Source organism: Lutjanus erythropterus, chromosome 12 (genome assembly GCF_056507025.1).
Source record: "Lutjanus erythropterus isolate fLutEry1 chromosome 12, fLutEry1.hap2, whole genome shotgun sequence".
Classification (NCBI taxonomy): domain Eukaryota; kingdom Metazoa; phylum Chordata; class Actinopteri; order Lutjaniformes; family Lutjanidae; genus Lutjanus; species Lutjanus erythropterus.
The window spans coordinates 27,590,929-27,734,810 of NC_139328.1; the positions used below are offsets into that span (position 1 = coordinate 27,590,929).

General features: G+C 39.5%; 6 protein-coding genes across 7 annotated transcripts; 4 read left to right on the forward strand and 2 right to left on the reverse strand.

Moving 5' to 3' along the window:
* Nucleotides 1–8,512: 8,512 nt before the first annotated feature.
* Nucleotides 8,513–77,565, forward strand: LOC146318117 (3',5'-cyclic-AMP phosphodiesterase 4B-like). The gene is made up of 17 exons (XM_084731640.1): nt 8,513–8,552; nt 24,123–24,274; nt 32,183–32,430; nt 43,598–43,792; nt 43,898–43,934; nt 45,689–45,759; nt 46,456–46,505; nt 60,333–60,445; nt 70,647–70,740; nt 73,455–73,675; nt 73,766–73,864; nt 74,293–74,457; nt 75,171–75,270; nt 75,492–75,646; nt 75,779–75,901; nt 76,004–76,186; nt 76,557–77,565. The coding sequence occupies exons 2-17, from the start codon at nt 24,233–24,235 to the stop codon at nt 76,914–76,916; spliced, it is 2,256 nt and encodes a 751-aa protein (XP_084587766.1). The 5' UTR covers nt 8,513–8,552; nt 24,123–24,232; the 3' UTR covers nt 76,917–77,565.
* Nucleotides 77,566–90,308: 12,743 nt separating this feature from the next.
* Nucleotides 90,309–97,633, forward strand: fzr1b (fizzy/cell division cycle 20 related 1b). Its single transcript, XM_084731641.1, has 14 exons — nt 90,309–90,520; nt 90,866–91,060; nt 92,206–92,307; nt 92,391–92,454; nt 92,548–92,675; nt 92,884–92,966; nt 93,056–93,239; nt 93,354–93,419; nt 94,292–94,394; nt 94,614–94,795; nt 94,889–95,122; nt 95,451–95,555; nt 95,755–95,847; nt 96,869–97,633. The coding sequence occupies exons 2-14, from the start codon at nt 90,983–90,985 to the stop codon at nt 96,908–96,910; spliced, it is 1,464 nt and encodes a 487-aa protein (XP_084587767.1). The 5' UTR covers nt 90,309–90,520; nt 90,866–90,982; the 3' UTR covers nt 96,911–97,633.
* LOC146318119 (importin-13-like) lies at nt 97,451–108,871 on the reverse strand. Its single transcript, XM_084731642.1, has 21 exons — nt 108,686–108,871; nt 107,283–107,408; nt 106,314–106,954; nt 106,089–106,229; nt 104,667–104,808; nt 104,405–104,571; nt 104,024–104,144; nt 103,682–103,829; nt 103,223–103,404; nt 103,119–103,145; nt 102,860–102,994; nt 101,521–101,667; nt 100,768–100,848; nt 100,512–100,649; nt 100,322–100,418; nt 100,190–100,242; nt 100,039–100,105; nt 99,751–99,809; nt 99,576–99,665; nt 98,763–98,944; nt 97,451–97,886 (listed from the first exon to the last, which is right to left on the reverse strand). Exons 1-21 carry the CDS (start codon nt 108,755–108,757, stop codon nt 97,802–97,804), a joined length of 2,901 nt encoding a protein of 966 aa, XP_084587768.1. The 5' UTR covers nt 108,758–108,871; the 3' UTR covers nt 97,451–97,801.
* A 1,705-nt stretch (nt 108,872–110,576) lies between these two features.
* On the forward strand, nt 110,577–117,132 carry LOC146318120 (uncharacterized). 2 transcript variants are annotated; one of them, XM_084731955.1, is made up of 5 exons: nt 110,577–111,025; nt 112,342–112,625; nt 114,652–115,000; nt 115,082–115,248; nt 115,838–117,132. In XM_084731955.1, the coding sequence occupies exons 1-5, from the start codon at nt 110,695–110,697 to the stop codon at nt 115,880–115,882; spliced, it is 1,176 nt and encodes a 391-aa protein (XP_084588081.1). In that variant the 5' UTR covers nt 110,577–110,694; the 3' UTR covers nt 115,883–117,132. The 2 variants fall into 2 exon arrangements, with proteins under 2 accessions (XP_084588081.1, XP_084588080.1); XM_084731954.1 differs by having other exon boundaries at nt 110,590–111,025; nt 112,342–112,659; nt 114,680–115,000.
* Nucleotides 117,133–117,397: 265 nt separating this feature from the next.
* On the reverse strand, nt 117,398–121,170 carry mgst3a (microsomal glutathione S-transferase 3a). The gene is made up of 6 exons (XM_084731956.1): nt 120,996–121,170; nt 120,418–120,543; nt 120,125–120,198; nt 119,925–119,982; nt 118,223–118,295; nt 117,398–118,120 (listed from the first exon to the last, which is right to left on the reverse strand). The coding sequence occupies exons 2-6, from the start codon at nt 120,532–120,534 to the stop codon at nt 117,984–117,986; spliced, it is 459 nt and encodes a 152-aa protein (XP_084588082.1). The 5' UTR covers nt 120,535–120,543; nt 120,996–121,170; the 3' UTR covers nt 117,398–117,983.
* A 5,975-nt stretch (nt 121,171–127,145) lies between these two features.
* LOC146318122 (leucine-rich repeat-containing protein 52-like) lies at nt 127,146–142,069 on the forward strand. The gene is made up of 2 exons (XM_084732595.1): nt 127,146–128,166; nt 141,312–142,069. Exons 1-2 carry the CDS (start codon nt 127,518–127,520, stop codon nt 141,638–141,640), a joined length of 978 nt encoding a protein of 325 aa, XP_084588721.1. The 5' UTR covers nt 127,146–127,517; the 3' UTR covers nt 141,641–142,069.
* The last annotated feature ends 1,813 nt before the right edge of the window (nt 142,070–143,882 follow it).

A 143,882-nucleotide genomic window follows, 5' to 3' on the forward strand; every position in this document is an offset into this window, starting at 1 on the left:
CACAAAAGCCACACAGGTTTCTTCCAGAAAACTTAAGGTACCATAAGTACTTAGGGTAAGGAAACGGCAGTTTTTGAAATGTCAACCCTGTGCTGCCTTTTGCTATTAAAAAGAAGTATACTGATTCTTAACAGTCTATTTTTAAAATCAATGAAAAGCACTTTGTGATTTTGCATCTGTGAAAGGTGCTATATAAGTAACAAGTAATACAAGTAATTTCTTCCTTACTAACTTCTTATAGATGAAAAATTCTAAGTTAACTAGTGTTAGCTAACTTGTTGAATCTGTATGGCTGATTTTTTATTACTTATTGCAGGGTTGCCAGGTCTGTGCAACAAAAACCAGCCCAACAGCCAGTCTGTTTGGCTGTGTGTGTGATGTGCACCAGGCAACTCTGTCGGATACGACTGCGACTGTGTCTGCTGTCTTATAGCCCACTGTCTTTCTTTTATTTCCCAAGCTAGTGTTGTTGTGAAGTTCCAAAAATGAACATCTTAGGATTTCTCTACAGATGTTACCAAAATATCTGTTAAAATCTCACCTGTCTTGGCTCAGTGAGATGAGAAAAGTAGTGTTAGGTAACATACATAAAAGTTAATAAGCAATGTTGGATTCTTTCCTAAGAAAAGACAGGAAGAGTTAAATAAGACAGTTTTCCTAAAGTTAGGATTTGCCTCTGCAATATCAAATAAGGAAAAATCCAGACTCTAGCTGTATTAACTTAAAGCTTAAGATAAGAAGTTTCTGTGATGCTGCTCCTGATAAACAAAGCCAAATACATGTGTGTAAAGCAGTGCCACAGGAAGGGGTGACACCCTTCCTCAGTGAGATACTCTGCAGAGGCTTTCCAAGTTTGCACTCCCGGGCCAGTGTGTGCAAACTGAGGTTCATCAGAACCAACAAGGTGCCTGATCAGGACTTGCCATCTGTTAACTACATATTTCGTTAAGAAAAGCTGGTGAGTCCGTCTCGGCTCAGTTACTTAAGTACAACTGAGGGTGAAGGCAAAACCTGCTGCTCCTAGCTTACAACAACGACACTGAGGCCATGTGAAGTTGTACTATGCCCTAAAACCCACAACACGACACCTCAATGGGCTCTCAATGTCTGCTGTGTGAGAGGAAGTGCTGCAAACCGCAGGAGCAGTGAACATTTAAGTGTCTGTGTGAGTGAGAGACACAGAGAAGAAAAAAAGATGAAGGTAAAGATGGAGATGAAGAAAGAGAAAGAGCCCAGGGACATCCATTCATCTCTGTTCCAGGACAGCTGTTGCCTGGCAACAGCCAAGGCATCAAAATTATTCTGAAAGACTGCTGAGTCTGGCCTTGAATGCTACACAATGCAACCCAGTGTAGATCAACATAACACAGTACGCCACAGATATGTTGATGTTGTTGTTGTGGTTGTGTGATACACTGCAGCTGTGGTAGACTGACGATTCAATGCAACACTACAACACAGTTGAACTCAGCACAAGGGAAGGAAAACCTAAATAATACACCATGGCTTTGCAATGTAATGCAAACTGATACCATGTAATGCAATGCAATAAGGTAACACACTTCAAACCAGCACAACACAGTGAAAGTTTACAGTTACTATGATATTAATTTATTTGTCTCTGCGCAATTATCCATTTCTCATTAAATATTTTTCACATGTAACAATACACAGGCAACTGTCCATCATGGTCATATTTGTATAAGTAAAATATGTATATAGCTTTTATATATTTATTTGTCACTCAGTCACTCTCAATAACTTTATTTTTGACTCTTGAGCTGCTGTAACAGGTAAATTTCCCATGTGTCTGATTTTATTTTCAGAATATAATATACAGGATATAGAATATATACATTTCTTTTCGTACATATATATAAAAGTGGTGAACACTTGTGACAAAGATATGTAATGAAGAAAAGACATGTTACAGTTTAACAATAAACTTTATCATCCAAGATGATGTCAGGGCACTTAAACACCAAACCTTCACAAGTATTTTTAATAATTATAAATAACCATAAATAACAGAACACAAACAGAATAAAATATATGTATATATTAACCTCAAATTAAGAAAACGGGTCAAATATACACAGAATGATTATGTTTTGTGATACTGTATTGATTCTCAAAAACACTGTCTTGTGATATTGTGTAGATAGTAGTGTTGTTGTCTATTTACACTGTTCTAATTGCATAAAAACAGTAAACTTTTTTAACTCAGATTTTATGCATATGATGGTGTGTTCTTTATACTGTGACAGTTTTCCTAAAATTAGATGAAAAAATAACAATATATCACACAGCTCACAGTATTACAGTACATTGCATTGTATTGAATCATAACCCCTGTATTGTGATACGTATTGTGTCACCAGAGTCTTGGCAATAAACAGCCCTATAGCTGTGTGCGACATAGACTGATATACCTGTCATAGGCCAATATTGGGCAAATACAAATCGATACATCAGCCGGACTCTACTTATCTTATCCTTGTTATTTTAGCTTTAATGATAACACTTTATTACCAGTTTCTACTGGAATAACAGACCATAGCAGTAGGTATGCATGATATTGGATTCTTGCTGATATACCAATATTTTTCAACTAATTTTGGCAATTGCAGATATATGCACATATGTTCATTATCAGGTCTCTTCTGGAATTAACATTTTATTGTCTACTCTTATCATGATGGCCCACTGGCAGATAGAAACATAAAATACAATGCTTTTCAAAATAAAATATGACGCTTTTCAAAATAAAATGACGTTTTTCCAAATGTACACATTTAGTGGGTAAAATTTAACAAAAAGCTACTAAATACAGTTTTTTCCCTCCTTGTTCTTCACTAATTCATCGTGATGATAGCTGTTACAATGCTATCAAATTTTAAGTGTTGAAGAATAGAAACTTTGATATCTGTTAAGACACTTCAGAATATCTCCACACTGCAGACATACTCCCGTCACCAGCACATAATTAAAGCATAATCTTATTGGCAGAAATATCTGCATTTCAAGCCAATACGATATTTAATTTTAAGGCCTTAATCTGCCGATACAAATACCGTGCAGATAATATCGTACATTCCTACCAGCAGTAACCTATACAGAGCAGTATAAAACTTAGCTCTTTCCTTTCCCTCCCAAATGATTAGCAGACAGTCAGTGTGGAGAAGTTTAATTACAGTAGTAGCCTATATATAAGTGCTATTTAAAAAGACAATCAACTAAAACCCATCAGGGAGTCAATGAGAGGCACAGAGCCGTAGGGTTGTAGCCTCATTAAACCGGTGAGAGACAGCGGGACAGACGCATCCATACTCCCCTCTGACTGGCTGGAAGTCAAATGGATGCACGCAGCAGGCACTGGCGGGGAGGGAGGGCTGGCAGCCAGTCATTGGTAAACGGAAGGATTTGCGTCGCCGGTGCCAAAGCCAATCGATGGGCTCTCGTGGTGAGGAAGGGGAACGAGCGCGAACCGGATAAATGAGACCTCATAAAAAGGGGCGCGTGCTTCCGACGCGCGGCAGAGAAACACGAGACCGCACGGCGACCGCAGCGGCGCGTGGGACAACGGAGACACCGCCGGTAAGACTTTGCACCGCATTTAACCGTCCTGTGAGTTAAATATTCCTCCCTGCAACAGTTTTTAATGTTTGTATCTTTAAATAGCTTTTTACAGACCGCATGCCATAATAATGGGGTTTAACAGGTTATAACCCGCACAAGGTTTTTAAAGTTTTGCCGTATTTGCCCGGTATCCATCTAAAGTTTATGTCACTGACGGATAGTGAATTACCTTGATCCAAAGGTATGCAAAAAACATGATGTTTCACGCTGCTCAGGTGGCAGATTTCCGTCATTTGAGCTGCACAGACTGAGGCTATTTTCGAGGAAACAAAATCCAGAACTGCACTGAGAGGTCTTTTGATTCAGTCTCATCACGTAGGCTTCTTGTCTGTACGTAGGCTGCGCTCTTCACTCTCTCCCAGGACTTTGCACTGTGGGCATCTCACATCTCTCTGTTGACTTCAGTTCAGTTTTGTCACCATGAAGTGTCTGGTTTGAAACACATGATGTGCTGCTCTGCATGCAGCCTACGCGAATGTTTGGGGCACTTTCCATGTGGTGAGGAGGTCAAACAAGGTAAAAGCCATTCCCTCTTAGTATTTTCTCCAGGGATTAAAGGTATATTGATATAACATCGATATCAACATATCAGAGTAGATATTGTCTCAGCTTTTAGATATTGTTATAGGGTGATACGGCCTAAGTGTTGTCTTTTGCTGGTTTAAAAGGCTGGATTACACTAAAGTGATGTATAACCCTGATTCCCCCAAAAATGTGATGCTGTAAACATAAATAAAAACAGTATGCATTAATTTGCAAATGCCTCTTGACCTATATACAATTGTATAAAATACAAAGACAAGATATTTAAAGTTCAGACTGATTAACTTTGTTTTCTGCAAAGAAACTTATTCTGAAACTGATGCATTATGTTGTTACTAGTTAGACAACTTTTTTGGAATCTCTCCTGCTCTGTTATTTGACTTTACCCACTTAGTCATTATATCCACATTGCAAATTATTATTTATCATAAATCTCATCATATTAATTTGTGAGAGTAGCAATAGTCATCCCACAATTTTGTGAAATATCAATCATAGGTCTTTGGTCAAAAATATTGCGATATTTGATTTGGTCCTTCTTGTTTGTGAGAAATGGTCTTGTCTCGTCTCAGCTCGAGGCTAATTTGAGGCGAGGTGGGGGTGGGTTGGGGTTGGGTTGTAAGGAGAAACAGATTAGACTTCAGTAACCTCAAAATAAGATTCTCGTTTATTTCTCATAAGACAATGAAAAGAGAGAGAGCGAAACAAAATTTTCCTCTCGGTATACATACATACACATATATATAATAGCCTAAAAATATACAGAGGAAGACATATTAGAGAAGTGAATGACGCGAATGACAATTGAGTTTGGGATAAGTATGACGTGGGTGGTGAAAAATGGAATATTTGTGTAAATGCTGTGGTGGAAAGTCTGGGTAAACCCACATTAACACAATAATGGAGGGACTGGTTTGGTCTATAAACCAACGTGTAATCAATTACTCTCCATTTAGCAGTGACGTCTGAATTAAATGAGGTCACTTCCGGACGATGAATAGCATCAGATTATTGTAGGATTTCCCCCAAGTAAAGACTTTTCCTGTTAATCAGTAGTCATCAGTTCCAGCCATTAGTCAACTAGTTGTTGCATGTTGATGATATTGATTTAATCATTTGAATATATACGTTTGGGGCACAAAATGAGCTGCCTGTTAAATGCTAAAGGCAACAGGGCTAATGACTCTGAATATGTCTGAACAACCAGCAAGCAGACTGATAATTTTGTTTTCATTTATTTCAGCACAGTATAACCTCACACAAGTCTCGTTGTTCAAAACACAGACATAAATAACTTCCATCTTCATGAAAACAGATGCTAGCAGACACTATATAACAGACACACTATAGACGACATATATGCACTTACAAATTAAGTTGCTAAGTTACAAGCTTGTTCCTGTCCTGCTTCACGCCTGCTGTCCCTGTCTGAGCCCACCTTGTCTACATCATCCCTGTAGTCAGAGTCCAGTTGGAGATGCTCTAACGTTAAGACACAGTAAACTTTCACTGGTGTTTTTAATAATAATAAATTACATAAAAATAAAACACAAATAGAACAACTTGAAATAACAAAGAGGATCAGGTTCACATAAAAAAAACAAAGAAAAATCCCCCAAACAATAAAAACTATCTGCATAATATTCTGTAAAAAAAAGTATCTGACAAGATGTCCTCTGACACCCTCGTAGACCTACAGTATATACAGAAGCTATGCCAGGACAATATTGTGCCAATTTTGCAACATTGCATTGTATTTGCATACTTAAATATCAACCGAGCTGAAATAGCTTTGATGGAGATCTGATCAGTGTGCGTGGCTTTCATTTCTAAATACAGTATTCACAGTTCTGTTTGTGCTCGACAGTGTGAGCACAGTTGAAACAACTGGGAGCAGAACACATTAGACATTCATAATATATTCCTTAAAAATGTTTGATTGCACATAATCATCCTTTGTACAGTGTCACACATTTTTACTACTCAGAGATCAAACTTCACTTCCATCTGAAAAATGCAAACTTTTTTTGGTGTAACATGAAGCCTCTGCACTGAGATTAGGAAGGAAGTGTGTGCGTGTGTGTGTGTGCGTATGTGTGTGTAGAGGTCACACCACAGCAGTTAGTTGACAGTGTTAGTTACCACCCGTAGGTCTCCTCTACTCCTTTAATATTCCAACTCTACTGGGATGTAATGACTGTGGATCACTGCTATAGGGTCTTCTTCCTCCTATAGCTGCTTTATCTTTGCTGCTGACTTGAACACCTGCTTAAACATCTGCTGCATTTTGCACACATCTGAAATATCTCTACAATCTTGAGATATGGTAAAAAAAAAAATCTGTTTTGAATTATTTTGACATATATTAAGATTACCATATGATTCATGATTGGTGGGCGTGATCACTTTTGCATCACAATTTTCACAGAAGAAAAACATGATTGTGTAACATGTGTTGGTGTCTGTACCAAACAAAAATGTTTCTTATGTGTTGAGAACTAGATTTGTAAGCCATGATGTCTCTGCAGCACTACAGTACTTTATTATAATGCTGTTTATGTCATACACTTTTACACTTGTCACACACTTTTGTCATACACAAAAATTGCAGCTTCTGTGATTTGGATTTTGCTTTTGGTCATTTGCGATTTCAGTAATATTTTGATTAGTTTGTGGACACTTGCAGTATTTATTTCAAAGTTTTCCCTTTTGAAATAAGCTTTATTTCAACTCCACAGCATATGAATGAAAAAACACTACAGAGATTCATCCCTAGAGCTTTCTCCCTCCTTTACAAATCACCAATCTTTCTCCTTTACAAATCAATTAATAGAGCTGTGTATTGGCTTGGCATCATACACAAACTTCTTCTATGCCACATTAGTGATATTTCACTGGCATGACATGCTATCATGTTACAGCCTGAATTTCAGAAGTGCACTTCCCTTTAAGCCCGGTTCATAGCATTTTAATGCGCCCAGTCATGTGGCGTGAACTCCGGCCACTGTCCCTTTATTCTCAGCCAGGGCTGAAACAACAGGGCACATACATCCAGGACCCTGGCTGCCTGTCTGATGACTCACTTGGTGGCTTTACTGGTGGTGAGGTTACTATACTGGCTTTTCTGAGGCTGAACAGTTCCAGTTCCATGCAGGTCTGCAGACTGGATGAGTGTTTGTCATACTGAGAAATGTGATAAAAAAAAATTGTGAATACAGAAAGCATTGTGTGCATGTGTGTGAATGTTGCATGTGTGTTTTTATGTGTTGGATGGTAATCTCAGCTGTGATTGTAATAACAGTCATGCGCTTAGAGAACCTTAGAAATTGTGCAAGATTCATGCAAAAAGGAGGAACGCAGCAACTTTTTCACTTCACTTTTATTTAGGAGAGACGACCTGTCTGTGGACACTTTTATCTGATACTGAAACCGAAAGTAAGACTGAGTGTGTCCTTCCCAATTAAGACGAGCGCCTTGTAGATGTAAGATGTGCAGAAAAAATAGAAAAGACACCTGAAAACTCACTGTACCACAGTGTCTGTCAAGGTCAACACCAGTTAGACACATTGATTAAGTCAATAACATGTATGTTTAGTCCCTTTTGGAGCTGAAAGTATTATACTAAAGTATATTTTTGACCAAATGCCTCGATATTGATATTTACTCATATAACAACAATATTGTAGAGATGCTTTCACAAAATAGTACCACAGTGAGATTTTTGATACCAAATTTACGGTATGGTTTTAGGGCACTGATTCAGTACCATAGACAAGACTTTGGAAAAAATGTGATGTCATTTGATGCCAGAGTTCGATACCTAAGCAGTAAATGTCATCAGCCTCAGTGAGCCATTAAGTAGACAGCATGCCTGTACCGAAATCTAATAATCTTGGTGGTTGACTTCCTCACATTACACATCATAGGGACATGCTGGAAAACCAACCTTATGCCCAATGATGGCAGTGATTTTTTTTTTTTAATTACCACCAGGCCTATTGAAAAAAGTATCATTCAAGAACCAATATCGAAGCAAAGGTATCGGTACCAGTATCAAAAGTTTTTGAGAGATACCCAGCTCTAACTCTGACCTATCAGAAATACTTCATACAGCTGTCAACTATTGTGAAATCATCTGCTGTGGTCAGAGGGAAGTACGTTGTTTCCTCTCAGAGATTCTAATATTGTCAGGCATCCTTGTTGTTGATCAATCACATGACTTCAAGTGGCTAAAATATAATCTCTTTCTTTGCTGTGATATGTGATCTGTGAAATTGTAATCCATACGGTGCATTGTTTGTCTTTCAGGCTGACATTCTGCTGACGTGAATTCTCTCGTCACCACTGGCTCAAGGAGAAGAGCTCCAGCTGTGAGTCCACTTTTTCAGTCTGAATTACTGTAGTTAGTCATTTTTCTACTGCAAGCCTTATCGCTGACTAAATAGTGTATAAGGTTTCATTGGTTTTCAGACAGACGAGACATTAGTTTTCTCTGTATTATGGAGCTATTGGATGACAAAATTACTGTAAGTTAGTCTACCATACAGTACACCGGTTAGTGTTTGCATAGTCTCACATAGCCAGACCTATGTCCACAGCACTGTGTCAGCAGTGGAGGACGGTCTGTCTGCACACATTATCGTTCTGCTATACGGGAAAAGAAAACGCTCTGGCTTGTTTGTATTCCTTTAAGCCAATTACAATCATTTTGGCCAGCGCAAAAGCTTTGGCTAAATCCCTGCAAAAAAAAGGTACCATTTTTTCCTTCTTTGTTCCACTACCATCAAAAAATATTTAGATATATATATTTATTTTTTATAGCCGTATACTGCTAACCACTGTATGCATATGATATGTTTGCTATAATCATTGCCTGGCCTGGCTAAAGTTAAACCCTTTTGTAAAATGAGAAAATGAATGGCATGAACTTACCTCACCATCCTGGAAAAGAAAAGCGCTGGATACATATAGATGTGTGCTTGTCGATACTGATACCTTTCAGACACCTCAAAAAAGATACCTGTTTTCTTGGAGGCATTAAAAAGTCAAGGTTTGAGAGAAATAGAAGAACATGTTTATGGATAAATTTCACAAATATATTATTTTGATTTATGATATTTAGTCATCTAGAACGCAAAGTAAACTAAAGCAATTCAGATGACTTAATGAGATTGTAATCAAACTAAAATTGATCAAAAGTTGCTGTCAAAAATAATATTAAAATGTCTGAAAAGACAGAAATGTAACTAGCCTTTTTCATTAGTTTGACATTTCACACATTTTATAGACTCAACATTTAATTCAGTAATCATAGAAATAATGAACAGAGTATTAGTAATCGTTAGTGGCAGTCCTAGCATGGCTATTGATATAAATGAACAGGATATAGTAGGTCTGAGATGTGTTGGGTGTATCGGGGTTCAACCAGTCCCACCACAGCAGGATACACTGTAGTCACTGTGTGTGTAAAGTAGGTGTCGGATCATATGGATTTGTGTACTTCAAACTTAATTCACAATATCTGCAAAGAGCTCATGTCAAAGCTGGACACTGATTCATTTCTGTCTCAGTTGTCATGTGGAGGATTCACAGCCATGTTGACATGGAAGTTGCCAACTGGTGACACTCACCAGAGGCCCTCTCTGTGCCCCAGAACCTGCAGACTCTGCCAAGCCTTCTGTTACCTCCTGACTCTCCAAGTCATTTGTTATGATTCACCCTAAGAGCTCTAATCCATGCAGAGGGCATTGGAAAGTTTGGTCTAGTGAATGGGTAACTGATGAAGTGCTGACACAGACAGTGCTCCAATCACAATACCTCAATGTACGTTAAATAGGGTGACTTGAATACGATGGGGTAATTAGCGTATGTGTGTGGGGGTGTTTGGATTCAACAGAATGGCACTCCCTCTTAATTATGGGCCTTTTCAGCAGCTCCAATCAAACAGTGACTCATCCAGAGTCACAGTTGCCATGTGTCTTGGCCCATCATTATTTCCCATTTCTTTCTTTTTCTCTTAAGTGGTTTGATAGGTCTCATTGCAGTAGCACCACACTAAAAGCTCCTGATGAATTAAGCATTTATTCACTTCTTTCATCTAATTACGAAAAAGAAGAAAGAATAGCATCTGTGATGAATGCTGAACACGACCAAAGGACACTATTTACCAAGGGTGGGAGAAACTGAATTCTCTTAAAGCTATAATAAGGAGTTTAGAAAGTTTAGATGAAATATTCTCAGTTTATTAGTGATGCCTGTATATGATCTACATAAGTTAACAAAACCATCCACTGGTGAGTCTCCTTGAAATCAGATGAAACAACAGCCAGTTAAAAAGAAGCAGGAGAAGATTTTTATTTAATTTTTATTTTTGACGTTATGATTTGTGTTTACAGTACAGACACTACCGGTTTTGCCCACAGGGGCCTTCAAAATCAACAAAATATGAAATTTCTGTGATTCTTCTTTTTTGTAAAATTCCTGAATCTTTCTTTTTTATTGCTGTATTGACCATCATATAATAGGAATAACCATTAACACCAATAACCATCATCTTAACAAACATATCCATTTCACTTCCACATTAGGGATGTTAATGATTAATAATTTATTGATCTAATCACTGTTAAGAATTCAAGGAACTGAACATTCATTATCCATGAATGGCACCTTATGGCACCAGCTTGATGAGCAGCAACAGCCAATCAGTTTACTTCAAAAAGTATTTTATTTACTACATTTGTATGCAGTATAGTAATTATGATACTGAGATAAAACACAGAAAGACTGAGTGACGTGTGCATTTTCTTTTGGAAATATCACTCATGAGAGCCAGTCTCTAGGAGAATTGTGTGATTCAACGGAAAGATTGAATTGCAGTACTCGCAGAAGTATCATGATCTTCCCAGGCATATTCCTGTAAAAAATCATAAAATGACCATGATATGTCATCAGTGAGTAAGGAAACATACTAAAATACTCACTAAAGCTGTGGTGTTTTCTATTCTGATCTGTAACTTGTGTTCATTTCACCTTAACTAGAGTTAAAAAATTAATGCTGAACGACCATCGAATGAGTCTGTATCTGTTTATGAGTCATAAAAATCTTTTAGGAGTTAAACTGAGCAGTGTATTAATGGAGGCTGGCAGGCAGTCACTGAACTCCAACTCCAGTGTGTGTATTTTCAGTGCATTGGCCTTTTGTTTTCAGGAGGACAGGCTTAGCTTTACATCGGGAGACAACAGACAGTCAGTAACAGCTGATCAACTACAGTGTAGGACTCATCATCAATGTTGCACTTGTGTCGCGCTCCTGCAGCGTTCCTGTCTGAGGAGGAAGAGTTGGGGTGAACAACTCACTTCAACCATAGATCATAAGCAGACTTGATGACTCAAACTCTGTATTTGGACGGCCATACTCATTTTTGGGTGCATAACTGCTCCTTTAAGGCAGATATACTAACACAAAATGGAACTGTTATATTTGCTTTTTAATTTTTAAACCAGTTATGGCAGTTTTGGGGGCAGCAGAACTGGAAATCGGTCTGCTTGTACTTGTTTTTGTATCCTCAGATTGAAAGAGCAGCTTTCTCATGACATGACTAAGGATGATATTTACATCCCAACATGACAAACACATGGTGTGACAGCAGAACAGTCCTAAGATGATCTTGTGACATGTGGCCCAGTGGCAGCAGGCTCACAGAGTCTGGCCTGTTCACTCTCTCCCTCTGTCTTTATGCCCGTACAGTAGGTCAGTGGGTCCCCTGCATGTGGCCTCCACAGTGACGTCACCTTTCAGCTGCCACAAATTGGTGTGTTGTTTCTCTCCCTCCTCAACAAACTCCTCTCAGCCCTCGTCCGTCTCTGAAGTTCATTTCTGCTGGAATCTGCCTCACGGCACTGAATGCGGAAACAAACAGCAACGTTTCCACTGTGGCTTAGTTTAGATTTTTCACTGACAAGTAATGTAAGATGACAAGTGTTGATTGGCTTTTTTTCAAGTCAAAACAGTGAGTATTAAAAGCAGTGTGAAGCTCTGTTGGATGATATTTGATGGACGTCTTCTTAAATTATATCATGGAAGAAACTGTGTGACATTTACACCTTAAGAGTTAAATGAACACTGACAACTTTGCTTTACAGTAACACTTGAATAACCACTATAATACACACTTAATGCATGGCTTATAACACACTATAATGTTGTAAGCAGATAAGTTAGATAAGTTTTAATTAATGTAAAGTCTTTGTCAACAGTTACAACTTTTTAAGAGACACATACAGTATTATTAAACTGTGGTTTACTGCAGTATATTGTCATTCATTATCTGTTTACGTCAGCCTCCACATGTGCAGGCCCACAGTCAAGGCGAGTTTATTTATGTATCACTGTTCATAAACAAGGTAATTCAAAAGCATAGAAATACATTAAAATATGACATAAAGAAAGTGTTGAAATTGCATTTAAAATACAAAAAAATGAAAAGTGATAACAAACAGATAAATAGTTGAAGATGCGATGCCGAAAATGCATTTAAAGGACAAAACAAACAAAAAGCAATAATAAATAGTTACAGATTACTTTATCAAGAAGCTAACTACTACTACTGCTACCTTCTTTATACACAAGAGGAGTTAAAGTTGTTAACGAATGCATTAATAAACACTTAAAACTACATTATAGTGTTTCTTAAACAATTTCTAAATGTTTATATACTGCTTATACTAGAAATGGTTGTTAAATCTTGTAGATATAGTAGCTTAATTTCACCACCACCTAATAATAAATGCTTTGCAGTCCTACGTCCTTCCTTCCTGACAAGTCATCCTCAATATCAATAAAACCTGCATTATATTTTCTGCATCTGCACAAGGGTCTGCTGGGGTCCGTGTGACATAAATTTCGACATTAGAGGGTGGATGCTAATGCTCTGTGTGGACATCTGTGTATCTCCCATTTGATGTGACCACACAGACTCATCTGCAGACCTTTCCATGCGGCCACTGCAGATGCCGATCTACTACGCTCGTGTGGAACGCACCCTCCAAGCAGACTCCAGAGACTAGTATAAACAGAACTAATAGGCGTCCGTGTACGCGTCAGTTCAGGACCAGAATAGAGCCCTAAGAAGAGCTGCAACTTCAATGAAAGTGTCTTAAGTGCAAGCATAAGACATCGATTTTGTGCCCTACAACTAAAAGCCCCGGTCTTAAAAGCAAGAATGCAACTAATTAATTTCTCAATTAATAGATTAATTAATTACTTGGTGTATCGAAGATCAGAAAATGGTGAAAAACATTCATCACAATTTCTTATGCAAAGCCCAAATTACTTGGTCCATCCCACTAACAGTCCAAAACCTCAAAATATACAGTTTATTATAATTGAAATGCAGCATTTCCTCTGGAAGAAATACTTAAGAAATCATATGCAACTGTCTCGATAAAAGATCAATATTTTATTGGTCAACTATTCAATTAATGACTAAAGATTTGAGCTCTTCCTAAATAGTGAAAAGCTCTAGCGTACCCATATTTTATGTTTTTAATTTATAACTTTCTGTCCATCTCTGTAGAAGGGTGATACATATTTGTAGACATACTAACTTCAATCAGCTGTAATGTCTATATTTTTAATCTATGGTTATTATCACTGTCTGACTTAGTCAGTGAGCGTAAGGACACCTGCATGAAGTGCAACAACTGCTTTGTGTGCTGGACATGCCCACACAAACAGTGTGGGCTGGAGGGATAAGATTAGAAAAGTGTTTGCCTTTAAACTTATTGCAGCCTTCCAGCTATTTTTTTTCTTTGACATACAGTTCATAACCTTATATATTCAAACAGAATTAACCACTTAACAAGTCTGGCCAAATATTGATTGGTGTCATATTCTTTGCTGTGTGAATTACATTAAGATGGACGCGTCTAAGAGGGTAGCTGCCTAGATATTAGATTTAGAGACTTTTAGCACAAAATGTCTGAAGGTGTTAAACTGATTAACAAATGGCATCCAGTGAAAACAGTAGAATGTTTTGTTGTAGTATATGAGAGTCTGTGACCCAGTAAAATTAAAGTTTTATTCATCTTACATTTATATTTATTTTATGTCCTCACTCTCTGATGTATCCTGTGTTTTCTGGAAGTTACTGTAGAGCAACTAAAGCCACACAGACACTGACATACAGATTTTTGGGGCTGATGCTGATACTGATATTGAAGAGTTAAAAAAATCCTGATTCTTTATACAGAATATAGTGTACAGTATATAGAGCATAGACATAAACATATTTTTTGTGAACACTGACAAAGACATAAAATGCAGGCAGGATATTTTACAGTTTAACAATAAACTTCATTGTCCAAAATGATATCAGAGCACAGAAACGGTAAACTTTCACCAGTATTTTTAAACTAAAAAAACACAAGTAAGAAAAAATACATGTATATATTAAACTTGAATTGAGAAAAAAACCCATCAAATATACAGTACATTGACTATAAATCTAATAAATAAAAGCAACCTGCATTATGTTCTGCAAAAAAAACAAAGTTTTCATATTAGACCGATATAGCTGTGATAGGCTATTAAAGGGCTTGTGATATCGGCCAATCGACATATCAGTCGGGCTCCAATAGCAACTAGCAACCAGCTAGCAGGATTACCTCACACGGTTACCTTAAATAAAGTACTGATTTCTCTGCATTTGAACAATTTTGGAATAATTTGGGTTAATGTAAGTTCACAACTTAAAATCTTTAACATGTTTTTAGACATTAAAATGCTCTCAATGTTATATATTATAGCTGTAAATCAAATGCAGTTGGTTATCCATATTGGTAACCTTTGACGTATTTTCAGCCATAGTCACAAAATAGTCCCAGGAGGGATGTAGTGCTTTTGCAGGTGTGATTTGAGCATTAAAGCATTAACATATTAGTGTGTGTTCTCCTGGCCATTCATCTGTTATTTGTTTTCTGTTGTCTGCAGCTGTTCCATCTAAAGTAACTTTGTTTTCATAGAACACATTGCAAAACAAATGAAACATAAGGCTGCACACGACAGTGTGATGATAAATGGATTAATGACAATAATACAAAGTGCTGTTTTTCATCCAACTTGTGCTGTTATACTGGAAGTGCTCTGTGGCTGTGTAATTAAAAGAGGACCGTGAGTATGAAGAGTTTGTGCTGCAGGCAGCTCATTCTGTGCCCCTTGGGGGCCAAACGAGATGAGGCCTGGCTTATTAATATTTTTCTCTGTCTCCTTTTGCTTCTGTTTGCTTCTAGGGATAGTCAACAGTGATTTTTGAAATATCAGATACGGCAAATAAACAATAAAATGTGTAAACGCTTTTGAAAGCTATCAGTAAAAGATTCCGGTGGAGATGCAACATGATGAAATACTGCAGTCGTGTGTTTGAACTAAATATAAAGTGTGGTGGTGACTTTGGCCTATTCCTCAGTGAGATGCATTTCAGTTCCCAGCAGTCCTTTCAGTGAGAAGTGTGGCTATTATTTTCAAGGTCGAAAGGCGAAACTCTTCTATTATAGATGTATTTCTGAGGTGATAAAATGAGATTGCACACTTTTCTCTTTTATTCGGTCATTAAAGTGAAGCCTGGTGTCAGAAATCCTTAGAGCTCGTTTGAGACAATTTTGGAGAAGAGACGAACAATGTTTCAAAGTGTATCCATGGACACTGAACATCAGTGTCACCGGTGGACAAACTAAAGCTCTCGAGGTGTGAATAAAGTGGGTGTGGTGTTGTTAAGATTGAATAAACGTGGGAAGGACCTGCTGCTGCTCTGTCAACAGCTGTTGAGTCTTGTGACTGGTGCAGCTTACTTCTCCTTTTCCACTCACAAGTTGATGAGTGAGTATTTGAAGGCTTACATAAAATACAGAATAATTTCCAACTGAGTGGATCAAAACTGGGTAAGTGGAGTCAATTCGATTAAAAAGTGCACCGTATGATCTTTGATTTTAGTTCTTAATGGTTCTTTCAGTCAGTAAATCTGACGTCTCTGGCTGTTAATGAGTGATCACTGTAAAGTTAATCCTAAAAACCATCATTGTTGTGGCACACAGATGGCTCTGAAAGCTCTCTTTGTTGAACTACAGAGCAACTGAATGTAATATTAACGCAGTTCCACACATGGTTTCTTGAGCCTCCTTTGTTTGCCACAAAAGCTACCTTTGTGTGGGCGATTTTAAATGTATGACGGCTACTGACTCACCCTCCACAGCTCTCCATTGTGCCCGGACGCTGTGAGACATGGATTGCCTGGTCAGTTGGGAACATTTTCTCTCTGCTGCCAGCAATACAGCCTGTCTGACCTCTTATGCAAAACATGTGACAAAAAGTGCAAACATTGGTTGTCATGATAGCGTTGACTGAGTTGCTTGTTTACATTACACGCTGTCAGAGCATTAAGATTGTGTTGGGTGATAGTAGATGAGTGCCGTATATAGCCGATAGCCTCAATAACTGTATGAATCCATTCTCTGTGCCTATTAAGAGCCACTGGGGATGGTGGTGGGGGGCTGGTGTGTCCTCCAGGGTAAAAGGCAGAGAAAGTGTTCGTCTGTCACATACACAAGGCCATTCACAGTCTTAATTCACACAGAGCTTTCAGTTCACTTAATGTATGTGCCTTTGGACTGTGGCAGAAAACCAGAGCACCAGTGAGAGACCACGTTACACACAAAACCAATGAACATGCTAACCGCTTGGAATTTAATTATTCATAAACTGGCTGATTACGTTTTTAATTATCAGATTTAATTACCAGATTCTCACTGGTCGGACAGTTGCTGGTGTTACTTTAATAAGATGAAAAGTGTTTATTAATTTGTTATTGTTAGGAAGCAGGATATATGCGGAGCTGGTGTATTTTATTTATGAGTAACAGGCTATTTACTGAACTTTTGCTTGACTCCAAACTAAATGACATCAAGTCAAAGTACCAGAACAGATCACTACATCGCCTCCAGCCTCAGGAGGACAGATGAACTGAGTGGATAAAAAGTTTATCTTTGACAGTGTGTGTGTGTGTGTGTGTGTGTGTGTGTGTGTGTGTGTGTGTGTGTGTGTGTGTGTGTGTGTGTGTGTGTGGATTTCACTCCACCTGACTTCTGACAAGGGCTGCTAGCTGTTGAAACTCAATGATGGATCAATATGGGCTGCAGTGACCTGACTTTAAATTCGAAAGCTGTACATTTTGCCATGTTTTGCATTGTTTTAGTATTTATTTTGTAGGTTATCCTGTTGAATATGGTGTTAGCATGTGGCTAATGTGGCTGTAATCCCCCAGGCTGGGGCGATGTTGGACAAATGTTGTAATACTGGGGGACAGTTAAGAGAAACTGTGGTAACGTTAAGCCACATTCAAAGCTAACTAAATAACAAGAGTAGTAGGTTGGATGCTGTGTTTTCATGATTTTTGTGGAATTCTATACTGCAGCACAAGCTTTGTTAGCAACATAGTTTGTTTGCTGTATGTAAATTTACTTAATGGACATGCCCTGAAGTTAACAATATAGCTACGTGTGAAAAATAAATAATCAGCCCGCAGGATTTCATTTGCCAGATCACACTGTGTAACTGTGATTAGCACCCATTTAGGCTGCAGGTAGCGTGATCTCAGTGCCCTGTGGCTGATTTAGTTAGGAATAACAGGCAGTTTTTTTTCCCATCAACCAATCGATTGGTTGAGAAATTCTGTATCTGGCCTCTGAGTCAGCTAATTTGGTGGCTACCAAGCTCACCTGCTAACCTACTGCCTACTGTAGCAAAACGTAAACTAGCTTATCTCTATCTGTCCATCAGCTAACTCTTTTTTTCAGAGAACTAATACTCTAAATTGTATTATATTGTACTGTAATTATATTGTAAGAAATCATCTAACCTGGTGCGTTATTAAAAGATATTCATGTTAAGAAAATGTTAAGAAGTGATGTTAAGAATTGACCCCAAAGCAGTTACATTGACAGTATTTCCCCTACTATTGTTTTGGGGGTCGGCTCGAAGACTAGAAGACTAGAGGGCACAGACGATGTGCTCATGAAGCCCAATAACTGGATTCTCTCTCTATTGTTTATGATGCTGCTCTATCTAGTCGTTTAATAATGTCAAGTTGCCATGACAGATGATGACAGGTAATGTTGTCTTGGTTAATGTCAAGAAAACTGACACTAGTCAGTACAGACAAAGTCGGACGTTTTAGGGAACATAATCATAAGACAAACACATTTTAAATTATTTGGTCTATAAAATTTTAGAGATAAGTGTAATTAAACCTTTAATAAGTTCCCAGAGTCCAAGGTTGTGTCTTTAAATAGCTTCTTTTGTCCAAAAGCAGGACCAAAACAAATAGTCCAAATCCCCAAATATAGAATTCACATTGATATACAGTGTAAAATCCTCTCAATTTAGAGACTGGTTCTTGTAGCTGTTCCATATTTATGCTTGATAAACAACTTAGATGATGAATCAATTATGGCCAATTACTCATCTGTCAATCCACTGATAGATAAACCATTAAATCAGCACTACCCAAACCCCTCCATACACTGCTGCATCTTGTGGTCTTTGGAAGAATGGATACAGATGATTAATCTGCTGCAGAGGCTTTTCTCTCCACTGTGCCCAGAGACAACATACTGCACTCATACATACTTAATTCACTCTTTTTTAACATTGCATTGTCTTTGAGTTGTAAATTAAGCAGAAGCAGTCTGCTTCGGTTTGTTTTTTTTTTTCCCTGTTGCAGCGATGATTATTCCCGGCACAGTGATCCCTGGTGTTCTCTTCAAAATCCAAGCCAAATCCTTACAATCAGCATTTCGAGTGCTTCCTCATGACCGTGCATTCTGTTACCCGCTTCACATCAGCAACCAATTATTTGTAGAGGTACAGGCAGCCACGAAGTGGATGACCTGTTGCTGGGGTTACAGAGATGAGAGGTTACTTGAAGCTTGTTTCTCTAAAAAGTGGAGGGAGGAATACATTTTCAGCTCAGTGTCTTTTGTCCAGTGATCTTCTTTGTTTAGAGTGAGTGCTCTCTGGAGTCTTGGGTTTAAATGCTCTTCACAGTCTCAGTATCTTCACAGTTCTGAATAATAGTGAAGGTTTCTTGGGGATAATGAGCTTCAAATGCGACCACTGATGTGTCCTTTCAAATAAAATAATTAAAATTGAGGCAAAACCCTGACGAAAATCATAACAAAAATCCAGCAATTAGTAAGCCCAGCACAGTAGAAGGATGCAACCAATGATTATTTTCATTATCAATCAATCCTCTGATTATTTTCTTGATTAACCAGGGTGATGTCTTCAGATAGTGTCTTTTGTCCAACCAACAGTCCAAAACCCAAAGACTCTTCATTTACTGTTACAAATTACAAAGACAGTCAGCAAACCCTGACATTTAAGAAGCTGCAGTCAGCAGATTTTTTTTAAACTAATATTATTTTGATCAATTACTTGATTAATTGATTGATTGATCACTGCTGCTCTAGTCAATATACAATATACTGATCGGAGATACAACAACCTTTGAAAGCAAACTTTTGAAGCACAGAAACAAACTATTAAATACTGTACTGAATAAATAATAAGTGGTCTGACAACTCCCCTAACTGCTCATTACAAAATATAACACAGCTACACTGTCGAGGTTTATTGATCCTTCTGGGTGTTGTGTACACAGGGCAAGTACTCCTCAGTGTCTCAGATAGAACGAGGACACACTGACCCTTCTGGACCTTTCCTCTTACTCCGGTTACTTCGGTCTTTAAAGCTTTAAAACACCATCGTTGATGCATTTATGTGACATGACAAAACCTTTTACTGGTAACCCTCCTCCCTGTTTGTTTGGCAGAGTATTTCTCAGCTCCTGGCTCCATTCATCCAATGATAATTTTGAACAGCTTGACCTTTATGAAAGGACAGAGGGCAAAGGGGTATTTGGAGTATTAGGGCAATCAGTCAAGGACAGTAATACGTTAATGTTACGTACTTTGGAATGATGACATTTCCTGATGGCAACAAATTTCTGAAAAGTGCTATTTGAGAGGATTAGAGTTAAAGCACTAATTTAGCAAAATAGTAGCCTTGGTTTTGAGAGGTTAAATGGTTTTAGTTTTTATTGAGTCTGGACAAGCTGTCATTATGTTCTCTCAACCAGTGTGCTTGACCAATGTAAAAGTTAATATTTTTAGCCACAGTAGTGGCGTGGGTTTAGGGATGGTAATACCAGCTGGTCAGTCCACTGCTTTGGTTAAGACTGAATTATCTCCACAAGTATTGGATGGATAACCATGTAGTGGAGGGTACCAACATTCATGGTCTCCAGAGGATGAATCCTACTGAAGTTGTGTGCCCCTAATTTGGATCTTTTGCCCTATTAGGTTTGCATTTTGGGTTTCGAGTAAAACTAAAATTCTAATGACTTTGGTGATCCCCTGACTTTTTACATTATCAATGTATCAGACCAAACAGATTTCAAGAGCTCTAGTCAACCAAAGAAAATCTTGAAATTCAGCCTCTCTTCAACCAGTCAATTGGTCTTGCCTAAATGGGTGCTAATCAAAATTGCACAACATTGCCAACCACATAAATTCCTGCAGAGTGACCATTGTTGTTCACAAAAAACAACATGAAAAAACACTTACTGGCATGCAATTCACTACTCTTGTTATTTATTTTGGCTTCAAATGAGGCTTAAGGTTGACGCTGTTTCTCTATACTGTCCTTCAATATTAGAACATTTGTCCAACGTCACCCCAGCCTGTGGGCATAGCCACATTAGCAACACACTAACACCAAATTCAACAGGATAACCTACAAAACAAACACTAAAATAGCATAAAACACGGCAAAACTTACAGCAAGTTTGAAGTGTGGCCAGAGAAAGCTCTTATTTATTCATCAACAGTGACCTACTGGCCCTCATTAATAAAACAGTCCGGCAGAGTAAAATCCACACACATAGTCATCAAAAATTAACTTTATCCACCCAGCTCTTCTGTTCTCTGAGGCTGGGAGCTGATGTAGTAATTTGGGTGGTGCTTTAACATGGTGTCACTGAAATTTGGAGCTGAGTAAATGTTCAGTAAATAGCCTGTCACTCAAATACATCAGGTCTGCATATGTCCCAGCTCTGACAATAATTAATTGAGCAGCTTCTCTCCCTAACAAAGTAACATCAGCAACTCTCCTACCAATGTGAATGTGGTCGGATAAAAGCATAAGGTCCAAGCATTTGACCAACCAACCAGAAGGTGTCACCTGTATTTCAGTGTGTCCAATATTTTGATTCGTGACCAAATACCTGCTAAACTAATGACATTTGAATCAGCCTCAGCAGTACTTTGTGCTTAGGGCTTATAAGCAAATGTAAAGATGCTAATATGCTTAACTAAGATGCTGAAATTGTAGGAGATAAACATGAGCATGTTAACACTGTCATTGTGAGCATATCTGCTTACTAACATTAGCATTTGGCTCACAGCAAAGTGCAGCCTCACACGCTCTCAGTGGGAATTTGGGGATTTTATGTTAGAAGATAAATTGATGCAATTACTGTAATGCTGAAAACTGGAAGGGTTTAGAATAGTTCATTACTTGGGCCAATAAATAACATCTAAAAGTACTTGGACTGATATTTATTGGCCAGGATACAGTCTACTCTGTTGACAGAAAAATGGTATTTGCACAGCTAAAGGCTGTTTTGAATTAAAGGAGCAGAAAAATATCTGTGTTGGTGAAAAATGTCTTGTCATGGTGACAGTAAGCATCACAGTTTAGCCATCTACTTTTAACCTCTGTATCATGAAGTATGCAGACTGTAAAAGGTGTCCATGTGAAACCTATAATGGCCACATCTATGCAGCCTCATACATTATTGAGAACTTTCCCCTCCTGCTGAGGTTTGAACTGAAGACTTTTCTTAAAGACGCTCAAAACACTCGCTGTGAGACCTGTTGTCATTTCACTTCTCATGTCATTTTTTTTTTCCCTCCACAATAACTGTCGGCAGCGGGGAGCCGCGCAGATAGATGTTTGTTTGGAAAGCAACAAACAAGACTGGGATGTCTGTGCAGCTGAGACATTCTCTTTCACGCCGCTTGACTTGGTAGCAGCTGGAAAGCACCAGTTCTGACTTTAACACAAGGACACAGTGGCTGCCAAATGAGGGGTAACATGGGGAGAGCACAGGGGGGGATCAATAGTGACATGGAAAATATTGATTGATTTCTGTCGCATAGATTAGTCACTCATGTCTGCCTGTTGGTGGTTTTCCACCCGCTGTGGTCATTCTATAATTGATAAGTGTACAGTTGCAGCATTCAGAGGAGGCTGACAGACAACACTAGACTAAAAGAGCTCCAGGCACATTCATCATGCACTGTATCATAACGCTTTTTATCACAGAGGCATTTTCACAGAATATATTTTTACAGTCAGGCAATACACACCAGGGTCAAAGGAGCATTGCTTTTGTTGTTTTAGCACATTCAGTACAGATCACATTGATTTAACATCACTGTTATCCACAAAGCTGAACCTCCATTTTTTTTTTTTACCAACCAAACTGTCTCTGGCAAATAGTATTAAGCTGAAACTAAAAGCTGACATCAAATGTCTCATCAGCTTTGTAAAATTTATTCATGTCTGTTCAACTGAAATCAAAACATTTCTAATTTTTTTATATTGTTGCTTTTTTTAAAACTAGGAGTCTTAAGCATTTTTCAGCCAGTGGACCCCTTAGCAAATAGAGAAAATAGAGCAGGGACCTCCTACGAGGACTGCACAATTAAAATCAGTAGAAATCACAATATGGCCAAGTGCAATATCCAAAATCACAATTTTTAGAAAAAGAAAAAATGTGTGAGAAAACAGCATGATAATGAGGTACTGTAGTGCTGCATTGAAGACCTGGTCTACAAGTCTTTTTCTCCAGATGAAAGAAAACAAGTTTTTTGGGTACAGAACTCAATAAATATCACATCATCACAATTGTAATAGTTTTTTTTTTATTATTAAACATGAAAATTGTAATGCACAATTGATAATTTCCACTAATTGTAGCACATAGTGTAATGCAGCTAATTGGCCAATATGTTTCAATAATATGTAGCTAACTAGTCTGCTATTATGGGTAGGTGGTGCGCAGTGATTTAGTAGGTTGGCTAGCTCACACGAGTGCACGAGGATTCATGGGTTGCCTTTTGTCAGTGTTGTTTAAATTAAATGTTTTGTTTGACTTTTTTATGAATAGTCAGATTTATCTTTACTTATAAACTCATATGTCAAGATATTTCACCAGAAATTTCAGCCTCATGGTGGCACACAAGGAAATATCATAAGTCATTAGACTTCGTTTCCTGGGAACCTTGAATTTGACCAAATTTCATGCCAATTCATGAAACAGTTTGCAGTCAGAGAAAAGGTGGGGAAGCAACAGACTGGCCATCCCTAAGGCCATGTCACTATAGTAGCATTCCTAAAATGTTTCTTAAAGTGATGAATAAAAAAGGTTCTGTTTTGATATTTATAGTATAGTAATGTTGAAAAGATTCCAAGTCTCTTTTACACCTTTTTGTTGTGGTTTTTTTTTTCTACCTTCAAACTGTGTTACTGTTCATTTCACTACAGTATGAATGTCTACTTGTACAAACTTGTACCTGCTGAGGCAGGTAATCCCATCAGTCCATGTAATGTCTGCGTTTTTGTCCAACTTATGTAATGCAACGCAGTGTAGACTTGTCAAATTACTGCACACACAACTGCATCACCAAGTCAGAACAATATAACTCAAGTCTGACAAGAACTGCAGACATGATGCTCACTGTGAGGGAGGCAGAATAACTTTTGGAACTGGATACCTTATCATTGCCTCCACCCTCCTCTTTCTGCTTCCCATGTGCAGGCGGACTGGTGAGGCTGCCCAGAGCAGGAGAAGCAGGAAAGAACTGCGTTTTCTGAGAGAGGATCAGAGACTGAGAGGCTGGGAGAGAGTCTGGCTGAGCGTCCCTCAGGATGAAGAAAAGCAGTAGTGCACAGGGGGTTACACCAGGCGATGTGAGTATTGATTTTTCCAGCCATCCATCTGTGCAGCCATGAAACCATCCATGCATTCATTACACAGCCACTCATGATTCCTCCTTATCTGAAATTCTGCATCTCGCCTCCAAAGTTTACAGCCTGATTCTGCAGTTTGAACACTTACTGTAAATTTTCTATCGTTTGCCTCCCGGACAACGATACAGTGAGCTCTAGTGGGAATACAGTGAGGCAGCAAGGTGCAGTGTGTCTGTGCGGTGGTCGGTGACTCATAAACAGATGACTGTACTGTACACAACAGACTGCGATCCGGCAGGACACGCTGCAGAGAGCGAGATGGTGTGTGTGCTGGAACAGAAACAGGGTGTGTGTGTAAAAGAGCGAGTTGGGAAGGCGATATATGCAAAGAGTTGAAGAGAGATGCAGAGTTTGGAAGAAGGAGGCTCAGAGCGGGACGAGGAGGAGAGGTGTTAAAAGAGCGTTCACACCAGGAGACGTTAAGGGCTTTGACTGGATGGAAACATGGATGAGAGGAGGAAGGACAGATCTGACAGAGAGGCCCATCTGTTTCTCCTCAACGCCACCAGTGTTTATGACCGGGCAGCCATGCCAGATCATTTACTTTGACATTGTCCAACAGGAGCTCAGAGGCCAAGCTGTATCCTGGATGATGAAGGTTTTCCTGCTGTGACTGGGCTCCATCACCCTCTAAACCCTTCCTAGAATTCATAACAGGGTAGTGACTGAAAAATTATGGCAATGCAGTATTATAATACTTATTTAATGGTGTTAATTTCTCAAATTTTCATGGGTGAAATACTGAATTTAATCCAGTAAAATGGGCAGTAATTTCAGGGATGATTAATGGTAATTTTTGCTTTAATGCTAGCAGTGATTTTGGTAATTCAGCAGACACATTTTGAGATCGGCATCTCATTTTGGAATGAAAACCTTGAATTATAGCCCCTAAAATACTTATTAAACTCTATTGGCAGGATTCTTTGTGCAGATTTCTTTGATGTTTAAAAGCTTTCTGGATTTCAGTCTACTGAAATATAAGACTACTTTCAACAGCTGTCACAGTCCTAACACACTAGTTCCTGTAGCAGGTAAAGCCATAATATATAACATTTCTGCATTAAAATTACTATAAACACTTGAAATATGTTATGTATTTGTTAAGTTGTGTACTTACATTACATCATGCATCAGAATGAGGAAGGAATCCCTGCATGTGACTTGAACACATTTATTAAATGAATAAATATTGATACTAACTTGTCCATGAATGTGATTTCTGCCTGATTCAAGGCAGATAGATTTTTATCAGCTATGGTGGCTGTTTAAAAGTGAAGATAACAACTCCCATATCCCACACTACTTCACGTCATCAAACTGTCTCTTTATTGTTTTAAGTGACTCCGCGTGACAGAACTTGGACATTTTGAGTTTAAGCTACATGTGAGGCATTGTAATAACACCAAGATTTTTATTATTATGACTTATTGACAACATTCGCATACATTTTATTTAAAAATATAACAGTTCAGAACAATTAACAATTATTTCTATCATGACCCTTGTAGTTCACACAATCCATCAAGCTTTGTCAAGGTGAAAACAGGCATTCAATATCTAACATTTATAAACACTATACCTAACTACAGTTTTGAGTGTGGCTCTACCAATACTGGATTTTTGGGGCACAGATACAGATTCTCAGCTGAGTAGGATTCCTTCTAACATTAGCTGGAGGAGATTTCGCTGTTGCCGACGTTGTTGCAGCCTCTTGGTGCATCCTTTGGCTTTTATTGTATTCCAGCTTATGGTGACGTTTCAGGTGATGAAACAAATTTGTGGTGCTGCTGTCTTTTGTTGTCACGTTTTTACAGACCTTGCAAATAGTGCACGCCTGCTCAGCGTCAGACCTGGCAAAGCCAAACCAATTCCATGGTTGCTCCTCCGCTTTGACTGTTTCTACACCACCTTCCGCCATTCTTGTTGTTTCTGTGTTCATACGCGCGCACTCAAGGCTTGCGGGTGCGAGTGCGTCGCAAACAAAAATGCATCATCAAGTTTATCGCTGTTATCGCAAAGTGGCAAATTTTCACTGGTAACAGTTTTTCTGACGATAAATCACACATGATACGATTTTGCCCAAGCCTGATAAACAATCTACATTATGTTGTGTTGGAAAAAAAAATTGTTGGCACATATTGGACAACATATATGTAGACATCGATAAAGACTGATGTAACTGTGATATCGCCCTGATGATATTGGTCAGCCGATATAATTTTGAGATACTTGTTCTTAATTGTTATAATTTTCTTCAACTTTAAGTATTATGGATTAAACTACCAAGCAGTGTCTAAAGTAGATCAAATTATTATATATTCAATATATTTTATATTCAAGTTCATATTGTATGTTACTTTGAAACAGGCCATTCTCCATAATTAGTTTTACTTTAAGTGCTTAAGGCATTTTGCTTAATGAGAACTTTTACTTTACTTTTACTTTTCTACTTTAAGTATATTTTGATGCTACTGTGTGTTCTTTTCTGAGGCCTAGTGCAATATTCAGATCACAGAAGCTGCAATTTTTGGATAAATAAAATATGTATGACAACATCATCACAAATCTTGATGTCATATCATCATGATTTTAATTATTCAATCATTTATTTTTTTCAGTAAAAATGATAGATGATAGAATGATAGAAGATAGATCATTCCCACTAATCATGAATCATACTGCAGTATCTGTCAAAAGAATCACAATATGACTTTTTTCTACCTTATCATACATATTGTACTAGCTTTTATTTGAGCAAGGTTTGAATGTAAGACGTTTACCTGTAATATAGAATTTTTGCACAGTGGTATTGCCATTTTTATTTAAATAAAAGATCCACTGCAAATAATTACAAACATTTTTCAAAAAGCTGACAATGTAAATGTATGTTTGATGTATTTTATTGAGGTTATAGACGTACTTTTTTCTTCACTTGACAGAAAAGTAAAATGTGATTCAGTAAAGACATCTGCTATTCTTCCCCTCTCAACATCTCCCACCTTTCATCCAGATTCTATAGCTTCTCAATAATTAAAACAGTCTCCGATTTTTTTTTTCTTTTGGCTCCTAGATTCAATAATTCAGGCACTACATCAAGCCGTGCTGTTCGAGGTTCAGTCCTAAAGCTGCCTCATTTATATCACCTTCTTTAGAAAGGCTTTTTGGAAGTATCCCAGCGAACACTGGAGTTGTTTAGGCTCTACGGCCAAGAGAGGCCTTTCATCTTCATCTAGAAAACACCCACTCCACCTCTGTTTGACATTGGAGCTCCACTACCTCCGTTTCAGACTCATTGTTTTACCTTTCATCTCAGTTCCTGTCCTTTTATGACCGTGTTCTTGCACATATGATACATAAAGGTTTCTAAATTTACTGTTGTTTTGAATTCTAAAATTATCAGCATCTTTATCCTGCTCCTGGCTTATATACAGGCGTACACTCAGAATAAATCACCAGTGTTTCCTCTTCCAAATGCCATTTGGACCACAGACGTGGGATCAATGAAGAACTAGAATTACATGTCCAGATGTCAGAGATGCAATCAATACACAATTAATGAATTTGAATGAATTTGGCAGTGAAACAGCGGTGGCACTGTGAAATATTGACAGGAGACTATTTAGATCTCTGCTTATGACGTTTGATTCGCAGCTGTCGAAGAGAGCCCACGGAGCAGAGTTATGTTTTGCCAGATTTAATTTTCGCCCCCTTTTCACCGGGACAGAAAGATTGTGTCTTTAAAGAGACAAACCCAATAAATCAAAGAAATTGCATTTCCTAGAAGGAGCAGAGGAGTCAGCAGAGCGTCAGCAGATCTGTGTTTACTGACAATCAGAAAGGAAGGCGGACTCCCGTCTCTGCCTGTGGTTTCTAACTGTCTCCTCCGTTCACTCCATCTTCTCCTCCCTCATTCACAAACTTTTCTTTCAGTTGTGCAGTTTACTCTCTCATTCATGATTCTTCTTTGCTTCCTGTTTGGCGTGTTCATGACATTATCGTTTGTATCTGTCGCTGGAAAGTGGAGATGGGATCATGACTTCCTCTTTCTGTCTCCCTTAATTTCTCCATCATTGTTCGCTCTCTACCTCCTCATTATATGACCCCGCTCTGCCTCACTTCCCGCACCCACTCATTAATGTGAATTTTAGCATTTCCTTCTGACCTTTCATCTCCAGCTGTCATTTTAAAATTTCAGAGGGGATCTCTGTCCATGACGAAGAGCCAATTTGGACTTGAAATGTACTTTTCTTGGTGCAGTAAAGAAGACATTTTAATGGGATCAGTAGATGAAAGTGTTGTCAGCCCCCTTGGAGATATTACATGGAGTTTTCTGGATGCATGACCTCAACATGACAGATGTGTGTGTTTTAACAGTGGTCCTTTTGACCTTTTCATTATCAAGCTTAGCTAAATCCTGCAAGTCGTCATGGTTTTTATTTTTAGCAGATACTTTTCTTTTGTAGATGTAAAAATTGAGCGGATTTTTAGTTAATTAGATCCTATAGGACAGGGGTTTTCAAAGACCGAGACAGTGGACCTCCTCTCAGACAAAGCTTGGAAAAGGGCGTACCCTCATTTCCTCTTAGTTGACTTGCTTAGTTTTTTTCAATTCCTGGATGGCTACAGTTTCAGTTTGATCCCACAGACACCCAACAACTGAGCCAGGATAGCCTAAATACTGCTGTTCGGCAGAACTTATCTATAAAAAAGGGCGATCCCAAGGCATGTATGAGTTTCTGACTCTAGTAAAATTCCACAGAACTACTGAATCTTCAACTTATCTCTTTGATCCAGTACCACACATTTGGGCTGCTCTATGTGAGCCCCCTCTGGGAAGGCCTGCCTCCCACTTTGGAAACCTCTGCTATAGGATAATATGCTATAGGATAATATGAATCAATCGCCAATAACTTTGGCAATTGTTTCAAATTCACATGTTCAGGATTTGTTGTTTTTTTAAGTCTTCTGTTATAATAAATTAAATACCTGGGTTTTGGACTGAAAGTTGGACAAAACAAGACATTTGAAGATGTCACCATGGATTATAGGAAACACTGATGGGCATTTTTCTTTTCTTACATTCATATTAATCGATAAACTGATCAATTTATTAGTATATTAATTTGTAATTAATTACAATCTTTAGTACCTACAACACTTGAGCTAGACCACGAAATCATCCAGGACCAATATATCGGCCAGTATTAACTTACTGCGGACATATCAGTTAGTGCTGCAGTTATTATCGATTAGTTACAGCAAATTAATTGCCATCATTTTTGATAATCGATTAATCATTTTGAGCAATTAAGGCAGAATTCTCTGCTTCTTAAATGTGAATAATTTCTGTTTTCCTTTTAACCGCTATGACAGCAAACTGAATATCTTTTGGATGTGGACAGACCAAGACATTTGAGGATGTCATCTTGGGCTTTGGGAAACACTGATCTACATTTTCCACCTTTTTCTGGACAGAAAACAATTGATCAATTGAGAAAATAACTTGCAGATTAATTGTTAGTTGTAGCCCTAATATCAATATATAATATATCAGTAACTAACAAGAAATTTCAGTTCAGAAATGCCAAACTCTCTGTCAAATAAGTCAAAAACATTGTCATTATTACATAGTTTTCCACTAGAGTGCACTGATGAGTTAACATGTAACATGTCTCCTTGGTCACAATTCTTAAAAAACAATCTGTATCGACATTGCTATTTATGTTATGTGTACTATTGTATCAACTGGTATGTTCAATTTTAACTAATTTTTTTTTAAATAGTTGAACACATTAAAAGTCAATAACCTATTAATCATTAATAATTAGTAAGATACTAAACACACATTTTTCTTGGTTTAAGTTTGATTTAAACAATTCTGGTGGCACAATCATTATGCAAAACAATTTAATGAACAGAATAATAAAACTCTTGTCCTGTCCATAACAACGCTGCCAAACAAAACAATGTCAAATGAGGTGCAGTTACTACAATTTCCAAACTAACAAGGTAGATCAAACCAAACTGTGAGAAAACCCGTGAGCTCCAGAGAAATTGTACACAAGAAATATACAGTTGCATTATAAATATTTAATCGATTAATCATTAACATCCATAGTAACTGCATGTAGTGAAATCCTGTCAATCAGGAGAGAGCTAGTAGTCGGTGGTGTTCGGTCTCTGTCTTGTCAGATTGTGGAGAGCTGTCAGTCCTGATGACAGTGAGGTCAGACTGACACACTGTCTGTCACACTCATCTTCTCTGTCAAATCTCCTGCTCCACACACGCACACAAAATAAACAAATGTTTTCTTATTATTCAAAGCCATGTTCTAGGAATTCCTCGATCCCCCCCATTTCCCCCCCTCGGTAACATTGTGCCTTTCATTTGAAGCCTGTCGGAGTGTTTAATTTACATGTGCATGTGTTGAACATAAAGTGGACGGTGATGTATGCAGAATGAGCTCTGGCAGCCCGCCTCGGTCTCCTCTGTGCCCTGGCTTGTTTACAACCCGTCATTCCAGTGCAGCACCCTGTGCTCCTTACTGGAATCTTCACACTCAACCAGACGCATTAAATACAAAATTTATATTCAGCACAGCTTCATTAAAATGTCAACTGGCAGCTCAGGTGTCTAGGGCCTGAAATAGGCTTTGATCAAATGGCTAATTTTTCTCTGTGTAGTGAAGAGCGTAAAAACAGAGGTGTAGCCAATATACTGTACATCACTTTGTTAAATCAGGGGTATGTGCAGGGCAGGCAGCTTGTTTAGTTTGGTTTTAAACATTTAGACTTCATAGTCGCTGCAGAACAGTCATGTTTATCTGTGCTCAATCGATCGCTTAAATCTTCTCTGCTATGCATTACTTTAGTTCTTGTTTTTACTTTTTGTTAATTTCCTTTTTTTTTTTAATTTCTATGAGGGGCTGCACAAGCCATAATTCATTCCACCCCCCTTACATACATGCGTTCTCCATTCACATACATACATTGTCGGTTTGTCAACTTTGTCGGTTTTCATACTCACCCGATGGTAGAGCTGCAACATTTGATGCAGTGATTAATTGATTAGGATATTAAATTAATCATCACTATTATGACAATCAGTTAATTGATCTGAGGGGTTTTTTTACTCAAAAAAAGTCATATTTCTCAGAATCCAGCTTCTTAAATATGAATATTTTCTGGATTTTTTTACTCCTTTATAACAGACTTGGTATCTTAATCAAGGAAATCAACAGATTAATCAGCAATGGAAATAGTTATTAGTTGCAGCCCTACCTGACATCTAAAGCCTTTCCACCAGCAAGCCCTTCCCAGACCTTCTGCCAGAAAGTGCTTCCTGGCAGAAATTCCTGAAGGCTAACATCTCCCGTGTGCTGGTATCCATTATTTTTACTGAAACAGGAAGTTTCTCCTTAAGCAGGAGCAGTTAAAGAGGAAGTTACAGTAATTTTACATTGTTAAGCGACCAATCCTCCATTTTTTGCACCAAATTTCACAACTTTTTTCCCACATCTAGACCACTTTGGACCTGGTCCAAATTAAATTTCACCAGTTTGATGGTGGAGTTGGAGAGTGACTATGTATGTATGTGAGAGGGCGAGAATGAATTATGGCTTTTACAGCTCCTCATAGTTTTCACGTTTTTATGCTGCTTTGCACAATAACATTTAATTCAGCTTTTATATTTCAAGATGACTCTGAACTGATATTAACATTTCACCCACATTTTCTTCATGTCTACCCATCACAAAGCCTGTCCGTAGGGAATATTATGGGCCAGCTTCCTGGAAATATGACCCAGTGACCTGTTGTAATTTTTGTCATTTTTTTTTCCGCCCTCAGGAGAATAAAGATCCTCCTGTGGGACAGTTTTCCACAGGCAACACCCTCGGGGTAGAGCTGTGCAAAGTCCACCGACGGTTTTCTGGCAACCTGCAGCTGCCTCCGTTGTCATGGCGACAGGCAGAAAAGGACAGGGACCGGGGCAGGTCGCTAACCCCCGAAGAAGATCCAGTGACCCGGACTAGACCCACGAGTCTGCCCATCGTCTCGCTGCCCCGCATCGACATCACACATGCTGACCCTGACAGGTAAGGCTCCGAGCAGCGGAGGACGACCGTCACAGTGGCACAATATTTTTGGTTCAGGTTTCATATAGAAGTAAAGCTGTCTGAGGTGGATTACAACTGGATTTTCCCTGGTTTTGTTTAAGATAAAGGTCACAAAAACTGGATAATATGTGGGGCATACTTGGTGTGTACAGTTTGGGCGTGCACCTTTAGAGTGCACAAAAGAATCACTATTTGACTTTTTTGCTTAGCAACTTTAGAGCAGACAAAGAAACTAGAGAGAAAAAGGACAGATGGGCACAAAGCCTGATAAAGAAGTCATGAATTTTCCATAAATATATTAATATTAAAAAGAAATGAAAATGAAATCCAATGAAAAGAGGTTTGTCCTATTTGTTCAGTGTAGCAGTAAAATTCAGGATTGACTTTCTGGGTCACATGACTCAGAAAGTCACAAAAAATATAAAGTAAATGTACAGTACCTGATGGATACTATCAGAAAACTGCAATTATTCAAATACTTATGTCAAATATATTAATGACACATTAGCAATCAAAATAGGTGTGCTACATGAGACCAACTGAGTATGTTTTTCAATCATACTTTTCACTAGTATGGGCAAATAAACATGAAGGTATTGAAAATAAGATTGGTTTGTGTCATTCACATTTATTGACAGTCACTAAGTGAACTGACAGAAGTTTCTGCAGCACTTTCTGCAAAGATGAAGAGGAGGCATCTTGTGCAGTAGTGATTCAGTGGATGCTGTGGGATACAAACACAGCATTTTGAACAGCTTTTGACCTATTAATCGGAGAAAATATCCATGGTGACATTCATATTTGTTTTCTAAATCATCTGTCAAGTACCAGTGATCAAACTGTAGATTACTGAGATTCGATATCCAGTCCTGTTTACATCTGTAACTTAGGCTAAGTTAGCTTTCATTATAAAAACACAAAAGTATGCTTCTTGATTAGATCATTCCACTGTTGCTTCCACACAGGAGTTCCATGTGTAACGTCCATATGCAGTCACTGATTTAAAAAAAAAAAAAAAAAAACAGCTCTTAGGCCTAAATTTTGATGGAATTTTGGCAGTGGCCAAAAATCCAAAAGATAGCCCACTTTTGAGAGTTAGACATGCAGGGAAAACCCTGTCATAATACTTGGGTAATTTGTTTTTATTTTTCTGTAGTTTTTAGCTTTTTGTTCTTGCTTTTTGAGAATGATTTGTAGTTTTTATTTTGTATTAGCTGAAAGTTTTGTGTTTTTGTAGGAGCAGGATTTTCAGAACACGTTGTGAGCTGGGAACAGTGGGCGGCTGGTGTTTTCTCTCATCTCACCATTAGATTTGCAAATTAGCAGCAAAGTTGGCAGTGGCATTTATATTTTTACTTTGGTGTGTGTTTTCAACACCTTGTTTTGTTCTTAGTTTCAGTTATTTCAGCAGCAGTAGCTGTCAGCCTGTGCCCTAGAGAAGAACACAGTTTTTCTAAAGCATCAGATGGTACAAAATAATTTGGCAGTAATTTACTTGAATACTCTGTTATTGTTGTGTCTGTCTCGGACGGAGAGCACAGTAGGCTGCTGTTCATGGTAGCATCAATGCAGGCAATACAGATAAAAGAGACTTTGTATGATGGGTACCAATTTACATTAATGAATGGCAATTTGCCACATATGTCCATTTTTCTTTGAACTACTGCGACTTACCAACTAAACTCCAGATGATGATTGACTCTCTCGTCAGCTGCTTTCATCTCTACAACACTCAGACTCTGCTCTGCTGTGTTTTAAAGGCCTGGGTTGCATTTATCTGGATTAAAGGTCAGGAGCTGCGAAACTTTTGCTCTGTTTATTGCATGTTGCTGTGGACGCACCGCAACTTTTAGTGGTATTTTCCAGCTGTCATTGATTAGCCAATCAGCTTGCTGATGATGTTTTGGATTTTGATTTGCACCATAAATACTGCAGAGAGGGGTGTCCAAAAGACGTCTACCAATCAGATTAATGATAAACTCAAAGCCACATTCTTCTGAGTATATATGAGTGAATGATTGTTCGTGGAATATCATTCATTTAATGTCAGGGAAGAAGAAAAGAACTTGTCTTCAATGTGTCTTTTTGGGACCTGAGTACAATAAAAGACTTCTTCGCTCTATGTCGACATAAAACCAGTCAGGAGAGTCTTTGATAGTTTTCCAAATAGTGTGATTTCAGCTGTTTCTTGGGAGGAGCACAGCCTTTAAAGACAAAAAAACAGTCACATCAGTCTTCTTGCATTCTACTTGTTGGTGAAGCAGTAATGGAAGCCAGCAGAGAGGACATGGAGCTCAGGTCGGACTCGGCTGACTCGTGCAGTGTTGTCGCTGTTAATCCCGGTCAGAAACTCTCACCGAGATGCTTTCGCAAGCAGGTTGTAAACAAGCACCTCCGTCGATACAGGCGCTTCACTGTAGCAAATACCTGGTAAGCAGGGTTGGGAGGGTTACTTTGAAAATGTATTCTGATACAGTTACTGAAAAAAATGGAGTCAGTAATATAATCCAAGTATCTCAATATTAAAGGAATGTATTTTGATTGCTTTCTATCCCTTTTGGATTACCTTAATACCAAATGTAGGGAAATTGTTAAACCTAATATAATGTTGTTTTCACATTATCACATTTATTAATTGTTTGTCCTGTTATTTCCTCCTTTATTATGTGCAAATGCAAGTATAGTAGTGGCAATTATGAGCATTTAAATGTATGTTTGTTAAGTTGATATTCATACTCAAATTCAAATTTCAAGTAAACTACCATAAGCTTTTTATGCTATAAGCTTTTTTTTCAGTAGTATCTAGTTAGCTAGCTAGCTAACAGGATTCCTGTGTAGCTAATGTTAGCGATTGTCTTTTGTTGCGTTCAAATGGGGTCGTGTTTACTGTGTTTTTGAGTTTTCAATTTTAACATGCCCCTCGTGTCTTGTTCACGGCAACATGAACTGGAAATTTTCCTTTAGCTATGAGGTTATGACGCTCTATTTACGACCTCATGTCAGGATTGTGAGTTAATCTTGAAGGTAATATATGAGCAGTTAGTCTGTGTAGCTCACATCAGTGATTGGTCTGTGTAGCTAACATTAGTGGTTGATTTTACTCGTAATTTATGTTGTGAATTATGTTCCCCATTTCTGATTTAAAGACAAGATCATGGTGATATTCTGACCCACTGGAAACATTTGTTGGTAACTGTAAGATTGGATGTGTTTGCACTTGAGACCAGACTGGTGTTGTGAGACTCGTGAAGGTCTGTAATGTGTGCACACTGCACATGGTAGTATATCATTCTTTATTTAATTTTATTTGTTTATGTATTTATTTGTCATGTAAGCTGTAATTCCTCCCGCCTGCTAGTAAAAATTTGGTTGGTATATTTGCCTGAGAAGAAGACAGTGAGAGAGCTGTTGATTCACTCTGTTTATCTTCATTTGTCAGCTTTATTTATTTATTTATTGAGCTGCATGGGTGTTTGGGATTTATTTATTAACTCACACAGACTCTCAGCTGTAGTTTATTTCAAGTTGCCAAAAATGCCCTCGGCACAGGGTGAGTTAGAGTCCAGGGGAGTGATTTATCAAAGAGAATCTTTGGTATGGAAAAACGCCGGAAAAACAAACTGGCATTAACATATGAAGAGTGTTAGTTAGTGTGAGCGTTAGAGAGGTAGTGTGAATTGTTCGCAGCGCCCTGCACGTCTTGGCAGTCAATTTGTCAAGTTTTGTGTAGTCGACTTTATTTATAGAGCACAAAATCATGTTTTTCTCAGAATGTGTAGAATGAACGGCATGTTTATCTTTCAAGCCCTGACTTGGATACTGAACGTAAAAATGAAAGAGAAGGTTGAGAAGCGAGTGTGAGGAACTTCAGGAGAAGGAGAACCCTTTTTGGTGTCTGGTAGAACCTTTTATGAAGGTTTCACTTTGAACTCTGTTGATATTTCCACCAACATACCCGAGGGTTGTGCCTAGAACCATCTGTGAAAGTTTTCACCCAGCACCCCCCTGTGAGAGGTTCCACAGAGAACCCTTCTATGGTGTAATACTTCCCACCAGAACCCTGACTGGGGGTTCTATACATAACCTTTCCACCCACTAATGGTGCGAACAAGAACCCACCCAGGGGGGTTCAACTGAAAACCCTTTTACATTCCAATGGTTATATCTAGAACACACCCAGCGGACTCTTATATTCCAAGGCCTTTTATTTAGAACTAATCCAGGGAGTTCTACTGAGAACCCTTCTATATTATAGTACAAAGAACCCTTGACAAAATAGTTGTTCAGAGATCTCAGCAATCATTGAAGAACTATTTCTTCTAAAAATGGTTCTTTGAATTACAAACAACCCTTGATGAACCTCAGACCATTAGGAGGAACCTTTTTGGAACATTAATTTCATATCTTCTTAAATCTTCCTCAGATCCTGTTTCTTTCCAGTCGCGTGTTGTTACAGCACTGCTTTACTTTATTTGTTGAAATGTGCAGAGATGATGACATTATTTTATAATGAAATGTTTCTATTGTTTAAACATTGAAAAGCACAAGCTGAACAAAGCAGAGTGCCAAGTGTTTTTTCCTCTGAGATGTGTTGTGCTTCAGAGAAATGTCTTCCTTGACCCTCGCATGACTAAATGCTCATTGCTCATGATTATTTATATTAGAAGCAGTTCTTGCTTTATTCTGGGATCCGGTGTGTGGAGATGGAGTCACTGTTTTTAAAAATATGTATTTATACAGAAGTGGACTCGGTTAAGAAAGCCTGTTTCTTTTTTTTAACTCTTTTTCCACTCAGATGATAATGGGAGGATCTGTTTCTTCTCAATCTTCCAAATCTCACTGTTGCATTCAGCCTGTTCAGATACCTCTAATGCTAAATGAAGTGTTCTGATGGCGACATACAATATCTAAACACTGACACAGTGTTAGATGAACACTGAGTTTTGCTTATATTACACTGTCTCCTGCCAGAACTAGAACATTAATGCTATTTTACATTACACTGTCTCCTGCCAGAACTAGAACATTAATGCTATTTTACATCACATTAGGTCTTTTTGTAACTATAGTAGTCATACAAAGAAGTAAAGTCTTATTTGTCCTAAATAGGGTTGAACAGTTAATCAGAATCATGCTTATTTGGCAGAAACCCCTATAATAATCATATCATTATTTAGTGCATCACAGTCACTCTTTTCCCATTTTAATTGAATAATTATTTGTGTACTAAATTTAAAATATTTTGATTTTTATTTCTTGCTTTAAAATAGTCTTATAAAGAAGCAGTATATCAACGCACATTGTTGTTTACATGTTTCATAGCATCCACCATCTTCAGCAGCTAGCTAAGTCGGTTTCTTCAGAGCTGTAGCTGGATAATGCATACTGGGGCAAATTATCACATGTGACAATTTACCCCGAAAGCACGGAGACAACTTGCCCCAGCCTGGCATATGTGCTATTGCTAACTATAGCGTAAGCTAGCTTTAGAACAGGACTTTGGTTCTGGTATCAAAATGTAGCTTTACTCTCCTTTTCTCTTTCATGCAAAACAATGAATAATTGATTATACTTAATTATCAAAGTTTTATTACTGAGTGAATTAGTTTGCACCTTCTGCAGGGTTAATGTTTTTTCATCTCACCCAGTCATGCAAGTGGGTCAGAAATCTGCTTGCCCAAATTCAATTTTCACTTGCCCTTGTACAAATTGTTTTATTTCTTAGCTCATATCAAATACATCAAATAGTACCAAAGACTAAAGTAGTCATCTTGTTAATTCAGGGCTGCAATGTCTATAAAATGTAAGAAAATAGTGAAAAATGTCAACCCAGCTTTTAATAGTCCAATGTGAAATCTTATACAACTTGTTTTGTCAGTCAGAACCAAAAGATACTCAGTTTAATATAATAATAAACAAGGAAACACAGGAAATCTTCATATTTGAGAGGCTGAAAACAGGATTTTCTGCCATTTTTGCATGAAAATTTGCTAAAATTAACCATTAATCGATTATCAAAATAGTTTAACTGTTAAATTCTTTTTTGCCACTGAGTAATCTCCCTTGCCAGAAATGGCATTATGCTTGCTAGGGGCAAGTGGGCAATCTTTATTGTTGAGCCCGGCCGGGTGTTTGAGATATAAGCAGTGTGACAACTTACAGCGAGTTTTTTGCATTTTGTTCAGCCTAAGTCCTAAAGGAATGATTATTGCATCTCTTCACATGTTTTTAGGACATCTTAGGAACCTTGTCCCACACACCTCTACTCTACTAACACTCCCTGTCTGAGCGTCTCACCCCTGCTCTCCTATGTAAAAAAAAAAAACAAATGCAGTCTACATGGATTATTCCTCCCACTGGTAAATATCAACATTACACCATATGGACATTACTGAGAGTTGGCAAATAAATGAAGATCTGGATTCTGCAGTTTAATACCTCCCATTTCACTGTAAACTCTCATGCATATGTTTTTCACGGGACATCATAGGTGGCCGAACGATGGGCGGGGTGAGATGATGAAGGCACGGACTAATCTGCAGTGGTTTAATATAGAGGGAAAAAGGACAGGCGGTCAGATAAACAGAGCCACTGCGAGTGCTCCGGCACAGATCTGCCTGTTATCGACTGCCAAGCCTACGTTAGTCCAGCACGTGGCCTGTTCCTGCACAGAAAGGGGGTCTGGCAGTGCGCGTGTATGAGTGAGCAGACACAGTTTCAGTGCTTTTTGTTGCCTGATGAGGAGGGAGGAGGTGGAAGGGAGAGAAAAATGCCTCGGAGGTCCCCCAGATGCAGAGTCGGGCACTTTGACTTCAGCGAGGAAGTGGTCAGTAAAGCGCACCTCTCAGCTCCCAGGTGATTCTTTAGCATTTGTCTTTGAAATATTTATTTTTTTGTTTTTGTTTTTTAGTTTCCAAGTTGTTGATTTAGACTGTCTTCTTGAGTATTGAGGCTCTCTGTGTTTCTTTTCTCTCTAGACCTTTTAGAATGATTGATCACTGGTTAATTGTAGCATGAGGTTCAAATTTATGTTCAAGAAGGCAAAAAAAATTGAGTTTTATTAAGATTCTCTGTACCAAACATTTACTGTGAGCTTTACAGCATATCAGGATTCTCCAGAAAATATGTGTCATTAACATGCTGCGTTTTCCTGCCCGTGCCAGATTAAGAGATTAGGTCGCTGTTGGTAAAGCACGTTGTTAATGTTGTGAAGTTGGGATTTGGATGACGCAAAGCACAACGCGGGTGACGTTTATCGTTCTGTTGTGTGTAATCAAAGTCTGCACTTTTCATGTTAATCTCAGTTTCTCTGGCAGAGGTGTGGGGCTGAGAGTGTCTCAGTGGGATATGTGCCTGCCTGGTTAATCCCACATGTTGCAGAAATTACACAGGCGGGGGATAAATGTAGGGCAAATAGTGAAGTAACCTTTGAGACAGACAGTCCATTACAACATAGATTTTTTTTTAGAGGAGCTGGCTAAGTACTGTGTTTGTGAAAGCTATAAAATGTGGTGTGGATGCTTTTCTACTGCATTTGGACTAAAAATTAAAAAACAAATTGGCGTATGTCAGTGTCCACAGTGAAACGTCACAGCGATATTATTGCTTTGTCTAAAAGGGTCTTCATCTCTGCACTAAATGTCCATAACTTAATTATGTGTAAAAGTAAAATAATAAACAGCACATGGAGACGTAATGCAATGAAGCAACAGTCTCTTTTTATTTTCTCTCAAACATGTCAAAAGCTGCACTCTGAGAGGACACACTACCTCAGATATAGAGGGCTTTTAGATCAAGATATTATGATTGTAAAGGACTCAGGCATCACGATGGCCGATGGCACCATCCATCAGCCCAACCCTAACTTGTACTGTATTGAAGTTTAAAATTCTCTGTCTGTCTAAAATTAATGTATTTCTGAAATCTCAAATGTTTGCAGGCAGGCTTTTCTACCTGTAACAGGATGATTGTTGTATCTCTTCACATTTTTTTGACAATCATGTTGGACTTTAATATCGTCCTGTTGGAATTATAAGGTTCAGTTTGTGTTCTGATTGTTGTTTTGAGATATTGAGCTTCAAGGTATTTGATGCAAAGTGGAACAAGTCTTTTTAGTACATGAAACCCTAAATGTATTCTAAATGTACAATATCAAAATCCTATCAAATGTTTTTTAAACTTGGAATTTAAGAGTCTATATCCAAAACAGGAAAAGAAGCAATGAAGGAACAAAAACAATTTACCCTTAATTTATTTTAAACCATACAATTAGTGTTGTAACAGAGTGCATAACTGTATGAGAAAAAAAGTTTCTCTTATATCACAAATGTGGATTCTGATATACCAAATATGTCTTATTTTGGAGTAAGTAAAATCATTATTTTTTTGTTAAATGTACCAGCTACTTTTATATTTTACTAATATTTGGTTAGCACTAACATTAATTTCCTGGCAGCTAATGCTAACATTAAGTAGCAAGCACTTTTTTTCAGGTTTTTGAAGTCTATGCTTTTATTTCAGTCACAGGCAAAAACCTGAACCTAGCTTTTCTCTTAATGTTAGCAACAACTGTCCACCAACATTAGAAAGCTAGCTAACAATCAAAGTCCCCTCAGCAAGATCTAAAGCGATTTTAAAAAGACAGAACTTTTCTGGTATTTGTGCTGCTGTCCTTCACAAGACAATAAAGTCCTCGATCTTCAGGTTTCTCATACACATCATGTTATGTGACATTTTCTCATCTCTTCTCTTTTTCACACTGTCACTGAGCAGTGCTGCAACATGATTCATCCTCCTGTTGTCCGTCAAAGTGCTGATTGACTCCACAGTTAGAACCATATAGAACCAAGTTATACTTTGACTCTGCAGATTGAAACTTTTTTTTCTAAATAAAACACCCAAATTGCATTTAACCTTTAAAAACATCTTACAAAATGATAATAAGTGGCCACAATTAAAATATGTGAATAACTGAATTGTAACACAAATTACGATGTCTCTCGAAAACATTTTGGAAACCTTGTCCCACACTCCTTCATCCTGCTAACAAATTCATTCATACTTCACATTTTCTCCAAGCAAAACTCATGATTTGCCGAGAGTTGTTCATGATTTGTGGCATCTGTTGTTCCTGTGAGGCATCGATAGTTTGCCCTTTCACCTCTAAACCCCGTCAGTCCATCTGACCTGATCATCTGGTTACACAATAGCCTGTCCTCTCCTCCTGCACCCACTCCATGGAAACAAACAGATTAGATCCGTCTGTGCATCTGCGGTGGTTTCACTGTGGCATCAGCAAACATGCTGGGTAGATGGACTGTAGTTTTTTGAATTTTGTTCGCTTGTTGCTTTTGCTCTTAGCATTTCTTTATAAATTCACTGACAGGACTTCCTCCACTATCTGTTTTTTTATCATTACTCATCTTTTTATTGAATTGTAGATGTATTTTTTTTCTATAAATAGCCAGGGACAAGCATTGAAATGAGCCTGGGCTTTAAATTATTTGATTATATGTTGCATTAGACCCTTCATGTTTTCAATTTTATTCTTATTGGATTCATTTGTCAGAGAGGATGTACAAAAACATCCATCTCAAGCAATCAGAGGAGAAGCTTGTTCCAGATTTAACCACAGACGCTGAAACTTGTGTACAGGATCTATTGTATGTTTTAAAGACCATTAGATATGGTCGAGTGTCTGTCATAATAATAAATGACGCTAAGTAGATGAGCACTAGAATCTGCCTGACAGAAACACCATAAAGAGCTAATCTCTCTGTTTGCTACTGAGTAGGGATGATTGAGCGGAGCTGTCATGGACTCTATTAGAGTGAGACACAGAGCAGAGCAGCAGTTTACAATAAAACAACCCCCCCTCCTCTCACTGACCAGCAAAGCATACTTATTTAATGAGCACAATAGTTTGGGTTTTAGGCCATGGGTGGATGGGTGAGTAATCATTTTTGGGTTTATGCAACCATCTCTTTCCTGGATGGGATATGTGGACATGTTGCGCAAGCCAGTGCTTAGTGGCAGCTTATTGAAAGTGCAGTGGAAACCTGCTATTATGATCATGTCTGCCCAGGTCCAATTTATCACTATAAGCCCCTGATTATTGTTTGATTGTTATTGATTATTAAAACTGTTTTTTCTTTCTTTTAATTGTTACTCATGCAGATAGTCCATCCAAGATTTTGCAGATTTTTTGGGGCTGTTTTGAGCTTGTTGCAATCAGATTTCACAGCACTGTTCTAAAAAAAAAATGGCGATGCATGTTGCAGTGCTGTTGCTTTGCAAGTGCATCTTCCACAGACAAGCAAAACCTTTTTTGGAGCTCAAACTCAGTCCAAACAGGAAACACAAATTTAGTAAATACAACAAAAGAATTTATAAACGTCAATAACAGTGACTGTTTGTTCTTTTCAGTACCATGACTAAAAAATAAAAAATACAAATAAATAAATAAAACACTGAGACGGTTCACTGAGACGTACATGTTTGACATTTGCGTGGGAGACTGCTATGATTGGTGGGAAGCAGGAAGCAACAATGACTGGCCAAATTTTTCAGGTCGTGCAGGATTCTCAGGGATTGGTTAAATTTGCGTTAATTGTTGTGATTGCAACATTGCAGCTTCCTGGTGGGACTGAGCAGTTTACTATCTCTTTGACATTTGTATATGAATTTAAAGTACTGAAACAGACAGCTGCTATTTACTTAATTGCATTGACTGTAATACAGTACAACACATTTCAAATTACCATACAAATTGAATTACTGTTGGTTCAAATGAACTATAATACAGTGCAGTGCTGTATATAAAATTTAGCTTAATGTAGTTTTGCTGCTGCATCTTATTGGCTCAGTTTTGGCAGTTTGTCATGTGTTTCATTGAGAGAAAATTACTCTTTTTGTCATGATTTCAGTGTGTGTGCAGCAGCAGGCACAGGTAGTGAACTGGAAGCAGTTTCTAAAACTCTAAATCTGTAACATTAGTGGCGGTCTGATAAATTTCTCGTGTTGTTCTTTAACATAATCAAGTAGAGGTGTAAATAAAATAGTCAAGGGCCCCTTACAGTTCCAGGGACCCTCTCATGAATGGTCCTTAGCCTGAGAAAACCTCTGTTTTATTGCTCTCTCCTCTTAGCTTTGAAGTGGAGAATGGTCCATCGTTATGCTGCAGTCCCTCAGACCCACAGGCATCTCCAGGTTCAGGTCTGGTTCTACATCCCAACGTGGCGGGCCACGGCCAACGCCGGGAGTCCTTCCTGTACCGCTCCGACAGCGACTACGACCTGTCACCCAAGTCCTTGTCTCGAAACTCCTCCATAGTTGGAGAACTGTGAGTTGAAATGATCAGAGTGCTGTTTTATCAGTGTCACTTTGTTCAGTTTTGTTTGTTTGTGTAACTCAGTGTGTGCTCAGTAGTTTTCACATCCTCTTTCAGGCATGGAGAGGACTTGATTGTGACTCCATTTGCGCAGGTAAGAGCTGATTACATGTCAATTACTCTGCTCCAAAGGACATCAAACCATCTTAATGATGTTTTGACAAGAAACATTTTTCCACAAACACAATTTCCCCATGGAGATCTTAAATATGAAGCGCCACATGGATCCAGAAATATCTCACTCCCTCAGTCATGATTAACCTCTCTGCCCCCTGGTGGCCATTACTAGGCACAGCAAGGTCATTTTAGGCTCTCTGTCCCCAACTTAAACTGTGGCTGCATTTGTCCTGTCAGTTCTGCTGTCTAATGGTTGCATTTAGCAATCATAATGTCAGGCAATGATTGTGTCTTTGAACCTTAAGGTTGGTAAGGCAAAGTCAAAAGTATTGATATCAATACTTTTCCAATAACAAATTTTAAACAATACAATACTGACATTTGATAGTTTTGAAAGTACTGAATCTGTACAAGAGAAAAGATCTACGTGCTCATTCAATACCTCAGTTCAGTTCAGTCTTTATTGTACTGCCTGAAATTTGGCTTGCAGCTTGAACTGCAACAATTAGTCATTTAGATTAGCAGTCAACTATCAAAAATCAAATTCTCAGATTTCGGAAGTGTTGAGACTGGTTCATTTATACTGGTAGTGCACTGAAGTTTAAAATTCTGCACAACTATAGTCTCCTACCCCATTACAACATATTTAAAGTGACAGTTTACTCCAAAATCAAAAACATATATATTTTCTCTGGTCTATGGCAATTTTTATCCATCTATATCGTTTTGGTGTGAGTTGCCTAGTTTTGGAGATATTGGTTGCAGAGATGTCTGCCTTCTCTCCAGTATAATGGAACTAAATAGCACTCATCCTGTGGTGCTTAAAGCACCACAAAAAAACAGTGAAATATTCAAAACTAGTGTCTCTTTCCAACAATCATGACTAAAGATAATCCACAGACCTTGTTGTGAGCAGTTTCATGTACTATTTTCTTTTTAGTACAAAAGAAAGTAGCTCTGGTAGATTCTACTGCAGAAAAAAAGTAGTTCCTATATGAAACTGCTCACTACAAGGTCTGTGGGTTATCTTGAATCACTGGTTCTGCATTTTTGGAAAGAAATGCTGGTTTTGAATTTTTCGGTTTCTTTTTTTCTTTCTTTGAATGTTTTTTGTTGCTTTGCGCACCACAAGCACAGTCAGTTTATACTGTAGAGAAAGCAGACATCTCTATGGTCAATATCTCTAAAACTCACACCAAAGTTACCTAACTGGATAAACAGCACTACAGGCAAGGATAATATGTATTTTTGATTTTGAAACAGAGGCTTATGAATGTGCTTAATTTAACTTACTGTACATCAGTAATACCTAAAGGTTAAGAACTGATTTGTGTCAATTTGGGCGGGAGTCGAAACAACAAGCACTATTCAGCACTGACAGGCAGCTGCAAAGACTGGATTGAATTCACAGCTAATTAACAACTGTAAATGATGTAGGCACAACCAGTCTGCATAATCAGCTGCAAACTCAGAGTAAATAATAACTGAAAATACAAAAACCCCTTTAGTATTTTTTGGAGTAGTCATCGCACAATCACAATACTATGAATATTATTATTCTTTAAGAGACATTGTCATGTTATCTCTGTATATTCTTACAAACTGTCAAATATTTCTGTCAACCTTTCTCTTTTTTACTTCACATGCAAATGTTCCTCATATTCTAACCACACCATTGGCTTTTGGTGCTTCTCCTTCTCATCCTCTTTCTTATTTTGTGTTTGTTTTCAGGTTCTGGCGAGCCTTCGGACTGTCAGGAACAATTTCACCACCTTGACAAATGTTCAGTGTGCATCTTATAAGTAAGTGATCTCATAATGTTGTTATGACATCTGCTCGTTTATGCTAAGAGTGACTTCATGCTGCAGAATGACCTGACATATGCAATGAAAGCTTCTATACTAGGTGCCTATTGGGAGCTGACAGAAAGCTACATAGTGGAATATGTTTAAATGCCACAGTTCAAGGTGCCGTCATGCCTCACTTGGGGGCGCCAGTGCACCAGAAACATTGATGGTCTCATGATGGAACCACTGACATTAAACCAAGCATATTGAGCCTCGTAATTTTAATGCTGGAGCTGGTTTGCAGCAGCACTATTAAAATTGTGGACTGGACACAGTGACATTTTATTTTATTGGTTTAAGGGGGGTTACCTCATGTCATCTGAGTGCATGAAAGCTCCCTGTGATCACTGAACTGGGTCAGTGGCTGCAGTGGCATCAGGTTTGTCAGAGGTGGACACAGAGTCAATACAACCTCAGAGAGAGGGGTCACCGTGAGCCAGACCTGAATCAGATGACGTCACATGGTAGAAAATTTGACCCGCCACCAATTCAGAGAACTGAGGGAGCACCTGTTTTATGTTTGTGCTGTGGCAACACTGACTCCTGCTGAAACCAAAACACACTGTGGAAAAAAAATAATGCAACCATTTGTTACACATCAGGGCTCCTGAGTTTAATAGTTACTGACTTGTTGTTTCTTTCTGGTTGCAGAAAGTCTCCTGCTGCGAATCAACCTCCTGTCACCAAAGTCTGCCTGTCAGGTGAGTCCCATCATATGCCCAAAAGTGGAGTTTAAAAAGTTCTGATTATTTGAAGTTGGTTTATATGAAGTACTTATCAATAGTGAGTGTATTAGCTACATTAGAAGCTAGCTGGCATGTCCCCAGTTTGGAGAAGCAGAGAGGAGCACCTTCAAATGTTGTTGAAGTCTGTGCAGATTCTTGTAAGTGCAAGTCAGATTTCTTTGTCTGGCTTTTATGCATGAAACTGCACGTATGGGATTAACCCAAATACTGGGCGTATTTATTTTCGGATCATTATCTTTCATTCTTTTGTATCTTTTAAATCTTTAGCAGGGCATTATCTTCCACAAACAGGAAGTACATTACATTGCTGCTACAGCTCTACACATCTGCAAACATTATTGATTCTAATGAGGGTGTCATTAAAAAAATAGTACAGACTATTTTAATGTGGAGCTGTCGGAGGAACTTCCTCATAGTCAGTGTATTAGCTACAGTAGATGCTGGTCATCACGCCCCCATTTTGGAGAAGCAGAGAGGAGAAGCTAAGCAATAAACTGACATTGTATGAGCCATACATAGTTCTCCCTAAACCACCCAACTCTGTAGGCAAAATCAGTAATTTTACCTCGCAGAAGACAGGAGCTGCTGGTCTACTGCTGCCTTGATCTGTTAGTTTGTTGGCGTTATTGTGTGACTAAAGTGTTTTTAAAGGTTTGTTTGAATTCACTGAAGTCACAGTAACAACACTCCAATTAAGTTTGGTTGGTTTGGTGAGTACGATTGCCTTATAGAACAGTGGTTTCTGATGGCAAGATAATAGCTTTTTTTTTTAAAGTGGCTGAAATACTTCTTGTTTCTGATCCTGTCCACAGCAGTTCATTGCTTAACTTCTGTGCCGGTTCTCCTCTCTGCTTCTCCAAACTGGGGAATGTCGACTGGCATCCACTGTAGCTAATAATAGCAATACTGTACCTCATACAACTCCACATCAAATAATCCAAACTATCCCCTTAATTACACCCTTACCAGAATCAATAATGTTTGGAAATGTGGAAGACTGCAGCATGCATTGTAATACACTTTTTGTTTGTGGAGGATAATGCTCTGCCAAAGATTTGAACGATATACAAGGAGGAAAGATAATGATCCAAAAATAAATACGCCCAGTATTTGGGGTAATCCCATACGTGCAGTTTCATGCATAAAAGCCAGACAAAGAAATCTGACTTGCACATGACAAGAATCTGCATAGTTATCTGTCAGCACCCTTTATAATTGGAGAAAAGTTTATTAAACAATGCATGTCAGTGGCATACAGGGGATTACTGCAGCCTCATACCTGTGCAGTGGGTCGAGTAGGCTGTGCCTGTGCAAACACAGCACAATACAACATTTTCATTCAGTGTTGTGCATGCAAATGCTTCATTAGTGTAGAAAATGTTCCTGCAGAAACTGTATCTTTGGGTATTTTTGCATATGCAAATAGAAACCGTAATCTTTTCTGTTAAGAATAAAGGAAACTATGACTTGATAACAACAGAAAAATTCCTTTGCATTGACGTTATGACCAGACAAACGGGAAAGAAAGATGGTGAGAACCACCAAAAGATATTCAGTGGTTCAGATTCACATCGGGTCGATGAGAAGGAGAAAAAGGACGGGTGAAAGAAGGGGAGGAGGGAGGTGGGGATATTAGTTCCTGCTGCACTGGTTCTTCAAGCCCGATTGACGTCAGCACAGCCTGCACACGGGTGCTCTCAACTTCCTATCAGCACAGATGGGCTGCTAGGAGCGTCCCGCAGCAGGAAAAAATACAAGACAACTGTGAGGCTCTTATTGTCCTTCCTCCTCCACACTTCTCACAAACCTTGACCTTCTCAGAGTAATCTCTGACGAGTGAAACCGGCTCGTCATTGGCTTCCATGAAGATAGAATGAGAAAAACAAATGCGATTATCTTCGTGTGAATGTGCTTGAAACCTCTGAGAATCAGTATGTTCCTCACACAATATCTTTCTGCCATAGAATATCTCTGTCTCCAACCTTTCCTGAACATACAAAGAACATACAGCGCACCTGCCGCTAAATAATAGTAATTGTTCAAATTGTTCAGGAGGAGACTACAACAATTAACAATATCACAAGGCGAGATGCCCTCATATCCTCCTCTGTGCTGCTTTCTTTCTCGTTTTCGTCAACTCTTTGCCCGGAAAAGGAGAACAGATTTTTCCTGTTTTGTGTCTGTGTGTTTCAGTGAGGCAATAATCCCAGTTTGGAAAAGATACAGCGTCTGCATCTTTCTGAGTATGAGCTCAGCGTAGATGGCTGATTACAGGGTGCTGGAAATCCCTGAAAACACTTTTAATGTAGTATTTCAAGGTTTGAAAAGTGCTTGAAACTGCTTGAAATTGCAAATGCATTACTTTGATAATAAATCCCTACCTGACTGAATAGATTGCTTGTTAGATAAAGAAATAAAATAAGTTGTATGTTATCTACTTACAGACAGGTGGCACATTTTAAAACTGATGAACAAGTGAAATACGCATTTTGAGTATACGCTGTTAGTATACACTCTTAGAAATAAAGGTCATAACTTTTGTATTCCAAGGGTTTTCATCTAGAACCCACCCAGGGTGTCTACCAAGAACCCTTTTATATTATGGTAAAACAAACAAACAAAAAAAAAGAACCCGTTACAGAAGAGTTCTTCAAGAGTTTCTACAATCCTTAAAGAGCTGTTTCTTCCAAAAGGGGTTCCTTGGATGAAAAGGAACCCTGAGTCCCTGACTCTTTATGAACCCTTTCTTTGAAAAGGGGTTCTTTAGAAGAAATTGTTTCTGGGTAGAACCTCAGCCCTTCTTGAAGAACCCTTTATGAACCCTCATTTCTTAGAGTGTATGTCTATATAAATATGTATTTTACCACAGATGTAAGCTGTTGGAAAAGCATGAAAAGGAATTTGGTGTCAGAAAAGATGCAGGAAACTTATCTATGAAACTTTGAACACCTCAGGAAAGGGGTTTGAGATGAACTCAGCAAAATATAACTAGAGTAGAGTGAATTTCTGCAGGAAGACGGTGAGGTTAGACAGAGATAAGAGTGGGTTCAAGAACAAGTAAGAGATTTGCCAGATTGTTGCATGGAATGAGAGGGGAAAGAACAAAAACACAGCAAAGGTCAGAAGAGACGTCACTGTTTTTGAGCCTTTTAATCAGATGCAATATGAGAGAGGCAGAAAAAAAGGTCAGATTTGATGAAACAAACAAAAAGAGCAGGAACGTGACCACAGTCACTGGGTGAGAGTGCACATGAAGCAGAAAACTGGGAGGTATATTAAAGATCAGCTCAGCTGCAAATGCGTCACTCTGGCCTGTTTATGCTTTGAACCATCTTACTGTAGTAACGTGAGGGGATTGTAGTTTTCCTCATGTGAGTTTGCAGTTAACGCTTCACAAACCGTCACATGCAGTCTCATGAACCCTGCAGCCAACAAAGGGCTCACTCTTCCCTGACTGATTCAGATTATAGGCTTTGCTCTATATTATGCCGCATAAATGGCACTTTTGAGGGGAAATGCTTGATCATGACGTCTTTGATCGTCAGGGATTGATGATTAATCTGTGACGGTTATCAGTGACTGAATGTTGTTACAGATAGCTGGGACTCCAGGGTCCATGGTTAGTCATTTGACCAAGAAGAGGATGTGAGATCTCATCATGTTCTTAGAGTCAATGTTCTCTTCGCAGAATTAATGTTTACACAGTGCCTTCATAAATGAATGTTTAAGGCAGCACTGCCCAAAGGGAGGCCTGTTGGCCCAAATAGGATGCTTAACTTAACCTCGGTGAAACCCACCAAATGAGAAAAACAAAACATGTGCCGCCCTTATGCTTTTTGTGCAAGTAGAAATCAGACCTTTATCAAATCAAATTAGTGCTACACAATATGCAAAACAAAATCATATTGCAATTATTTTTGACAGATATTGAGATATGGTTCATTTTTGCATCACAAGCCGTAAATGTAACATGTAACATAACATGTTGGCCTATTTCTGGCCACAGTTACTTTCTGGAGTCTTGTCATCACTTTGAGGTTGAGGTAGTGAAGACTCAAGGAAGCGAGCGCATTTTTACGCTTTGTTTTTTGTCAATATTAAACAAACAGAAAGGTTCTCTAGAAGCAGAGGCGTGTTTTGTAATCTTTGGATAGAGCCAGGATAGCTGTTTCCCCATTTCCAGGGCTGCTCAGTGTAGAGTTACGGTTAACAGATATTTCTGAGTTTGGCTCAATCTTCCCTTTTATCTGTCAGCAAGAACAAGAATATGGAAGTGTACTTCTCAAAAAATTGAACTATTCCTTTAAACAAGTTCTAGATCTATTATAGGATTTATTGTAGGAACTAGTTCTGTAGATCCCCATCAGCTTCAGATGATGTACTGTTACTTACTTCTACAATATTCCAGAGTTGAGTTTTAATCATTTTGTGTTACAGTAAATCAGGGTAGCTGGGACACACTTTTGGATCTTCACACAGTATCACTCAGTATAATGACACATTGTATTGCAACGTGTTTACACTGCAGTTTCATTTTTGGCCTTTGTGATTGTGGAAGTTTTCCTGTGACAGTCTTTGAAGCCAAAGCCATTTTACGTATGCAATGACGTTTTCTTATCAGTTTAAAGTATTTCTGCATTTGTAATCATTGTTGACCAAAAAGCATGCATTTATATATAAATGCATGTTAGCTGCTCAGAAAGCCTGTTTCCCAAGACTTCAATGCAGGCTTAAATGCAAACATTGCACAATTAATTCAGTATGGCAGAAACCTGCATTGAAATGTACACATTCTCTACCTTGAAACTGAACAGACACGTGACTTTGTGCGTAAACTGCCCAGGGCGTGGGCCCCCGCATAATAAGCATTACTCATTCATCTTTTGTCTCCTCTTGTAAACATGTCTTGAAAGACTAATCTGAAACAGGTTAGTCTGACAGAATAAAGAAGAAGAATAGCTGCTCTTAATTACCAGTAATCTGCCCTTTGATTGCAAGTAACAAAGAATAATCACATTCAAATCGGGCCAGGAGTGTGTGTAGGTGTTTGCGTGTAAGTCTGTGTGTGCAGGCATATTAAGTGCAGCATGAAATATAGAAGCTTATCGTAAGGGCAAAGCAAAGCAGTGGTGTTTGCAGTGTAATAGCTGAGTAAACTGTGTCTAATTATTATAAATCAAATATTTATGCATCAGTGATCTGATAACATCGTAGTATCATTCTGATCAAAGGCGACATCATATCATATCACATAACATCGTGTTTGGATGGTGTCTTGATTTCTTGTTTAAACTTGTATTCTTTGTGTGTGAAAGTTGAAATGATGAATAAACACATGGGTGGATCAGGGTTTTTATGGGTGCTGGAAATCCTTGAAAACACTTGACTTTAAATGTCACGTTTTCAAGGTTTGACCTGCATGACACTGTAAGTGAAAATACATTCATAATAAATCGCTCTCTGACTGAATCGTTTGCTTTTAGATTTAAAAAAAAAGGTCAGAAAGAACACATTTGGTTTGCCTTTTCGCAAAATGAAGACACCTTTGCTTGAGCCTCGCTTGCCACTCTGCACGTGTGGCTACACTGTTGGTCTTGTCAATGTGCGTCTGTTGATGGAAAATGATTGGGAGGCTGGTGGAGTGCAACATGCTAGGAGGGAGCGCTGGCTGGAAAACAAAAAGTAAAAAAAAAAAAAAAAGAAAAGGATTTTATTAAGGGTGATTTGTCAAGTACATGTTTACATGATGATATCAGCCATCTTTTCCCACAGTAAGTCTCTGTTTACTGTGCTGCTGTCTGGAAAGAGATACAGCAGTAACCGCTGCCGTAACATTGGACTGAAGAGCAGCTTCTTCTCTCAGGCTGTGAGAGAAGAAGAATGAATTCATCCTCAGCACTCCTCTATGTAAATTAGTTCTATAGTTCTATGTTTTTATTAATCTCAACCTATTTCAATCACTCAGAGGGAACTCCAACTAAATCGTGTTTCACAACCTTGTTGTAAATGATACATAAATTGCCTTGTATCCTTGTATATAAGATGCTAAGTCTACTTAGACAAGTGACACATTTTGAAACATGAAACTTTGATGTGTTTTCCTTTAATTTATCACCATTCTGTAGAATTCAAATCATCAAAATCTAGTTTTAGTTGTTCCTAGAACAATAACATCTGATTTAAAGTGATGAAAAAATGAAATAGGGCCTAGTCATTTCAAGCACATATAAAGTGTGTTACCACAGCTGTAAGGTGCTGGAAAAACTTGAAAATGCACCTAGAAAATACTTGAAAAGCGCTTAAATTAACTTGAAAGTTGTAGGAACCGTGGTGGATGGACACTCAGGCACACAAACTGACAGTCAGACCAAATCTGACCCGTCATTTTCAGTCTGGCCAGTCCGCTCCGCTCCTGTCTGCAGCAGTGACTCTGCTCCGCAGCAGGAGTCCATGTCAGGTTTTCCAGGCTCGCAGCCAGAGGAGAGGATCCGGAGGGCTGGAAGCGTGCAGCCTGGTTAAGTATTTGAATTATGTCATTGACGTCAGCACAGTCATAAACCTCACTGCGGCCCATCCCTCAAGCTGGCCCGTGCCAACACAGCTCCATGGTGCATTGTGAAGGAGCTGTCAAACAGGCCCTGATGAGGTGTGTGTGTGTGTCTCTCTCTGTGTGTGTCTGTTTGAATAACTGTTGAAGCCCTTTGTTTTGATAGCGGAGGAGATTATGCCACTGTTGTAAACTATGAGGAGATATAATCAGTAGTGATGGTTGTTTGTGAGAGGAGGCAAAGGGTGATAGTTTGGTTTCGGGGTTGGACTTGCTGTAAATGTCCTCCACACTCCACAGGTTCCCTTGAAATTACCACCGATAAACATCACGCCACTGTCTTAATATTATGTCACATTATGCCTCATGAAGTAGTCACGTATTTTATTGAGGTATCAAAATAACAAACCTGTGTACAATCCATTTATTGTTCTGACAACAAGTAAACAAGATATTTGTTACTATGAGACAGTTTTGATCTTAATCAACCTGATAAGATTAGATTGGACTAATTCTTAGGTTGGGTCCTGCAATGAGGAAAACTGAACAGAATATATGCACACAAATACACACTATATAAAACATCTATATTGGAACAGAAGAAATGACTGGAGCTGCAATGATTAATAGATTTTTTTCAACTATTAAATTAATTTCAAACTATTTTCAAAATTATCTGAATCTAGCTCCATAAATATGACTATTTTCTGGTTTAATTACTCCTTAAATTAAACCTTTGGGTCATTGACAAAACAAGACATTATAGGATGTCAGCTTGAGCTTTGGGGAACATTTTTCACCATTTAACCAATCATTAGTTGCAACTAATGAATAGAAAGTTATAAAGACAACAATCTACAATACAAACAATGTGACTGTATCTATTTGTCTGTATAAGAATTGATGTATTTTTGTTACCTTTCGGTCCCTGTATGAAGCTGTTTTTATCCACATAGACGGTAGGTCCTCTTACACAGAATCCACCACGTTGCACCGCCATGTTTTGTATGGTATCCCAGGACATTCAAAGCACACACAGGTTTTAGATGGGGCCTTTCACATTTTGCGCGAGCTTCTTGTACATGTTCGGTAGGCGAGTTGGTTTAAATCTGCTATTTCACACTAGATATCACTAATTCCTACACACTGGTTCATTACAGTTGAACGCTTATTTTTTCATATCTGTCAGAAATAGAAATTATATTATAAAATGTAATGCAATAAAAATGAATAGATACATCTTTGAAATGATACATAACAGTATGTGAAAAACAACATGTTAAAATGAGGAAGCGGTGTTATGAATATGAAGCAGTACACACAATGCAAATGACTTACTCAAAGAGCAAATAGTGGAATTTTCTGGAAGCAAGTTACTGTTCAAATTCAAGGTGTTTAAAGTTTTTGTGTATTTTCCCAGCAGGAGTGTACTTAGATTGACTGTTCATGTGCATAGATAACCCCTTTGTGTTGCTTTCTGATCAGACAAACATCTGGTAGACTTAAGCTGCTTTCTTTTCTTTCTCTTTCTGTCTGTCCTTATGTCAGACTCATTTTTTTTCTCCCCGTCATGACTGGTGAATAAATTGACGCACATTGGGGGGGTGATACAGAGGTGATTCATTGCTCAGCCTCTGTCTCAGTCTGTCTCAGCTCCACGTGTAGTGCAAAGTCAAACACAAACAGCGGCGGGTATGTGCACGTATCAGAGTCGCAGCATTTTTCTCCTTCAAGATGAGGTCAAGATGAGGAATGTGTGTGTTTGCGTACATGCAGATAGCTCGGAGCTGTTTACACTTTAAGTGATGGTGATGACGGTGTATTTTCATTGACCCGCCATTGTAACAGGGCCCTTTGTCTCCTGCCAAGTCAATTTAGTATGAATAAACATGACTTAAGACATATTAGTCACTGTGTTAAAGTCAACTTTAGCATGAAAAGTCAAACACTACATGAAAACCTTGACCTTACAACCAGCCTGTGAAACTGCATACACAGAAACTCTTTCTGTTGCCACAGGTGCAAAGTATTTTTATTCAAGTACTTGTTGTTATATGTAACATTTCTGCATTAAAATGTCTAAAATGTAGACATGAGTTACATTATCCCAAATGTTTCCAGCAGTTGAGTATTTTGTTTCTTATACTTAATTTCAGAGGGAAATATTGTTATTTTGTATCGTTTTTTCATGTATTTTACAGCTATTGTTACTTTACAGGTTAAGAATTTTCATACAAACAATCATGAAATTTAATGCATTTTTATAGATAATGTTACAGATTTAACTATTCAGCACTGTATAATATAGGTGAAAAATTAAAATCCTTCTTATCTACTATTGTTATAATAATTCAATCATTCTGTACAATGAGTACTTTTCATTTTGATTAGATTAGATATTAGATAATATAATATTCATACGTATGTTTTTGTTAGTATATAATCTGAAAATAAGAGACATTGTGTTTTAGTTAGCTTAGAATGAGCTGTCTATGTCTACAGACAGTGCAGGTTCTCTTCCACATGTTCTACCGTCATGTTTCTACAGTAACCAAGAACGGACAAACCAAACACTGGCTCTAGATACGGCCTTTCACATGCATTTTGTGGTCATGGTAGGTTCTACACACTTGGAATGGGAGGGTGAGGTGGGGTGTTTGCAGTCTGCAAGCTCACCAATCGATGCCACTAGATCCTACACACTAGTCCTTAAATTTAATGAAGTACTATATCCTTTGGTATTACTTCTTTTATTAGTAGCAGATAAAGCAGCAAACCATCAGAATACTTCGTCCTCCACTGACTGTAGCTTATCAGTAGGTGGTGTGATAGATGAGGCAGTTCAGCTTCAGTCAGACAGCGAGGGACGCAGGTTTTTTGGGGGGTAGGTTGAGAGCACAGAGAGGGGCAGTGTGAGGTGGATGTGAGCGGAAGGTGTCTCAGGCGGGAATGGAGGTGGTGGAGGGGTGGGGATGTTTGAGCCCAGCCCTGGTCGTTGGTGCAGTTGATGGCTCTCACAGAGGCCGGTTTGTGGCCCTATAGGGGAGAGAGTTGGAGGGAAAAGGGGGAGAGAGGGGAGGCAGACGGGGTCTGTCTGCACACTGAGGTCTGTTGTCCTCTCAGCAGCCTCCAGCATATGGCCAAAGCATTAGGACTCACCAAAGAAGAAAAAAAATAGCCTTCCAGTGAAAAAACAGGCTGGAAAAGTACCTCGCAGTCTGTCTGGGAGCAGGTTTTTCAGACTCAAAGTGCGTCACGCCACCTTTGACTGGTGACATTGTGAAATGTCCATCAGCCCATTTAGCACACACTGTATTTATGATAAAACAGAGGTGATGATGGATTCAGCAGTTCCCATCTACTTCTACTCTGTATAAGTGTGTGTCTGTGTGCGTGCAGAACTTTCTTATAATTACAACTTCAATTCAAACTTGATTACAACATGAGTCATATTAGAGAAGCGTGGCCTCGGGTCCAGCTGTTGTCATCTTGCTGTAAGCAAATGGTTTGAATCCAGACACCAAAACCAGTCAACTTTTATCTCTTTATAATATAATATAATATAATTGGAGGAACTAGGGCTGTAATGGTTTTTGCCACAGTGAAAAGGCTTCATATTCCCGCTGGATGGACCTTTCCCATTAAGTTGTCAGTCTGGCAGTAAATGTACAGTACAAGTTTTAGCATGTCAGTTTATAAATGCTCCAGTTTCTGAGTTTGTGGCGCAGTCTATCAGAAGTGGCAGTCATCTTCAGAAATTATTTCAGAGAGAGATGTACTGGATTTTTAAATTTGATGCTTAGGTGTATTTAGGTCTTTATGAGGAAATAGATTTTAGATCTTATTTGTAAACTGGTTTAGCCCTTTCAGTGTTGTTGGTATTTTTGAGGCCACTTTAATTTTCCAGTGTATGTCTTTATTTTTGCAGGTGTTATTAAGTCACCTGGCCACTTATTGTCCATATAAGGAATCACAACATTTCACTCTGGATGACTCGTCTTTCCAGCCACACCCTGAAGAACAATCATTGCGGTCAAAACTGGTTGCTGTCCTTTTGTGATTTTTATGCCTCCACACAATAACTCAATATCTCAGGGGCGCCATGATGCAATTTCTTCAAATTTGGTATAAGCATCCATTTGGACTCAAGGTTGAACTGATTGTATTTTGCTGGTCAAAGGTCAAGACCACTGTGACCTCCTGTCCACCCCATTCTTGTGAACACAATATCTCATGTACAACTTGAGGGAATTTCCTCAAATTTGGCACAAATGTCCACTTGGACTCAAGGATGAATGGAGTAGATTTCGGTGGTGAAAGGTTAAGGTCACCATGACCTCATGAAATATGTTTTTTGCCTTAACTCAATAATATATATGCTAATTATGACAAAATGTCATGCTGATGTCTAGCAGGATAAAATTATGATTATGTGAAGACATTTTATATCCAAAACGTCAACTTCACTGTGACATCAGAATGTCCAGGTCTCAATCAGTCCTCTGCACTCATCTGTAAAAATAGTCAAAATAGTGTGAAGACAGCATGTTTCTCACTGGAAGTTATTCACTGGAATCATAGATGTATGCTCATGACTTAAACTAGTTAATTTTGACATGCCCTAACTAGTAAAGGCTCTTTAACTATATTCTTAGCTCTGTGTAAGTTTTTCTAAGTTGACCAGTACACCTTTGTTCTACATCTGAAGGTTTTTTGCCGTTAGATTCTGGACTGCATGTATGAATCAGCTGCCAGCTTCAAAATGACCTGAGTCCCGGTCATACAGGCGGTGTCAATGAGCCAAGCCTTTGATGTTTCCCAACTTCCCCGTTAAAATGTCTAATGTCTCTATGTGCCCTTGTTGGAGGGAACGGGGGCAGGATGTGGTTGCACCTTCTTGGCAGCGACTACTGCGCCTATGGCTCAAGACGGCCGCACACTGGTATATACCTTGTTTCAACAGTTCGCTGCCTTGTGCATGAGCCGCTTTGATTTCTGCTCCGTGTCACTGACTTTTACATGACTTGGATGCCAGTGGTTCCTGTGAATAGTTTGGACCACGAAGCTTGGCGTCCAGCGGTATATTGTAGCCAGTGGTTCTTTGAATGATCCAACCTGGAGCTGAAGTAAAGGAAAATTGGTCTGACCTGAGGAATAAGGCTAGCACTAGCAGTCGCGCTCATGTAATCTGAGGAGCCAGTGGCCTGATTTCTAAAGACCGCAGACAGGCTTCGACGGTTGAAACTTGACTCTCCTTTTTGATTCAGAAGAGTCGCTGTCATCAGGTTGTGCTGATATCTTTAAATGGTGGGAGGTTACCTCAAATGCGCATTAATTGTCTGAGATTTCATTGAAGTTCTTTGTTAAAGACCAGCGGTTCAGAGTCTGTGCGCCATCGCTGTGCTTTGAAGTGCTTTGATCCAGTATATTGACGTAAATTGGGGAGCAGCACGCTGGCTGTCCTGTTGTGCTAAGCATATGGGGTAAATTTCTTCCATGTGTGAAGCCCTATGAAGTAGAGATCAGTCTTTTCCATAGAGAAAGGAAGGTGGGGAGATCCAGATGCGCTCAGCGTTCCCTCCCTCTGGGCAGAAATTTGTTGAATCAACATTCACCCTGGTGTATCAGAGAATGATCCCTCTTAATTTGTTTCCTCATGTTTTATCATCTCAGTGCATTTCTCATAAAACACTTCTTTCCTTTAAAAACTCATGCGCCTACCAAATGTGAGTCATAGCTGCTAACGACAGGGCTTTTTCATCAAATGACAGCTACGATTGTCCTCGGCAGTCACTCCGCCATTCAGTAATTCCGCTCCATGTTTTGTGTGAGTTCAGGGCCAAAGAGGAAGTGCTTTGGTTTCTTTGGCACACAGTGAGACCCTGGCCTGGCCTCCCCCCAATTCAGGGAGTCAAAGTTTGCCTCTCGTGTTGCTTGTGCAAACACAGAGTTTGGTGTTTGATATAATTTTTTTTTTCCTCCCTCAGAGAGGTTCAGAGAGGAGAGAGCCAGTTTGTGAAGTATGGTGGTGTGGTGTGAGCTGCTGCTGCAGTTCAGCAGAGTACAGCCTTGAAGTGGTCTGCATGTTTCAGAAAGGAAGTCAACGGAACAGGAGGGAGCTGTCTTTGTAGCAGTGACAAAGTGCATTAAATAAGTTCATGCTGGTTTTTCTCTCTTAGTCCTCTATCGCTATGTCTTCTTAGCATAATTTTAATATTTTAGATATCATACATTAAAAATAAGGTTTTCACCCTTGGTTCTAAGGGTTCTACCAACACCTATTTTGCTTCTAAAGAACCCTTTCTTCAAAAAATGGTTCTTCAGAAAAAAAGTTCTGGAATATAATATTATTATAATGTTTTATAACCTTGGAATATAAAACATTTCTTGTTAGCTTACGCAGAAGATGGAAAGATTCTGCGTAGAACTCCCAGCGGAGGTTCTGGGTAGAACCATTGCACCATAGAAGGTTCTTTAGAACCTCTCACTCAGGGTACTGGCTGCAGTTCTAGTTATAACCCTTTTTGTTGTGTTCTGGGTAGAACTCTGTAAAAGGGTTACAAGTGGAACTTTTATAAAAGGTTATACCAGGAGCCAAACAGCGTTCTCCTGTGGGGATAAACTAAAGAACCCTTCAAGGTTCTGGTTAGCACCTTTATTTTTAAGACTGTAGAGATGCCATTGTTTGGGTGAAAAACATCATGGAGGGAAGATGACAAGTCAAATCAAGATGTGTGTCTTTCTCTTCAGGCAGTGGACTTGTGTACTGTACCTGTATGCACACATCAATGTGTTTAAATGGGAGGGGGGGTCACAGACACATCAACAGCAGGAGGCAGCAGACCGCCTGGTTTGCACGCCACTCATTCAGCAGAGTGGTACTGAGAGGGGGGCGGGGAACCAGAGGGAGTGGGAGGGGGTTTGCAGAGCGCACGAGAGCGAGGGGAAAGAGGGGGTACGGACTGAAAGAGACTACAGAGAGAGAGAGTGGGCAAACAGTAACTCTAGCCTCAGTTTGTCTGAACTTTCTGAGGCAGTAGAGCGTAACGAGATGAAGGAGCTCTGCGTACACACCTCCCCCTCTTCCTCTGCATCTCCCGGATGTCCCGCGGGCCAGTCTTCCGTCAGATCAAGCCACTCTGGGACCCTTGGACCTCCACGCATGGTCACGGGGGGCTCCGCTATGGACATGGATCCTCTTGGGCCTGATTACGTGTCCATGTGTCTGTTGGCAGATGAGTCCTACCAGAAGCTGGCTATGGAGACCATGGAGGAGCTGGACTGGTGTCTGGACCAGTTGGAGACCATCCAGACCTACCGCTCAGTCAGCGACATGGCCTCCAACAAGGTAGGACAATTTAACCTATGTATTATCATATGGATATGTGTGAAGTTCAGGGGGAGTTTTTGCATGTGTCTTTTAAAAAGTTTGAAGTCTGTCTGCTGATGGATGGGACTTTTGTTTATGGAGCTGCAGTTGTTGATGCTTATTTTCATTTGAGCTGCCTGATATGGAAGATACATTTCTCTTCAAAACAAAACTTTTTACTGCCATTTAGACAGTTAATTAAAGGTAATAATTTAAGGAGGAATCTAGAGGGATTTTTATGGACTAAATGATTCATGGATTAATCATGAAAATAATTTATGTTTGATATTGTTGGAGTCCAAGAGGTCAGACAAGTTTAAAAAGTTGTCACAAACACTAATATGCTCTTAATGGCTGATTTGTGATCATTACATATAGTGCAACTTAAACCCTTACTATATGTTTAACTGTGTCATTGCATGCTCTATCACTGACATGTATAATCACAAGATTCACCAGAAGATATCCCAGGAACACAACACACCCCCACAAGAGTATCCTGTCTCTCAAACCAAAATATACTTAGAAATACATCAAAGATGATAATTTCACAGTACCAGTCCTAGATCTACTAGCTGTTCAATATTTAAAAATTATTATTCTCACTGTATGTGTTCTGTAATGTGCTGTTAGAAGCCACGATATGACTGAACTTGATGACCGGACTGACCTATACACAGCTGTACAATTGGCCTTTGTCGCAGTGTGGTTGTCAATTTGCACAGTGTGTGCAAAATGTAAATTGCTTTTTGCCACATTGACGCACTTGCAAAGTAACAGCCATTCTGTGGTAGCGTAGGAGCTGGCATCACCATTTTATGGATCTCTTATAAAAATTAAAAAAAATAAAAATAAACGAATAAAAAGTATGCGCAGTGTTTGCTTTGCATATGTGACTGCTGAGTTCCTGTTATCTTTGAATTTATCTGTATTCCATGGAAAGCCCTGCTCTGCTTTAGTTTCCTCATCTTACCTTCAAACTACCTGACACACATGGTATGTTACACAACCTGTCTGATGGACGCGCAGTGTCATTTAAACTGCACACAGACGCCTTTGTCATTGATTTTCATGTGGTTTGGATGTTGGCTTTGTTGTAATACTGAGCTCAGTGGGACACTGGTCGACTTTCTCAATTGACATCATTTATGAAAGGTCACATTTAACTGACAGGCATCAGTTGGTCAAGAGTATGGTTTAAGATTAACAGAGAAAATTTACTTGTTAGGGGAAAGTTCATACTAGCTTTAAAGGTATACCCCACTGACAGGTACAATGTGCTGTATCCTTGTTGCTCTCTTTAGTGGAGTGCTTTCACATCAAATGAATACACCCCATTTGTTTTCCTTTTATATTAATATTCTTCCACAATCTATGGAGCAGGCAAGGTCACATCTACTATCTGTTTTTAAAGAAAGTAGTGCTACAACCAGGGACCAAAATTAGCACCAGCCACCAGCCAAAAGCTGGTACAATATACAGCTGGCTGGTAGGTTTGCTTCACTAGCCAAAAAAAAAGCAGTGGTAATCTATCGAGTTGCTGGTAAAATCTGAACATGCACTCAGCATACGGCCGGTGGACACCTACTACAGTTGTTGATGTTTTGCACTAAAGTTTGTCCTGGACCAAACATTTCTTTGCTAACAAATATGCAAACACATACACCACTGCATCTAATAATCCAATATAAAAAAAATGAACAGCAGGCAGTTTTGCAGTTTGGTCAGTTAAAACAGTAAATGTTATTACCGTATATTAATTTCCGCCTAATAGCATGTCAAGAAAGTAGAAATGCTAACACAAATGTTAGCAGCTAAATACCTCAGATGTAGCGCTACTTTTCTTGTGGCTTAACGTAAACATAGCGTCTTCCACTGGCTGGGAATGGGATATGTGCCTTAATTGCATCATATAGATTGCTATAAATTCTTTATTTTAGTGAAATGAAATATAAATTTCTTGAAGTTAGCTGTTTATTTGAAAGGTTTTCTCTAAAATGACAAAAGAAAACAACTGGCTCTTACTTCTTAAGTTAAAGTTTACATCATGAAACCCTCTAGTTCTGTATTTTATGTATTTTGTAGACCCTAAGAGAGCGAAGTACTTAACTAAGTAACTGAAATTTGTTTTTTAGTGTGAGTAAGAGCCTACAGCCATGCTAGCAGTTCTGTAAGGCTGTAGTTAGGCTGTATGGGACGCTGAGCTAAATGCCAAACTCATGCTCACAATGACAATGTTACCAGTCTCGGTTGTTTACCATCTTAGTTTAGCAAGTTAGCATGATAACATTTGCTAATTAACAAATGATTACAGCTGAACTTGATGGGAATGTCATTAGCTTTGCAGACATTTAGTTATTCACCAGGTTTTGAACAAACAAACAGAATTTTGACCTGATCATGGCACTAAATAAAAAGTAGAGGCCAATAGATGCTGGATTCGTGGGGCCGATGTTGATGATATTAGGGAGTAAGAAAATTCTGATATCGATACATTGGCCAATATCGCAAAGGTCTCTCAAATGTGGTAATCAAACACTTATGAAAAAGAAAATAATGTGTAATCATAATAATATGTATGTATAATATAATGATATGATTATGTAACTTGAAGAAGAAGACGGATCAAATATTTATAAACTGCTGCCTATAAAACCTAAAAAAAAAAAAAAAAAATCTGCATTATGTTCTGTCCAACAAAAGTTGGCAAATATGGACCAACATATAAGCTGATACCAATATAGACTGATATACAGAAGCTGTGATAGGCTAATACCAGCTGACCAATGAATGTGTCTGGCTCTAACAGAAAGTTATGGGATCACCAAAGTTACTGAAATTCAGCCTGAGGGGGACATGAATGTCTGTACCAAATATCATGGTAAGCCATCCAAAACTTGTGATGTAACAGAGATGTAACTTAAAAAAAAAAAAAAAAAGATGACTTCATGATGATGCTAGAGAAAAAACCAACATCACTGCAACTTCCACTGAATTTCTGTACAAAATTTCCTTCAATCGAGAACACTGTGCTGGCGTGGCTAAAAAGATAAAGAATCCATTCTCATCTATTGGCATGACAGCATGTTATTTTAAATTGTAGAAAAATGTCAGTTTTCTGGTTTGGTTTAAGTGAATCTAAATAAACACATTGTGGGACTTCACAACTACACAAAGCAGCTATTTAGAACTAATTGCTTCCCTTTGCTTTGATGCACATAAACGTTTTTTGTGCGTATTTGATTTGTGCAGAGGTGAACCAAATTACTATACAGTGCACACTATTACTCAACCCCCTCGCAGACAGTGGAGACTGTATGGCGGCGTCAGATTATAAACACCCAGGGTGGTGTTGTCCATTTCCGTCTGTATTCTACACTGTGGTCAGAGGGAGGACTGGGATGGGGAGGGGTGTTGTCAGACCGTGACGGGTGACTGTGACCGTGACACCAGTTTCCTGTCTCTTTATTTCCCGTACCCCCCACTGCCCCTTCTCCTCTGCTCCCTGGTTACCAGACGACAATAGCGGCGCTTTGACCGGGCAGCCAGGTTGAGTCTTAACAGACAACCACGTCACTGGGACTGCCAAGACAATGAGCGTAAGGCCCTGCAGACGCGCAGCAGCCGGGCACATTGTTCACTGTGAGTCAGTGTCCTCCCAGTATGACCCAGTACTACCACTAAGCATTGTTGACCAATACTGTTTATGCAAGAGTTTATGGTGTTAGATTCGTCAGAGTCTTGTGCAACTGCACAGGGACAGAAAGAACTCATTTATTGGTCCTTTCAATTTTTTTTGCGAAACTGGTGTCAAGTACAGTTTCATTCTTGCACCATTAATGCAGCATCTGCAGACTTTTTCTCCTTTCCAGCATTTAAATGACGTGATGTTTGACAAAGAGCCCGTTTCTTTTCAGAACCAGAGAGGATGTAATTGAACCCACCATCAAACCCAGGGTGTCTCTGCTTTCAGTGTCCAAGGGCACAGGTGTATCCGGGGCTACGGGACCACACACCCTGCTGACCGCCAGCCCGGTCACCGTGACCTCAGAGCAGGGAGCTGCTTCCCTGCACCCTCCCCCCCAACTATCATTAGCCTCGCCACACTTCCATGCTGATGCCGGTGACGGCCTTGGACAAACACTGCCATCTGAATCCAGTTAGGGGAGTTTAGCGCTTTGCGGGTTAGCGTGCGAGCAAGCCCCCGAGCTGAGCGCAAGCAGAGTAGGAAACTTTAACTCACGTGTGGTCACTTCAGCTTTGAAGCACCCGTCTTCAGAGGGGAAAAAATGACAAAATTATTGAAACAGATGTAGTGGTGGGTCTGTAGCTGTGGCAGGGGTAATGGACATTAAATTATAGCGTTGTGATTCCGTTTGACTGAGAGGGCGGTGAGGAGATCAGCCAGGCTGCAGCAGTGATTATGGAGCCTAATTGTAATTAAAAAGTCTTACCTCTGTAATCTGTAATCTGCAGTTATCATGGAAAATAAGAGAAAGAGGAAGGTAAATATGAAACCAGCTCTTACTGCAACCCTATTCTTACCCCTGACACCTGTGGTGTAGTTCAGTTTATTGTAGTGGGTAAACTGTGATGACCTGATGCCTTGGTTCAACAGGTCTCCATGCAGAGTTCAGCGAAACTGGATTTAAAGTTCCTAAATCCAGATATAGTATTATACAGACCTCCATTAAAAACTCTCTTTTTAGTAAATCCAAGTTTGTTGATGTAAACCGAAACTAAATAGAGTTTAATCAGTATGGAGATGTTTGTTTATCCAGATCAAAATAAACAGATAAATGGGACCTGGTAAGTATAAAAGAGGAAGGAAAAGAGGAAGAAAATTTGTCCCTTTTCTCCTGCTCTGTATTCCTTCCTCCAAAATGTTGTACTGACTGCTAGATAGCTATAAAAGTAAAAAAAAAAAAAAAAAAAAAAAAAAAAAAAACAGTTATATTATTTGCTAGCAAAATAAACAGAATCATATTGTTTGCTAGAGAGCTAAAAAGTAAAAAATAAAAACATATATTGTTTACTAGTTAGCTAAAAAAAAAAGTTATTTATACTGTTTGCTAGCTAACTAAAAAGTTTGTTATCTTAGTTAGCCTACTCAGCTATCACAAGGTATGCTAACCATAACCCATAATGGTGTCATCCTTCATTTTAGTGCATTATTGTGCATTGTTGTTCACAAATTGAATTTTCTGTAATGTTTTACAAAAACAAATTTCTGAAGTAAAAATGCCACAAAATGATATTATTAAGTATCCTTACGTATTTCTTGAGTGGTTATATGGAACTCAGAGCTTTCTCAATGACACAGTGACACAATGTCTGACTATTTGGTAATGGGTTTCATATACCAGTGTTTCCCCTGTATTCATTCAAGTAGTGGCACTCCACCACAGCAAGGAGATTACCACCACTGCAGTATGAATAAATATAGTAATTTAGCCTTAATTTTATCTTTAACTAAACTAAGTGTAGTCCAGAATCTTTAAAGTAATGATTATATGATACTTTAAAAGATTTTTAGCATCAGTACCTCAGCTTTAAGCATAACTAAGACCTAAACAGCCACAGATAACAGACAAAACAAGAATTATTGTTCAGAGCACCACAGCTAATATAAGCAACAGAGGAAACACTGTACACTTTGTCCAATAAAATGTCTAAAAGCAGAAATCTTATCAGATTGGTGACCCTGGGACAAAATTTCATCAATTAGGGGTCTGTGGTCTAATTTATGTCAGTTTAGTCGTCCTTGACGTAAAACGTGAAAGCCACTGGACTACACCACTGATCAACACCTTCTAGGAAATGTTTCTTTCTAATGTTACTAAACTGTGAAAACTCGCTTGGCTTAATCCACTCTGTGTTGACACTGCAAACAGCCACTCGCAGGAGAGGCAGCATTGGATCATTCCGGTCTTTCTCACATTGCACAGCCGAGGTATTGCAATATGATGTCAAGCTGTTCCTGTGCAATCTTGTTTCTGTCTCTGTTTCAGTCAGGGTCAAAGTGAACTGTAAGAACTCTGTCACAACTCAGCCAACTTCCCAAATGCATGTCATTTTTCCCCTCCACAAATACATCAGCGTGTCTGTCTGCTGAACTTGTTATCAGGGACTTTTCGGTGATTAGCTCAGGTATGTTAGCTGTTGCCTGAGGGCATGTAAGGAAGCAGGATGTCTACCAGTAAGTGACCTCAGTGAATTACTATATCAAGAAAAGGGAAGTAGGTGGGGACACATGCTCGGGCCTGTGTCGGAGGGAGGAGCCACCCGTCTCTGGTTAGACTGTGTAGGCCAGTCAGTCATTTCAGCTTTATCGCTATATGTTTCCTGCCTGACTCCACTTCAGAAAAGAGAATAGAGAGAGAGGAAGCAGGCAAGAAGAGTCTTAGACGCACTGAGAAGAGTTACTGCTTGTACAACTTTAACAGCATTTCTTTCACGTTGGGTTTGGTTTTTTGTTAAGTGACAATGGGACTATGTTGTTCTGAAAAGCAGAAGAAGAACTTTGAGATGCTCACAAGTTGGAAAAAGGTGAGTTAGTTGTGGAGCTGTTTATTTTGTGTTGTATTTTCTGCAACACAGAGGTGAGGTGTTTTGTTTTTGAAAACGGGATTAAATATTGCATTTAGTTTGCTTTTTCACTCGTTACATTGAGAGTTTCCTGTCTTATTTGTTTTAAGATTAAGGTCAGTTAGACAAAGCAGTGGTGTGGTGGCATATTTTGCTTGGGAAAAAAAACACTTTTCATATTCATTTAAATGTGTTCAGGTATAAATAGTGTTCTGCCGTGCACCTGAATGTATCATTTACATTGGTATTTTGCGAGGCAATGAGTCCACTGTCACCCTGTTTTGAATATTCAAAACTGTACGGTGCATCACTTCACCTTCTGAGAACTGGCCGCAAGTTTTTTTTTAGGGTTATGTAACTTCTGTAGGTTTCTTAAAATGAGGTTTTGTTGTGAGTGTGAGCGTTTTTGCTAACGTAAAAGGATGTATGAGTTTAACCGCACGCATTGAGTAATCTGTTCTGCTGAACACTCACAGACTTGTCACCGTGCCGTGAGCGTATGCTGTGTGTCTGAGCTGAACTACATGACCCCGGGTGACTGACATATGGCTCTATGCCTGATTCATTTCCTAGAGGTCCCACAAATCCTCACTTTTCCGCTGCTTTAAAGAATCAATTACAAGTTCCCTTTGAATGGAATAAAGCCTCCTGATTCCAAGCTCAAATTTTTGTCCTTACGAGCTCTCTTTGATTTTTATGGACTGCCTCTGGCAGTCTGGGCTTTGAGCGCAGCCAACGCTTTGAAAGCGGTATTCAAGTTTCACAGTCAAGTAGATGTTAGCTGTCTGCTTGACAGCTATTAGACAGCTGTTGAGACCAGAGAGAGTCTGGTTCAATATGAAGAGAAAAGACCCCATTGTGAGAAATAAAAAAGGCCTGGCAAAAAATGGCTGGCCTTTTTTTTCTTATAGTTGGTGCTGCACGATATGGTAAAAAAAAAAAAAAAAAGAAAAGAAAAATCATATTGCAGTTTCTTCTGACAGATATTTTCATTTTCACTGAAAAAAAAAAATCAAATGTGAGATGTAACATCTGTTGGGGTCTGTACCAAACAAACATCTTACATCTGGAGAACAAGATTTGTAGGCCAGGGCATCTCTGCAGCACTACAGTATTTCATTATAATGCTGTTTCATCACACATTATTCCTTTCTCAAAAAATTGCAGCTTCAGCAGTTTGGATGTTGCACTTGACCATATTGGGATTTTGAACATTTTCAGGAAAAAAATCGATTGCACCATTATTCAAATGCAGTCATTAGGATTAGGATGGGGTTTTGCATTTGTGCCTCTTTTTGTTGACAAGAAAAGCAATTTTTGTATCAAAATCTTCCCTCTGCAACATTAATTGTGTCTGTGATTGTGTGTTTTTACACTGTCTAGCCTGGCTGTCTATCCTGAGCATCTCTGCAGTAGATTGTGTATTGAATGTTTGTGTGTGGATGTGCATGAGTGTGTATGTGATGTGATGCAACGAGTTTAGAGTGGGGACCACCGTGAGAACGATGGAGGGGGGGCCACGTGACTCTGTTGCCATGGCGTTCAGGTTGTCGTGCAATTGGTGGTACTCCGGTGGGCGGCAGACTGAAAACTCTCTCATCTGTTTGTCTCCCATCATCTGTTTGTGTTTTAAGAACAGAAAACTGCTGCAGTGAGACAGGGAACACACTGTCTTTGGAGCAGATCTTTAAAAAAAATGTACTTTAAAATGTGATTGCCAACTGAACTGTGTGCAGCAGCTGATGGTTCTGCTTTTGTCAGTGTTTCAAAAAAAAAAAGATTCAACCCCTATCTGGTAAATGAATACCCTGCATCTCCTCAGCCATGTGATAAATGCTGTGGTCCTTTGAAGCCTCGTATTGCGCAGTGTGCGTTGGATCTGTTCTGCATTACTGAGCAGGGGGAGCAGAATGAGAGGGGAGGGGGGGGGTGAACGAGACAGTGGGAGGGGGGTTGCAGAAAGCACAGGAGTGAGGGAGAAATAGCTGGAAAGAGAGAAAGATGTGGGGGAGATTCTCCAAACTCCCATTTTCTGCAGTGCTGTGCATGACTCCGTGTTCAGAGAGGGTGGGAGAGAGACTCCATCAGCCTGTGTGCCACAGGGGACTCTACAGCTAGAGCGCTTCCCCCTCCTCTCCGCCTTACTCCGTCCCTCCTTTCCTTTCTCCGTCTGTCTTAGAGCCTGCCCTTCCTCACTGCCTTGCTCAATCTGGGCTTGGGAACGCTGGATTTCCCCCTGTATGTCACTGGATAACATTCAGATGGTGGCTGGAGGTGAAAGAGGTTCAGAGAGACGGACTGAGGCAGCGAGCAGCAGAGGAAAGCAGAGGAAATATTGATTGCGTCCAGGGGGGATTCCATCACTCTCGCCAGCGGCTTCGGATCCTGGAAGATGGTGGGCGACGCTGTGAGGAGGCGCATTTGGCTGGGGATGTAGGGGTCCGCCACAGCCCCTCTCTGGAGAGTTCAGCTGGGGCGTTTTTACCATAGTTGACTGTTGGAAGGCGGGGATTCTGTGGCGCTTTGAGCTTCAGGTTGTCGGGCTGAGCTCAGCCTTGGGGTCCACTCAGAGAGGAGCATACAGGGCTTCTGCTGGGGAGCACCAGGGGCTCAGCACAGCTCAGCACCATGCCTGAGGCCAACTACCTGTTCTCTGTGTCCTGGGGATACATCAAGGTGTGTCCCAGAGGAGAACTGGCAGAGATGGGACTGTGTCTGTCTGTTTGTATGTGTGTGTGTGTGTGTGTGTGTGCATGCACGTACTGTATGTTCTTTTTACTCTGGCTGGTTAAATCTCTCAGACTCTCTGTATTTCAATCAGGGAAGCGCGATTAATCAAAATATTACCAAAATCGCAATAGGGCCAAGTGCAATATCCAAATTGTAGAAGGTACGATTTTTTGATGAAGGTAAAATTTGTGTCAGAACAGAATTATAATGAAATACTGTAGTGCTGCAGAGATGTCCTGGCATATAAATCTTGTTCTCCAGATGTCAGAAAACATGTTTGTTTGGTGCAGACCCCAACAACTGTCAGATCATCATGATTTTATTAGTTTTTTTCAGTGAAAATGAAAAATGTGATACCAAAGTGCTTATTCCCACCAACAAGGAATCATATTCCAGTCACAATATCTGTCAAAATAATGGCAATATAATCTTTTCCACCATAGTTTCATTGGCACACGTGTATGTTTGAGTAGATTCAAGTGATTCTCTTGTCCTGCTCAAGCTCTGGTGGTGGCATGTGCTGAGAAAAACTGGCGCATTTTGTTTCCCTGGAAGAATTTAGCATAATCATTCTGACACTGTATATTGAACATTATGTGCTGGGTATTGTTTGTTGAGATGTGAGGCAGTCAAGTGTCTTGACTGTGACTAACTCAAACCAGGACCAAAAAGACACAAACACAGACCTTATATGGCACATTAAAAAACACAAGAGCATGTTGTTCTCATGGGACATATTCCAGTGGAAAATAACAGGAAATGCTTTATTCCTCCGCTCGGAAACAGCAGTAAAATGATGTCATGGATGTGCATTTCCTTGTATACATCATCTAACCATATGCGTGTTTCGATTCTCTTCCAGTTCAAGAGGATGCTGAACCGGGAGCTAAGCCACCTGTCTGAGATGAGTCGCTCAGGCAACCAAGTGTCAGAGTACATCTCCAATACCTTCTTAGGTGAGCACTGCAGCACATACACACACACACACACACACTGAAGTATGCACTAGAGCCCCACCAATACTGGATTTTTGGTGCCAACACCATTATAATAATTCTGATCTTGATACAGTGTATCTGCTGATATTCTTTATTTATATGTATCACTCATTCTTGAGAATTGGGATGAAACTCTTGGCTCTTAGACCTTGTAACAGCTCACCCTCTCAGTGATTTGATTTGAGTATTTTCAGCTGCTGACTTGAATTTTGTCAACTCTGTCAGACACACAAAAATATTTATAAGACAAAGAATACACATTAAATGTACCATGATTTTTCTTGTTTACGTAAACAAATTTTTACAAATCCTCATGAACAAATATTTAATGAATAATACAGAAAAAAACTTCTGTTACTTCTCTGTGATGGAGTTGACGGCCAGCTGATGGAGTTTATGTCATTAACAGGTGCGTGTCATGATTTTTTTTGACTCGGTGGCCTAAGTAGGGCACTTTTTTTTTTTTTTAACATATATATATTTAATTAAATTGAAAAAAGTATTCATTTCAAATACAGTTTTCAGTTATCAAAGAGAGCTGAGAGTTACGTCACCGCTGTCAGCATAGATATCAACTTTGTAATATCTGACAGAGTCGACGTCTTATGGAGTTGACAAAATGTTACACTTTTTCATTTCACAGCCTGGTCGTAGGGAGCAGGCCAATATCAGCTGGCTAATATATCGGCCTGGGTTTAGTATGCACATGTCACATGATGTCTATATGTGGCAGAGGTTGGGAGGTTACCCCAAGCATTTGCTAAGTAACTGCTCCACTGCTCCGAAACCAGTCTGATCTGGTCTGGAGAGGAGAGACAGAGAGTCCCCTCGCTCTGACTGCAGAGAGATTCAGAGGGAGGGTGGTGGTGGGGAGAGGCTTCCCTCTGGAGAGATCAGGGGCAAAGAGTGGGGGTGGAGAGGGTGACTGTTTGTGTGCATTCAGTGCCATCAGGTCCAGATAGACACTGCATTATTCATCAGGAGGACAGCAGTATTTCCTTGCCTCTGAAAAGCCCGGCTGCATTTCGTGACGCACATCCAGCCAGCGAACAGCCGGTCTGCCCCGCAGGTTTTCCATCCAACTCAGCACCAGCATGTGCCCAGACAGCCAGCTTATCAGGGCTGTGTGCATACTCATGTTCCTGCTCTTTGCTAGTAAACACGCCTCCGTTTTCTCACCTCAGCGGAGCAAAAAACCTAAAAGGGAAGAGAGGCGATGGATGCATGGTGGAGTCGCTTCGCCTAACAATAGAAGTGGTGCAGTGGAAGAGATTTCTGCATGATAGAGCTGCTTGGGGAGAGGAGACGAGAAACTCAGCTTCTCTTTGAAGCTCTGTGGTTTTGTTGTCATCTGCATTGCAGCTAGCACCTGTCAGATGTTGTGAGATCATTTTCTTCCTGTGCTTTGTGGAGGATGCAGCTGAGATATATTTTTTTTCACACTGCGGTGGATGTGTGGTGCACATATACGCACACATTCTGTCAGCTGCGCAGAGCATCACATGCAGCGAACAAACCCACATACTCACAAGTCTGTCCTCCCCAAAACATTTGGGCTAAATGTGAGCCAGCTTTCCATGATTCTTTGGATTGTTATTACAACACAGCTCATTTTCTCAGAATGCACGGACCACTGGAGCGTTGTCAAATTTCATAACATTTCATTAGCACCTCTTGACCCTTATATTTATTATGATCTATCACCTGTATATGCAGTTTTTTTATTTAAAGCTGCTACAAGGACTTCATATTGTCTTCATTTGGAAGCCCCTGTGGACAAAAGTGGTAGTGTCCCAACCTTGATAATCACAAAATATGACAACAAAAATCAAATTATATAAGTAAAAATCTCCTCTTGCTCCTTTTTAACTGGCTAATATAAGACTGCAAAAGCTAGGCCTGACATGAAGTAGTAAAGGATGGTGAAAGTCATTCCAATATTCCTGCAGTTGCCATGAAATATGTGGAAAGAATGTAAAGGAGCTCAACTGATTGAAAGAAACGGAAATTACAACTTGATTTAAAAATTTGTTTAAAAACTGTAGAGTCGGCTGCACTGTCTGAACTCTGCACTACACGTTGTGATTGCTTGAAAGTTAGTTAGCAAGCACAAAAGCTAACACTAAAGCTAAACTGAGGAAACAATTCAAATAGTTAGCTGTAATTAGCTAAAACAGATGAAAGAGTTGATAAATGGTTGAAACTGTTAGCTTAAAGCTACTACAAAAACCCTTCATATTTTGTTGATTTTAGAGGCTCCTGTGGACAAAAGTGAGTGTTTCCACTGCCATAACCATCTAATATAATGTCAAAACTAAAATTACGAAAATCATTGAAGTTAGCTATTTTATGTTACGAAATGAGGGTCCCGACCCTCAAGTTAAGAACCACTAATGTAGTTTGAGCTTTTGTTTTTGGCATTTTAGCAGTCAAGAGAAATATATTTTTAGCAAAGTAGACTGTAACTGAAGGATTGCTCACTAATTAAACCACTGTCAGGGACGCTTTAATGTGTTGTCACGTAGGTGTGAGAGGTCAACTATCTCCCCGTGGTAACTTTGTTCACTCACAGTGGAAACACAAGCTCGGCTTATACAACATCCACTTGCCTGGTCTGAAAACCAATGTTTTAATCTTCTCCCATCTACTTTTTGTGTCTCTTATTTCTCCAGACAAGCAGAATGAGTTGGAGCTTCCATGTCCAGTTCCTAAGTCGAGGGAAAGGAAGAGGCGGCAGGGCCAACAGCAGCAGCAGCAGCAACAGCAGCAGCAGCAGGGTGGGATGATGACTCAGATCAGTGGAGTGAGGAAGGTCAGCCACACGCCCAGCATCTCAGGAAGCTCCGGCAATCGTTTCGGGGTCAAGACAGACCAGGAGGAGCTGCTGTCGAAGGTTAGTGATGGACAGAATATACAGCAAAAAGACATAAAAGTTGTATGATCGGCTGAGACAGTAACGATCATCTTGTCTGCTCTCTAATAGGACCTTGAGGACATCAACAAATGGGGATTGAATATCTTCAGAGTGGCCGAGCACTCCCATAACCGACCACTCACATGCATCATGTACACCATCTTTCAGGTCAGTGCCATGCTGCTTCATCCTCGATATAAATAGCTCATAAAAGAAAGCGTTGATGCATACACATGCAGCTATAGGCAGCACGAGGCCCAGCCCACGCCTATGTGTACAGTATGTTCTCTGTCAGTGTCGCTACAGGAACATCTGCTAGAAGGACATGAGTGGCTGAAATTGATTTCTAGCTGTGAATCACCCTGGCAGGAGAGCAAGTTGTATTAATTTCCAGCCTTTTTGCTGGACTATATAATTCACAATTTGCCAAACGTGGTTCCAGAATTGATTTATAAGGTCAGATTGCGACTGTACTGCTGTACACGACAGTCAACTGTGAAGTTGAAAGATGTTTGTACAACTGCTTCAGTAAGGAGTCACTTCTCGCTCTTAAAGCTCTTGGTTTTTCTCATTTTCTTCCTCTGTGTCGCATGCAGGAGCGAGACCTGATGAGGACGTTCAAGATTCCAACGGACACCTTTGTGACGTTCATGCTGACCCTGGAGGGCCACTATCACTCCGACGTGGCCTACCACAACAGCCTGCACGCCGCTGATGTAGCCCAGTCCACGCACATCCTCCTGTCCACGCCTGCACTGGATGTAAGCTACTTTTTCTGATAATCAAATCAGTCATTTTACCTCACAGAACACAGGAGTTTCTGGTCTACCACTGCCTCAATCTGTAAGTTTGTTTGTGTTACTGTGTGACGTTGGTGGATCCAAACTATCCTTTTAAAACACCAAAGTCACACTAACACAAACAAACAAGGCAGTGGTAGACCAGCATCTCCCATGCTCTGTGAGGTAAAATTACTGATTTCGCCTCTGGAGTTTGGTGGATTTGGAGAGAGTGATATTTAGCATATAAAACGGTGGTTTCCCATCGTAAAAAGGCTGTCTGACGTCAGAGTAAAGCAGTACAAGCTCTCTGCTTCTCCAAACTGAGGGTGTGTCGACCTCTATATACTGTTGACGATACACTACCTATCGACTATTGATGAGTACCTAATACAGCCCCACATTAAATAATCTAAATAATCGATCTCTTTAAGCTCAGGTTCCTCTGATTAACATGTGACACCACTTAAATGTGGCACCTTCGCCCGCACCTTTTTCTCAACCCATTAATCATGCTTTAATGAGTTGACTGGCATCATCGTCAACAATACTGGCAAGCCTCAGAAACTGCATGCCTGAGATGATGACACATGGAAGGACAAACACTGTCTCAATACCTTACCTTGTTTGGCTTGTTTGGTTATTGTCTGCGAAGCTCATCGCTATTTGTTCTTCTTCCGTCTCTTCAAACACAGGCGGTCTTCACTGATCTGGAGATCTTGGCAGCCATTTTCGCTGCAGCCATTCACGACGTGGACCACCCAGGAGTGTCCAACCAGTTCCTCATCAACACCAGTAAGTCCTATTTACTGGTACTTGTCAAAAAAAACAGTTTTATTTAGTCTACATTTAGAAAATGGGCAGAAGTATTTGCATGGTTTAATGGGATCTGTCTGCAAAGGCAACAACATGGGACACTGCATGGTAACCATAGCTACCTGACCTGAGTTTAAATAGCAAGAGCTCCATTTAATTTCTCCTTTCCTGTCATTTCTCCCTCCTCCCTCTGCCTTTAGACTCTGAGCTGGCTCTGATGTACAATGATGAGTCAGTGTTGGAGAACCACCACCTGGCTGTGGGCTTCAAACTGCTGCAGGAAGACAACTGCGACATCTTCCAAAACCTCACCAAGAAGCAGAGGCAGACGCTCCGCAGGATGGTCATCGACATGGTGAGGGAAACGTCTAAATGTCTGCGTGAAGCTGCGGGCCAGTTTTAACTTCCAGAGTGATATTTTGACAACTTTATTGCTTCCTTCCTAAATCACTTCTTACATAATTCTCCCTGTCATGCTGTCTTCCAGGTTTTGGCCACTGACATGTCCAAACACATGAGCCTGCTGGCTGATCTGAAGACGATGGTGGAAACCAAGAAAGTGACCAGCTCTGGAGTCCTGCTGTTGGACAACTACACAGACAGGATGCAGGTAAGAGTCATGCTCACACACACACACACACGATACATACAGTCTGGTACACAGGAAAGAGGTGCAAGAGGTTGATTTTTTAAAAATGTTTTCTCTCTGCAGGTTTTACGTAACATGGTGCACTGTGCGGACCTGAGCAACCCAACCAAGCCTCTGGATCTGTACCGGCAGTGGACAGACAGGATCATGGACGAGTTCTTCCACCAGGGAGACAGAGAGAGGGAGAGGGGGATGGAAATCAGTCCCATGTGCGACAAACACACAGCTTCAGTGGAGAGAACACAGGTAGAGAACACATACAAAGCTACAAAAACAGATATAATGTGTAACATTTCTGCATTAAAGGGATAGTTCGGTTTATTTAAGCGAGGCTATGTGAGGCTCTCTCCAAACCAACACAACTTCATGGGCGAAATCACTAATTTTACCAACAGAACACCGGAGCTACTGGTCCACTGTTGCCTCAGTTGGTTAGTTTGTATGTTATTGTGTGATGTCAGTGTTGAATAAGTACCTCATCCAACCCAACATTAAATAACCCAAACTATCCCTTTAATGCAGAAATGTCAGAATAACAAGAAAGAATTTACACATTGTGTGTTGAATGTTGTGATTTTTTCATTTTTACTGACAACATCTGGTTGTTATCTTCTAGGTCGGCTTCATCGATTACATCGTTCACCCTCTGTGGGAGACATGGGCTGACCTGGTCCATCCCGACGCCCAGGATATCCTGGACACGCTAGAGGACAACAGGAACTGGTACCAGAGCATGATCCCCCAGAGCCCCTCCCCTCCCTTCTACACTAGCGATGGGGAGGGGGGCCCACACGGGGAGGTGGAGGGGGGACCCGTGGCGAGTAAATTTCAGTTTGAACTGACGCTGGACGACCAGGACAGAGAAAGCGAAAGCGGGATGATGGAGACAGCTGACGGTATGTCGCTCCAAGACCATCCCGTTGATCCGGACGGGGTAGAAATGGTGACGCGCGACGTCTCCCCGGCGGAAACATAGCTGAACTGATGGCGTTCTCAGAGTGCAGCAGAGTTTTGCTGTTTTGGCTGAATTCATTTAATTGCAGTGGAGCAATCCTGCAATCTGGCTCTTTGGAGCTGCCTGGCAAAGAGGGCCTGACTGAATGTGGGGCACCCCTGCAAACGAGGCTTGGAAACCCTGTGGCAGTTTGTTTTTGAGCCCCCTGGATGGGAGCTGGAGGAGCGCAGTGGCTGTTCTTTAAAGAAGGGACTACTGTCGGACTGCAGAGGCAGGACAGAATCTCTGGTTCTCACAGACACCAAGGATGAAGTGGACGATACGTATTCGTGTACTGGGACTGGAAGAAGTCCCAAACTTGCACTTCAGGACGTTTTTTTCTGTTCATTTAGATTCTTTGTATTGTGTCGGGATCGGATGCCACCTGGTAAAGTGTCCAACCAAAACTACTGGTCAGCAAGTTCTTTGTAACCAAGTCGTTTTTCTAACACTTGTCTAAAAAAGAAAAATATGTGTGCCTTTTTTTTTAACAACCGTGTCTTTTTGTAAGTGTTTTTATAATTTATTGAACACATTCATGTAGCTGTTAAAATGTGTCAATTTTTTTTACAAAGAGGACACATTTGTCTCACACAGTCTTCCTAATGTTCTGGCAATAGTATAAGCTTGTTCTCACAAAAGCGTCTACTGGATGTATTTCTAAAAATCAGTTGACTTCCCAGCACAATTTGCACTTTGTGGCATAGGACGAAGAGAGTGGAAAGCATCAGTAATTTACAGTAAACATGTAAAACTAACCAAAATAATAATTTAATTCAGTTATTTTCTCCAATAATCCATTTCATAAGCAATTTAATAACTCATAGATCAGATTCCCTGAAAGTGGAAAAACATTTTGTCTTGATGAAAAAACTCCAAAGATCCTGTAAAGAAGCACTTTGATGATTTCACTGCCACCTCTGACAAAGTGTGATCCCACGCTTGAAGAGTCACTAGTAAAAAACAACACTGTAATGAAAAAAAAAAGCTGATAAAACTCATAATGTCAAGGCAACTGCCTTCTCTAGATTTTTGAGATTTGAGTCAAACTCAAACTCTCAAATTGTGAAATAAACTAAACAAAGTTTTGCCACCTCTGATCTTTTGTAGAGATTATCTATTTGTCTTTTTTCGATGAACTTTGAGCTTTAGGAATCCAGCAAAAAATAGTACTTCAAATTTTATTTTTGTTTGGAAATTAAATCATTGGAACTGAAAATATTAAGACTTCAATTAGTTTACTCAACAATTTTGGAAATTTCTGTTAGTTTCTAAAACTCAAACATCCAAGTTCATCTGAAACTATCTTAACAGATCATTAGTTGGTAAAACTTTCAAAATTCAAAAATGTATTGAAGTTACCTTGAAATTTTGAGTTTTCTCAACTTTTTTGTTTCCACAGTGATGGCAAACGTCCAACCAGAAGCCACATTGATCTCTCACATCTTCCTCCTATTATTAAGTGAAATATCACCAAAAATGTTCAGGTTAAGTTCCACAAGAATCTCCTTACCTTGTATTGGGCTGAGTAGGGCTGCAACTCACAATTACTTTCATCATCAATTAATCTGTCGGCCACTTTCTCGATTAATCAATTAGTTGCTTGGTCCGTAAAATCAGAGAATTGTGAAAAATTTGAATTGTTTTTTTTTTTACAACCCAGAGACATTAAGTTCGCTGTCATAGAAGACTAAAGAAACCAGAAAATATCAACTAATCGATTGATTGGCTGATGGCAGCAGCTCTCGTGCTGAGTTATTCCAGTATGTTTCCACGTTGTTATTCCCCTTTTCATTCACTCACACACTCGTTGTGGTTAACAGCATTCCATCCTCGTGAATACGCTTTACACCGTGACTCATTCTGAGCTTTGAATGACTGTAAGACTGTGTGCACATTTGAAACAGACACCTGTTTAGTGATGATAGATCAATTGTATCTCGTAGTTTTTATTCCAGCACTTTGAATATGTCGACGGTCCGGCAGCTGGTTGCCAGTCTGTCCTACACTACCTTAAAGGTACCATGTTGTGAGGTGCAACCTTCAGAGTGAAGGGGGTCAAAGTCGTGTCATGACATGATACCTCCTGTGTGTTTGTGTGTGTGCATGTGAGTATGTGTGTGTGTGCGCATGTGTGTCACAGAGTTGCACAGTCTTGTTGCACCCGGCTGTGTCGTACTGACCCTTCAGCTGTTTGTAACAGTGTATTTATTATCTTATTCTTGTATATGATAATATTGATATTGATTGTTAATATTCCCTGTATATTTGTTATTATTTATATGCACTACCACGTGTCAAATCACACTTTGACTGAACTTGTCTGGTGGTTCTGATTTATTGTTATTTCTCAAGCTATTTTGCTATAAGACCGTAACATGAAGTTATGCAGTTCAATTTTGACAATTTGAAATGTATGTTTGGTTTTAAATGTTCCAGCCAGGAATGTTTGTCGGTCTGAACCAACGGCGCCTCGCACATGAGGTGCAAAAGAAGAAGAAGAAGTCTGGCTTTTTGTTTTTATCTTTTGTTCCTGGCGGATTATGAAGGCTGGATATTTACTGCAGTATATTGTGTACGGTGACGGGTCATTGTACAGCTTTAGGAATATTTGCTGAAATATATAACATTGTTTCAAATATATTTTTTCAGTGTTTTCCTCACAATATATTGTCAAATGGTGTATGTTGTGCTCAACAAATGTTTTCTATCAGATTATTAAAATGGGCATGTATTACAGAATCTTTCCGTCTGTGTGTCATTGCATTATATCAGCAATCAAATGATAAGAATGGATGAAGAAACGTTTTCACAGCAGCCATTTTGACCTGAAAAAGTAGAAATACAGGTGTTACTAATTAAAGTTCAATTACATTCTGGTCAGACAGAGTTAGGGTGCTGCCATTGTACATACTGACTCACTGAAAAGGCTCTGCTATATTAAATTGAATAGGGTCTGCTTTGGAAACTCTTGGAAATTTCTCCTGGTTCCACTCTGCTGTGTCACACATACTCTGTGATGAGTGTGACTTGACTTGACACATTGCAGAAGGTCACTTAAATAAGAGGGAGGTTGTAAAATACACCAGGGAGTTTTTGGAATCTTTTGCTTTGCTCTGGTGGAAACAGAAACATTCATCATGATGGATATTGGAATTGAATAGATATTAAAATATTATAAACAGCATTGACAAACATGGAAGTGACAATGACAGGCACATTACAGCTCATTACATCCATGATATAGTGAGCTTGTGAAACGAGAGATGATTAATTAAACAAATAAAAACTCGCTCCCACACGTCTTTGGCCACACCTCTGTTTTGCTAAACATTTTTTTCATCACCTCAATCTGTCATGTGCTCGTGACAAATATCTATCAAATGTCTGTTTAAGATAAAGTAACTTATTACTCCATTGAAACATTCATCACACGGAACTAACATTCATGGTGTTTCCTCCATCCCCGATACAGAATAGGTGCTGCACCCATGAGGAGTGTTGTTTGTGAGCCTGCACCGATGCAGACTCACTGCTGGAGGGCTCTGGAGCCTGCTGGTGTCTGCAGCAACACTTAATGTGGTCTACTTTCCACACAAACGCACAATCGCAGTGATAGCGTGTAGGGTCCAGTTTGGAACTGAGCCATAGTCACATTCTCAGTTAGCTAATGTTATCAAAACGCTAGCTAACTGGTTAATCTACATCAATAATGGTTATATCTAGAAGTGAACCCCAGGCTGGAGAAAGATCTTGCACATTTGATTTGCCAGAGTTTTTGCATATCTAGGGTTCCCTTTTAGACACGACCATCAATCATTAGCTAGCTAGTTAGCTGGTCTGGACACTGGATACTGACTCTGGTACAGAGCACAGGGCATAAAGGGACAGGACTTTTAGTCAGCTAGTATCATTAGCAACACCTGTGTTTACCCTATTATTTCATCAATATGGCTGCTGTGGAAGAAGTCCGTCACATAATCATTGAATATTTTTTTATTCTCATCTCAGAGCTATTTCATCTACCTGGCGAAGAAGTGATGAAATGTTTGGAATGAAAAAGTTGATTGAGTCTTCAGTCACTTCCCTGCAGTGACACCAGTGACTCTGATTTGAGTCCACTGGACACTGAGCCAGCAATGTAAACAGGAAGGGTAGAGATAGTGATGCTATGCGCTGCGCCAACAGGGCATTCACTCTCCCATGGCCGTGAGCACCTTGACCCAAGCAGATAAGCATCTGGAATACGTGATGAACAGGAGGGCGCGCATGAGGCCAAGAGATGACATTTAAAGATTTCAGTTTTAACAAAACAGATGAGGGAAGACTTGACTAAAGACGTTTACTGATATTATCTCATCTCTGCTGTTCATATTATGTGAAACCTCAGTAGCTCTCAGACTTATACTTTTAGTCTTTGTGGTGATAGATTTCACAGGTTGATTATGCTCGATAGCAGTTATTCCGACATTAGTTCTCAGTTCACATGTTGAGTTACAAAGCACCGCTTGTCTTTGAAAATTAAAGGTATTTTATTGCATCCATCTCACCAGTGTTTAAACAGACTCTCATTAGTGAAGTATGAAAATGACCTTGTAGGATAGAATGATTCAAACAAATACACTTATTTAGTCAAATTAACTTGATATGAATTCAGTTGACTTAAGAAATGTGAGAAAACATGTTCAACAAGCTTAAGATATTAAGTTGATCCAACAACTCTTCAGTCACACTGGCAAACATTACAAACAAATCTGATGTCCTTTTACATTTTAAATGTATAATAACACCATGAAAAAGAGTCTATGATACGATATTTATTGCAATATCAATTAATGAAGAAAAAGAGAAACTTGAAAAAAATGTCCCTTGATAAATAATAGATCTGATGAGTCATGATTTTCCTTTTAAGCTAAAATACTTGTGTTTTCAAGGCAGCCCAGACACTTTTAACTTTTTAAAGTTAAATCAAATATTTTTTGCAGTGTAGATCATCACAGTCTGGTGTGGGTTTGAGATATTTTCTATTACAGTATTGTGATATTTGATATATTGTTACAGCCCTGATAATGAGGGAATTACTGGTTCAACTTTGGAGTAGATTTCTTAGGCATTAGATTTTATTTACTTTGTGGATGTCTGTATGAGAAGAAACCTGAACCATCACCTCTTCCTTTAGATTCAGCAAAAACGTGGCAGCTGTTTATGGTAAACACGGGTGCAGACGAGACGAGGACCAGTGTTTTCCATGGTGGTGGTCCATACTGCCATGGCAATGGGCAGCAAGTTTGTTTGAAACTCTAACACAAGTCTTGTGGTCTGTTGGTGACTGACGTCAGCAGGGTGAAGGCAGACTGGCCCGGCCCCGGCCGGCAGCAGCGTCTGTCTGTGCTGGATTGAGGCTGGGCCGGAGGCTCCTGCTGCCAGTGGATCCAGTTGACAGCCAGTCAACCTCCTTTCTCCACTCTACCAGCCAGGCCCTGAAAGGGCCCGCGGCCCGGGGCCAAGGCGAGAGAGGAAGAGAACCACTTCCAGCAAAACAAACCTGCTCTCTCCGTATCCACTTTATAAAAACAAATGTCTTCCTGGAGTTTCTCCTGGCCAGCTGCTGTTTGTTTTTAGTCGGATTGACAGTAAGGACTGAAGTCAACTGGGCAGTCAGTGAGAGGCATACAGGGTAAAATGGGGCATTCCAGGATAATTCAATATTGGTCCAGACGTGTGTGTAAATGGCAGAGATCAGCTCAGAGTGAATGAGACAGATTGGTGAGGAAGTGCGCTGAAAAAGACAGTTTTGCCCTGCTCTGAAGAAAATGATGAATCTGGAAAAGATCAGATGAGACAGTCAGCTTCCTCTAAGGCCTCTTGTGTGTATGTGTATGTGTATGTGTATGTGTGTGTGTTTGTGTGTCTTGTGTTTCATGGAGTCTAAAATGCAGGATTAGGACAATAACAGGATGTGTCCTTCCCAGAAAATGTCACAAATCATCTAGTTATCAAACATGGGGGCAGTCATCGTAGATACGCCATTGTTTCTTTCAGTGTGGATTTGCCTTTGCATGCGACTGTATCAAATATCTTCAGATACATAGAATACATGTGTATGCATGTGTATGGCTGCAGTTATATAATCAACATGAACGAATGCATGAGAAATGTCACAACACACCCAAAATGTAAGACTTGGTTTTCTGACCTTTCCATGAGGGAAAAGGGGAGCATGCATGCTGTGTTTATTACCAACTTTGAGTAAAATTAATCAGACTTTACCTTTATGGAAAAAAAAAAAAAACCAAATAATATAAAAACTATTATGATAATTCTGTGTGATGAATGAATTTTTGTCATGATCTTTGAAGATCCCTTTGAAATGTATGTGTTTGATGTATGTAATTAAAAAAAAAAAAAAAAAAAAAGCTGATCTTTCAACATTAGCCTGTGTGCACAGCTCTCTTCTGTGTCAAATCACATTCATCATGATGCGTTTAAGGACACGGCACCAGGCTGACATTTGTGCTGATTCCTCTGGGGTTTTTCACCCAGCGTGCAGCCGGCCAGGGGATTGTTCGGACATGGAAGGGAACATCCCTGTGGGGACACAGCAGCGTACAAGAACACACTGTCATCCTTGTTTGTAGGAAGAAAAACAAAACAGCCCTGGGATCACACATGCATACTTAAAGATGACACACTGTGGCACATGCATGCTTGCACGCACACAGACGCACAATGAAACGCTGTGCGATGCAGCAGATGAGCGGATGTGACACATGAAGATGGAGGGACCCCACTCCATCTGAGTGGAAAAGAGGAAAGATGGATTCCTGTACCTCAACTAAAGTGGTACCATTCATATCTGTCATAAAGATGTCATTAAATGTTATAATGTCCATTTGACAACAGAGTACAGTACCAAGTTGATTTAGACTACAGAGTTACCTCTTGGACTAATAGCAGTTAATTAGTTTACTTGTTGCTAAAGAAGGCTTTTTATGTTTTTTTTTTCTTCATTTACCTTTATTTACCTGTATGTTTATTGTTTACTTGTTGCTAAAGTAGGCAAACTGCCATCTGCTGTTATCTGTAGCTGATGGTAGCAAGTTAGCGTGGTTAGCTGTGGAGCTAGATGCCTAATTAGCTGACTCAGCCCTGGGGTGCCAGGAGCCAAACCCAGCAAGAAAACCACCCTGCTACCGTATTCCCTGTCATCACACTGTCATGGTTTATGTCAAGTTGTCATAACAAAGACATTATTGGCTTGATTAATGTCAAGTTATGATAACAGAGGCATCTCAACGAAAGTCAGCTTTACATTAAGAAATTACATAATTGACCGAATTACACTTAATGACAGCAGTCATAAACATTCAAAAGAACTTCTTTATGTTCATGACAGGTGTCAGGACATGGTTGTGAAAGTCCAGTGGTAGTCTTATGCACACTTATAATGGTCTCATGATGGCCAATGTCAAAACCAACCACATTTGTCAGTTTAATGTAATGTTAAAACACAAAGCTACACAGCTTTTTTAAGTTTGATAATGTCAAGTTGTCATAACAAGACATTTTTGGCGTGATAAATGTCAAAGTTGTCATAACAAGGACATCTCAAACTACTTCAGCTTTGCATCAAATGACATAATTGAACAAATGACACTTAAAGTTATAAACATTTATACATTCACAGTATCCTGATGTTTGTAACGGGTGTTGTGACATGGTTATGACAGTGTAATGACAGTGATATACACTCCTTCAAATAAAGTGTTATCACATACTCTTTTAATCCATAGTGGGGGTCTCAAACTGTCAGCCCAGGGTCCATCTGTGGCCCCCGCTTGTTCTCCCACCGAAGAGGCCTGCAACACGATGTCCAAAATATAATTCAAATAAGTTTAAACTACTCCTTCATATACAGTTGAAATAATAACACAATTCTGCACTTGTCAAAAGCACAGGCAAAACAGACAGTGCTCAGATGGCCACTTTCTTCAGGAGTATTAAAGACCAATTCCAAGTGTTTGTGAAGAGTTTGTGAGTTTGTGCCCAATGAACTGCTAACTAAAAATGTAGAAGAAGCCTGAAGAAGAGCGTTAGCTTGAAACATCACGTGTGTATGTGCTAATAAATTGCTCTTCAGAGAGTTACAGTGTGCAGACCTTTCTTCTGTTTTCATTTTCTTCTATTGGTCCAGCACCTGCCTCAAATGGTATTTGGATTTGTGCGACTGCTACCGCGCTGTTCATTGTCGACTTCACCACCAATTTCCTGCTATTGGAGCCACACAGACAGTTGGCTCGCTCGCAAAATAACCAGCCTTTTCTCTGAAATGCGGTTTCAAGATAAAGGTCTACTGTAAACCAAATCACGTTTGATCCACGTGGCCTTCTCTCGATTTTGCCCTGATCAATACTTGTCCTCATTTGACGTAGAGGCGAAGACAGAGAAGAGGGGATAGCAGTGCAGCTCTGTAGCTCCCTGGTGTGTCAAAGTGAGCTTAGTGCGTGGGAGGAGATGTTGAGCATGGCGCAGTCTGTGGTAGAGAAAAAGGGACTGAAAGAGAGAAAAAGAAAAGGGGAGGCCCACACAAAATGAAAACATCGACTATGCCACATCTATAGGACGCGAGACAAACAAAACACTCTTGCTGAAGCACAATGCACACGTTTATATCTCACCAAAACATACACATATCTAATTCAAATAAAGGTGCCATTTGTAAACAGTACGGGCTTTGACTTATCAAACAGCACGTGGCGTTGCTGAGATGATTCAAAGATAAGATTGTTATGTATTTTCCAGACCTCAGGTTCTTATGCACTAAAACTACTCTTTCCATAACAACCTTCTCTGAGAGGAAATGAACAATAAAGCTATTCATGATTGCCTGGAAAAACGCTGAGCCTGCATTCAACAGCTTTTTTTCTTTCCATCTTTTTATCATACTGAAACTATTATTTTTCTTGTCATCATACGAGAGATGAGATTAGTCAGAGTCCTGTTGTTGTTTTGTTGTGGATTCCAGTAAGGGTCTGACAGCGTCACAGTCTGTAAAGCACTTCCTCTGTGCCCACTGAACTGCACTGTAGTACGGGAGCGATAAGGCCGCAGCATTTCCCCCTCCACCCCGGCTGACCGGGGCAGGCAGACAGCTGCTCTGCACCCCCAGACGCTGGCCTCCGTGTCAGCGCTGGGCTTCTCCAACGTGGGCCCCGCTGCACGTTGCTGTGTGTGGAGCTGATGGAGGATGCAGATAAGAGGGGCTGTTGTGACTGGGCTGTCTAAAAGCAAAATGAGATGCTGCTCAGATAGCGTCTTGTAAGTAATCCTGGGGTTTGTTTGTGTCCCTGTGTGGCTGCATGTGTGCGCATGTGTGGAATGTGTGCATAGTGACTGAGTGGTGTAAACATGTCTATAGTGTATAATGTACAGTGGTGGAAAATTACTCATATCCTTATCTAAAAATAGTCCATTAGATGTGAGAAAAAGCACAGAATTATCCACACAATATAAAGTATCAATGCTGCAGAAAAAGTGTTATTGAAGCATTAATGCATAAGTCACATTATCTGTTGTATAAAGTAATGTAACTTTATATGCAGTTAGTCCAGTGGTTCCCAACCAAGAGGCCAGGCTCCGTCCAGAGGGACATAAGATAAATCTTGTGAATCATGAGATCATTAAATGGGCAGGAAATAATAAAGATAAAATCCTTTACACACAGTTGTGCTGATTTTTATTAAATCTTTCATTAAGTAATGCCACACCAGGGGGTATGTGCTTTCTAGGTCAGATACCATAAAAAACAGAAATTAAAACTGAAACAAAAATATGTCACACTGATGTGACATCTGAGCAGCACCTGTTGAGAGTGCAGCGAGCAGAAAAGCTGAAACTGTTAGCTAAGAATGGATAATTGGTTGAAATAATTAGCTGAAAGTAATGGATAAATAGTGAAATAGCTAAAGGCATTTGGTAAATGGTTGAACCTGTTCACTGAACTTCATAAACAGTTGAAACAGCTGAAATAGCTTACATGGATAAAAAACTTATCAGTTAAAAGCTAAAAGTAATGTAGTAGCCTAACTGACAAATGATGATATGTCTAAAAATAATGGTAATGGGTTGAAATAGTTTGCTAAAACTCAGATAAACAATTAAAACAGTTAGCCAAAAGAAATGGTTGAAATAGTTAGCTAAAACAAAGATACTCTAGCCATCTCTTAGAATAATAGTTGAAATTGTTAAAACGAAGATGTTCTGGCTCAAAGTCATGGATAAATAGCGAAATAGCTAAAATAATGGGTAAATAATTGAAATGTTTAGCTGAAATACATGGATAAGTAGTAACAGTTAGCTAAAAGTAGGTTAATACTGTAGCTAAATCATTAAAATCTTTGGCTGGTAGTATTTTCTTGCTTGCCACGAGTTCCTGCTCAGCCTATAGACTTTACATTGTGATGACATTAAATTGTTTTCCTTGGCTCTAGGAAAGTTTTATGTAAAAGCTCCATTGATCAACAAAAGAAAGTCTTGCCCTGTCAACAGTTTGACAGGCTTCTCTTTTATAATGGAAGCTTATGGGGAAAATGTTTTTTGGGGCCATGGAAGAATCTTTTGCTACAAGACTGCAAGTGGCCACTGGGAAAAATTGGTAGCAAGGCTGAGCAGCAATTCTCTCTCTAGGTTTGGCTAAATGTAAAAGATAATTTGCTTAAATAAATGGCGGCGTTGACAAAGGGGTACTTGATTTCTACACGTGGCAAAACATTGCTCTAATCTTTGCTGTTTTGTGACCTTTGACCTCTTTGGTCCTCAAACAGTTAAATGAAGTTTAGAGGGGAAATATCACTTATGGGATCACAAGGCAAAACGGCTGGAAACAACTAACTAAACAATGAATTGTCTGTGTTTGTTTTTTTTAAATCTTGATCTGAAAACTAACGATTAACTGTCAGATAAACGAAAAAGAAAGTGAAATATTTAACTTGTGAAATAAAGTGGAGCAGAAGTACAAAGCAGCGTATAACAGACGTTAGAAGAATCTCAAAGCTGTACTCAAGTACTTAGTTGCTTCCCTGGTAGTATACAGTATGTGCGTACTGTATGTGCTTTGCATGAAAACCGGACAGCATTTAGTACATGAATAATATCAGAGACAATCTATAAACAGTGTGTGCATAGTTTATTCCAGGTCTGCAGACATGTGAATGTAGGCCTACGTGCAGTGTCACCAGAGACGCCATGCCTCGTCTCCACTCTACCATGTCTTTCAGTCAGTCTTATTAAAGACCTTACAGCAGCAGTAGGCCAGTTTTCCTGCTCCTCTCTCTATCTTTACAGTGTTTTAGTGGTCTAGAGCAAAAAGCACACATGATGAAAGAGTTCAAAGAGTAAACCTTTATCTGACAGTTTCGGCTGCAGAGTGCTCCGTGCTGCTGTTAGCAGGGAATGGAAATTTTTGTATCAGTGAGGGCAAAATGTAAAATCTTTATTTACTTTGAAGCCACGGTCACACAGGGGCCCCGAGGCGAGCATGTGCTATCAATACTCTCTGCTCGACATGCAGCTATTGATGAAAGCACAGATGGTATGCAAATTAAATTGAGAGGTTGGTTTTAAAGTTAATTAATGCATGTAGAGGAGGATCTGGGCCTTTTTGGCTCCTTGGTGGTCTGGGAAGTATTTTCTCCTCAAACTTCTTTGGTGATTCTGGTGTAGGTGTAGTATGCGGGAAGTGTTTAACCCCTGTGTTGTGCTGACACTGACTTTATTGGCTCACTGTTTGGGGTCCCACAGACCGCACTGTTGTATGTCTTTTCATATTTTGTCTTTTCTTATCTTTCTCATCTTGTATTTTATCTTTTAAAACCCAAAATGTAGAAAGTATTGAAGTTTTTACTTTTCTCTTTGACACAAATCACAATTTCACATTTAATGAAGGAGATAAAATATAGAAATGACCTTTGAACAAAGCAGTTGCACTAAATAAAGAAATATTGTCTGCTTTATATGTTATATGGGCTAATTTGTTTGAAACACCTACTCTGAAAAATGTAAATATAAAGTTGAAAAACAATGGTTAGTATGTTAACTGTTTAAGAGGGGCCAGGGGTAAAACTGAAAATTATCAGCCTCATTTTATTAATACATACTGTAATAATAATAATAATAATAATAATAATAATAATAATAATAATAATAATAATAATAATAATAATAATAATAACAGCACTCAAAAAGAGTTCATAAAGTGCTGTACAAACATAAAACAGAGCAATGACAGACATGGGGAAGAGAGACAAAGTGTCATTTAGCAAAGCCAATATTATAGGAGCCATTATAAATATGAGTTAAAAAAAAACAATAAACACAGACAGAATGTAAATGCATAAGTAAAAATCAAAATAAAGCACTGAATCAAGAGTTAAATTATGTTTTCTTTAATACTACTTCCTAAAACATTAAAGAGAAATACATGTTTGGAAACCCTGGGTCAAATATTTTGCAGTGCAGCAGCGACATCCTGTGGCCACAGATGGCAGTGGTTCATGTAGGCGTCTGAAAAAAGCTGTCAGATTTACTCAAAATATTTATTTATTTATTTATTTATTTATTGTCTTCAAAAGCAAATTGCAGAAGTTGCAGTTTTTTGGTAAAGAAGAAATGTGTGATGACATTATAGTGACATTATAGTGAAATACAGTAGTTCTCCAGATGTAAAAGAAAAAAAAAACAAACATGTTTGATTGTTGAACTGACTCGTCATCATGATGTCACCAGTCTTCTTTTTTCAGTGAAAATGAAAATTGTGACACATTCAGTAATCGTGAATTATATTGCAGTTGCATTATGATGTGAAAATAATGGCATATACTCTATGAACACTATCTTGATGTGTGTGTAAGTATGTTGTGAGTATTTGTGTTGACAGTACAGATGTTTTCAATATATTCATCTTTCTTACACATTTAATTTCTTCCAAGAAACATAAGGAACATGCATGAGGGGTTTACTGGTATATTTTAAGGGGGCTTTTTAAAATAATTCAGTATTTTTATCCCTGCAAATTATTTCTGCAAAAATATAAAAAGGACATTGATGTTGGTTGCTCTTTTTGGCAATTTTTCATAAATCATCTTTTTTAAATTTTTGGAAATGAGTTTAAACAATATATTAATTTGAACCTATATTCTAAAAACAAAAAAAGCCATCAAAACATTGAATTTTATGTCCCCTTTATGATGATTTCTGTCAGTACTGACCCCTGAGCTTTACTGAATTCTGTTTTTTGTGTATGTATAATATTGCTGTTTGCAGTGAGCGCGTGTCACCAGTAGGCGTCGCTGTTGAGCCGCACGCTGCGTTCACTGCTACAGACAGCAGAAGTCAACCAAAGAATTTCTGCTACAGCTGATTCGGTCGCCATCTTTGTCGCGAACATAAACAACACCAGCGAGTCGCGTTGGCGTTTGGACGCACCGCTGTCACCTGGAGGAACGCGACCACCGTCTGTCCGCCACAGGGCCCGTCTTTTCAGCCGGACATGACGGTTGATTTGGTGACCTGAGCCGCCGTGTCAGTGGGTGAGTTCAGAGCGGCTGTCTGTCGAGCAGCAGCAGTGTCGTCAGCTGATGTTTCACTGCTTTTAAATGGGTTGTTGTGTCCGAGCTTGATGCCATGACAACGGTGCGGCTGTCATTAGCGCGCTGTGGAGATGTTTAGCGATTTCAGCTCGATATATGTCTGTTTTCACACCAGTAAGAAACGATAAACAGAGAGTGGGTCTTTAAACCATGTAACAGTAACATAAATACCCCCTGACATGCGCTGACATGCACACACTCCGTGCTAACCAGGCCATTTGTTGTATTTTTCTATTTGGACTGTCCGCATCGGTTTCTGTTCTGAATTAACTTGTTTTTCCACAGAGATGGGGATCCATTGTGGATTTCCTCACCGGGAGGGAACGGAGGTTTAAAGGGGGGCGGGGAGGGGAGGGGAGGGCAGCAGAGGGGCCTTGCTGCTCGTCAGCCCCGAGGAAGGAGATGGACCAAGAGTACGAGAGACGGCTGCTGAGGCAAATCAACCACCAGAACCTGCCCACAGAGGCCCGCCTGTCAAAGGTGAGATCACCCGCAGACACTGACACACGGTCTGTAGGTGCCTGACAGTGCTGGTGCATGGAGCAGACTGACTGTGTGTGTGTGTGTGTGTGTGTGTGTGTGTGAGTGTGTGTGTGATAGCTAGGTAACAATCGTTGTCCCCTATGAAACTGCTATGGTATTATTTAGTTCTACTTCTCAGAATACTCTGGTATGGTATGAACAGGGACTTACCCTTTTTTAGTGTGATCATAGTTACTGAACACCTTTCTTTGGGTTATTTTAATTACTTAAAGGGAAAGTTCACCCAAACTCGTGACTTTTGATCCCTCAGGCAGCACTGCATTAAAACCCGACATGAATATATAAAGGATATTACTACACCGTCTCAGGAACTCTTTAGGAAACAGCTAAACGCAGTTTGTCACTTCATCTACAAGTGCAAGTTAAGACTGCCAGTTAAGACTAAGACTCCAGGTTGTCACCAGAGGAAAGATCAAAAGCCAGCATCTGTGATGGTATGCAGGTGTGTTAGTGCCCATGGCATCATGGGTAACATCACATCTGTAAAGGACCTGCTAATGCTGAAAGGTGCATATAGGTTTTGTGTTCTGTTTCTATCTACACAGCTTCTTGACTTTCTTGAAATCAGGTTTGTACCTGTAGTGCTGTTTATCCATCAAGATTTTTTTTCGGTGTGAGTTGCACAGTTTTGGAGGTACCAGCTGATGTGTGCTTTCTCTCCAGTATAATTGGACTAAATGGTATTTGGCTTGTGGTGCTCAAAGTGTCAAAAAATACAACAACTCAGCAGCAATGTCTGTTTCCAGAAATCATGGATCATGGTGTTTTATTTCTGAATAGCAGACTGTTATTAGGAATAACAGACTGTTGCTGTGGATGCAGTTTTGATTGTAGACACTAGAGGAGTGATAAAATCATTTTGAAAATTAATATTTAATAGTAATTAATAGTAAAATGATTGTTTGTTTTTTTTGAGTAGCCATGTGTGCAGGCCCTGCACCACCATGTTGGGGTTTATTTTGCAATAATGACCCACTCATTGTACATTATCCCTTGCAGAAAAGAGGGTTACAATAGTAAAAACCCTGCTAGAATTGTTGTTTTACTGTCTCTCTCTCTCTCTCTCTCTCTTGCCCTCCCAGTGTGTGAGTGCTACCTGCAGCCCTGTGAGTGTGAAGTCAGGTGACCGCTTCATTCCCACCCGCGCTGGGAGCAACTGGAGCATCAACTTCCACTATGCCAACGTGAGCAGTTAGTTCTTCATCTGTTCAGTCAGCTGATCACCATACTGAGTCACTAAGACACTAACCTCTCCTTTTCTGTGCAGGAGAACTGTCGCTCCCCAAATCAGAACCATAAAGCAAAGGATGCAAGTTCAGACTCCAACAAAGGTCAGATATTTTTTATGCCTTGGTGTACTTCTTGTAAAACATCCCAGCTACATCTCTGTAACACCCATCAACACTTGGACTTTCCCCCTCCAGACGCTGTGGCGTATGCGGCCCTGTTGAGAAATGAGCTGCTGGGGGCTGGGATAGAGACTGTGCCAGACCCTCACACAGATGACCGGCGGCATGCAGTCCTCTCTCAAGACTCTCACAGTCTTTTTAGGGTACGAGTCAAAAAAAAAAAAAAAAAAAAAGATGGCTGTTCAACTACAGAATAATTTGATTTTGATGAAATAAAAGATAGAACAAGATTTTCTCATTAAATGGATAGTTCAGATATTTTGAACTGGGGTTGTTTGAGTCATAGTCATTGTATTTAGATTAGTGGCTGGCGCGTTCTCACACTCTGCTTTGTGCGTCCGTCCTCTGCAGTACACTGTCCACACTAAGAGAGTGCCTTTCGATAGCGATAATGAAGTCTCACCATACTCCCTTTCTCCACTTAGTAACAAGAGGTATGAAATGTTTCACATGCAGCACAATGAACAGAACACAGCACTTAAACTATGCTGTCAACTAACGTTTCTTCTCCGTGTTTCTGTAGTCATAAGCTGCTCCGCTCCCCTCGTAAACCGGCCCGTAAGATCTCTAAGATCCCCTTCAAAGTGCTGGATGCTCCGGAGCTGCAGGATGACTTCTACCTCAACCTGGTAGACTGGTCAGCAGGCAACTTGCTCAGTGTTGGCCTGGGAGCCTGCGTCTACCTGTGGAGTGCCTGCACCAGCCAGGTAGGATTAAGTTAAAAACTTTTGTTGCCTCATGGTTGAACATCAGCTGTGCCTGATCTACCAAGGAGATAAGTGGAAATGGTAAATTTACATACTTTGTGTTTGTCTTTCCAGGTGACAAGGTTATGTGATCTGTCAGTGGACGGGGACTCTGTTACGTCGGTTTGTTGGAATGAGAGGGTGAGGCAGAATCTGTTGCTTATTTATGCCAGTAGTATTTGAGAAAATTGAGACTGGGTTGCCCCAACAATGATTGTTTTAATGTAAGATTAGTTCAAATCAGGGTCTAGTAAAACTAGGTTTAAAAAGCAGTAAATTCAGATTTCAAATTAAGCAGAGCTCTGTTGCACAATTAGTGATGTAATCCAAAAGTAAATAAAGTTTAATCAATAAATAAATAAAAAATAAAATTGAGCACTATTGTTAGTATAAAAGAGGGGCGACACAGTTAACTTGCAGCTGCTCTGTATTCCTTTACAAAATGTTGCATTGCTTACTGGCAAGCTGAAAGTTTGTTTTACATTACATTGTTAGCCAGCTTAAAAGTAAAATTGTTGAATTGTTTTCTATCTAGCTTAAAAGTTTAAAAAAAAGCTGTTGGCCTGTCATTTGCTAGCTAGCTAAAAAGTTAAAATTTTATATTGTTTGCTAACAAGCTAAGAATGTAACATTGTTAATAATGTTACATTGTTAAAAAATGCTAAAAAGTTAAAAGTTTGCTAACTAGCCAAAAATTGAACAAAATGTTACATTGTTTGCAAGCTAGCTAAAAAGTTAAAAAGCTATATTGTTTACTAGCTAGCTAAAAAAAAATAATTAAATTTAATTTAGCTTAAGAGTAAAAATCAAACTGAGCTTTGAAGGTAGGTTTAAATTAAATCTTCCTTTATTGTAAGCAAGTTAAAATGTAGATAAAATGTTTGGTGCATCATAATTTAAAGTTAAACTGTGATTTAATCAGGTTTAAAAAATGAATCCTGGTGGTGCAACCCAGCCTAAGTCTCTCAAGAAAAGAAATAATGGTGATTTGACTTTGTCTTTGGTCCCATCAGGGGAGTCTTGTTGCTGTCGGAACTCACAAAGGTTATGTCCAGATCTGGGACGCAGCCGGAGGGAGAAAGCTGACCAGTCTGGAGGGTCACTCAGCTCGTGTAGGTCAGTCACACTCTGCTGGTTCTGCTTTTAGCAAAGTAAAAGGAAGAAATAGAGAATTTCCTAGCAGAGATTTTGAAAAGAACTTTTTAGACCTAAATTCCAACATGTCCTGTATATCGTAGCACCAAACACGTGTTACTATCATCAATAAACAGCTGATGGATTCTTGACAGCCACAGTGAAATGTGAGACTCTTCCCTCCCACCCTTTGTACCCAAGGTGCCCTGGCATGGAACGGAGAGCAGCTGTCGTCGGGGAGTCGGGACCGAGTTATTCTACAGCGGGATGTCCGAACCCCGCCTACAGCTGAGAGGAGGCTACAAGGTCACAGACAAGAAGTGTGTGGTCTCAAGTGGTCTCCTGACCACCAGCACCTCGCATCCGGAGGCAACGACAACAAGGTGAGAGAATATCAAACTTAGAGCGGGCTGCACCAACAAAGATTCATTTAACCTAAGATCAGTTCAGAGTTTAGCAAGGTTTCTCCTTCTCAGCTCCTGGTGTGGAACAGCTCCAGTCTTCTCCCAGTGCAACAGTACAGTGACCACCTGGCGGCAGTGAAGGCCATCGCCTGGTCCCCCCACCAACATGGGCTGCTGGCGTCAGGGGGTGGCACCGCCGACCGCTGCCTGCGCTTCTGGAACACGCTGACGGGTCAGGCACTGCAGAGCACAGACACCGGCTCGCAGGTCTGCAACCTAGCGTGGTCCAAACACGCCAACGAACTGGTGAGGAGACACACAATCACAGATGTATAATGCGCACGCCATCCTGGAGATGCAACCTCTGTACACAGACAGTTTGTTCTCAGGCGATTGCTCTGTCATTGAGTAGTAAGTGTCGGATAATGACGATATAATAATCGACCAACGACTGACCAGTAAAAATAAATATTGTCCTTCAGAATTCTTAATAATATACTCTCAGGGATTTTGATGTACATTTTAGAACATTTTGACCATCTAATATACACTTTTCATTCCCAGTTTTTGTACATTTGTACAACAGCTCTGTAAGAGATGTATTTTTAGTTAATTGTTCTTCCTTTGTTAACAGGTGAGCACTCACGGCTACTCTCAGAACCAGATCCTGGTGTGGAAGTATCCGTCACTAACACAGGTGGCCAAACTGACGGGACACTCCTACAGAGTGCTGTATCTGGTAAGACTGCAGCTTTAAATGACAAAGTACAAAAATAAGATTGAAGAGAAGGTCCAGGTTGAAAAATACAGAAGCTACCCTTCAAGTAAAGTACAACACAGAGCTTTTTCTCAGCATTCTGAATGTCCATTTCCCAATAAACACGTGCCAAAATGTTCAAAGTGTAATCCGTTTTTCTCTCTTTGTCCTCCCCTCTCAGGCTGTGTCACCAGATGGGGAGGCCATTGTTACAGGAGCTGGGGATGAGACACTACGTTTCTGGAATGTCTTCAGTAAGACACGCTGCACCAAGGTACACAGTACTTTTTGTTCATTATAGTTTCACAGATCCATCATGCACAGCTCCAATGCCTTTATTTCAGGTACGGAACGACATCTTGAAATGAGATCTTCTTGATGTTTGTCCAATTTTCAGCTCTCTGAGGTTTGTTTGTGTCGATAAAACAACAGTTCCAAAGTTGTTTTCACCCTGATTTCTTGGCGAAATCAATAATGTCCGATTTTAAGTTCTTCAGTTTCACCAAACAATTGACACTTCCCAGTCCCGCCCCTTTTTACTCTGTGTTCCAATAACAGTTGAGTAAGATTGGCACCCTGCAGAACTACCCCTGTGGTTAAATTTCTTTTCTTCTGTTCCCTCTTATGCCATGTGCTGGACTCATCATGTTGAAAAGAAAACCAAATTTTGAAGACAGTTAAAAGATGTTTCTTGGGGATCTTTAAACGCCAAATATGTATAGTCAAATCTTAGCAAAATACCAGCTAACTAGTGAGGTTTATGTATATTAGTTAGCTAATTAGCAAGTTAGTTTACTTAAGATTTGATCATATATATATTTAGCACTTTTACAAGTGCCCCAGAAACATCCTTCAAAATGTGCTTTTTTTAAACAGACCTAGTACATAGCATGTCTCAGCACAAGAAACAGGAAAGGACAATGTTGACCAAGGTTTCAAAAGGGGCGGGACTTACGAAGGGTCAGTTGTGGATTACAAGATCAAGGTACAAGGTCGATTTATTCATCACTATACAGCAGGGTTGTGTGGTGAGATTTAGATGTAGATCCATCTTTGATACACATAAAAAAGAAACATTTAACTTAAAAAAATAAACTATTTTACATGATGGGGTGCTGAGGATGAATTCAGTCTGGCAGCCTGAGGGAAGAAGTTGCTCTGTAGTCTGTTAGTGCAGCAGCAGATTCTTCTGTATCTCTCGCCTTACAGCAGCAGAGTCAACAAACTGTGGCCAATTTAGGGCAATATGAAATAGCTGAATGTTTCTGACGGTTTAATTTTTTTTCTGTTCTCAGGAATCAAAGTCAGTGTTGAACCTCTTCACGAGGATACGATAGTGAACAGCCGGGCTCAGGACTGGTTTCAGGAGGAGCCTGCTGAGCTGTGGTTGAAATGCACAAAGTCCCCGACAGCACTCACAGACTAGGTTCCTCTCATCTCAGCACCACCTCTCAGTGCACCAACCACCACTGCAACAGTCCTCAAATCCACCTTTTTCTACCGACGATCCCAACTTCCAACAACTACAACTGCCATCCCTCACAGTGATGTCACTGATTAAAAAAAACAAACAAAGTCTATTGTCAGGACACGTTGTCTGCTTAAATAAGTTGTTTTCTTGTTTTCTTTTCTGTTGTGGAAGTGATGAAATTGTTTTATTATATATTAGAAATATACCTGTACAAGAGTTCTAAGGTAAATGATGTAATGACGTCACATTTTTAAAAGGCTCTCCTTTGTAACAGAGAGAAGAAGAAGCCTGGCTCGGGTGGGGGAGGGAGGGGTTTCTATATTTTGATAATGTGTGAATATGTTCTACAAGCAGTATACAACAGAAGAGAAACAATAAATAAGCGAACACTCACACACACAGTTGCTCATGCAGCTGCAAAGAACAAACTGTTTATTGGTGTTTTGTCAGAGGTTTGGATCCATGACTGGAGATACGTAAAAGGCAACGTGACACTTTTTTCTTTCATTTGATCAAGTCATAAAGGTATTTTATTAAAAACATGTTGCACAGAGGTCATTCATCCTAATAAAGGCCCACATAATCTGTGTTTTTGCTTTGGTTCAGTTAAAATCTTAACTATTTGATGGTTTTTGTTTAGTCCAGTGTCACCTGCCTCAGTTAAAAAGTCCTGTTCAGCACCACCCGTTTTTGTTTTTGTTACTTTTTCTTAGATTAGGAGTTGAAAGTCCAGCTGTAACCAGCTCAGTCTAATAATCTAGTAACCAGACCCCTGCAGGCCCCGACAGAGCAGAGAAAACTCCTTCACAATCTCCTTCACGCGACGTTTGTTGGTTTGCTCCCTGCAAGAAAGAGAAAGATATCAGTGACTAAAGATGTTGCTATAGTTACCTGTATTTTTACATCATTTTGGATCAAATTTGTCACCCAGGCCTATGATTTGTGACAAATCTTCTTGAGTGGGGTCAAATGAGGCAGTGGACACACCCCTGTCTTTATAGCAGAGGAGTACTGCTGTCACAGGGTCAGCAGCAAAACATGTTACAGCCTCTTCTGACATGAAACCGCTGTTCTATGTATATATATATGTTATATATAAAAATAATTATATTGCTCTTTCCAAAAGCCACAGACTCCTTTAGCAAAAATATTAATTTAACCTCAGTATACAGGATTTGCTGGTCAACTGCTGCCTCAGTTGGTTATTTTGTGTTATTGTGTGACTTCAGTAAATCAGACCTAAACCTTTAAACCAAACCAAAGTCTCACAACAGCAGAAACAAACTAACTGAGTGAGTCAGTGTGGCTCAGCAACACTTTTGCTGAAGGGGTCTGGTTTTTTGGAAAGGGTGATATAAGTGCTTATATAAAGGTGATTTCCTGACTGAGAGGAAAAGCCATTAAAACACACTAAATATGGTGGACACTTAAACTCATATTGATTTTTTTTTTTTGGTAGATCATTTTTAAGTCTGTTTAGCAGCTGATTCTGTCCACAGAACACAGTACAATACATGGCTTTAGGTTCCATGTTGGTACTCTGCTTCTCCACACTAAGGACATGCTGACCGCCATCCACTGCAGGTAATACACTGACTATAGGGAAGTACTTCATGCAACACCACTTTACAATACCTGACCTATCCCATTAAAACACAAACTCATAAAACTCATAAAACCAGACTTTTGTATCTAAACAATGGAGAACATGTTCTTACCTTAGAAGCTGTTGACTGAAGGTGTGTTTCTGCTCTGTGGAGACCTGGGCGGAGGGGAACCCAGGGGTCTGCAGTGTTTCTTTGAGCCACTGGGAGAGCAGAGCTGGACAGTGTCTGTTCAGACTCAACAGCACCTCAGAGAAGTGCTCCGTCAGACTGCGAGGTGACCCGCCTCCAACCGCCTGAGACATCAGAAGGCACAGGACGCTCCCATCAGAAGACAGTTTGAGATCAGACCGCACCAACAAGGATTCGTTTTTAAACCTGATTAAATTATGTTGTAGTTGAAACTCAGAAACCTCAGTTTAGTCTTTACTCTGAATGCAATTAAATGTAATCCTGCTGCACCAAAACTTTTTTCAAATTTAAAAAGTGATCCAGTATTAACTTTAAATTTACACTTTAGGAGGTTTAACTTTTAAAATAGCTGCCTTTTTGAGATGGACTGAGCAAAATGATCATATACCACTTGGAAAATGGGGGGCAAACTGAACCCTGGCTTGGTTAAGCCATAATGAGTAAGCTAACTAGGCTAACAAATAAATAAAAATAAAAAAAATTCCCCACTTTTTGGCCAGCTAGCAAACAATACGGTGTTTTAAGGAATACAGAGCACCTGAAAGTTAACGGTTTCCCGCTCTTTAATACTTACTAGGTCCCGACAGCAGTCATTTTTTTTTTTTTTTATTCATTTAAATTTGGGTAAGCAATTGATTATTGATGAATTTTGGTTTAAACCATCAAGCCTGGATTTATTAAACTGCACTAATGATAAATAGTTTAATATCTTATTGTGTGTGACACCTGACTCACCTGGAGGATGGTCTCTGTCAGCAGCTTTCCATCTCTGTGCAACACGTCACCGAGCGAGGGCACGTCTTTACAACGAGGCAGCAGCTCTGTCTGCCGGGGTCAGGGCAAAGTTAAAAATGAGTCGCAGCGAGATCAAAACGATAACGACAGATTACACATTTCTGCCTCGACTTACAAAGAACAGACTGGCAGCTTTTACTGTAGGTGTCTCTGGAAACTTCAGTGATAAAACGCCTGGAGAAAACAGATGATAAAAAGATGTTTTTAATGAATTCTCTACTTAAATAAGCCTAGACAAGTCAGGTTTGAGTTTGACCACATTTTGCAATGACTGAAGGTATGTAAAAGGGACATTTATGGAAGAAAGGTGCAACAACATGCAAAAAACGTCATGTTGCCATATTTACTGAGTCATATGTGTGAGAATGACCTGCCTACATAACAAGCATCTAATGATACTCACCACAATAAAACAGCGCTTTAACATCCAACTGGTCAGACAGGTACAAATCAGGCTTCCTCTTAAGAACCTAATGATAAAGAAAAACAATAATTAATAACATTGTCTGTGTAATGCAGATGTGCACAACAGTGGTTAATAATATTCAACCCACCTGAGCATGAAGGTGCATAAATGATTCTGCAATATCAGGGTGATCCCGTGGACCTGTAAAATACATTTAAGATTAGACAAGACAAATGTATATCTGGATATAAATGAACATTTCTTTGCTGGTGATTATTACCTTGCTGAAATATATTAAGTGTTGCAGAAGTCAACACCTCAATAAGGCTCTTGATGTTGGATATGTGGTGTTCCTCTCCAGCAAATATGTGAACCAGCTAAACAAGAAGTGAGAGAATGATGAGCGTGAGTCTTCATCACATTCAGAGGGACAAAAACCTTTATTCAGGCCCTGATCCGCGGGGGCGTACCTGCCGTGCCAGGTCCAGAGCCGAGGCCTGTGGGAAGGCGCTATAGATCTGCCCCAGCATCCCGCTCAGCTGAGCCACCATGGGCCCGAAATCATGTAGGAGGGTTCGAACTGACTTATCAAATACCCCACACACTGCCTGGAGGGAGGGGGAGGAAGAGCTTAGAGTGAATCAGTGGACAGATAAATCATACATGCACACACACACATAACATCACACGCATGCATATTTATGCAAGTGGTAAAAACCCTCCTACCTCGACTACCTCTGAGTCATCAAGCCACTTGCTGAGGATGGTCTGGATCAACGTGAACACTTGTTGTAGAACAACAACAACCTAAAACAAGGATTAAAAGGAAATTTGTCCTCACTCAAGCAGTACATATACTGTTGTTTCCTGCAAATTTTAATATTTTGTATGTTCAGAAATATTGATGCACCAGGTTCAAACTGGGTTGTACCAACAAGGATTCATTTTTAAACCTGATTAAACCGTGGTCTAACTTTGAAATAATGTTTTTGGCTAGCTAGCAATGTAGGTTGACAGTCTTTTACAGACCAACTCTCTACAGAACACAAATTAATTTTTAAAACCTATTTATTTATTTACTTATTTATTTATTTTAATTTGAGTAAAAAAGTATCTCCATGTTGATCGAAATTTAATTTTGGTTTATATCAATACACTGGGATTTATTCTTTATGCAACAGAGATTTTCTTAAAAATCTGGATTCATTTCAATTCATCTTTGTTGGTGCATCATAGTCTTAGAGTTAAGGCAGTGATTCCCAAACTTTATTTCACTAAAATTCAACTTGAATCCTTTTTTAAAATCAGTTTTGCACCCCAGTTACTGTTAATGATTGTTAATAATTGTTGGGATGGGAGGTGGTTCATGAATTTTTTTCAGGTATGAAGAGGGGTACACCAGAAAAAGTTTTGGAACTGCTGAGTTAAGGTAATTTCATGGCCCTTTTGCCTTTACACCATCTTTATGGCTAAACTTACTGGATTTCGTGTTGTCTGTGAGGGAGTGAGTCTTGGGCTGGACGCTCCCTCTAAGCAGTCTGCTTGTCTGTTGATGTCCAGAGTGGTAAAGAGACTGGACAGCATCCCCAGGATGTGGATGATAGACTGTTTATTAGTGGGATTAGGCTGTACAAGGAGACAAAGTGGATGGAGGTGACATGTACCATTGTGATGAAAAGATAATGAGATAAGAGCAAAGAGCAATTTTACTGTTGTTACAGTGAAAGTTGTGTCAAATCCTGCTATTAAAAGAAACCATGAGTCAGACAGACACTGAATCGTGACCTCACTGACTCTCAGCCTGGATAAGAGTGTCCACTTTAAGTACACTTAAACTTTCACCAGATCTGTTTAGTATACTATATAATTTGTGAGGTAGTATTGCCATACTTATTTCAAATGTAATCAGCTACTTAATTAATAGAATATTAAAGGTATAACTGGATCGTTAAAGTTTAATCCATTAAGGATAAATAATTGATAACACAGGCATCTTCACATGAACATATGGAGTACTCTAATTTTAAATTGCAACATGTGAAATTAAACTGTGCTTAATACTAACTGGTGTAGTATTGATTACTAATATGCATTGAACTAATATTGCAATATTATATTGAAAAGATACTGGAACAAATGTGTGTTCTTAAAGCAATCGATCAAGTACGCTTAGTAGTAGTATTTGATAATCTTATTTAATTGTGTCTTTATTTAAGCTTTTCAAAGGTTACTTTTAAATAATAAACAAACTTAACCATTTTTGAAGAATACCCCGACCTACAAATCAGGTAGTATTTCTCACTAGTACACTAATGTTAAGTACAGTGAAGTACTACCAGATGAATAATACACTTTACAGTTACATGTTATATTATTTTATTTGCATGAGAGGCTGGCTGTTCAAATGCTCGATGCATTCACACTAATAAAGAGCACAAAAGTATTATTATTATTATTCTTTTGCACTTTTGGCACTCAAAGTTTATATTCATTCAAACATCAAACACACAAAACATTTGGGGCATTTCTGCTATCATTTTTCTCACTTAAAACATTGGACAGAATGTTTAAAACACACACATTTTCCACTTTTCATGCATTTTCAACTCAACATTTTCAACAGCAGCTAAGAGCTTCCAGCTCTCACAAGCATTTTCTTCAGAAAATGCAAACAATCTGTTTATTTTTTCATTTAAATTTACCAAGAGTAGTAAGTATAATATATTGTACTCAAGTTATCCAATTTGTATCACCTCATTTACAGTTATATTTTAGTATTTGTGGGGTTTTCTGTAGAGGTTGCACGAGTTTTTCTTACCTCCTGCTGGGCCAGTGTGTCCAGCTGCTGCACATGAGGACTGATGAGAGAGTGAAGTCTGACGAGAATCTCCTCTACTGGCAGGGCGGACAGGAGGAAACCCAGCGCCTGCATCAACCACATGCACTGGCTGCTCTGCACACAGACACACAGGAACACATACAGCACACATCATACATTATGTCCTCACAGGGACGATCGGTGCTTTCAGTTTTGCAGAGCAGGAAATATCTGGGGGATGTTGAAGGCTGTTACTCACCTTATGGATTTCTTTCACCAGTACATCCTGCAGAGAAACACAAGTGTTAATACAAAGACAGTAAACACATCAATGTCTTTAAAAAAAAAGGCTGTGCATCTGACCTGTGACACAGTGAGGATGTCCTGAGCGTAGGGACACAGGTCATGTCTACACTCCCTGCAGATCCTCTTCAGAGTGGATATGCTGGACACAGACAGCTCCGCCTTCACGAGGCCCTGAAGCACCATGGGTAATATGCCACCCAACATCACCGGGTGGTCAGCCAGCCACTCAGCCAACGATCCTGCGGGGAAATTGAGTAAGGAGTACATGTCATGAATAGTGAAAGTAAATGACTTTGCTACAGTTGAGGGCAAACCAGGACAGAAACATGTAGATATATGTACATAAATAATAACTGTGGTTGAAATTTGTTGTTAAATTCTGATTTAACATAAAACATTTATTTACACATCATTGACAGTCTGATGACTGAGTCTTCTAACCTGAAATTGCAAATCAAACATAAGTAAAAAAAAATGAATGGGAATACAATAGGAAACAGGTGTCTGGGTATGTACCTATGGTGTACATGACAGTGTCAGCTAGCATAACGTTGCTGATGTTGATTCTGGGGATCAGACCAATAAGACCAGGGATAACATCAGAGTAGTTCACGTCTATCGTCTCAGCTATGGACTGAAAGCCAAATAACAGGGCCTCTGTGTCCTGAAGACGGAGAAAAACAAAGTGTGATTCTAAGGTACGAAAAAAATACTTCTTATTTTCAGGCAATTATACACTAATGAGAACTTATGAAGATTATATTCCTTTTCTCCCACATTCAGCCAATAAATCCCCCATAAATCGAACACGCTGGACCTTTAAGCGCTTCATAGGGAGTCAGTAATTAATGACAATACCTGCCATACTGCTGACTGCTGGGGATCCATCAGCTGTCTTCCCAGTCTGTCGTAGAGATTACTGAGCAGCTCTGCACCCAGCATTTCATACACATACATCAAAGTGTCTGAAATGTCCACCCTGAAATGCGAAATACCCATGAAAAGTATTTGCAGATACAGTACTAAGCTCAGTCAGTAGCTACCATTTTTAGCCACACCAGCAGAAATGTCTCAGCAACTGGTGAACGAGTTGCCATGAAATTTGGTACAGATATTTCCCTAAAGATGAATTCTAATAACTTTGGTCATCGTCTGATTTTTCATCTAGATGTGATTTTGGAAAAGAAATTAAATGTCTAACATCCTGTTTCAAATCAAGCTTTCATTATTGTTTCTTACCTGTAAATCCTGAACTGCTCCTTGTCATCAGAAGACCAGGAGGCATAATCCTCCTGGGAGGGATAGTGGGATTTATGTAGGAGCACGTCCACCAGTTGGAAGTAAACTGGCCTGTAGACCTGCAGGTAAACTGCCTGCTTTTCCTCCTCAAATGACAAGATGTCATCCTGAACATGCAAGAAAATAATTAGAAAGTCTAGTGTCTTAATCCAGAAGAAAACGCATTTAATGTGGAAATAAAACCTGTGTTCATTCAGTTTACCTGCAGAGTGTACCAGAAGGTGAGTGTCAGGGAGCTGGTGGTCTCACTGACTGGGTAGTGCCCCGGGATGCCCGTACAGAAAAGGATCATGTTAACCAAAGCCAGATATTCTTGCCAGTGCTCCACCTGTTCCAACAAAACCCTGTCATACACAAACACATTGATCCAGATTAAGAAATAAAAGCTATTTTCTAAAGCCAGGTTATACGATGGAGTAGTGTTTTAGTAGTAAATTATTTTTTGTCTCAAAATCTACCATATTTTTTCTCGGCCTCAGACAAAGAGGAGTTGGGATTTTATTTCAAGACCAGTCAAGACTATAGCTGTGAGGATATCGCTAAATTCCCTGTGTGTAGTCTAGTCTAAGAAGCTTTGGGCGTCTGGGAGTAGATGTCAGACAGATTCTCTGTGATAAAACTTGGCTACCTAAACCACAGTTCATCTGCAAAACAGCATCCAAAAGAAAACACACATCAGTCTGACACTTACTGAGAAGGCTGGGACAACGTCAAACTTTTATCATCACTTAGAAAGAAAGAAAGGTAAGCTAAGTTATACTAGGAAAGCTATCTAACTAATGTTAGTTAACTGCCTCTGTACTAACATCCTCCCGAAGAGATTTAGTAAATATTAACTATATTAGCTACCTGTGTACATACTGTACGTTTCAGTTTGCCACCTGTTTGCCACCTAGCTAGATGTGCAAGCTAATGTTATCTAATCTAATATAAAGGTACAGTGGTAATGTTGTGAGAGATGTGACAAACTGCAAACTGCTCTGACATAAATGCTACACACCACAAATCCCTGACTTGGGTAAGAGAACTAGAGATGTGAGAGCACCTAACCTTGGTCTCAACCCTTGACATATATTAAAAATGGACAACATGAGAGCTCCCCAAAAGTCATGCCAAAGCATCTGGATCACTCCCTGATGGCTGTCTGGAGTAATTCGTAATAAAGCCTGCCTCCTCAATGTTAATACATAGGATATGGGCCAAACTAAAACATGAAAGCACATGTCAAATAAATATGGTGATGTATGTTCAAGTATTAATTCTCCTGACCAGTTTGGTTTTAATTATAGAAAGGGGGTTAATGCCATGATTGACAGCTGAGTCCTGCTCATGAAAGTAGAAGCTCAAAAGCAAGGCTTCAACACTGGTCACTACTGCGTAGACCCTGGCTCCAAATAACTTTACAAGTGCAAGATGCGCAGTTATATACATAATATTTTGGCCAGAGTTTTGTACAATGGGAGGAGGTGGGGCCGTGGAGTACATCTTTATTTATGTCAGTGGTCTCACCTCCTCAAAGTCTTGGTCTTGTCTTGGTATCAACACTGTCTGGTTTTGGTCATGGTCTTGGTTTCTTGGCTACATCACTGTGTAGAAGTGTGTTTGTGTGTGTATCTGTGTGTACCTGGAGTGTGTTTCCCCCATGGCAACAGCAATACGACAGATGCCATGTGAGGTTTCCATGTCTCCGTCCTGAGCCGCTGTCTTCAGCTGGTCATGGAGACCCAGCACCAGAGGCATTAAGTTCACCAGAGCGTCGATGTACCTGCACACACACGTTCAGATTCACACACCTGAAAACTGACTGTAACCTTAATGAACTTTCTGAACAATTCAGCATGATTCTCACCTCTGGCAGTCAGGCTGTGAGATGGCATTAACTATCGTCTCCACAGCCGTGTCGAACAGTTCTGGGTTGGACAGAGCAGTGAAACAGTCCTGGACCAGTTCATGACTCTCGCCTAAGGGCACGTCCAGCCCCACCCAGCTGGACAGGCAGCGGAGCACCTTCTCCTTCACCTGGTTTGACGAGTCCTGGCTTTGGAGCAGCTGGCGCAGCATGGGACACACCACTTTCCACTCCCCAGTCAAGGCCTCCCTCAGCTGGGCGCGACGAGCTTGAGCCAGCCGGCTGCTCTGGAACTCCTCCGGAAGTACGGTGAGGAGCTCCAGCAGTGCGAGGCAGTGCGCATGAGGGTCCTGCGTGGCTTCCGCACCAGAACCACCCTCAGAGTCAGGCTTCTGTGGTTGAAAGGCCCGCACCATGTCCGCCACAGGCTGGGACCAAGCCTGTGGAATTAAGTTAAGAGCCATAGCGGCCAAGGCTACACACAGCCTGGTTAGCACCATTTTGGGCCCTGATGAGAAGTGCAGGATGTGGGAGAGCAGCTGCATCCTCAGACCCTCATGCTGTTCTGTGGGGAGGTCACTCCAGTGACGGGAGATCTTGGTGTGGAGGGTGCTGGCGCCAAAAAACTGCACTTCTGGGAGCTACGAAGAGACCGACAGGTACTGTAACAGACAGAGTAGCTGGTACAAATGTATCCATTAATCTATGAACTCAACACATCAAAAGATTCATATTTTGCAGCTCTTATCAATAGTGTTGTAGTACTTGAGATCGGTCTTGGTCTCAAGACCAATTTTTAAATGTCTTGGTCTTGTCTCGCTCTCAACCACATTTTTAAACCCCTAAAAGTCTCGGTCTTGTCTCGATCTCAATACTCTCTGGTCTTGATCACGACTTAGTTTTGGTAGTCTCAACTACAACACTGCTGATCAGCACTGACATCCAACCAGCAGAACCACAACAACAGACCTTGTCAGGACCGAGCAGGGCCCAGCAGAACTGCCATGCCTGTGCAGAGGCCTGGGCCTGGGTCAGCCACTTCTGGGCCACATTCTTGTGCTCCATGTCCGGGTCAAAGTACAGCTGGTAAAGAGCCTGGAGGAGGAGGAGGAGGGATGAACCAATACAAAAAGAACAAATGGTAAGATGGTAATAATTGAATAATAAGTGATGAGGGCATCAGAGTGGATCATAATCATAATCATTAAAAAGTACATCCACATATTTCCAAGACACGTTGACTGAGGATGTTCAGTATACAGTACTGATAATAAATGCATCTGTGTCTTATCTTTTGCAACAGGTTGATAGATGACTAATTTTATTTAGTAACTTTAAATTTCAATCAAAACAAGCCTTAATGATGCCACTTTACAATAAGACTTATAAATGATTTATAAATAGTTTATAATTTGGTTATTAATTGGGTTGTAAACACTTTCTAAAATCATTAATAAGATGTTATAACACATCAGACACAGTGATCTGTCGGTTTCCAAATAGTGAGCCCACATCTGTACTGTTAAGCCTCGGATCTCATAGCTTACTTAGCTTACTTTGTCTTCTCCATCAGCAGCATTCATACCAGCTTCATCATGCATTGGTTAATAAGTTATAAATGTCATTTAACCACCACTGGCATATGTTAATGGTCAAAAGGTTTCATTTGGCATTAAGTTAACATAACAAAGTCCAGATGCATACACTATGACTTTAAAATGGTGTATGTTGAAAATATCAGGGTAAACAATATTGCCAACGTTTACAATAAGGCTCCCCTTTGCCAGCTACAAATGGTAGTAACTCATGAAATTAATTAGTAGTAAAACAGTAACTGGATCTTGCCAAATAGTGAGCCCACAGCTATTCATGAAAACTGTGTTATAACGTCTTTATAACTGTTTATTGATTAAGTGTTTACAACCTAATTATAAACCATTTGTTAATCATTTATAAGGGTAGCCTTATTATAAAGTGTCACAGCATTAATAATCATGCATACTGCAAGACCAATTGTTTGAACAGAGTAAAGAAATGTGTTGTCAGAGCAACTAATCCAAAGCACATGGTGTTAGTTATTATTAGGACAGCATATGCTTATAGCTTGTATCATGTTACAAAAGGTCTAGTTTGTCTCATCTCCCTGTGTTCAAGCACAATTAACAAACTAATGTTTTCTGTTTCACCAAACTGCTGTGGTTTTACTTTTACTTGGTATTATATCAAATAAATATATCAATATGAGCTGATGCTGCAGATCAAACTTGGGCGCTCATACGAGCTTTAGTGTTTGACTACAGAAGCTCCTTCTGACGGCTCAGTTCAGTAAACAGTCATCCAGTGAAGTGGCTGTTTACTGACTGGTAACTTACCGACTCCACATTCTCCACCGTCAGCTCCAACTCCACCGGGCTGTCTCCTCCAGGATTGGCTGGAGGATCCATCTTTCGCAGCGTGAAGGCAGGAAGGTGTCCTCCTGTTGCTGCTGGATATCCCTCACAAATTAAAGACTGGTCGGTGTAAAAAAAGGAGAAATTATAAAACGCGGACACGCCGGCTGTCCTCTAAAGTGTGTCAAAGCACGCTGAGGACATTCAGCTGTCTGTCCATACAGTACACATGTGGGCAGTGCGCTCAGGCGTGACGACACACTGACCTCTGTGGGGGCTGAGACGCTGCTGTCTCACATTACCACCAGCAAACACTCACACACATTCACGCTTTAATGTCTATAAAGTATATTCATAATGGTTATGAATACAGAAAAATAAAAATGGCAAGTACATGTACTTTTTTTACACAAGTTGTAATTAAATTGTAGAAAAGGAAAACATGTATTTTGTGTACATGTACATGTATACTTTTATGCGCTAAGTGGAACAACTTCAAGTAAGACTGGGTTGCACCAACAAAGATCAATTTATTCTAATCAGAGTTTAGCCAAACCAGGTTTAAAGTGAACAAATCCAGATTTAAAATTAAGCAGCAGAGTAAATCTTAGTTCAATGATGTAAACTCAAGTTAAATCGTTTTTGGAGATACTTGCTTACCCAAACTAAAGTAAAGAAATAAATAATAAATTCAAGCTAAGGGCAAAAAAACAACAACAACAACAACAACAACAACAACAAACAAACAAACATACAAAAAACTTCATATTGTTTGCTAGATGGCTAAAACTGCAGAGAATTATTTTGCTCAATCCACCTTTGCTGTAATCCACGACTCCTAAACCCCCAAAACGCCAAGTTGACTAAAAATGTTATTTACACCATTTGTTTTTTAAATTATTTTATTATTATTATTTTTAGATTTTTTTTTAATCTTCACTGTAGATTATTATCTTAGGGCCAAATTCCTGCGTATACACACTGTCTGAACTGGGAGTGTGTGGGTGATGGTACATGGCATGTTGGGACTTTAAGAGACTTGAATTTTATGTTTTTTCTTTTTTCTTTTTTTCCCCCCAGATGTTCTTTACCTTTCAAAACTAGTCACCATTTACTCACACTGTTTGGGAGATTCTACAGTGCTGTTTTTCTGTGAATCTCCAGAAGTGTTTTATGGACTAACAAAGTAAACCGACCCTCAATTAGCATGACTGAATTTTCATTTTTGAGTGAACTATCCTTTTAAAGTTAATACTGGATCACATTTTACATTGACGTTTTGGAGCAACAGAATTATATTAAATCACATTTCAGAGTAAAGTTTAAACTGAAATTTAAACAGAGGTTGACCTTTAATCTTTCCCCATTTTAAGTTAGTTTTAAAGTTTTGTGCAACATTAATCCTTGTTGCAACCCAGCCGCAAATTATATATCCGTGTATATTTAAGGAAGTTAATGTTTACTGTTTGTGTTACTTTTTCAAATTACACTGAGGTACACCTTTATATAATATGAAGTGCACTTTTGTAACCTTGCTTCCATTTCTAATGAAGTGAAATTAAAGTACACTTTATTAAACCATACCAATAGTGTACTACAAAGGACTCTCGTAAGTACACTGAAATACCACTTTAAGTAATGAAGAATTATATTTATTTTAACTACATTGAAGTTGAACTTTTATATTTTGAAGTACGCTTTACTTTAAATTTAAAAATAAAAAGTACAAGTACACTTAAGTGTACTCACTTTTGTACTGTTACATTATATTTCTAATACGCTGAAGTATAATACTTTTTACCTGGGCTGCCCACAGCTTGACAGTGTTCAACACTACAGCGCTCTACAACAAGCGCTCCTGACGCACACAACTGACGCACTGACATCTGATTGGAGCAGACAGCGACAGCGGCCGCAAACTGATGCATTTTTTTTTTTCAGAGGAATAGATACAGAGATGAGTGATCCTGACAGGGGAAATACACAGATGAATGCGCAGTGGGACCAGTGACGACTCTAGTTTAGAGCAAAGCGCGCCCGTCTCTCTGCTCTGGCACCGCCGCCTGCCGCCGCCATGCAGCCCCACCCCTGCTCCTCTTCTGCCCGACTCCCTCAGGATATTTTTAGCGCTGATGATGTGCCCTGTCAAATCACGTAACGGAAACAACCTCAGAGCTACAAAGCAAAGCAGAGCCGCGAAGAGTCCGCTGCGGTGCCTGTTTTACTGTAATCAGCAGGAGAAGGCCGCGGAGGAGATGAGATTTGAAATGAATCTGGTGTTTGGCGTGTTAGTGGTCCTTACCGGCTCATCGCAGACAAGAGGTAAGGTGTCATCCCCGGTGAGTGTGTCTTTGTGTGATGAGGACACACTGCTGACGTGAGTTGGACTCGTTATTCAGCACATGATGCTCTGGACAGTCTATTGATCTTATAGAAAGTTCACAGAGAGCTGCAGGCTGTTGGTGGCATTTCATCATTACTAAATTATATCCACTTCTTTAATTAACTTTAGCAGGGTGCGCTAAATCATTTTGAGTTTCTCTGAGCAACAGGGTGAACATTTCCCTCTATAATTTTAATCTGATTTGTGTCCAACTCATTTTCATCATTAAAGGGACAGTTCACTCACAAATCAAAGATACCTATTTTTTCCTATTACCTGTAGTGCTATTTATTTGTCTAGGCAGTTTTGGTGTGAGTTGCAGAGATTTGGAGATATCTACTGTAAAGATGTCTGCCTTCTGTCTAATTAAACGGAAATAGATAGCACTACAAACATACATTTGAAAAACTCAACAGTTACTCAAGATAATCCACCGACCTTGTTGTGAGCAGTTTCACATATAACTACACCCACCAGCACCACACAGAAGGAAGCATGCATCTACTCAGGGAGGACAGGTTCATGCTCATGACAACGCAGGTGGTAAATATTAATGGCATCCTTCAAGGGCTGAATGATTAATCTAAATTTTATTGAGATTGCATTATGGCCTACTGCAATTTTCAATTTTCAGAGATGCCTTGTCCTACAAATCATAATCTAGGTACATATCTCTGAAAAAAACATAGCTGTTGAGTTTTTTAATGTTTTTTGGCCCTTTGAACACCACAAGTCAAGTGGCATCTAGTTCCAATATATTAGAGAGAAGGCAGACATTTCTACAGCAGATATCTCGAAAAATCAGCATCACACCCCAAAACCATCAAGATGGATAAATAGCACTACAGGTAAGAGTAAAATATGTATTTTTAGATTTTGTTGTGAACTGTCCCTTTAATGACATTTGACGCAGGACATAGGTAAGGCTAGCTGCACGGCTTACTAGTTACCAGCAGCTACAGTTAGCAGTTACTCGTAGTGATATGCTGCCCCCTATTTGTTTGGAGCATGAATTCAACACGTGACCAGTTCTTACACATTGAATCTTTAAGGAAAAATGCCAGACATCTCTGCCTCCAAATGTATTTCAGTTTTCAGTAATAATAAAGTGAATTTATTTTGGTTTTGGACTGTTGGTCAGAAAAAAAAGATGAATATTTCACTTTACCCTCTTAGGAACTGTAAGAGGAATTTCTAAGACATAGTTTTATGAACAAAACAACAGATTGATTATGATTTCTGTTTTATTTCATAGGTCAGAGCAGTGCTTCACCTCCTGTCCTCACTCTGGCTCCTCTCCCAACGAGTCATGCTGGAAGCTCAGAACCTCCTGACCTGACAGAGGATCCTGGGAATGAGATGCAACAGGGAACAGACAGTCCTGCAGGCAGGGATGAAACCTCAACTCAAGCTGCTACCATTACCAAGACCAAGGGGACGGTCCGTTCAGAGACTTTGACAACTGCAGAATATAAAACACACGTGTTGACCACAGGCTCTGCGCTGACCACACCTCGACACACGGACGCACCCGCCGTCATCACTGCACACCCTGCTGCTGCTTCACCTTCAGGTAACTGACACAAACCTGCACACATTGTTTATACACCTCATTTTCTTAAAAGTTGACAATTGGAAATATAGAAATTTTAGTCATCATTTCGATCATTTTCCAGTCTGTTCCTAAAATAAAACATCCCACACACTAAAATCTGTTTGCAAACACAGACTCCCTGCTCAGACTCAGTTCCATTGCCAGCAGCAATCCAGGAACATAGTGACCCCCACATGACTGGACCAACATTGAGAATAACCTAATTTGAGATCAGATATATATAACCCCTCTTCCGATGCCTAGTTGCGTCTTTGAGCAGCTCAGAAATAACAAACAATCTGACATGATGCCATCCAGATCACACTCCTGCCCCCCTTTTTAGTTGTTGTTGTCACTTCTCTGTCTGTCTCTGCACAATAATGTGGAGATTGTCACTTGGCAAAAATCTGCTGTTGCAGTTTCTCACTTCAAAAGCTCAAAATGGCATCACTGATTCTGATTTTGTGACAAGGATGTCTTTCCAATAATGCCAAGTATCAGTGTTGTATTATGATGAAATAATAGCCCTACTTTTCCATTATCTCGGCGCCATCTTTCCCACAGGAGCACTAATGACAGCCTGTCCCTTCAGTCTGTTCCACACATGTGAACAGCAGACAGGTAGTCTGGCTTGTAAGTTACAGAATGTACAAAGTTCCATGAACACACCACTCTCCCAGCCCCCTCCCCAGCTGTCAGCCTGAGCTGTCAAACATGATGTAAACAGACACATGTGTTTAAAGCTGAGTAAGAATATACTGGTGTTGAAAGAGGGAAAAGGCAGCGAACCTGGTGTGTTTATCTTCATTTTCATTCAGCAGTTTCAGATACATACCATACCAAACATACAACCACTCTGTCAGCTGTAAAAAGAAGCATTCAAAGTACTGGACAAAAAGCAAACAAACATACTTATATCACCACTGCAATGTGATGTAAAATTATAACTTATTGAGTGTTGATTTTTTTTCTTTTTTCTTTTTTCTTTTTTTTTTTGTTTATGACCAATGTCTCTATTTTTTTTTTTAAATAAAATACTGCATGGTTTAGGTTCTCCACCCCATAAACAATTTATTCTAATATCTTCATGGCAAAGTAAGGCAAAAAATAAATAAATAAAATAAAATAAAAATATATACACATTTATATATAAATAAAAACAAATATATAAATAAAAAAATATATAAAATATATAAAACAAATATATACATTTCTTTAAAACAACATGCTGTAAATGATCAAATAGTGATAAAGAATATGCTGCATATCTGTAGAATAAATTCCTCAACAGATTATACAATAGGGCTGAGCACAATGGATGACATCATTTTTGATCTAATACCTCAATATCAATATTGCTACAATATTGGTTTTTATTTATTGTTTTCAATATGATTTTTTTTATATAAGTAATCATCAGTAATGTGGAGGCTACAACAGCTACAGCATTCTGGTGAGTTCAGAAAATGACATTAGTGTAACATTACTGTAGTGCAGCTTTTAAAACCAGGAAAAAACAACATTTATTCCATAGTACAATATTAAGACATCCAAAATCTAGGATGATATCTAGCCTTATATCATAGATATTGATATGATGTCAATATATTGCTCAGCCCTAAGTGGAGGACATGTGTGTTGGATACCTGTTGTTTATTTGAATCAAACACAAACTGGAAAGATGCAGTAGTGAACAAAGTGTGATATCCGACACCACCATTATTATGCTGCTGATTTAATGCATAAAAATACAAACATTGTGTGAAACGGGTCATTGCCATCATGCCGGCTCTGTTTTTAACAGGGTTTATTGGCGTTGTTGAGCAGGATTGGTGGCACGTGTCCACAGAAACATGAATGTCAGTGGGAGTGATCGGTTTTCATGAGCAGGGTGGTGTAGAGTTTCCTCTGGCTGCTGAGTGCACGCTTCGTTTCCTTTGAAGAATCCTCTGTATTGTTTTGAATTGATACAGCACTGCCCTCACATCCCCACTTTCAGCTGCTGCAGACGGCCTTTCATCCACGTCGGCCGCACAGAGCGCCGCCACCACCCATCTGCAGCACCTCTCCACCACCAAAGGCGGAGCCCTCCTGACCCCAGACCCCCTCACCACCTTTTCATCTCAGCCTGCGGCCCTCACGGTGCCGGATACACGCCCCACAGCCCACGCCTCCACCGTCCAGCCACGGTCTGAATCACTGACCACAGCCACTGCACAGCCAACCACCACAGGACACCCTCTGACCTCAGCTCCGGGCCGGGGGCCTGTGGGGCCAACGCACCAGGAGGCCCCTTCTGAGCTGAATGTTGGCGATGAAGGTGAGGTGATGAGACAGAAGAGAGATTAGATTTATTTTCTCATTATGTTTTATTACATTTGTCCATTTTTGTGTCCTTTAGACTCTAAGGGACCTCGCTCTCGCTCCAGCTCCCCTCTAGACCCGCTGCTGGCTGGTCTGCTCTCAGTGTTCATTGTCACCACCGCCATCGTCTTCGTCATCCTCTTCCTCAAGTTCCGCCAGCGGACAAACCACCCAGAGTTCCATCGACTGCAGGATCTACCCATGGTAACACACACTTCTCTGCATTCAAATATTACAATACAGGAAGGTTGTTAAAATGCCCTCCCTGATTTTGCGATTAAAGGACCAGTCCACCATGTTTTTTTGTTATCCATAAAGGTCCGTGTGTGTCTATTAATAGTAGTCACTTAGTGTTTCTTCATCACCCTCATGTTAAAAGTATTTCTGCACCGCTGCTGATGTGGAATTATTTATTTTTATTTTTTTAATTAAAGTTATTTTATATTTACTTTTTACTTTAACAGACATGTATGACAGAGAAAATGGCTTAATCTGATGTTACAGACCGTTCTTACAGTCTGTGACAGTCTGTAAATCATATATTATTATATATACTTACAACTCCTTATGCTTATCTACAGAGACCCTTCAAGTCCTGTGCGCACAAGATTATGACTAAAATGATTTTTTTTTGTGACTTCAGGGGTCAATAGATGTCATCAGATATACTTAGAAAAAAGTCACAAAATTGAGTGTATAAACATTCACCTTTTTGCATTTTTTGCACCTTTGTTAAGTTGTCTTTAACAAGTGTACCACTCTAAAAGTTCTCCTGTTTTATTATGTTGTCCAGGATGATTTGATGGAGGACACGCCACTCTCCAGATACACCTACTGAAGGAAGCATCCTGTCAGCCATTATTACTCAGAGAACAGAAGCAAAGCAGACACCAAAAGGAGACCAGTGCAGATCCGAGAAAAGCCTTTGCCTGGATGCAGCTGCATCCCTGCAGATGAGTTGTGAGTTTTGGGTCAAAATGAGGTTCCATGAGAAAGTCTTTTATATGGGAGGTTTCAGAAGTACTTTTTTCCACATTCCCTTTAAGTTTCCGGTGGAGATCTTCAGTCCGGTGGAAACCTTTTGTTTTCTTTCTCTCCTGAGGCGAGTTAATAGTACCTCTGCACCCCTGACTGACTCCTCTTGTACGCACAGCACTTTAAAAGTGGCATGAATGGTTACAGTGCCCCCTAGAGGACATATAAGGTAATGTGGATCAAGGTTGCATGAAGTCCTCCATTGTAATTAAAACACAACCTCAGGTTATCCTGCGAGAAATACAGGAGAGTGAGCAGACAGACAAGAAGAGTGAGGATATTAAGTGCTTCAAAAAGACACATAGGAAAGTTGCCAACATGCCTAATGTAATTGAGGAATATAAATTATGATCCCATAGGTGACCAAATATGAGTGAAGTGCACTTTCAAAACAAATTGCCAGGTTGCACGTGCTGTCTTAAAACTGAGCAGGAAAGCTCCACAAAAATCTGAAGCAAAGCCATATCTTTGGGAAAACAGACACCAATTCTCTTACAGAGTAGGAACCTCTCAGAATTCAGTTGTTCAAATTCTTTACCCTAAATTACATGTGGAAAATGTACTTTTACTGTGTAGTTGCACGTGTAATGAAACTTGTGTCATCATGTTCTGATGCCAGTATATAAAACTTGAATTTGGTTATTCTATTTTCAATGAATGTTCAATCCACCAGTGCACAGAGTGAGATGAGACCTTGTTACACTAAATAAACACTTTAATATGAGTAAATTGTAAAGGTAAAACACACTAGTATTGTTCAATGTGTTGTAAAGTATTTATAAAGAATGTTTTTGCACAAGGTGTTAGCTCAAATGCTTTAAGTGGAGACGATGACAAGAGGCACGAGTTCAGATTGTCGTTACATGTATCTGTATTAGCTGGAGTATCATGCAAATGTGCAGGAACTATGCTGTTGTATCAGTTTTTACGCATAGTGTGAGTTACAGTGAAGTACGATGATGTGTCATTGAAATGTGGGCTGTAAGAATTTATTGATATGATGATTTCTTGTTTGATAATAAAACAGAAACACAACGCTATGGATCACAAGTCGCATATGCAGAGAGGGTGAGACCTTATTGAAGCACTAATGGTACATTGGTGAGGTATAAAGCATTATGCTGTGTCATCGTATGAAGGGCAGTTGGATTTGAGTCCAACAGCTCTGCAGAGTGAGATATAAATCCACCTTCCCAGACTTGTATTGCGGACTTCGAACTCGGCTTTAATAAAAAGAAAGCCACTCCCTTAAACACACACCAGTGTTAAGACACACATTCAATCAATACCCCCTCAGCTAACAATAAAAACCACACAATTGTATTTAACCAATGTATAATATTTAATATCATCAGTATGACAAATGGCAAAGACCCTGTTTTCAGAATGACAAACAACAGCTCAAAAAAATTAAAAAAGACAATCATCATGACTGGAATTATAGTTTTGTTACTCGTGAACAACAATATTTTTGACAAACCTTTTTAAGGTATTCATTAATGTACAAATGGACTGTCAGTCAAACATGGACGGCTAAATTCCCTCTAAAAATTAACTTTTTATTACAGCATCTTCATTTGTTTATTGCAAAAATACATGATATGGAAAGTCATGAGGCCGTCTAACTTCAAATGTCTAAATAAGGGCACAGGTGAAAATGCTATCAAGACAAACTGACAGGACAGACATATTGTGGGAGTGCCACGTCTGTTATCCTAAATGAGGTGTTTCCCTTTCTGAAGAACCGGTCAGGTCACTTTACAGCATCAACCTCGCCTAACTTCAAGTCTTAAATTGGTCAGAGGTTAACATACATGTTTTAAAGATATATGGGTACATTATAGTGGCTTTGATTAAAAAGCGAATGACTGAGTGAGCCCATCCTGAAGATTTCCTCCTCACTACTAGCAGTTAGTTTGACGGAAGGGGCCGTACCGTGGACCCGTCCAGCCAAGCAGGTGGCGGCCGTGGTTGATTGTGGTCAGTATCAACCCCAGCATAGCTATGTTCCCGAATGCTCCACGCATTCTTTTCTTAGGATCTGATTGAGAGGAAGAGTAAAAATAATAGTAGCACCTGTTACATCCTGCTTTTTATGTTGCCGAAACAGAAATTGTAAATTAAACATAAATTGTTATCTCACCTCCTGTGGAGTAACCATGTGCGTACACCTCTCTGCTTATAATCCAAACAACTCCAAGTCCACTGGCGAGACGCTGTGATGGTTAGATACACACAAGCAAAGGTAACACACTCAGATAAGACAGGCTTTTATATGAAGAGTGGAGTTTGGCATCAAGAACCAATTCCCAACAAGAATTGATTCCCAAATTACAATTCCAAAGGAATCTTTAAGATGTCTTCATTTCAATTTTGCTTAGCAATTCCTACACAAATTTCACTTGCACTAGTTTTATATTAAACCATGTACTACAAACAATTACCATATATCAACCTGTCTATCTGTCAGCATACACAGAGTGGTGCAGGGATGACACATTTCTGTAGGCCAACCTGGAAGTTGGCATCACTCTCCCTATTGGCACAGTCACTGCAGGAACGTAGTTGCAACAAAACATTTACAAAGTGACACTGTAACAACCTACCAAGTGAAGTGTTATCACCAGCAAGTTATTTTTTAACATTGTCAGTATGTTGTTTCAATGTTTCCACCACTTTCAACAACGTAGCAGCAACGTAACTGACGGTAACTTTGCAACTATAATGTACCAGTAAGGCTGTTATGCTACAATTGCATGTTGCAAGGACAAACTATGTTTCTAAGACTGGTTTCTTCAACAAAAGGCCAACAGGATTTTTCCACTGGATTTTGGAGTAGTGCAGAAAATCAGCTTAAACAAAAGTCATGTTTTGTTCATCAAGATCGTCTTCACAAATGGACACCACATTTATGTTTTTTTTAAGCATAAATACAATCAACAGAGGTAAAAACATAAAGCTACAAAAGAACTACACCCCAGTCATCTAACTCAGCATCACCGCCACTAAGTGACTACTGTGAAGCGTTACGTTGTTCAATGTCACCATCAACCTCTGTAGTATCATTTAGCCACTTCTTAGGAACCGCCTTTTTAAAGGCACATGAAAGTTTCAGAATTCACTATTGGGGTATTTACTGACGTATTTTATGCCACAGAACAAAAGGTGAAGATCTCTTGAGCTCTTGAACCACACACCTTTTTTAAGCCATCTAACCTAAAACTTGTCCAAAAAAATGCATCGACTTCAAGACCAGAAGTGCTAATAATCTAACTAGTTTCCATGATATAGGACTCATTCCTGCAGCCCATGCGAGTTGAATGAATGTATGTCTTCATACATTGTGAGTCTAGCATTATTCTCAGTTCACCTACTCACCCCTTGTGAAGCTGCTTGGCTAGCAGGTGAACAGCACAAATTGTGTGAGACTTGTAACAATCACCTCAAATAGCATCGACCTCAAACGCAAATGCTTTGCTGCAAAATGCTTTACAAAGATGGGATACTCTCTTAGTTCAGTGTTTCCCCTGGTAATATTTTTCCACAGTAATTAGCATTTGACACAATTCTGCTGTGAAAAATGCAGGAGAACACTCAGTGAATCTGAACTGAGAATTGTTAAGAAACAAACTGATAAGCAAAATCATAATTAGAATTTGTTAAAATCCAAACGATACCAAACCCTAATGAAGAGGACATTTCCTCCAGATTTCTGCATATAATTATCCTATCAGTTTAAAAAAAAAGTCAGTCTTGGTTTAATTGCTAAAGACTTTGCATGCATATTTTTTATGACACATGTTCGTTGATGTTACAGTAGTATGACGGTGCAAAAATCAACTTACTGGACAATGTAAACCACCGACAGTGAGGCAGAAAAGAAAGGCGGGGTAGACCTCCAGGCTGGTGAGAGATGATAACAGCATGTTAACTTTCACCTCTTTATTCCACTGTCGCTATGAATCATGAAAATGTGATGCAATATCAACCAGCTTGTTGTATTAGTTGTATGGGTTGTATTAGCCATATTTCAGCTCATACGTACGTGTTCTGGTGTGCACGCTGGATGCAGTTGAAAATGTTTCCAGTTTCTGGGTCGTCGCTGTACATCTGAGGATACTGCAAGACGAGGCAAGTTTATTGGTACAGGCAATTCAATGTGCTTTACAAAAGCCCCAAAAAGGGTGCAGTGCCTAAAGCATGAAACTATGTAAACAAAGTCAACAAACTGTGCGTGAGTGTGGTGGTGTTTAAAAGAGTGAGTGCAGATTTGAAACAGTGTGAATAGAAGGAGTGGACTGCAATCTACTATATCTGAATTCCAGTTCTACTACTCACCTGCACGTTGTACTTCTTGCGGGCTTTGCCAACTTTAAAGGCCAGATGTCCAATCATCAATATACTGGCAGCACCAGTCAGCACCACATATCCATACTCTTTGGAAAGTACAACCATCCTGACAAACTTGAAAAAGGGAAAGTAACAGAGCCGAATTAGTTTAGGTTATTCCAAATAAAAAGTGTATGTTTAAACAGTTCCATAAATTCAGCTTTTGACTGAATTTGAAGATAAAAACTTTTACTTGAGTTATTTTTATTCTAGCTATTCGTTTTTGTTATGACTAAGAGGAGGGAGGAGTTTCTTCCTGTGCAAATAAATAACACAAAATGCTGCTTTTTCATGCTTATGAATGCATCACATGCTGCTGTTTGTGTGCCTCTTTGCGCCTTATCAAACAAACGATTTACAAATCTGCAAACGAGAAAGGAGGTTGTAAAACCAAAAGTGGAGAGCAAGGACGCCATATAAACGAAAGGTCATTTTTTCAAGCGGCGTCACAAATGTCAGACCTACAAGTCTGAGAGGAAACACAAAAACGCAGACACCTCATAAAAATATATAAGCGTTTAACAAACCTTAAAGATGCAGAATACGACGTTGGTAGTTCAGACAGCCACAGACCGACCGCACTGAAGTTTCCGACTCAAATGTAGATGTGACAGCGGGCGTACAGGGTTACGTAACGCACGTACGTGCAACGAGGGCGTGGTAACCGCAAGCACTGTCCAGATTCTGTCCTGGAAAATTATTTACATGACAGTTTACAGCTAATGTGTGCTAAATGTCACGGAGACGTCCGGTTTCACTTGTCAGCGTTGCAGTACAGTGCTCCTCTGCAACATTTCCTCAAACAATCGGTTCCACTTATCTGACATGCGCATTAAACACCAGGTGAGCGATGCAGCTAAAGCACGTTACCATAGTAACCAGCTAAACTATGGGACACCCTCACCAGAGTGATGAGCAGGACAAGCCAACTTTATGAGTCAGGATTCAACCATAAACTGTCGGTAACTAACAAACTGGAGATAGACTGCCATATTTTAGTACAGGATACTACTTTATAGATATACTCAACTATATTTGAGTGAGGAATATTTACTTTTTATTGCACTACATTTATCATTGACACATTTAGTTGCTGGTTAGCCTATACAACGATTTTACATAGTTTAGTTTTTATTTTTATTTATTTTTTATTTGTTTAAATTTTTTCACACCTAGTTTTACTTTTTTGTTTATTATAATAAACTTACCACAAAGCCATTCAAACATGTTTATTGTGGAGAGAAGATTGGTACCATAATAGAATTCACAATATGTAATCACAGTTATGTTGGATGTTCAATATCTAATTGGTCTGTTGACAGTAAATTAGTGATAACAGTTTTATTTGAGCTACTGAATTAGTTGATTAAACAGTTGGTAAATCTACAAAATAATAATAATTGATTCATTGCTTAAATTATTTTTCAAGTAAATGTATGGAATAGGTTTTTTTCCATTCTTTAGACATATATGAAATGGGTCATGACAAATTAATATTAAAATAATGAATACATTATTAATTGGAGCCTATGTATTGTGATAAATACATATTATATGTATGTATCACAGCATCAGTAATAATAATACATTTTTTTAAATTTAATGTAGGCTGTAATAATATAACATCTACGATGTGGAGACCATTTTTTCTGGATGATGAGCACTTTTGATACTTAAAGTACAATTTAAGTAGAAATCCAAATAGTAGTAGTACAATACAAGTAGTAAAAATAGGTAAAATAGGTAAAATAGGTAAAATAGATCATTATGACGTAAAATAGTCAGGTAAACATTGGTGTTACCTGTGATGCTAATTACATTCAGGTCCAGGTGCTGCTATTGTCTGCTCACCTGAAAGCTACACTGAATGCAACAGGACCTTAATTAGTATAATTGGTAACACGTGTGTTTACCCTGCTACTTCATATCAATATGGCTGCTGTGAAAAAGGCCATATAGTTTTAGTTAAGGGAGACTCTCAATGTAGGACCGACTTGCAAAGCAGAAAACATAAGTTGCTGTTACAAAATTGAAATACTCATTTGAATTACTCATTTATCTCACAAAAAAGTATAATTTATCTCATAAATCAAATCTCAAGAGAGGGTGATGTGATTGCATATGGGTGGTCATCTCCTCAGTTTTTCTTCTATAATTTGAGGTAGATTTATCATTGCTTGAACACATGCATAGAATAGATGATTAACTATAGGTAGCTAATTACAGCTATAAGGCTGATCAATATACGCTGAACAATGCAGCCATATCAGCTTTTATTGCACTTACAATCCTTTTTTATGGCAGACATTTGGACTTGGCGGGACAAGCCCTGGTGCAAGTGATAATATTAATTAATGATGGCTCCGTCCTTTTGACCTGCCCCAGAAAGCCATGCTGGTGAGCCAGTAGGTAAACCTAAATGGAAGGCATCCAGAAAATCAGTGTCCTCTGTGGAGGTGAGCAGAGACCAGACAGGCCACAGTTTCCTGTATCACACATCAGGTCAAGCTGACGTGTTAGTGGTGTCAGCAGACCCAGGCTCACTACTGAGAACTGAACTCATAATCATTTTAGACATATTATATTATATTATGTTATATCATGACATTGATGTCTGCTGTGTCTTTGCATGAGCATGTCAGTAGTTGTTTTAACTCAAAAAAGTTTTATGAATGTAGATTATCCATACAGATAAATATGAGAGACAAGTCCTTACAACTGCAATATGACGTTGTGACTGGCGAGTTCTGAGCCAAGGGATTACAAAAACAAACAAACCTGTGCTCTTGTTTGACAGTCTGCTTTATCTTGAACTTTTCCTCTACATTTTGCAATGTGTCTGTAATACTGATGACAGTAGAATGAGAGTGCAAAATATGCTGGGGCGTGTCATTGTTGGGAATCAAGGAGGGCCGTTCTAAGACCAACAATAAATCACTCTAGTGAACACTGCATGACACCAGAAGAAGAAGTGTGAACAGAGGAAGTTATCAGAGTCTGGAGGTGAAGATATACCAGAGGCTGTGGTCTGCTGGAGACAACATATAACCTGTATTTTAAAGAGATTAGTTTTACTTGTTGTGGTTCCTGCCAGAAACAACCAAGGTGGCCACTGTTAAATATCATGCGGGAAATTAGTGGTTTCAACTTATCTTTCCTCATTAACATAACATAAATATACAACCTTTATTTATTCTAGTTAATCAAACTTTTTTTTTTTTTTTTTAAATAATTCATTTTCAGAAGGCTTCAGAAGCTAAATGAGCCAACAGCAGATTGAATCAAATTCTTTTCTATTTGAGTTCTATTCATCTTTGTTGTTACTCAGACCTCTTGATTAGCCCAGTCCACACACACCTTTTCTGTTGAATTCTTATTATATTATCATCTTTTTACCAGACAAAGTAGCTCCAACAGGAGCAGCTGCAGCTGGAAGTTCTTTGTGTGAAATTAAATGACTCATCAAACTGAGAAAACATTAAAGGAAACCAAATTATATCAGCGTGACTGGAGAGTTGTTGGTTCAACTCAATATCATAAGCTTGCTGAACAAATTTTCTCTTGTACAACTGTGGGTTTTTAATGAAGTGCCGCCTGAGGGGGTCAAAGGTCATAGGCATTCAATGTTGGTTTTCGTCCTTGCTACCTACATGCAGAGATTTCTCCAGATTTTCTGAATCTGTGAATGATATTATGGATTGTACATGCTGAATTACCTAAATTCCTTGCAGTTTTATGTTGAGAAACAGTTGAGCTGTTTGGCAGGCAGTTTTCCACAGAGTGGTGAACCTCGTCCAATCCATGCTTGTGAACGACTGAGCTTTTTCGAGTATACCCCTACCCTCTACACCCTAACTGTGCCCATTCATGATACTGTCACCCATTTCCAGTTTATCAGTTTACCTGTCAACTGTTCCTAACAGATGTTTTTTGAACATTCAACAACTTTCCTAGTCTTTTGTTGTTCCTGTCCTTACTTTTTTTGAAACAGTTTGCAGAAATCAAATTCAAATATATTAAATTCAATTATCCACCCCTGCCATACCAATATACCAGGAGATTGCTGCATGGCAGCTGCTCACTGTATAAAACATTACCAGGTATTCGTCACTAGATGTCCTCATAGAGTCACAGAATATCCCTGACACCAAACAGCTGTGTGGATTACCTCAGTCCACAGGATGGCAAGTGTGAAAAAGCATTAGACAGTAGACATTACATGATTATAGGCCTCCTGCTCTGTTTTTTGACACCCATGAATACTTGCAGGAAAAAAGGTCCAGCTTCAGTTTGTGGACGAGTGTGTGAGACAGAAAGGGAGTGAGTGTGGTCAGTGTGCAGTGGGTTGTTGACTGTCCACTCAGGGTGCAGGTTTCTTTCACGGACTGTCAGCGGCACATCTGTCCTCCTCCTCCTCCATCATGCTGAGTCTGATTCAGCACTTCAACACCTACACAGAGAACCAAGAATAGACTCCGGACTCATACTGAGACTGGAGAGAGGAGAAAAACAACTGCTGCCTGAGACCACCTTGTCCCATCTCATCTCGTCCCGTCTTCAGCTGGCTGTATACTGGGTACGGTTTGAATGGGGGTGGGGTGGGGTTTGGGCTTGCCTATGGCTGATATGTCAGTCATTATTGTACAAGCGTCATTGCACATACACTGTATGGAGGTGTGTAGACAGACTGATATGGATCCCCCTTGTCATCACGTTGTTATCACTGCTGCACTCTCTTGTTTCCAAAGCCTGAAAACCCATGTGATCCGATCACATATGGTACATTATGCTTCCCAGGTGTCAGGTGCACCCGGTTTTTGTTCCACCTCCTCACACACACTCATACACCTGAGGCAGCCTCTTAAATACAATCCAATACACAAATGACAAATACACACTAGTTTTAAAGCTTATATAGATGCAGCTTCCACACACACAGACTTGGGGCATGTACAGATGGTGAGCACTGTGCCTGCAGCTGGAAGAGCGTCAGACAATGTTGTTACAGTAGGGGAGACTGGGGATGGTAGCAACTCTTTTTGTTAACATCATTAACACAGCTATATCTCTTTAACTTTGACACATGGTACCCATATTTGTCTACTACAAATAAAACTACATTAGGGCCAAATGCCAGGACAGCAAGGACATCAAATAAAACAAATATCTTAAGTCCATGTAAATAATGAATTTAATTTAAGGGTTAAGGATGACTTTACTTTTATTACATATTTTAATTTGCATTTCTTAATGCTAAAAATTAATAAATTAATATCTAAAAACAATGAGAAACTTTCTCAAAATAATGACTTACTCTTTCAAAATAAAGACTTAGTATATATGTGATTATTTTGAGAAAGTTTTTCACAGTGACTTATAGGACCTTTTTTGGCCACAATGGGCATCCATAGAGACAGCACATGGACAGCAGGGCAACTAAGATACAGACATTGTCACTCTTAGCAGAGATACTAGTCTGCAGTGTAAACCACAAAATTGTAGTTTTGTATTCATGAATGTGCTTATGTCACATTAAGCTCAATCACTGTCACAGTTGTGGTGAATGTAAATGGCTGTCCCTGGGGTCCAGGCTTTGTGGGGCCAGAACTGACAGCGTACACACATTACTCACACTCCTTTAAGTCCCACCCCAAGCAACCATTACATAGCTGACTGTGATGTAAATGTAAATGTGGGCTTCAAGATAGCATGAATGCAAAGCATCACATTAAACTAGAGAAACTGCTGTAAGGTTTTTCAAGTCAAACCATGGTGGGGTCAGTGTTAGCAGTGTAGATGATAGCTCAAGCAAGACATGACCGCAGGATACAACGAAGAAGTTCTAATAATTTGAAAGTATTGGAAATGATGTTTGTCATCAGTCAGTTCATGAAACGAATTCTCTATCCACATGTTGTGATGTATTTAAAGGCTGCGCTGCCCCCACTTCTGACTCATTATTACCACTCAAGCCCCCAGGAGGAGCGCTGGGCTTCGACGTAGCCAATTTGACATAGTGGCCAAACTGTGTAATGACAATATCACGTGATGCTCAACTACTCAAAAAGACCTTTTCCCCATAGACTTAGATTGTGGAAAAAAGCGGCTGTAAAATGGGGGATGTATTATTTTGAACATTTGGTCCAGTAAACTCCAGCATGGAAGTCAGCTTCATGTGCCAGTGAACAGCTTTCCTCCAATGCTGTATTCAGTTCTTTTTATTACATCTACTTTACAACCTCCATGTTTGTGGTTGTTAGAAACTTTTGTTTCTTCTTCTTTTTCTTTTGGGAAACCTCTGACTCTGAGTGGCGCCCTCTAGTTAAGGTGTGTTGCTCTACATCCATGCCAGCAAAAAGAATGAATGGAAGAATGCAAATCATTTAAAATGGACATATTTAGTTTTGTAAGTAAGCATTAATGAGCCTTAACCTGGTGTTCCAACAGTTCCCGGTCTCCCCTACTTTCCACAATTATCCATGTTTGTATTTTTCTGACCTCCATATGACATTTTTTGGATTTTACTTTCATTACCTCTGCTACAGAGCTTGTCCCCTAGCTCCAGCTCACTCCAAAGCGTGAGATCACTCCACAACTCACCCCCACCCCCCCCACCCCCACCCGCCGCGCAGTTCAGTGCGCCCCCCTCCTTTGGATTCAGTTTCAGAAAGCGAGACGATGGCAAACATGTTGTGGAGCAACTGACCGTGATCATTGGGAGCAGCTCAGCATGAGAGGACGTCTACAGTGTGTGAATAGATGTGTTCTGGTGGAGGAAACCTGGTGAATCGATGGGATTTGAAGCAGCATGAAGGCATCTGGTTGTCAACTTCCATCCAGACACACAGGCAGTGGATGCGCGCTGGATCCAGAACCAACCACAGGATGAACTGAGACATTACGCGCAAGAGGTTGCCACGGGCGAGCGTTCAGTTTGACCTCTGTGGAGATAATTTCTGCGACGAACAACTCGGTGAGGATGTCTCAATGAAGAATGTGACTGCGCCTGACTCTCTCCAGACGGGGTGGATGAAGCCCTCGGCGGTGTCATGCGTCTTGCCCCGCAGCCAAGCGCGCAACCCTTGCGGCTCGTAGTTCTGCTCCTCCTTACCGCGGGGGTGGACTCATCCCCGGTGCTCTCCTCGGGCTGCCCGGACAGGTGTGTGTGCGATGACCAGCTGGTGGTTCAGTGCGCCGGGCAGCACCTGACCACCTTCCCGGTCAACTTGCCGCTGGCCACCCGGCAGCTCATCATCTCCAACAACCGCATCGTGGAGCTGCCACCGCTGGCTCTCAACTACCTCTCGGATCTGGTGTACCTGGACTGCAGCAACAACTCCCTGACGGAGATCTCCGAGTCCACGTTTGGGAACCTGAGGAAGCTGGCCTACCTGGACCTCTCCTTTAACACCTTGAGCCGGATCGAGGACAGGACGTTCGGCCCCTTGGCCAGCCTGGTGATGCTGAGGATGACCGACAACCCAGGGCTCTCGGAGATTCACCAGGACGCCTTCGCGGAGAACGCGGCCCTGCAGGTGCTGGATGTGAGTCGGAACAACCTGACGGTGCTGAACATCACCTCCCTGATCGCGCTGCCTGCCCTGCGCTCCGTGGGGCTCAGCGGGAACCCGTGGAGCTGCGAGTGCGACAACGAGGACCTGTGCCTGTGGGTCCACCTGGAGGGCTTCAAGTTCCAAGGTTTTATCAGTCATTCATTCTTTTTTATTCTAATATCTTATGAGGTGACACAATCACAACACGACCTACTGCTGCTCTTTAGTCAGAATCATGTTGAGCCAATCACATAAGAACTGCTGTGCTCCAGTTATTAATTATTAGATAATACCTGCTTATATAAACTATTGGCCTTTTGCTGATGGTGCCCTCAATAAATCTCATGAAGAGATGAGAACTTATTTAATACCTTCCATACAACAAATGAGCTGTAAGCAGGGAACATCCTAGAAATTGCTATGAAAAAGAAAACACTTAGCAGATAAAATACCAATATTGTGGAGTAAAAAATTCCAGTATCGATATATCTGCTGATATTCTTTATACAGAGCAGGCTGTAATATACAAAATATAGAATTTAAACACACTGTTGGCAATGATCCATCAAGAGTGGTTACAGTTGTGACAAAGTTGTGAAATGGAGGCAGGATATTTTACATTTTAACAATAAACTTTATTCAATGCACTAACAGTAAACTTTCGTCTGAATCTGTAATAATTAAAATGGCTATAAATAATAAAAAGCACACATAGAACAAATTATTAAACCAGAATTAAGAAAGGTATCAACATAGAATGACACAGTTACAAGCTACATCATGTTCTGTTAAAAAACTAAATTTCATATAGGCACATATCAGACAACATGTATGCTGATACAGATATGAGTGATATCATAGGTCAATATCGATATATTGACTGATATATCAGTCAAGCTATAAATTAATCAATCCATTCTAAATTTAAGCCATTAGTAAGATCAACTTTTGGGTTACCAGGTTGTGAAAAATCCTTCTTGTGGGATTAACCTCTTATGGTCCCAGGGCAAAAAAAAAAAAAAAAGCTACTAAACCCTCATTGACCCCTGTTCCTCCCAACCTCTGTGGAAGGTGTATGGTTGTGTGGTAATTTGACTGAACACTTTAATTTTGGAATATGAAACAAATAAGAGCAAAACTGAAATAATGAAGATCTTCAAATTAGATTTTGACAATACAGGGACTCAAAATATTACAAAACAAACCAGGTCTCCGTCTAAGGGCCTCATGTCACTTACTATTGTGCTTTTGTGCTGTATTGCAATTTTCAAAGAAACTTCGCATTAGCCTAAGATAGCCTAAGATATAATATGAGACATTTCCACATTAAAATGTGAAAACACTAGATATACGTTATATATTTTGTTGAGTCGTGTGAGTTAAAGTAACGGTGCACATATTCGCTAGTTGCTATAACTTCTGGGAAAACACAAGTTGCACTGGACGTGAAGAAGGAAGTCAAACACACCATGAATAGAAGTTTAATATTACCTCATCCATTAACATAATTTCCCAATGAGTCATATCACATTTTTATCCGTGGTGGTGGTTTAAAAGTGAAGATAAAAAGTCCCATGCTGCTACAACAACATAACATAGGTGCGAAATCTAAAGAAATTCTTTGCAAAAGAAAGTCAAATTCATCTTTAGCTTTGTTTATTGCATGTTCTGTCTCTTATTTGGCAAATGAATTACACTCAAAATATGAGTGTAGGGAGGTGAAGAGAGAGTCTGTAATGTACGATTCTCCTTGATTCATACTGACAGCCTCAACAGCAAAATCTTGGGAGGCCTTTGGAAACATCTTTAAATAATTATTTGTCTCTTGTAATTGTCACTGGAATGTCTTTTAAAAGTGTACGATCATTCAAATCACAAAACATATAAATACACAAAAACACTGTTGCGGTGTTTCCTCTTATACTGCCATTGATGCTTCTGTAAATGGTCTGCAGTTAAAATGCTGTGTAGTTTTGAAAACATAATGTTGCCCTGTACAATCTAAAAAAACGGTGGCTGTTTTTTCTTCTTTCAGGCCCTTGAACTTCTGGGGCCCCAGGGCAGTTTGCCTGGTTGCGAACAGTGGCTTGCTGGTGTTTATCCTCCTCCAGAATGAAAAAAAAACATCAGCCAGAGTGATTTTTCACAAACTGGCAACCCTAAAATAGCTCTTAAGAATGGATTATAACAGATTTATGAACAGGGTTGGGAGGGTTACTTTAAAAATGTATTCTGTTATAGTTATTGATTACCTGTTAAAAATGTAGTCAGTGATCTAATGCAAGTATCTCAATGTTAAAGTAATGTAACTTGATTACTTTCAGTTACTTGTGAATTTTTTTTAGCCTAATCTAATGTTTTATGTTCATTGTTAGAGTTACTAGTTTGTCCAGCTGTTCCTTCCTTTGTTGTGCACATTTAGTGACTGACTGATTTAAAGCAAAGTGAAAGTATTTTTTCAGTAGAAGTCATGATAATGAATTACAAACTATAAGCTGTTTTCAAGACCAGAGTGGCGTTAAGACTTATTAAACATTATAATGTATATCATTATTTATTCTAAAATGTATCTGTGATCTGATTATGTCTTTTCTATATGTAACTATCATGGAATACAGTTACCTTTGTTTGTATCCATTACATGTAATCTCTTATTCCCCAAACCTATTTATAAAACTCTGTAAAGTACTTAATAATCATGTATAAAGCCATATATAAATCCTTATTTGAAGGTTGTACAAATGAAAACATTGTAGAGAGAAAATGGAGGAGTTAAAAAGTGATTCCTAACAAAATGGCAGTAAAAGTCTCCTTCAGACCCCTTCAAGGAGGGAATGACTCCTTGCTTACACTCTTTTCAAGCACATGCTGCTGGATTTCCTTCACATCATGTTACTTAAAGACTCGCTGTCACATCTGCTCCTCTGAGCGTGCACAACACATAATGTCACAGAATTCTGTTAGCTGTACAGGGGTTGTCAACATTGTGTAACTGAAGGCACATATTTCTTAACCACACATTTTGGAGCTCTCCAGAATGATTCATTTTGTGTCAGAGCATCCGAGGGAGTGTTAGCTAGCTAACAGTGGAAAAACACATTTGTCTTTACCTGACGATGTGTGATTGGTGTGGTGATATTCAAATGAAGCTGATCATTGAAATTATGAGTTTTAATCTGATTTGTTATTAAATATTTGTTAATATGATTTTGTGCACATTTAGGTTTAATAATAACTAGCTTTGTAAATTCTAATTCTAACAATAATGATAATTTTAAACTAACATTTGGCAGTATTACTGCCTCTACAGCCCACTACATGGTGGGCTGCAGCCCAGTGGTTGAGAATGGCTGCATTCAATCTTTTTTATACCCAGATCTAGAAAAAATGGTTTTGCTCATTGACAATCACTGCGAGTGTTCTTCAGCTTATGCAACGTGATTGGCTCACTACTTCAGTAGGTACAATCCATGCAGTCTGAGGCATTTGATGGAGTGGGCACCTCAGCATGCTGAGATGCCATCAAAATGTGAGAAAGTATGGTTATACTACCAGAGACAGAAGCTAACATTTTCAAGAACTGGCCCCACGGGCCACCAGGCCCCTACATTTGAACACAGCCTTTATTAATTGTGACACCACAACTGTGTTGTCCACTCCATGAACTGTGATGTGGTGTTTCCTTAAGGCTTTAGTTCCAGTGAAAACAAGTTACCATATAATTCATGGCCTCTTAAATTCACTCCTAAATGTTCAGTGGCAGTTTTTTTTTTTTTTTGTTTGTTTGTTATAGTCTGGCTTTTATGTATCTGGCTCTTCTGTAAGACTCACATTAGCAGTTTGAGTAGGCGTGGTGAATCCATACTTTAGTAGCCCTGACATACGTGTAGCTAGTCGGTGATGAGTACTTTTAAATATTTTCCTAGAATGTTGAACTCAAAGACATGAAGGAATCAGGATGTTTGTGGAACTATAATCTGTTGTTCAAGACTCGCAGTATGGGGGCCACCGACATGGAATATTTGGTGGACACAACTTTTCGTGGGCCATCGGGCCACGGTTAATGTCAAACCCTGACTACACATCTGTGGTGTCTGATAAAAATAAAGGCATAAAATGAAGAGAAGAATACTTTCACTCATGTGATTCCAATTCTTATTAAATTAAGTATTGGTGTTGGTATCAGTGGTTCAGGCATTGTATTTTTTTAATAATATCCCCAGCCCTAATAGCTGCACACATGTTTGGCAAAGTCTGCAAAGTTCACCCCTTTCTCAGCTTTCAGTGGGATGAGCCGCAGGTGATGGCAGTGGAGCGTGACAGCATTCAGACTATCAAATAACAAAGAGGGTGAAAGAAGATCGGAGGCACGGAGCCATTTGAATTTCTCCTCTCGCAACTGTGTTCATTAATTCAGCTGTGCAGTTTGGGAAGAAAACAAGGAGTCTTTTTATCTTGAAATGATTAATTGATCTTTTTTTTATGCTGCTATCTGGACACTGTGCTGCAGATGTTATTAATGGATCATATTTGCACCATCAAATATCGATCCCTCCTGCTGTGTTTTAGCACCGTCGAGGTGATAGATGTGTCTGATATTCAACAATCATTCTTACTTTGAGTTATTATGTTCATATTTTGGTGTGGATGTGTCACTATGTAAAAGGGCAGCTGCTATTTATAGTGTGTCTTACTGAGCAAGAAGCCAGTAATAATTCTAACACCATACAATACACCCGCCACACTTACTAAAAAGGCATCCCCTGCCTATCACTCTCCCACACACACACAAACACACACACACATACACACAGACTATAGTTCACCATGGTCCCTGTGCAGCTTAGGCCGAATCCAAATGAGTCCTGCAAGAGCTGTCCTATTTTCTAGCTGCTCATTGCTTTTTGTCTAGCTTAATTTGGAGTGGAGCCTCTTCCAGTGACAGCTGCCAGCAAGGGAGAAGGCGGACACATAGATACACACACACATTCTCTACCTCTGTTATGTATACACACAGTCTGTCCATCGCTTTTGAGCAGACAGCAAAGGCAATACCTCATTCTGTCTTGCACTGAGTTTCCTAAAGCATGTGGAGAGCCAGAGATTGACACAAATACATCAAAATATATCTTGTTACAAACTGGAAATATCATCAAATGTATTTATGTTAAATACTGGTATTGAAAATGTATCAAATTAAAATACAATTTGTTATTTAAGATATATTCTATACAAATTGATATTATCACATTTTAGAAAACATGAGCTCAGCTAATTTCCCGTAGATTTGAAGTGGCCAATCATGGTATCTTGGAGGGATGCATGCTGGGTGATTTCAGCCCATCCTTGCCTGAAAAACAGGCATCATTGGCTTAGGGAAACACTGATAAATGTATTTTTTCACCATTTTCTAACATATAGACCAAACAACTAATCCTTTAATCAAGAAAATAATGCACAGATTAATCAACAATGAAAATAACTGTTAGCTGCAGCCTTAGATAAGAGCAATATAAAGAGCGATAAAGCCTGCCCAGGGAGGGGTGGATCAAATATAGGAATGGCAGCAGACCAGGGTGGGGTTTGTGTCCCATGTGAAACCAAAGGTCAGTAAAAGTCAATAAATTTTAAGTTTCTTAAGTTATGTTTCCTGAGTGATGTCACCTACATAATTGAACATACTTGTTTCAACCCAGACCATGATCCTTTCCTTTTTTGGTGCCTAAATCTCACAACTTTAACATGTGTAACATGATGTGACTTACATCCAGCGCTGCCATGGAAATACAGCAATATTATACCGTGATTTTAGAATGACCCTGTTGTACCACAAACTACCATACATAATGAAACAACCAATGAAAAGATACTACACTGAACGGCAAAATTATGCAATGTGTACCATATCGCATGGAGGCTCCGTGTCTGAACAAGACAGCAACTGTGTATTGCTTTACACACAGTACTTCACAGCCCATTACACAATCACTCCTTCCGTTCTTACCCGTCAAAACAAAAGCTCCAGATCTACACTCTGCATCACTGTGTTATCAGCTGCTTGATTGGAGCGGTGCTGATGTGACGGCATGATCAGTGATTACAAAAAAGATTTTGTTGGGGGTTTATTGGAATGGCAAAATTATTGTAAATTTGGGCTTTTTTGGAATAACTGGTTATATGTCATACAGTTGAAGTTATGGTACTAATATGATAATTATCTGGCATTGCTATTTATGTCACCATGTGTTCTGGTGTTTAGGCACGAGGGCATTGCACTGCATTTTTGCAGTTGTACAGCACATGTATTTACATTTTATTTTTAATTTTAAATACATTTATTGAAATTCTGCCCATCTTTGCCATACACACACAAATGAACGCGCACACATTCATACAAATTCACAAACACAGAGCCACTGATTCATGCATTTAGACACACAAACACAGATAAAGCACACTTTTAGCGCTTGGGGGGGGGTGGCAGAAGGATAACATTTTGGAGACGACTGTGTTCCGACTGCGAGCAGTGTCTCCGAAGCCTTGTTATCTCTCGTCTGGGTCTCACCTGGCTCATGCAATACGGCTCGCTTGTCTCCTCGGTTTAGGAAACGCATCAATAGCAAGCGAGTGAGCGCGAGAGACGGAGAGAGAGAAAGCTTCAGGAAGGAACCAACAGATTCTCCTCTGTCTCGCCTTCCTGGCTAGATTAGCACTCTCCCAGCTGTTATATAAGGAGAGCGTCTAGAAATAGAGCAGAGTATGGTGTGGATGGGGGGTAAGGAGGGAGGGAAAAGCCCTCTTCTTTGATGCCAGTCCCTTCGGGTGGAGGGAGGGGATGGGGGGGTGAAGCCAGAAGGGTTTCCTTCCTAGCTGTCAGGCACACACACACACACACAGACACAGACACGTGCACACACACAGAAGCACACGCTGCAAGGACATAGATAGAAGACAGGAATGTCTCGTGTTGGGGGCTTGTGCATGTATGTTAAGAGGGGGTGTGCATGTATGTGCATGCATGCATGTGTGTGATTCTAACAGCATATTGTGTGAACAGTGCACAGCAGCAGCTTTTCGAGAGGATCAGAGTGTGCTTTGAATTCTCGGTGGTAGATGGAGCTTAGAGAATCTGAAGCTGTCCTCGTGTTCCTCAGCTGAACGTTCGTTTTCAGATCTGTGAGCCGCAGCAGAGCTTCTCTGAGGATAAGACCGGAGATTTATGCACTGAGTGAATACAATATTACATTTCAGTCACGCTATGAAATCAACTCGTCAAGTGATTTGATTGAAAGCTTCGGTATGATCCCTCTCGCCCTCTGTCAAATCACACCTCCCACCAACCTGAGTCAGTTATAACAGCAACACTTCACGTTGCTGCTGAGAGTGCATGAAATGTAGTTGGCAAGCGAGCAGAGAAGTTGAAAGAGTTAACTAAGAGAGGACAAGCATTTGAAATTATCACATAGTAATTAATAATAAACAGCTCATATAAGCATCCAAACTGAAATAAGCAGTTATGATTACCTAACATGAATGGATTACAAGTGGACTAGGTGATAAAAGTGATGGTTTAAAGCTAGAATATGTCAAATTTTCTCATTAAAATGTCTAAAAATTACAGCCTATGTTATGTAAGTTTTTCAGATGTGTACATGTATTATCCCAAATGTTTCCAATAGTGTTCAAATGCAGAGAAATCTGTAATTTATTCAAGGGATACATTGGATATGTCAGAGAGTGAGGATGTCAGTAAACGTGACTGAATGTAACTTGAATAAACCTTTAATAGCTACAGTAATATTACCTCATCCATGAACATGATTTCTGTCTGAGTCATAGCAGATAGATTTTCAGCTATGGTGGTTGTTTAAAAGTGCTATTATTTAAGTGTTAGAGAACCCCAGCAGCAGAATTTACATATCGTACGTTTAAAAAGTTTGCTAAGAAAGTTAACATTCAAAATAGTGATATAGTAATCAATGAATAATTTGATATAAATATCAAAAAGTAATAAATAAACAGTTACAATTACCTAAACTTAATGAATTAACAAGTGAAATGATTAAAAGTATTTGTTTTGGATTCATGGTTGGGTTTAAATTGTTAGATAAAAGGTTAAAACAATTACCTAAATTAAAGGATAAATGTGAAATAGCTAGCTTTAAAGTTAATGGATAAAAGTATTGAAATAACTACATACAATTAATTGCCAAACATGCAAAATTGCTAGCTAAAGTTAGCTAAAAGCAATCGCCTACACATAGCCTATACATAGTAATAGCCTGCTAAAAATGGATGAATGGTGTAGAAAAAATTATTATGGATATGGTTTCAATGGTTGACTAATGGTAATGGATAACGAATGGATAAACAGGTGCTAGCTAAAATGATACATGGGCTAAATGCTTAAAATGATAAAAGGGTCAATAAATAGATAAAGTAGTCAATAAATAGTCACATGATAGTGGTAGAAATGAAAACCCAACCAAACCAAAACACTTTAATAAAGATTTTTTGTTGTCGTACTTAATCCACATTGAAATAAATTGAAATGAACACATTTGTAACACGGAGGGCTACTCAAATTCATCTGATAGTTCATTAAACAAAAACGTCTGGGCATCACTGACCTAAAGGACAGTGTCAGCACCAGAACAAATATCCAAGGGGGCTTAGTAGTCGTGCATTGTGAAAATGAAACCATATGATGTGATACGTGATGCTACTGTTAAATTAAAGAACACCTTTAGGCTACAATTGCATTCAATGTCAATCCAACAACATTAATGGAATAACATCACGCCACTGAGCCCTGATGTTCAAACCAATAATAAACTATATTTGTACAGACAGATTTTTTGTGCACACATTATAATTAAAATACACATCTGCCTTCCTCTGTATAGCCTCTCTAGAGTTAATAACCAGAAAAGAGACAAAACTCAGACAATTAAAAACAAATGACCAACAATAAAGGATGTTTTTTGTGTACTGAGAGTGTGTGTGCCTCTGAAGTCATTATATGAACCAGTGAAACATCATACAATTCTATATTATATTCTAAGGAGTAACCTAAAAAAACAACATATCAATAACACCTTTGCAATATTGATGATATATTTGTGTGAGATTTTTACTATGTAACTTAAAGAGCACACAGTTACTCTATTACAACTATCTGTAAATTTTCCCGTAGTCATTAGGTGTATATACAGAGGCATAAGGTAGTTATGACAGGTTACCTCTATAAAATAGACGTGCACCGATTGATCTGCAATGCTCGGAAACGGGCCGATTTTCACGTGACAGGCCCTGACTGGTGACCTGGCTCAGCGTCACATATCCAATTCTGTGCTGGTCATTGTCACATGTGTTTTGCATTATGGTTGCATCATGCGTGCAGCAGACAAACTGACCGTGAAATCAACACAGCGCTGATAACAGCTACACACTCAGACACATGCTTGCTTGAAGACGGTGTCAGCGACAGATTCCGAGTACAGGATAAAGAGAAGACAGACGGTCCACAACGAGACAGAGCAGCTGACACTGTCGCAGAATTAAAATCTCACCTCCTGTTCTGGCTGAAGAATAAACAACCTGTGTTGATGTGTCTCCTCAAACATCTTCTCATCCAGACACGTTTAACTTCTACGTCTGTTTTTCTCATGGCAAAGTTTTACTGCAGCAAACTGTTGCACCGCGGTTTGTTTACATCTGCTTCCACAGGAGATCATGTGATATCATTTCCTGTGAAATCCCGTGAGATCACGTTAACTCGATTCATAATCTTAATATAAAACTATAATAAGGCCTGGCTGTAACCTGGAGAACTTTTGAGAAAATTTAAATAGTATTTAATTAAAATTTAATAGACAATGTCTTCTTATGAACATTCAATTTAATTTTTACAAGAAAAATTGCAAAATTTAACTCTTAATTACAGTTCTTAGAAAGACTGAAAATCAGCCAAAATCAGAATTGGCAGGTCAGACCCTTCAAAAAATCGGAAATCGGAAAGAACCAAGAAAATTGAAACCGGTGCATCTCTATTATAAAAGAGATGTCTGTAAAAGTGTATACGGGACATCTCAAACTGCAAACAAGGTCAATTAGAAACTTCACATTAGACCATATCACCATAAATATGGACCAGCAGTAGAATAAACATATAATTTTGTTATAGATTGCCACTGACTATTTTACAAAAAAAAAAGAAATGACAGAAAGAATAAAAACCATGACAGAAAATGGTTTGCCTTTATGAGAGAATATCTAGTACATGATGCCATTTTTAATTTAAGACAAGTTCTTCTTTGAACACAGGCATATTTCTGAGGTGGCAATCACTTGCAAGGCCCAGTTCTCCACCCAGTGCATTGTAGGAGGACCTGCTCCGTCTATGGGCCCCCACCTCATGGGCCCCAGTGCAGCTACACTGCCTGCACTGTCTCTGTTTACGCCTCTGTCTCTATCTATAAACAACATTTTCATAGCAAAGTATGCCACTGTTGTTGTAGAAATGGGGTTACGGAAAACCGTTCCCTGTGCAGAAACTTCCAAGTCTTTTGATCTCTCCCAGCGGGAATTCCCCCCCAGCACAAAAGCTTTGAAAAAAACAGAAGCCAATTAAAAACAGTGGCCGTATGGAGACGGCAGCGCTCTGTTGTGTTGTGCTGTGTATCCGCTTGCAGTAACAAAAGACTGTGCCAGGCTTCAGGATTATTTTCTGAAAAACGCTTCTCTTGACAGGCATCATGCGGCGTATTTAATTTTGACTGATAGGCCTTTTAAAATTGTATCCATCCACTGTAGTTTTCTGAAAGAGAAGGAACTCGACATTTTTCATTAGGATTTGTGGATTTCAGCGAGGTCTTAGTCGTAGTCAAACCCAGTGCCTGATGATGGGAAACCTTATTATCAGTGGTTTCAGGCAGACACAAAGGCCCAAGTCACTCTCAAATCCTGTGGGGGAGAAAGGAGTTTGAATAATTCATCCGTGATTTTTTTTGTAATTTAATGCTGCATCAACTCAAGTCTGTTGTACAGGGGAAGCTCCTAAAGCCCCGCAGCTTTCTGATAAAGAAGGCAACATTGTTACGCTCCTGCAGTTTTCTACATTTTAGTCTTTTCACTGTGTGATCCTGCATATGTTATGGATATCTTCAGCTCAGTTTGCTGCCATTTATAAATGTTATGCAAAACAATATATAGTGATATGCTTGAATTATTTAACAGGCTGCTCAGTTAAAGAGCATGTGTATAAAATTTTCCTTGCTAAGCTTCTTTTAACATCAAAGGATCTATTAAAGCATGCGATAATTATATGCCAAGGCTGTCTTTATGTTTGCTGTAAGTAAAGTTTCTTGATATTTGCAAGGGAGATCAGCAGTTAAATGCACTTTAAAGGGCCTGAAAATATATTTTCTCTATCATTTTCTTACTCTGAGTGACAAGTTCCTGCCTAAACACATTTTTTTTTCCAAAGTCAAAACAGTTTTAGTTATTTCACATGAAAGATTTCTGTATTTGTGTTTTTGTCTCTGGGTTTAACGTAGGTAGGGCATAGTTTTAACAATGTGATGTCATCAGTGTAATCATAATATGATGTCCGGTGTGGAGATATGATGCCATCAGTAGTTATGTTTTCATCAATGTCGCATTTTGAAGTATTGCATAAGAAAATGTTGATGGGTTGATTCGGTTTTGGTGGTTTTTGCCTTTTTTTAAAAAAAAAAATGAAAACACCTTTTCTGAAGTTGTGATGTAGTGAAGATGCAACTCACATGACTGATCATCAATTTCTACTCTGAGAGAAGAAGAAGTTGTTGCCGCTGTCATGAATACAGCTGACATGAAATAAGAGTGACAACTTGCCCAACTGAAAAAAGTTCTTTATGTACAAAAAATAGATTCTACAGTTTCAAACAATGAAACTGTAACTCCCCACACACATCCGGGTATCTTTTACATTGGCACGGATGTTAAGCAATACATCCACTGGAGGGCACCATTCAGAGTCAAAAGTTACCCCAAAGAAGAAGAAGAGTCAAAAGTTTCTTAACAAACAAAAATAGCAACTCTGGAGGAGGTTGTTGGAATGAACTTCTTGAGAAACAGTCAAGAGTGACCATTAACTACATCGTAATATGGTGACAGAGTAATTTTTTTCACTATCTAATTTATGATGAACACTGGTTCCAGTACTTTAGGGTTTTTAAAACTTTGTCGTGTCCAGTGGTCTTGCCCGCTTTAACTATTAGTTGTTGGCGCTGTCACATTGCCCCCATGACTACAAGTGGAACTGCTTTGTTTTGTGCATATCTGTAAACTTTCAGAAAACATGCACAAACATGGACAAAATGAAAGCAGAGTACTGATAGAAGGCTCCATTCATATCCATCTGGGCGACAGTTAGCATAAATGAGCCTGTAGATGGCCAAGGAAAATGTTTTGTTTCTTCATATTCTTCATCTTTGAGGTTAACTGGCAGAAGGCAAAGAACTCGTTTTAATTTCAGGTTTGCAACCTTTACTTCTTCTGCTAACATATACTGTCAACTTCTGACAAATCTACAAACCAGTTGACGGAAACATGCATACATTGGCTTTTTTTCATTTTTGCAACATCTCAAAAGTACACTTCAAATTTGCTTGACAATTACACCACAAACAAACTTGATGTTAAAATGTGTCTGTATCCAGACACATTAACCAGATATGCAAAAACATACAGTGTAAATGTGATCGGATCTACCAGACCACATCTGGAAGTAGTCATTATGCATTATGTTCCGATCTTAGGTGTAAACACAGTCCGTACAACATGTTGTTATCTGTACAACATAATATTGATAGAGATGTTTGTTTTTAACATAAAATACAGCTTGTTGTTTTTCAAGTTTAGAGAGCGAGCAAGTAGAAGAATGCTGAAAGAGACACACCTCTGATTCCTGATTATTTGTCTATTCTGTGCCGTGGAAGTGCCAAAAGATGCATTATTCAACAGAACTGTGTGAAAATGAGATCAATACTGGGGTTAAAGGACAATTATGTATATTAAAAATGTCACAGTCCTGGACTGATGTCATGAAGAATGCAAACTCTGCACATTACTGTAAGTCCAAAACAAGATGACTTAATAGTGTGAATAATGCCACTCCAGGCCAGCTCACATGGACTTTTGTCTCTAGTGCACTTCAGTGTTGCAATTTTTGTATTATGTTCATGTATTCTGTTGCCCTGTGATTACTCCTTAATCATTCTTTGTTGGTGTGTGTCTGTGTGACAGATGAGGGCCAGACGGTGTGTGGCTCACCTGCTGACATGCAGGGCCGTCGCCTGGGCGAGGTGGGCATCCAGCTACGGACGTTATGTCACCAGACTCTGGGCTCCTGGGACTACCTTTTCTTTGTTGTCATCGGCTTCGTCATCTTTGCCGCCGGCACCGTGTCCGCCTGGGTGATGGGCGTCATCATGGTGCTCTACGAGCGCTACATCAAGAAGAAGGACGAACAGCTGGACGTGGACGACGAGGAAGAAACCGGCGACACGGGCCGTACCTCACGGGCCAGGAGTGACCATGGCAATGGGAATTTGAAAACATCACACACTGTTTAAAAGACTTAATCCTGCTCTGCCCGCCATGGATTCCCACAGTGCCTCCTGTCAGCTTCCAGGACAGTCTGAGAAGTCTAATGAGCCTCCAGTCAAAATGAGTCTCTTTAACAGGCTCAGCTCTCGAAGAGAGAAGAGAGAATTCAACAGAGACGAGGAATCTCATTATTCTCATTTGCAGTGTGCTTTCAGGTGATGTAACACACGCTCTGGCTGCCATTGTGGAGGTCCCCACAAGACCCATGGGAACTGACCATGTATGCAAATGTATGACTTTGCTTTTTAGTTTATTACTTTGTAATATCTCACTGGGACGTGGTCATATATAGCAACAGAGGAGCCAAGCTGATTATCTTGTAAGCAGCTTGCTGGTCTGACTAGAGATGCTCATTTTTGCTTTATGTACTAAAATCAATGGTCACATTTATCAATATGACATTTTGGGAATTTTGAGACCACTTTAATATATTTACATTTAATATGAAGCAACAGCCAGAGACAGTTAGTGTGGTGTAGCATAAAACTGGACACAGGGAAACAGCTAACTATCACTGTCGAAAGGTAACAAAATCTGACCACCAGCGCCTCTGAAGCTTATTAATTAACATGTTTGACATTTATTAATGAACATTTTTTGCACACCAGTTTTTGTATGAATCAAACAAATTAGATATTTGTTAATTAGAGAGATTTAGAGGTGCTAGTAGGTGTGTTTTGTGACCTGGGCAAAGTCAAGCCAGCTTTTTTTTTTTTTTTTTTAAACAGTTTCTAGTTTTTATGCTAAGCTAACTGGCAGCTGGCTGTTGTTAGACATGTGACAGAAATATACAAAAGTGGTATCAATCTTCTCATTTCACTCTTGGCAAAAAAACAAACAAGAGTGTTTCCCAAAAATGTCAAACTATGTATTTAAAGCTGCTGCAGGTGAAAAATACTCTTGACGACCTGGGAGTGAGACTCAACAATCAACTCTTTCTCCAGAATCTCTTGGAGCAGCTTTAACCACAGTCTGGGTCTGGCTAAGGAGCAGCACTACTCCTCAACTCAGACCATCAACCAGCCTAAGCTGGTGTAAACTGCTTGATTTTCAAAATATTTTTCCAGTGGGGAAAAAAAATAAAATAAAATTGACTTTATGTTAACATTGTGCATAATGTTTTTTTCTTGACACATCTAATTTGAGCATTTGCTACGAAACTGAGTAGAAATCATTGTTACTTTCAATGGTGTAGTGTTCTTTTCTTCAAGCGAGGAAACATTTGCACTTTGCATCTATTTTTTTAAGCACTTGAAGATACTGTCATTAGTATGAATGCCAGAGAGCCAAGGAAAATATGGAACGGTCAAAGTTGTCATACTAACATAAACTTGATGACAAAAGTGAGATGCAGACTTGTAGTCACAGCTGAGAGAGACAGAGAGGGAGAAAAAGAGAGGACTGCCTGCTGCATAGTAATCTCAACATGATGAAACTATTCATAAAGTCAGTCTACATGTGATTATGTGGTCAGTAATAGTTGACATGTATGTATGTCAACACTCTACTGTAGGAACAGTGTTTACATATCCTGAAACAAGCCACAATTTAAGCGAGCATGTGTATGCATGCACACTTCATAGGTGCACTCTGGCACTTGAACAAACAGCACTACACCTCTGGTTGGTTTTTATAACCACAAGGTCTTTTCCTGAAAATTAGAGATACCAAGATAAGACCTAAAGTTAAAGTCTGTGTTCTCAAGAAACCAAAATAATTTTGGCGATTGGGAAACAATGTATACAACTGCAACTTCCTGGAGGGACTGTAACTGGATAGATACACCTTTTACTGATCAATATGACACTTTTAAATAACATTGTTTGCACACAAAAAAGTTCCCCAGTGGACCTCCATAATGGCAACAAGTATAAGATAATCGTGGCTCAGTTTCACAGCCTCTATGTGGTATTTAAAGTGGTTTGCTCATTCTACTCATACATATGAAAGGAAATAATTAAATGCATTTATGCAATGCATTTATGCCAGTGTGATTGAGTAAATGTGTGTGCACGCATGTACACATTTGAGTGTACCATCTAGCTGTACTCTGTGTGTGATTGAGCTTTTGCAGATGTGAGTATATCAATCATGGGTCCAGTGGTTTGTGGGGTTTTGCATTGATAGTTCACATCCCTCATCTGTTAGCCCAGAAACAAACTGCAGTCAAGGTTTTTAAATTGAAGATGTGTTTGTGAAGTTTAGAGC

What these genes read in the sequence shown, in the direction of transcription:
- mgst3a (XM_084731956.1), bottom strand. Translation starts at nt 120,534, where the DNA reads ATGGTTGTACTTTCCAAAGAGTATGGATATGTGGTGCTGACTGGTGCT. An exon ending in CAGCGTGCACACCAGAACAC is followed by an intron (nt 119,983 to 120,124) that starts GTACGTATGAGC and finishes ATCTCTCACCAG; the next exon opens with CCTGGAGGTCTACCCCGCCT. An exon ending in TCGGTGGTTTACATTGTCCA is followed by an intron (nt 118,296 to 119,924) that starts GTAAGTTGATTT and finishes TAACCATCACAG; the next exon opens with CGTCTCGCCAGTGGACTTGG.
- LOC146318120 (XM_084731954.1), top strand. Translation starts at nt 110,695, where the DNA reads ATGCGCAGTGGGACCAGTGACGACTCTAGTTTAGAGCAAAGCGCGCCC. An exon ending in CGGCTCATCGCAGACAAGAG is followed by an intron (nt 111,026 to 112,341) that starts GTAAGGTGTCAT and finishes TTTATTTCATAG; the next exon opens with GTCAGAGCAGTGCTTCACCT. An exon ending in TGCTGCTGCTTCACCTTCAG is followed by an intron (nt 112,660 to 114,679) that starts GTAACTGACACA and finishes CCCCACTTTCAG; the next exon opens with CTGCTGCAGACGGCCTTTCA.
- fzr1b (XM_084731641.1), top strand. Translation starts at nt 90,983, where the DNA reads ATGGACCAAGAGTACGAGAGACGGCTGCTGAGGCAAATCAACCACCAG. An exon ending in TCTCCACTTAGTAACAAGAG is followed by an intron (nt 92,967 to 93,055) that starts GTATGAAATGTT and finishes GTGTTTCTGTAG; the next exon opens with TCATAAGCTGCTCCGCTCCC. An exon ending in GTAAGACACGCTGCACCAAG is followed by an intron (nt 95,848 to 96,868) that starts GTACACAGTACT and finishes TTCTGTTCTCAG; the next exon opens with GAATCAAAGTCAGTGTTGAA.
- LOC146318119 (XM_084731642.1), bottom strand. Translation starts at nt 108,757, where the DNA reads ATGGATCCTCCAGCCAATCCTGGAGGAGACAGCCCGGTGGAGTTGGAG. An exon ending in ATGGGGGAAACACACTCCAG is followed by an intron (nt 104,809 to 106,088) that starts GTACACACAGAT and finishes TGTGTATGACAG; the next exon opens with GGTTTTGTTGGAACAGGTGG. An exon ending in AGCAGTCAGCAGTATGGCAG is followed by an intron (nt 103,830 to 104,023) that starts GTATTGTCATTA and finishes CTCCGTCTTCAG; the next exon opens with GACACAGAGGCCCTGTTATT.
- LOC146318117 (XM_084731640.1), top strand. Translation starts at nt 24,233, where the DNA reads ATGAAGAAAAGCAGTAGTGCACAGGGGGTTACACCAGGCGAT. An exon ending in CCAGTTCCTCATCAACACCA is followed by an intron (nt 75,271 to 75,491) that starts GTAAGTCCTATT and finishes CTCTGCCTTTAG; the next exon opens with ACTCTGAGCTGGCTCTGATG. An exon ending in GCAGGATGGTCATCGACATG is followed by an intron (nt 75,647 to 75,778) that starts GTGAGGGAAACG and finishes GCTGTCTTCCAG; the next exon opens with GTTTTGGCCACTGACATGTC.
- LOC146318122 (XM_084732595.1), top strand. Translation starts at nt 127,518, where the DNA reads ATGCGTCTTGCCCCGCAGCCAAGCGCGCAACCCTTGCGGCTCGTAGTT. An exon ending in GGAGGGCTTCAAGTTCCAAG is followed by an intron (nt 128,167 to 141,311) that starts GTTTTATCAGTC and finishes TCTGTGTGACAG; the next exon opens with ATGAGGGCCAGACGGTGTGT.